Source organism: Lontra canadensis, unplaced genomic scaffold (assembly GCF_010015895.1).
Source record: "Lontra canadensis isolate GAN:19392208 unplaced genomic scaffold, GSC_riverotter_1.0 scaffold80, whole genome shotgun sequence".
Taxonomy (NCBI): Eukaryota; Metazoa; Chordata; class Mammalia; order Carnivora; family Mustelidae; genus Lontra; species Lontra canadensis.
The window spans coordinates 4140365-4284543 of record NW_022631074.1 but is presented as its reverse complement, the minus strand read 5'-3'; the positions used below and the strand labels follow the sequence as shown (position 1 = coordinate 4284543).

The 144179-nt window shown below is 35.8% G+C and overlaps 3 protein-coding genes across 6 annotated transcripts; 1 reads left to right on the top strand and 2 right to left on the bottom strand.

Moving 5' to 3' along the window:
• Positions 1-42687: 42687 nt before the first annotated feature.
• Positions 42688-49193, bottom strand: CUNH3orf38 (chromosome unknown C3orf38 homolog). Of its 2 annotated transcripts, none has more exons than XM_032882221.1 (3): positions 49037-49193; positions 45820-46058; positions 42688-44109 (listed from the first exon to the last, which is right to left on the bottom strand). In XM_032882221.1, exons 1-3 carry the CDS (start codon positions 49161-49163, stop codon positions 43432-43434), a joined length of 1044 nt encoding a protein of 347 aa, XP_032738112.1. In that variant the 5' UTR covers positions 49164-49193; the 3' UTR covers positions 42688-43431. The 2 variants fall into 2 exon arrangements, with proteins under 2 accessions (XP_032738112.1, XP_032738111.1); XM_032882220.1 differs by having other exon boundaries at positions 42689-44112.
• Positions 49194-53229: 4036 nt separating this feature from the next.
• Positions 53230-134203, bottom strand: ZNF654 (zinc finger protein 654). 3 transcript variants are annotated; one of them, XM_032882218.1, is made up of 9 exons: positions 133907-134201; positions 110515-110660; positions 89238-89319; positions 76659-76794; positions 73818-74020; positions 73006-73145; positions 63025-63166; positions 57186-59532; positions 53230-56393 (listed from the first exon to the last, which is right to left on the bottom strand). In XM_032882218.1, the coding sequence occupies exons 1-9, from the start codon at positions 134093-134095 to the stop codon at positions 56386-56388; spliced, it is 3393 nt and encodes a 1130-aa protein (XP_032738109.1). In that variant the 5' UTR covers positions 134096-134201; the 3' UTR covers positions 53230-56385. The 3 variants fall into 3 exon arrangements, with proteins under 3 accessions (XP_032738109.1, XP_032738110.1, XP_032738107.1); XM_032882216.1 differs by lacking the exon at positions 53230-56393 and adding an exon at positions 56820-56870 and having other exon boundaries at positions 57070-59532; positions 133907-134203; XM_032882219.1 differs by lacking the exons at positions 76659-76794; positions 110515-110660; positions 133907-134201.
• Positions 134204-135042: 839 nt separating this feature from the next.
• Positions 135043-138185, top strand: CGGBP1 (CGG triplet repeat binding protein 1). The gene is given in 2 exon segments (XM_032882222.1): positions 135043-135403; positions 137603-138185. Coding segments are annotated over 2 exon segments (738 nt in total). The 5' UTR covers positions 135043-135188; the 3' UTR covers positions 138126-138185.
• The last annotated feature ends 5994 nt before the right edge of the window (positions 138186-144179 follow it).

Here is a 144179-nt window from a genome sequence, read left to right as displayed (position 1 = left end):
GATGTTTATCCAAATGCTAAAAAGAGATTTGTACCACAACATTCAAAATATAACCTTATTTTACAGCTTTATACTAAATCCTAATCTCCTCTACTGAATTTTGGATTCTTCAATCATTCATTATTAAATAAATCTGTATTTTTTTCTTTACACCTTGAAAGTTATTTTCATTTGTACATAATAAACTATTCTTAAACTTTTTAATGTGACTATAAACCCCTACTCTCATTTCTAAAAATCTTCTATTATATTTCTCTTTGTAATTCAGGGAGTAATGATCTTCTTTAGAAGATATTCTTCCAAACTTTATAGCTAGTTTACTATTATGACCAAGCAAGGAAATTTCACTTCCAAGTGTAACCACAAACCCAGCTACTTTCCTCTGTAAACTATTGTTCCAACATACTTCAGCCTGAAATTTTCCAGCTGTGCTCAAGGGCTTCTTGCAACCACATGGAAACTATTTCTTGGGGCTTATTTTTAATTATAGCCTTTACTCTTCTTTGGTTCTTCAGATATTTCTGCTCCCAAGGTTACATGATGCTCCAGAGACATAACATTTGTGACACCACCACTGTATGATATTCTACAATAATGAATATCATAGGACAGATGGAAGCATTACCACAGAATTTGGATTTGTTTTTGTAGTTTACTCAGAAAGATGTCCATACTACCATTAATGTGTGTGCTTTGAACTCATCCAGTTAGATGCCTATAAATATACCACACAACTAGGATCCCACAAAATGTCATGCTAAGCAAGATCCATACCCTTAATGACAGAAGTGGTAACATACATTACACATCCTTCCAGCAGGAAAATGCAGTAAAGAACATTGTGTAACATGTCTATCTTGAGAAACAACCTCCTAATGACTGACGCATCTTACTGGCAAAAGCTTTCAAGCAAAGTCTCAAGTGAAGTCATGTTCATTTCTCCTAAGTGAACAAAAGAAAACTAGGAAGTCCAATAAGGTAGATATAAAGGTTTTCAGTTTAGTCTGAAATAATCATGTTGGGTAAATTCATAATTCTGCCTCAAGTTATTAGACTCTCAAGATTCTGGTTAATTCTAAAGTAAATCCAGATTTTTTTGTATTCTAAGAAGGGGTTAAAGAGTTCTGAGATGTAATCTATCCAACAAGAAGTCATGGACCACTGTACTTTTTTAGGAACTATTCCAAAATTGACCAAGATTAGAAGGATTACTATGCTTCAGTTTCCCTGATAAAGGATCCTCCACGGAATTTTGCCTTAAATTGTTGAGAGCCATTTTGTCAAAAAGATTCCATACGCTATTGTTCATATGAGGAAAGAAGTGGAGTAAAAGTGGTATTTATTATTAAAATTAATTAACTGAAGTGTGTTTCTTATGTAAGGTAGCTAATCATATAATTCCCTGTCTACAGATGATGAATCAGAGATTCAGAGACACGAAATGATTTGCTAGTAAGGGTTGAGCAAGAGCGGAACCAACATTCTTGTTTTGTTTTCATTTTAATTCCAGTTCCTATACTTCTTTGACTACACCACATGATCTTCTCAAATTTATCATATTATATATAAATAAAATCATTTGCTTTAAAAATTACTGTTGCGGGGCACCTGGGTGGCTCAGTGGGTGGGTTAAGCCTCTGCCTTCAGCTCAGGTCATGATCTCAGGGTCCTGGGATAGAGTCCTGCATGGGGCTCTCTGCTCGCCAGGGAGCCTGCTTCCTCCTCTCTCTCTTTCTGCCTGCCTCTCTGCCTACTTGTGATCTCTCTCTATCAAATAAACAAGTAAAATCTTTAAAAAAAAAAATTACTGTTGCCATAGTTAAACAACGCAACTATGCTATCCAACAGTGATTCTCAAGGCATGGTTCAAAGAGTGGCAGCAGCTGTGTCACCTGAGAAAGTGTTAGAAATGCACATTCATAGGCCCTGGACAGGCCTAATGAATCAATGTCTGAGCCTTGGCAATCTGCTTTAACAAGGCCACCAGCCAATTCTGATGCACGCTCACATTTGATCTCTAGAATAGTAGTTCTCAGCATGTTATGTGCATCATTATCATCTGTACAACTTTGTAAACTCGGGTGCACTCCCCACACTTGCACTTGTGTAATTCTCAATTGTGCAAAAATTTGAGTGACATTGCTATAAACCATTCAAAAGATCAGTGATATTCAATTATTTCAAAGCTTCATTATTTTCACCTTTGGTCAATCTAAGGATATATTATAGCAATGATTCTCAACTGGGGGCAAAATTTCCACAGTATATTTCATAGTATTTTCACTATGTGAGATTGAATTTTATTTGATAAAGATTTCATGTAGGATTCTAACTGAATACAATTTTTAGGTTTTGGGAGGCTGTGATTGGAACCAGGGTATGATATAATATACCCAGATTGACAAGATAGATAATATCCTATCTTCTAGACACATCGAGGCTTGCTATCTATCTATTTATCTATCTATATTCTAGAAAAATCTAGAAAGTAAATCTGTTAATATTATCATTTATTTATGAAAAAAATTAAGTAGTCACAAGTCTTTAATCTTAAAAATGCAAAATAAAAGGACTTCTGCTTCGGCCCATGAAGGAATAACTGCTATGAGATGTGATCTCTTGCCAGAAATGAGGAGAACATTATAAAAATATACAACTCTTTTCAGACACTGGACAATTGGTAGAAGAGAAATGTAAACCCTGAGAGGAGAGGAACCAATGTGAGTCCTAGATCTATGCCAGGAAATCTCCAGGTGCAGCACAGAGAGGCGAACACAAACAAAGTGCGTTAGTCTCAATGAGGTAAGAAAATAAAGATTAGTGTTCAAGGATATGAAGAAACCTAGGATTTAGAGGGAAGAAGATGAAACAGAAGAAAGAGTCCCAGAAATCTGCATAAGGGTTTCCTAAAGTCTTTGAATAAAGAACAGTATGAGTCTTATAAAGTGAAGGAAAAGAATTACTGGGTACCCATAAGACAAAGCAGTATTGATAGCTCATATAGGGCTGAATATTATTCAGTCAGGTTCCTACCAGCCTGAGTGGAGAAACCTTATTGAATATGCTGGGTGTTGGGGAAGGAATTGTATCCTCCTAGTATACATATTTTGAAGCCCTAGACCCTAGTGTGACTATATGTGGAGTTAGGACCTTTAAGAAAATGATTATAGTTAAATAAGATCATAAGGGCAATTAAAGTTAAATAAAATAACAAGGTTAAATTAGATCATAAGATCTAACCCAATAGACCTGGTATCCTTCCATATATGAAAAGGAAGACACTCTGGGGATCCTGGATGGCTCAGTCAGTTAAGCATCGCCTTCAGCTCAGGTCACGATCTGGGGATCCTGGGATTAAGTCCCATGTTGGGCTCCCTGATTAGCAGGGAGCCTGCTTCTCCCTCTCTCTCTGCTGCTCCCCCTGCTTGTGCTCTCTCTCCCTCTTTCTGTCAAATGAATAAATAAAATCTTTTAAAGAAGAAGAAGGAGGAGAAGGAAGAGGAGGAGAAGAAGAAGAAGGAGGAGAGGAGGAAGACACACCAAAGAGTTTAATCTCTCTCAGCTCATGCATAGAGAAAAGGCCATGTGAGGATACAGCATAGAGATGCTCATCTGCAAGCAAAGAAGGGGGATCCTTCCAGAAACCAACTCTGCCAGCACCCTGATCTTGAACTTCCAGTCTTCAAAATTGTGAGAAAATAAATTTCTGTTATTTAAGAGCCACCTATTTTGTGGTATTCTGTTATGACAGTCTATAGAGTTCCCAGAGAAGATCACCCTTCATACTGGGAATGAACTAGTCCTAGAGAATAGCTACATTTACCCATCCAAACATTATTTTAAATCAAGCCTTGAATGGACCACCCTTATTTGTAAGTAATGTAAATGTCTTCCAGAAAAAAGTATAGAGCTTATTAAAGGAAAATGCAGCGAAATTCAGACTCAACAATGAGAAATTTACAATGTCTAGCATCCAACCCAAACTTACTAGATGTGCCAAGAAGCAGGAAAATATAAACCTTAAATGTGGGAAAAAATTAATCAATATAAACTGACCAAGTAATGACAGAGATAATGGATTTAGTGAACAAGGATTATAAAATCATCACAATAAATATGGAAAATATGCTTAGATTTTAAAAGTAATGAAATACTTTTATTACTTTTAATGAAATATAATGAGTAAATACAATAAGGAAAATGTAAAAAATAATCCAATTAAACTTCCCGAAGTGACCAATTCATTACCTGTCATGAAAATTTCACTAGATGGGATTGAGAGCAAACTAAATATTTCAGAGGGGAGAAAAGGAGGGTAGAAGACACAGAACTAGAAACTATAAACTGTCCAAAATGAAGCACAGAAAAAGTAAAATAAATTTACAGAACCCCATTGTCCTGTGGGACAACATCAAACAGCCTAACATATATGTTTTGTGGAGTCTTGAATAGAAAAAAAAAAAAAAAGATGGGAGTGCAGGGCAGAATAGAAAAAAATCTTTGAAGAAATGACAGGAGATATTTTTTAATACCCAATAAAAACTGTAAACTCACAGACTCAAAAAGCTTAACCAATCCCAAGAAAGATTAAAAAAAAAAAAAAAGCTACACTGAGAATGTTGTAATTTAACTACTGCAAAGAAGTGATAAAAAGAAAATCTTAAAAGTAGCCAAGGAAGGGATGAGGGGTGAAGATACATTATGTATGGAGGGCAAAGATAAGAATTACTTCAAACTTCTCATTGTCAGACATAAGGGAATGGGACTATATCTTTAAATGTAGACACATAAAGTCGAGTGGAAGGGAGGTGGGTGGGGGGATGGGGTACGTGGGTGATGGGCATTAAGGAGGCACTTGATGTAATGAGCACTGGGTGTTATATGCAAGTGATTCATCACTAAACTCTATCCCTGAAACTAATAATATACTATATGTTAATTAACTGAATTTAATAAATAAAATGCAGACACAAAAAGTCCACCTAGAATTGTGTACCCAGAGTAAATAGCTTTAAAAACTGAAAGTAAAGTGAATTGAAGAACTTCTCAAAAAAAATTGAGAAAATTCATAGCTAACAGAACAAGACTAGAAAAAAAAAAAAAAGTTGAAGTTCTACAGGCAACAGAAAAATGATACCCAATGAAAACTTGAATCTACACAAGGGAAAGAGCATCAAAAATGGTACGTGGACAAATACAAAAGAACTTCATTTCCAACTTAAGTTCTTTGAAGTGTCACTTTAGGGGCACCTGGGTGGCTCAGTCAGTTAAGCATCTGACTGTTGATTTCAGCTCAGGTCCTGATCTCAGGGTTGGGAGATTAAGCCCCAACTCTGGTTCTGTAATAGGCCTAGAGCCTGCTTAAGATTCTCTCCCTCTCCTTCTGCCCCTCCCCTCCCTAAAAAAATAATGTCACTTTTTAAAAAGCTTTAAGCAGATGAATCCCACCAAACTTATATATATATATATTTTTTTTTTAAAGATTTCATTTATTTATTTATTTGAGAGACAGAACTCCAGCAGAGGGGAGGGGAGGGAAGGGACAGAGGCAGAAGCAGACTCCCTACTAAGCAGGGAGCTGGATATGGGGCTCAATCCCAGGATCCTGGAATCATGACCTGAACTGAAGGTGGACACTTAACCGACTGAGTCACCCAGGCTCCCAAAACTTGTATACTCTTCACATATATTTCCCAACCATCTAATTCTGAAAATATTCCTTCTAGACCGAGGGTGGGTTACAAGTGGAATAAACTTGAGAAATCTTCATTTCATCCCTATAATTACTATGCATGTCTCATTATTCTGTTTCTTTTTCCTTTATGTTGCAGCTTTTCAACTGGTTAGTGTGGACAATATCTAATTTACTAAAAAACAAAAACAAAAAACTTGTAGCTAATTCTGATATACCTTTAGTCACTTCAGCATGTACCAATCACTCTCCAACATACATTGTGTAGAAATGTAGGTGCTGGAATTCTCAGAGAGTGTGAAAGAATGATAAATAGTTTGCAGAGTGACAGAGCAAATTAATTTAATAGGAAAGAAGTAGGCTTCCTTACCACCTGCCAAAAGATACTCAGTTCAGCTTTAAGGATCTACTCTCCTTCAAATTATATATTGTATGCAATCTTTGGGTTCTTTCTTTCTCTCTTCCTTCCTTTCTTTCTTTCTTTCTTTCTTTCTCTTTCTTTCTTTCTTTCCTTCCTTCCTTTCTTCTTTCCTCCCTCCCTCCCTTCCTTTTCTTTCTTTCCTTCCCTCTTCTCTCTCTTTCTTTCTCTTTCCTTCCTCCCTCCCTCCCCTCCTGCCTTCCTTCCCTCTCTCTCTTCTTTCTCTCTTTCTTGTTTTCATTCATTTTTTTTCTTTCTTTTTCTTTCTTTCTTCCTCCTCCCCTCCCCTCCTTTCCTTCCTTCCTCCCTTCCTTCCTTCTTTTTCTTTCTTCTCTTTCTTTCCTTCCTTCTTTCTTTTCTCTCTTCTGTTTCTCTTTTTTTTTTTAATTTTTTGACTCTTTTCCCCATGAATAATAATTTCAACAAGCATTGCTAAAATATAATTTAGTAGTTTAATGAAGCATTTTTTTTTTCAAACAAAGGTAAATTCCTTTCAACTATCAAATTACACAAACTCACTACTGCCTGGAGAACTATGTTGCAATGTAAAAGTATAATATTATCAGCAAAATCAATATCATTTCAAAGGGAATTTTTTTCTTACTCAAAAAGCTTCGACCTTAAACTTAAAGCATCTCCTGTCTAAAGTATTTTCAGGCAAAAGAAATATGAAAGAATTGAAGGGGAAAAAAAACATCTAGTAAAAAAAAATGCTTAAAAATCTTTATATTTGAGACCGCGGGGGGAGGGGCCAGCTCCCGGCAAGCGGCGGAGCAACGGAGCACAAAATCAGGACTCTTAAAAGTCTGTTCCGCTGAGGGACACCACTCCAGAGGCTTAACCGGGGTGAAGCGCACGCGGGGTCAACATGGCCTCAGGTCCCGCAGGGTCACAGAAGGATCGGGGGTGTCTGAGTGTCGCAGAGCTTACAGGTATTAGAACGGGGAAGCCGGCTACAGAGACAGAGCCGAGGAGTGACTCTCAGCTCAGGTTTACCTTGAACCGGTTGCAGGCTTGGTCAGCTCGGAGCGTGGCCAGAGGCCAGGGTGACGGGAGCAATTGGGCGCTGTTCTCTGAGGGCGCACTGAGGAGTGGGGCCCCAGACTCTCGGCTCCTCCGGGCCAGAGATTGGGAGGCCGCCATCTTCATTCCCATACTCCGGAACTCTACGGAGAGCGCTCAGGAACAAAAGCTCCCGAAAGCAAACCCGAGCGGATTACTCAGCCCGGCCCCTGGTAAGGGCGGTGCAACTCCGCCTGGGGCAAAGACACTTGAGAATCACTACAACAGGCCCCTCCCCCAGAAGATCAACAAGAAACCCAGCCAGGACCAAGTTCACCTACCAAGGAGTGCAGTTTCAATACCAAGGAGAGCAGCGGAATTCCAGAGGAGGAGAAAGCAAAGCACGGAACTCAGGGCTTTCTCCCCATGATTCTTTAGCCTTGCAGTTAATTTTTTTTTCTTTTTCAATTTTTTTTTCTTCTTCTGCTAAATTTTTTTAACTTCTACCCTTTTCTTTTTTAATGTTTTTTAACTAGTTTATCTAATATATATATATATTTTTCCTTTTTATATTTTTTCATTATTGGTTTTCTTTTTTTATTTGTTTCTTTTTTTTTTTTTTCTTTTTTTCTTTCTGAACCTCTTTATATCCCTTTCCCCCACCCCTCACGATTTGGGATCTCTTCTGATTTGGCTAAAGCATATTTTCCTTGGGTTGTTGCCACTCTTTTAGTATTTTACTTGTTCCTTCATATACTCTTATCTGGACAAAATGACAAGGCAGAAAAATTCACCACAAAAAAAAGAACAAGAGGCAGTACCAAAGGCTAGGGACCTAATCAATACAGACATTGGTAATATGTCAGATCTAGAGTTCAGAATGACGATTCTCAAGGTTCTAGCCGGGCTCGAAAAAGGCATGGAAGATATTAGAGAAACCCTCTCGGGAGATATAAAAGCCCTTTCTGGAGAAATAAAAGAACTAAAATCTAATCAAGTTGAAATCAAAAAAGCTATTATTGAGGTGCAATCAAAATGGAGGCTCTCACTGCTAGGATAAATGAGGCAGAAGAAAGAATTAGCGATATAGAGGACCAAATGACAGAGAATAAAGAAGCTGAGCAAAAGAGGGACAAACAGCTACTGGACCACGAGGGCAGAATTCGAGAGATAAGTGACACCATAAGACAAAACAACATTAGAATAATTGGGATTCCAGAAGAAGAAGAAAGAGAGAGGGGAGCAGAAGGTATACTGGAGAGAATTATTGGAGAGAATTTCCCCAATATGGCAAAGGGAACAAGCATCAAAATTCAAGAGGTTCAGAGAACCCCCCTCAAAATCAATAAGAATAGGTCCACACCCCGTCACCTAATAGTAAAATTTACAAGTCTTAGTGACAAAGAGAAAATCCTGAAAGCAGCCCGGGAAAAGAAGTCTGTAACAATCAATGGTAAAAATATTAGATTGGCAGCAGACTTATCCACAGAGACCTGGCAGGCCAGAAAGAGCTGGCATGATATATTCAGAGTACTAAACGAGAAAAACATGCAGCCAAGAATACTATATCCAGCTAGGCTATCATTGAAAATAGAAGGAGAGATTAAAAGCTTCCAGGACAAACAAAAACTGAAAGAATTTGCAAACACCGAACCAGCTCTACAGGAAATATTGAAAGGGTTCCTCTAAGCAAAGAGAGAGCCTAAAAGTAGTAGATCAGAAAGGAACAGAAACAATATACAGTAACAGTCACCTTACAGGCAATACAATGGCACTAAATTCATATCTCTCAATAGTTACCCTGAATGTTAATGGGCTAAATGCCCCAATCAAAAGACACAGGGTATCAGAATGGATAAAAAAACAAAACCCATCTATATGTTGCCTACAAGAAACTCATTTTAAACCCAAAGACACCTTCAGATTTAAAGTGAGGGGGTAGAAAAGAAGTTACCATGCTAATGGACATCAGAAGAAAGCAGGAGTGGCAATCCTTATATCAGATCAATTAGATTTTAAGCCAAAGACTATAATAAGAGATGAGGAAGGACACTATATCATACTCAAAGGATCTGTCCAACAAGAAGATCTAACAATTTTAAATATCTATGCCCCTAACGTGGGAGCAGCCAACTATATAAACCAATTAATAACAAAATCAAAGAAGCACATCAACAATAATACGATAATAGTAGGGGACTTTAACACTCCCCTCACTGAAATGGACAGATCATCCAAGCAAAAGATCAACAAGGAAATAAAGGCCTTAAATGACACACTGGACCAGATGGATATCACAGATATTTCAGAACATTTCATCCCAAAGCAACAGAATACACATTCTTCTCTAGTGCCCATGGAACATTCTCCAGAATAGATCACATCCTTGGTCCTAAATCAGGTCTCAACCGGTACCAAAAGATTGGGATCATTCCCTGCATATTTTCAGACCACAATGCTCTGAAGCTAGAACTCAATCACAAGAGGAAATTTGGAAAGAACCCAAATACATGGAGAATAAACAGCATCCTTCTAAAGAATGAATGGGTCAACCAGGAAATTAAAGAAGAATTGAAAAAAGTCATGGAAACAAATGATAATGAAAACACAACGGTTCAAAATCTGTGGGACACAACAAAGGCAGTCCTGAGAGGAAAATATATAGCGGTACAAGCCTTTCTCAAGAAACAAGAAAGGTCTCAGGTACACAACCTAACCCTACACCTAAAGGAGCTGGAGAAAGAACAAGAAAGAAACCCTAAACCCAGCAGGAGAAGAGAAATCATAAAGATCAGAGCAGAAATCAATGAAATAGAAACCAAAAAAACAATAGAACAAATCAACGAAACTAGGAGCTGGTTCTTTGAAAGAATTAATAAGATTGATAAACCCCTGGCCAGACTTATCAAAAAGAAAAGAGAAAGGACCCAAATCAATAAAATCATGAATGAAAGAGGAGAGATCACAACTAACACCAAAGAAATACAGACAATCATAAGAACATATTATGAGCAACTCTATGCCAACAAATTTGACAATCTGAAAGAAATGGATGCGTTCCTAGAGACATATAAACTACCACAACTGAACCAGGAAGAAATAGAAAGCCTGAACAGACCCATAACCAGTAAGGAGATTGAAACAGTCATCAAAAATCTCCAAATAAACAAAAGCCCAGGGCCAGACGGATTCCCTGGGGAATTCTACCAAACATTTAAGAAGAACTAATTCCTATTCTCCTGAAACTGTTCCAAAAAATAGAAATGGAAGGAAAACTTCCAAACTCATTTTACGAGGCCAGCATCACCTTGATCCCCAAACCAGACAAGGATCCCGTCAAAAAAGAGAACTACATTGTGAAAATGTCTATGCTACCTAAAATAATCTACACATTTAATGCAATTCCTATCAAAGTACCATCCATTTTTTTCAAAGAAATGGAACAAATAATCCTAAAATTTATATGGAACCAGAAAAGACCGCGAATAGCCAAAGGAATATTGAAAAAGAAAGCCAAAGTTGGTGGCATCACAATTCCGGACTTCAAGCTCTATTACAAAGCTGTCATCATCAAGACAGCATGGTACTGGCACAAAAACACACACATAGATCAATGGAACAGAATAGAGAGCCCAGAAATAGACCCTCAATTCTATGCTCAACGAATCTTCGACAAAGCAGGAAAGAATGTCCAATGGAAAAAAGACAGCCTCTTCAATAAATGGTGTTGGGAAAATTGGACAGCCACATGCAGAAAAATGAAATTGGATCATTTCCTTATACCACACACGAAAATAGACTCAAAATGGATGAAGGACCTCAATGTGAGAAAGGAATCCATCAACATCCTTGAGGAGAACACAGGCAGCAACCTCTTTGACCTCAGCCGCAGCAACATCTTCCTAGGAACATCGCCAAAGGCAAGGGAAGCAAGGGCAAAAATGAACTATTGGGATTTTATCAAGATCAAAAGCTTTTGCACAGCAAAGGAAACAGTTCACAAAACCAAAAGACAACTGACAGAATGGGAGAAGATATTTGCAAATGACATATCAGATAAAGGGCTAGTGTCCAGAATCTATAAAGAACTTAGCAAACTCAACACCCAAAGAACAAATAATCCAATCAAGAAATGGGCAGAAGACATGAACAGACATTTCTGCAAAGAAGACATCCAGATGGCCAACAGACACATGAAAAAGTGCTCCATATCACTCGGCATCAGGGAAATACAAATCAAAACCACAGTGAGATATCACCTCACACTGGTCAGAATGGCTAAAATTAACAAGTCAGGAAATGACAGATGTGGCGAGGATGCAGAGAAAGGGGAACACTCCTACACTGTTGGTGGGAATGCAACCTGGTGCAACCACTCTGGAAAACAGCATGGAGGTTCCTCAAAATGTTGAAAATAGAACTACCCTATGACCCAGCAATTGCACTGCTGGGTATTTACCCTAAAGATACAAACGTAGTGATCTGAAGGGGCAGGTGCACCCGAATGTTTATAGCAGCAATGTCTACAATAGCCAAACTATGGAAAGAACCTAGATGTCCATCAACAGACGAATGGATAAAGAAGATGTGGTATATATACACAATGGAATACTATGCAGCCATCAAAAGAAATGAAATCTTGCCATTTGCGACGATGTGGATGGAACTAGAGGGTATCATGCTTAGCGAAATAAGTCAATCGGAGAAAGACAACTATCATATGATCTCCCTGATATGAGGGAGAGGAGATGCAGCATGGGGGTTAAGGGGGTAGGAGAAGAGTAAATGAAACAAGATGGGATTGGGAGGGAGATAAACCATAAGTGACTCTTAATCTCACAAAACAAACTGAGTGTTGCTGGGGGGAGGGGGGTTGGTGGGGTGGGGTTATTATGGACATTGGGGAGGGTATGTGCTATGGTGAGTGCGGTGAAGTGTGTAAACCTGGCGATTCACAGACTTGTACCCCTGGGGAAAAAAATATATGTTTATAAAAAATAAAATTAAAAATAAAGTACTCATCTAAAAAAAAAAATCTTTATATTTAATTTTGGAATTTACACAGTATAGCAGGAAGCAAAAAAGCAATCTTCTTGCTCTTACAAATTCTCCAAAGGCTTCCCACAGAACATGGAATAAATTGCACAGTCCTTGTCATTTCACTCAACTGAATATTCTGGCCCCCGACTTGGCAGGTCATCTCTTTCCATTCTCATTCCATCCCCCTCAGCAAGCTCAAGTCCTATTAACCTAGTAACATTGCTTCAGTTTGTTGACCTTGTCAAACTAGCTCCCACCTTGACCTCCCCAAATGCTGTTCCCTCTACCCAGGAACACTCTCCACCTGTCTAACTTTTCACCTCCCTCCTTCCTTTCTTCCATCTGCATTAGCTTACAGTCCTTCATTATATTTTTTATTTTCCCTTCAGTACATTTGTCTTACATGATAATATGTATTTGTATATCTTTTTAATGTCACTCTCTTCCAGTGAGTAGGTGTCAGGTCATTTTGTCTCTCTCTGCTTATCCAGGAAGAGTGTCTGGCAGAGTGGGCACTTTGTGTTTGTGGCATGAAGGAACAGCTAGATTTGCACATGAATTCATGAATGCTTTTTACAACAAATTTCATTCTTAGAAGAAACCCACAGACTGTGGTGGTATTTGCTATTATTTTATATGCTCTAGTGGGTTTTTCAAGAGTACTACATATATTGAAATTGGTTCATTTAGCATTACATGGATTCCTAGTTGTAGTAAGGAGGTTCAGTTAAAAGCGTCTTATTGCATGTGAATCTTTAAGGGTACCAGATGCACAGAAATTCTAATGTTCCCACCAAAAAAGTGTGCCACACACACTTATGAACTTATACTGGAAAATGGAAGCACTTGTTTATGATAAGATGTTATAGGATGAAAAGGAAAATTCATTCAGTCACTGGAAATCCACGTTCCAGTAGAACTCAGCTTGTCTCTGGCATGGCAAGGTGCTTCTGTGTTGCAACATCTCCACACTGTGGCCAGATCTAGAATAGCTCCTATGTAGGAGTGCAGGCCTAAGTGCACCCTAAGTAAGGGTAATGTACCCAAGCATGTATTCAACACTAAATGGAACTAATTTGAATAGTTTCCTGAGAATTAATCTTAGTCCAGAATTTTATTAGTATCCCTTAATCATCATGGCTTGATGTCACGCTGGCACAGTTAACCGTGGTTGCTTTTCTAATGGTTCACTCCTCTCTCTAATGCTACACATGTCCCAAAGCAATTAAAAAAAAGAATTCAAATATATGATTTAGAAGGAAAACTAGAAATTATGCTATACCTTTCTCTATATTAGCAGTAAATTCCTTTACTAATCATCACCCCTTTCCCCAAAATTTATCTACTGTACAACCTGAAATGCTAACCTGAGTTAAGCTTAAATTTTGTTTTTTTCAAAACCTGTGCCATTAGATGGATTACTTAAGATACTGTTTTCATATCTACTCACTTCAAAGTGCCTTTGTGCACCACCCCCTTTTTCTAGTATTGAATGAGGAGTAAAAACGTTTCCTAAAGGAAGAAAAAAAGGAGAATAATCTAGCTCAATTTCCCAATCCTCTTTGGTCAAGCCTTCTTGAAAACAACAATAAAATTGTTGTTGTTGAGTAAACCCTCAAAGCATCTGGCCCTTGATAATGGGTTTGACTGTTCTCTATGTATATATATAATATTAACCTATAAAATGCCTTGATTGGCTTATCTGTTAGTAATTTTACCATGGAATCAAGAAAAGGCATTTTGTCAACTAAAATCATTCATTTTTCCTTCATCCAACACTGAAAACATTCTATTTTAGATTCTGTAGAAAGCACAGCAGAGATTTTCTTCAAGGAGGTACCTCCTAGAAGGAGGAACAGTCCTTCACCTCCTTTTGTTTTCTCATTAGCTCCTAACATAGCCTGATGTCCATAGTGGACATCTAATAATATTTAGGATGACTGTAATATGCAAATAATTTTTTAATCATTTTAATATGTGTTGGTCCTTGTAACTACATTACTTCTGAATCCTGTATGATGTGTTAACATGCCATGTGACTCTTACCTAGTACACTAATTTTTCTGGGCTTTTCATTACTCATGTGTCAAATGATGCAGGTTAATTTTCTTTAAAGCCTTTTCCAGGTTTAAGATTCTATGATGACTCTGCATTTGAAAATAATAATTGAACAAATATAAATTTTTTAACCAGATGCCAAATAGTTAGGATTTACTATGACTTTTTTTAGAGAAATACTTTAAGTAGAAAGCATTATTGAATCTGTAAAGATATGAATTAGACCATACAAATATTCTGGATAGAAGACCTGAGAACATGGAATATCAAAATTATATTGTTACACCTGAGGGACTGTGTTGATAGATTGATTAGTTAAAAAGAAAAACATAAACTAATTCCCTTAATTCAATGGATATAGCTAAAATAAGTGAACATAATAGGCATTATCACTGAAATCACTACAACAAGCCATTTTTAAAACTTCGGGGCTTTGGAAGATGCCTCTGTCATTGAGAAAAATGAACCTAGACTGTTTCAGTTCACTTCATTTGTCCTGTAACTATTTCTGGAAACTATTGTCGATAAATGCCTTGAAGTTGAGGAAATCCCTAGAAGAGTGATAAATAGGAAGGAAAGTAAGAAATAATCAAAGAATTAGAAACAAATGTCAAAATCAATTAAAAATAACATTAGAAATTTTATGTGCTAAAACTGTTATAATCAGAACTTCATTAGAATTTTTCCTGTACATAAATTTCCTTTTTTATTGAAGTACATTTGACATACAAAGTTATATTAGTTTCAGATGTATGAAATAGTGATTTAACAATTCCATGCGTTACACAGTGTTCACCATGGTAAATACAGTTACCATCTGTCACCATACAAAGTTATTATACTACTATTGACGACATTCCCTATGCTGGACTTTTCATCTCTGTGACGTTTTCATTTTATAACTGGAAATTTGTACTTCTTAGACTCTTCACCATTTTGCCCAATCCCTTACTCTCCTCCTCTCTGGAAATTACGAATTTGTTCTCTGCATTTATGAGAACATTCCTGTTTTTGTTTGTTTTGTTTTTTAGATTCCACATGTAAGTGAAATCATATGGTATTTCTGTCTGATTTATTTCACTTAGCATAATATGCAGTAGGTCCATTCATGTTGTGAATGGCAAGATTTCATTGTTTTTTATGGCTGAATAATATTCCATTGTATATGTATACCACATATTCATTCGTTCATCTTTCGATAGACACTTCTGTTGCTTTAATGTCCTGGCTACTGTAAATAATGCTGTGATAAACATAGGGGTCCCTGTATTTTTTTGAATTAATGTTTTCATTTTCTTTGGGTAGATACCCAGCAGTAGAATTACTGGACCATATGGTACTTCTATTTTTAATCTTTTGAGGAACTTCCATACTGTTCTGGCTGCCCCACTTTATATTCCTACCAACAGGGAATGAGGGTTCCCTTTTCCCCACATTCTCACCAGCACTTGTTATTTCTTATCTTTTTGATTCTAGCCATTCTGACAAGTGTGAGGTGATATCTCATTGAGGTGATATCTCATTGATTTGGTTGATGATTAGTGAAGTTGAACACATTTTCATGTGCCTGTTGTCCATCTCTACGTCTTCTCAGACAAATGTCTATTCAGTTCCTCTGCCCCTTTTTTAATCAGAGCATGTGGGGCTTTTCTGGTGTGGAGTTGTTTGAGTTTTTTATATATTTTGGATATTAACTGCTTATCAGATATCATTCACATATATCATATCCAATTCAGTAGGCCGCCATTTCATTTTGTTGACAGTTTCCTTCACTGTGCAAAAGCTTTATAGTTTTGGGGTGTCTGGGTGGCTCAGTCAGTTAAAAGTCTGCCTTCAGCTCAGGTCATGATGCCAGGGCTTCTGGGATCAAGCCCCACATTGGGTTCCCTGCTGAACATGGAGTCTTCTTCTCCCTCTCTCTAGCCTCTCTCATTTATGCTCTCTCTCTCTCTCTCTCATGTTCTCTCTCTCTCAAATAAATAAATAAAATCTTTTTTTTTTTTTAAAGAAGAGCTTTATAGTTTGATGTGGTCCCAATAGTTTACTTTTGCTCTCGTGTTTCCTTTGCAGAGGCATATCTAGAAAAAAGGTAGATCTCTAAGAGATTACTGCCTATGTTTTAGGAGCTTTATGGTTTCAGGTCTTACATTTACATCTTTAATTCATTTTACTTTTGTATATGGTGTAAGAAAATGTTCCAGTTTCATTTCACTTACACATAGCTGTCCAGTTTTCCAACACCATTTATGGAAAAGACTATCTTTTCTCCATTGTATATTCTTTCCTCCTTTGTCACAGATAAATTGACCATAAAATCTTAGGTTTATCTCGACTTCCTATTCTGTTCTGTTGATCTATGTGTCTATTTTTGTGCCAGTACCATACTGTATTGATGATTTTAGTTTTGTAGCATAGCCTGAAATCTGGGATTGTGAGACCTCCGGCTTTGTTCTTCTTTTCTCAAGATTGCTTTGGTCATTTGGTGTCTTATATGGTTCCATGCAGATTTTAGGATTATTTGTTCTAGTTCTATAAAACATTCTATTGGTATTTATCCTGATAGAGATTGCACTGTATCTATCGATGCTTTGGGTGGTATATGAATATTTTAACAACAGTAATTCTTCCAATCCATGAACATGGTATATCTTTCCATTTGTTTTTGTTGTCTTTAATTTCCTTCTTCAATGTATATGTCTTTTACCTTGCTTAAACTTACTTCGGATACTTTATTCTTTTTTTTTTTTTTTTTTGTATTTCATTCTTTTCAATGAAATTGTTGATGATATTGTTTTAATTTTTCCTTTTGCTACTTTGTTATTAGTGTATAAAAGAGAACAGATTACTGTATATTAATTTTGTATCCTGCAACTTTACCAAATTCATTTATTAGTTCTAGGTTTTTTAGCGGAGTGCGTAGGGTTTTCTATATGTGTTATGTCATCTGCAATTAGTGACAATTTATCTCTTCCTTACTAATTTGCATGCTTTTTATTTCTTTGTCTCATCTGATTGCTGTGAGTAGGACTTCCAGAAGTATATTGAATAAAGGTGATGAAAGTGGACATCCTTGTTTTGTTCCTGATCTTAGAGGAAAAACTTTCAGTTTTTCACCATTTATTTTTAAACAATGTTTAAGCAAATTGTTTTTAAACAGCACATTACATTTGAAGTCATTTTTTAAGTGTACTTTATTAATAGACACAAGTGACCTTTGAATCATCTAATTCAGTTCTAGTTCCCTCACTTCATTTCAGTATGATGCTGTGACCATCCACTTCCTTTTTTAGACCTTGTTACATAAGTCTTCCTGGTTCTCTTCTAGCATCCTAAAAATAGTCATTCTGGAAGATTCTGTTTCCACCCATATTTTCTTTGTTTCCTTTGGATAGAATCATAACTGCATGCCTTCTAATATCATCATGGAGCAGATAACATGCTTAGGGTACTTAACTGCCCTCTCAGTATCTCTATAGGAAATACGTAAAATTCAATGTATTTAAAACTGAACTTTATTTTCAAAACCAGTACATTCTCCTGATATTTCTATTTCTATTAATACCATAACAATACTTCTATCTAGCATCGAAAAGTTGCAGTTATCTGTGAAACTTCCATGGCATCTCCACACACATCTCCATCAGACTCTGAATCTTTTAATTCTCATCTCAATATTCTTTCTCATACCCATCTTTTCTTTCCCACTTCAAGTGCCACTGTCATAGCTACAGGTACTTCTCCATCATGTCTTGCCTGGAATATTGCAGTGGTCTCTTAAATATGCCTCACCTAGTAGATTCATCATTTTTATATTCTCAGTCTTGATTTATTATGGGCCATTTTAGTATTTCTAAAGCACACACTAAGTTTACAGTTCCCTGCTAAAAGCTATAAATATCTTCCCATTGTATATGAAAAAAATAGAAACCCTAATGGCCAAAGATTTTTTTCCTGAAGCATCCTAAATTACATTTCCTTCTGGTGTCTATTTCCATGTTCAAGTAGAATCAAGCCATCCTCAGTTCTTTGAGTTTGCTCCTAGTTTCAGGACAGAAGCTCTTGTGGTATCCTCCCTTGTGGTGCCCTCTTCACTTCCATCTCTGACTTTCATCCCTTTGTTTATTTGGCTAGCTTATTGTCTTCCTTGATTGCCTCTATTTAAAGATGATTTCCTACCTACTCTCAATTCCTAAAGCCTTCAAAAACCACATTTTTAAAAATAATTCAAAACATAAGAAGGTATAGAGAGGAAGGTAACAAATAAAAAATTAAAAAATGTACTTGAAGACCTCAATGTACCCTTCCCCTATGGAATTATCCCTCTTTCACAGAGGTAATAGAGGTAATCATGACCATAATTTTGGTACTTTTCATTCATATACATTTTTAAAGATTTTGTTTATTTGATAGAGAGAGAGAGAGAGAGCACAAGCAGGGGCAGGGCAGAGAGAGAACCAGACTCCCCAGTGAGCAGGGAGCCCCATATGGGTCTTGATCCCAGGACCCGGGATCATGACCTGAGCCAAAGCCAGAAACTTAACTGACTGAGCCACCCAGGCACCCTATTCTTGTGCATTCTTTATAATTTTTTATAATTTTTCTATATATGTGTGTAATTCTAAATAATATATAATATGTCTTCATTTTTAAAAATGTACTGAAATGATGTCATGCTGTGTATCTTATCTTTTGACTTAAGAGTATTTGGGTGGAACATTTGCAATAACATGGTTGGAGTTAGAGAGTACAACACTAAGTGAAATAAGTCAGTCAGAAAAAGAAAAATATCATATGATTTCACTCATGTATGGAACTTAAGAAAGAAAACAAATGAGTAAAGGGAAAAGAGAGAGAGAGAGAAATCAAGAACCAGACTCTTAACTATAGAGAACAAAATGATGGTTACCAGAAATGTTACCAGGGGGTGGGATATGTAAATAGGTGATGGGGATTAAGAAGTGGACTTGTGATGAGCACCTGGTGATTTATGAATTGTTGAATGATTATATAGTGTACCTGAAACTAATATTACATGGTATGTTAATTAATTGGAATTAAAATAAAACTTTAAAAAATTTTTAAAAAGAATGTTTGAACAAGGGTGTTCAATATTTAGCCTTGCTGATGCACAGAATCCTAATTAATTTACTTTAACTAATTTGAATATTCCATGGAATATAAAAAAATCCAAAAAAATTTTTGTATAATAAATATACAATTTTTAATCTATTCTACATGGTGATAGACATTTAAATTGCTTCTACTTCTTTATACTATTATAAGTGATGTCACTAAAACCACGTCCTTATACTTATATTCCAGAGTTTTTTTCTAAATTTGTGTATCTAGAAGTTAAGTTACAGAATGGTAGAATTTGTTCCAATATTTGCTCCCAGCATTGTACCCATTGTTCCACATTCTCACTAAAACCTGGTGTTTTCAGAGCTTTTTAATTTTTGTTAAGCTGAGAGATATGCTTGTTTTATTGTAGTTTTATTGTAGTTTTAATTTGTATTCTCCAGATTATATATGAACTTAAAGAAGTTTAATAGTCATTTGTCTTACTTCTCCTAAAAATTGCCTATTCACCTATTTTACCAATTTTTCAATTAAATTTATTTTCTTTATGTATATTTTAATATACATTTTTAAATTCTGTATACTAGACTTTATTACTCTTATACTTTCAAATGTCTTTGCTTAATTTTGTCTTATCTTTCTAGATTCCTTTTATGTTTTCATTAAACAGAATTGTTTCCCTCATTTTCTTTATTAAACCACATGGAAGTGACTTCTGCAGGAGGTAGAACATTAATTTGTTTTCGTATGGATCATTAATAGTACTAATAGCTAAAAAAAGTTTTTTTATCAAGTGTCACCATATTTTTCTTTTAATTGGCAATTTAATCCATTTACATTTCTTATGGCTACTATTATATTTGGACTTATTCCTAACATTTTATTTTAATTTTCTAATTGTCCTGCTTTTTAAAATGAATTTAACTTCATTTTTCTGTTAACTTTATGTTTCCCCTTCATTTTACTCTCTAAAAATTGCAAAACTAATTTATTTTAGTGGTCATCTTTAAAATTCTAACATACCTGACTGCATAAATTCTAAAATTAATATCTCTACCCTCCTCCTAAACAATTAAAGAATTTTAAATGTCTTTTTGGACATATTTCCAGAATAGAAATTCTAAATAGTACTTACTACTACTTCCTTTGTAGTTTCTACCTTAAACTTCCTAACAGTATGGTTATTTGATTACATAGTTTCCAATAGATCATAAATTCCTTTAGAATATATATACATCTTCCTCATTTTTTCTCCCCCATAGTGTCTTCGAAGAATGCTTACATAAAGAAAATCTCCATAACATAAGGCTGTTGAAGACTTAAGGAGGGCTTACCTAATTTCTCTGGGAGGACAACAAATCTGTAAAGTATCAAGCTTTTGGTGATATGAAAATAAAAGGGATTAAACAGATTAGGTTGCTGTCATTAAGATATTACTTACTATAGTTACTATAGTTACCTAGAGTAAAAGAAGTAGGAGAGTAGGATGTCATAGACTTCAGGGGAATTAAAGGTTCAAGGAAATTTGCCAACTCTATTAAACTAGTGAAAAGATACAAGAGAAAAAAAACTCTAAACTTTTTTTTTAATTTACAGTTAAAATGGTCACTGATGACCTTGTGAGAGGAAATTTTGGTGGAATAGTTTAAGCAGAAGACAGCTTGTAGTACGTTGAGAAGTAAATAGGAGATAAGAAAGAAAAGGAAACAGATACAGAATGGTTTCTAGAAGTTGGGTCTGACAGGAAAGAAATAAGGAAATGGAACTGACGATTTCTAATAGCTTTATTTCTTCTTAGTAGCTTTATTTTTGAATGTTGAACACATCAAGTTTAGTAATCAGCATCTTTTGTGGAAGTCTCTGAGCAGAGAAAATAATTTAAAGTTACTTTTATACATATTATATCTGGCTTACTTGCTGTTATCATGAAAGTCATGTCTTTTCATCTTTACGGATTCTACATCTAACATCGATAATGGTTGATTATATATTTGATGAGGGAACCCAGCCAGGAAGACAGTGACCTCCCTTTTACCAAATATACTCTGAGAAATTTGAATGACAATCCCTATGAAATGCTGTAGAAGTAATTTCTGCATTACCTTTTCGGGTGGAATACATGATCTTTAAGATCTCTCCAAATGCTAAACTATATAATTATATGATAAAATGCATTATTTACATTCAATGGAATTTTAATTAAAGATGTTTAAATTACGAAGATAAATTTCTCACTGAAATCACAAGTAGTAGAAAAACATTAACAAATATCTATTTAATATGTAAATGCTAGACATAAATAATGTCACTAACTAGTATTTAGATATTATAATTATTACATTAGACATACAGGTTTCAAATTATTAAATCAAATCTTATATATAATCACTATAGTTACTACAGAGGATTTACTGCACAAATCATCTTTCAATATCAGAGGCACTAGATATCTGCATTACATAATGTTGAAAAATATATGCCATATTCATAGAATACAAAAAAATTCATAGTTAAAACATAAAATAAGTGTTATTGAATAAATTGACGAAATATACAAATGCTCACTTTGTGGTTCAAGGATGCACATAAGAACATAACAAGGATACTGCATTTCCCATGAAGCATAGAAAATATATAGACCTGAGACGATGGTTGGATTTTACCTGTTTTTCTAATGCCAATTGATTAGGAATGGTGCCTGGAAAAATGTATTCAAGAATGTGTGACCTGCTTTGAGCTCAGTGGGAAAAAATGAGAAGATTGATTACTGGTGTCTGCGATGGTTTGGTGGTGAAGGACAGAGGGTATGGAATCAAGTATTTGCCAATGCTTTTTAGACCTTTAAACATTTACATTCTGCAAACCTTTTCTCCCCACTTCCACCAACTTGACTAGCTAAAAAATCGCTACTTGTTCATATTTAAATTGCTAGCCATTCTTCCAGAATTTATCTTCCAGCAAAGTAATGCTTCTTTTTGGTAGGCAAAATCACTTTTGTTCAGATTTGCGTAAGACAGTGTGACATTCCAGAACTTCCTTTCACAGATAGCCACATCCATCATCAGTAGAATATTAATGTAGAGGGAATGCAAGGTCAACCCAGAAAACATTAATTTGGAAAAGAGAAACTGGAATTATGTGAATAACAACAGTGCGGGGGGGTGGAGAAAGAAAAAGAAAGAAAGAAAAAAGAAATGCTGATTCATTGTCCCTTCCCTGTCTGGGTCTAATGTTGCCCTCCTGAGTGGTGGGTAAAACTCTCCTGGGTAGCAGCCATCATTACAGCTGTTAACTCCCCATGCTGGCATCCACCCACAACCCTCAACCCCCTTGCCCCGTCCTGCACACTCCCCTTGCTGGCAGTGATGATCTTCCCAACACAATCTACCACTGTGCTTCTTAAAAGAAATAGATTCTTCTAGTGCACTCAACATCTTATTTTAGGCGTGCCTGGGTGGCTCAGTCCACTAAGCATCTGCCTTCAGCTCTGGTCATGATCCCAACGTCCTGGAATCGAGTCTCGCATTGGGCTCCTTGCTCAGCAGGGAACCTTCTTCTCCCTCTTCTCCCTCTCCCCCTGCCTGCCACTCCTCCTACTTGTGCACTCTCTCTCTCCCTCTCTGTCAAATAAATAAAATCCTTTTTAAAAAGGTCTTATTTTACTTACTAATTAGACACAATTTCCAGGAACTCACATTCATAAATGAGAAATCAGACAATAAGGCAATTCTTACATAATTGTAAAAGCAAGGCCAAGGCTTTTCCAATTAAGGTTGACTGATCCCTCAAAGCCAGTGAAGCTTTTTATACTTAGGTACATAGAAGATCCATTTTTGTAAATGTCCCACTGGGTCTGTGCTATGAACATTCTCTCTTCATTTTCTTGTTTGGAGTCTAACTTGAGGATTTTGCTTTCTCTGCAGCTTCCTCAGATAGAAGCCACTTCCTCACCCACACTTCTCTTACCAGTCGGCGTGAAGCTAACCATTCTTCTTCACTCCTTCCTGAAAACACTCAGCTCTGAACTTCCTGTCATCACACGATGCCAACCAACACCATCCTTGTTGCAAGCACCTACAGATCCTAGGTCACTCCAGTTCTTTAAGGATTTTAAATCCTAGTTCACAGTTATTGCACTAACATCGCTCCTGGGATTTCATAATCACTCCGTTAACCAATAGCTACACAGTTCCCTGTTCTCTTCTTCTCCAGGGACTGGATCGCACCCTCCCTCTTCAACTGCTGTGGGCTGAGGTGTGTCCCCCACGAATTCATATACTGAAGCACACCCCTAAGGCGATTGAATTTGGAGATGAGTCACTTAGGAGGTTATCAGGTTTAGATGGTTTCAGGTTTCCATGACAAGATTGTTGCCTTTAGAAGAAGAAACCAGAAAGCTTGCTTCCTCTCTTTCACCACCCACATGCATCAGGGAAATGCTGTGTTAGGAGACAGCAAGATGGTGGCCATCTGCCCTGACCCTGTTGGTATTTTGATCTTGGCCTTCCAGTTTCCAGAACTGTGAGAAATAAATTCCTGCTGTTGAAGTGGTATTTTGTTATGGCAGACCGAGCTAAGATGCCATCTGCTCCCATCATACCTTACACAGTATACCTTACACTTTATTACCTAGGACTACATCCACTGCTAAATAACAAATTTTGGGTACCCCATTTTCCAACTACTGCCTCTTATAATTCCAACTCACTCCTTTCAGTGCTATGATTCCCCAAATCCTCAGGCCCATAGTCCCTAAATCCTACAACCTTTTCACTGTCAGGTTTGGTTTTAAGCCCTTATTTCCTTCCTTGCAACTAATCAAATGTCCATTGTCTGTCACTATATAATCACTCTCATATCAATCAAGTATCTTACCTTTCCCTTCATTGTACTGTTCTAGCAAAACCCAACCCCAGTTAAATTCAACTCTATGAGATATGCCTCACCTGCACTCAGGAAGAGGAACATGGAATGAGTAAATTATCATCATCTCTCACTTTGAATTTCGCTTCACGAACCTCAAGTGGGCATAAAATATTACCAAGAAATTCTACTGCATTTCCTTAATCCAAGTACATTTCTGCTCTCCCAGGCAACTATCCCACATCTCTTCCCTCTTTTCAAAGATCTAACACTGACTCCTGTCTTCATTCCCAACTGATGACCTTACTTCCTATTTTAATAAAAGATAAATAAATGAATAAAAGCAATCAAAAAAGAATATCTTCTTTTTCCCACTACCATCACACCCACATGCCTTCTGCACCTACACACTCATACCTTCCTTCCTTTTGCTAGGAGCACAGTAACTGGCATGCACACAGCCCTATTTGCTAGAAATTATCGTAAACACTTTACAGAAGTAAACTCACGTAATCTCCATGACAACCCTGTAAGCCAGGGACCATTGGTGCCCTCATTTCACAAATGAGAGACCCAAGGCAGAGAGAGATCAAAGAGCTTGGCCCCTGGTCACAAAGCCAGTGACCGGGCAGGCTTGTTCTCTCGTGGCCTTCACTATAGTCCTTCTTGTGCTCCTCCATTTCTGTGAATGAACTGTCTGGGCTCCTCTCGAAGAGCAATCCCACTCCTGTGCTCTACATCCCATCCCCACTCAACTGTTCTGGGACATTGTCACCCCATTCTCCTGATCGCTCCTGGATCATTATCATAAGGATAGAAATTTTCTCTCATCTTCAAAAACCCTCCCATGACCCCATCATTCTCAAACCACTACCTCACGTCTGTGGTCCCTTTTAGATCATAATTCTTTTTTTTTTAAGAGTTTATTTATTTATTTGACAGATAGAGATCGCAAGTAGGCAACTGAGCCACCCAGGTGCCCCTAGATTATAATTCTTGTAAAAGAGCACTCATTACTCCAATATCTTGAGTCATCTGTTGAACTCATACAATCCCGGCTCCTACCATCACCACACTACAGTACACTGGCTCCAGTCGATGACTTACCGTTTAAACGTTCACTCACTCCTTCCTCCTTGAAACAGTTCTTGAATGGGCTTTTAGAAAACCACCCTCCTTTGGTTTTCCGTTTAACTGGTCACTGTTTCTCTATTTCTCTTACTGACTCTTCATTTCCCTGACCTGTCAACATTGGAGGGACCCAGAAGTCAGTCTTCACATGTCCTTAGCACCTACATTCATCCCTTGATGGTCTCAGCCATTATCATGGTACTAGATAACATCCTCGTGCTAATGATTTCCAAGTGCATACCTTTAATTGGAGTCCGTTCCCCAAACACAGACCTTACGCCTTCTTGACAGCTTTCAGATGCTACTTGAGAAACTCAAGGGGTATCTCATTATGTCATTGTCAGCTGCAAACTGACACCTCCATGTAGATCTGTAATAAACAGCTCAAATTAGCACATCCAAACACAAACTCCTAGTCTTTGTCCATATCACTCCTGCCCCAGCTGTGCTCCTCCTGCGATTTCTTGCATCTTAACTCATCACAGCTTCATCCTTCCAGGTGCTCAGGCCAGAAACTCTGGAGCCATCATTCTCTCTTCTCTTTGTCTTGTCGTCAGGAAATTCTGCCAGCTCTCTCTTCCTGCAAGATTTTGAGTCTGACTGGTTCTTACAAGCTCCGGGTCTAAGCTACCATCTTCTCTCACCTGGTTTCCTGCAAAGAGCTTCCTGAATGGTCTCACTGCCTCCACCCACCTTTGTGTCCTCGCTCATTCTCATGGCCAGGATCCTTTCAAAATATCAGATCATACCACTCTGTTCAGAATCCTCCAGTGGCTTTTTATTGTAATTAGGGGATGAACCATTGTTCCTATAATGAACTAGAAGGCCCTGGCTTTGTGCCCTCTTGCTACTTCTAGTTTTCCACTATTCTGCCTCTCTCTCACTGATTCATTCCGGCTCTATTGGTCTCCCTGAGGTTCCTCAAACCTGTTAATCACATTCCCACTCCAGACTTTTATACTTGGTGTTCTCTCTACCCGGAGAGCCCCATGGGTCACTCCTGCAACTGCTTCCTACTCTGCTTAAATGTTGCCTTCTTAGGGAAGTTTTTCTTACCATTCTAGAAAAAAAATAATAACTCATTTTTAAATAAGCTCTGTCCTTTACAACTTACCTTGCTTGCCTGTTTTTTTGTTTTGTTTTGTTTTGTTTTGTTTACCAATAGCACTACCATCTAACCCTGTTATATTTTACATGTTTCTTTTTTTATATTAAAAAAATTATTTATTTATTTATCAGAGAGAGAGAGAGAGAGAGAGAGAGCGTGCACACACACAAGCAGACAGAGGAAAAGGGAGAAGCAGGCTCCCTGCTGAGCAAGGAGCCCGATGCAGGACTCGATCCTAGGACCCTGGGATCATGACCTGAGCCAAAGGTAGATGCTTAACTGACTGAGCCACCCAGGCAACCCTATTTTACATGTTTCTTTCTTTACCTTTCCTACTAGAATATAAGCTGTCTGAGGACAGAAACTTTTTTGTCTCTTTTGTTCACTGCTCCTTCGTTCACCAAGAATAACGCTTAGAAAAAATAGGCACAGACTAAATTTTTAGTGAATAAAATGATTTAATAGATGCGTAAGTTAACAATATTGCATTCAAGAGGGGATTTTGTGGTTGGTTGATTAATTTCATGTTTGGAGTATCAACTTCTTTTTTTCTTTTTTTGATCTATTTATTTACTTGAGAGAGACAGACACGGGAAGCATGAGCAGGAGGGGCCCATGGAGAGGGAGAGAGAGTCTCAAGCAGATTCCCACTGAGTATGGAGTCAAGTGTGACTTGAGGCTCAATCTCACGAGCCTGAGATCATGACCTAAGCCTAAACCAAGAGTCGGATGCTTCACTGACAGGCCACCCAGATGGTTCTGGGGTAGCATCTTATTATGCATATGGTTCTGTATAACACTTTTGAGTCAAATCATGTTTACTGACCCTGGAATAAAATTCAGATTAAAAGATCTTTTAAGTCATATTGGTATTATTAACAAATATTAGACCTAATGTTTTTCTTCCATCCTTTTCATTCCTAAGCCACTGCCGAGCAACAGATACATGCTGCCTTGTGTATTTACCATTGCTATAATCTTCTAACTTGCTTCTCTCCCTGAGTTATTAATACTGCATTCTAATCTATTTTACATATGGCTGCCAAATTAATCTTTATCTAAAGAGCAACATGACGGTCATTCCCTGGCTCAGAAAATTGCTGTGGCATCTGTGTCTGACATAATATCTCTCAAGCTGGCCCTAACCCACTTCTACTGACTTTTCTTCTACTTCTACTTCACCGTCCTGTACTCCCACCAGTAAACCTTTGTGGGCATCACCAGTCCTGCCTGTAAAGTTGCTCTTTACATCAGAGACAGGCAAAATTTGGGGTTAAAGATCAGGTAACAAGGGGTACCTGGGTGGCTCAGTAGGTTAAGCATCTGCCTTTGGCTCAGGTCATGATCCCAGGGGCTGGGGATTGAGTCTGAGCTGTGTCCCTCCCGCCTTTTGTGCTCAGGGTCTATCTCTGTTGCTATCTCTGTCTCTCTCAAACAAATAAAATTTTTAAGAGAAAAAGAAAAAGATCAGGTAACAAATATTTTAGGCTTTGCAAGTGTAGGGGAAGAAAACTTTTCCCTTCTTTCCTTCTAGGTACTTTGGCTGGTCTATTAATCAAATGAATATAAGAAAAAGAAGAGAAAAACAAATTGAATCGTGTATGTATGAGAGCTCCGTGAGAGTAGGAGACCCTCAGGCACTAAGGCAGCTGACATTTATGCGCCATCTGCGTTTATGCGCTCCCCTCAGGAGCAGGGGGTAGGTGTCTGAGACTTGAAAGGGGAAGACCAAATGTTCAGTGAACAAATGTCTGCCCTGCTGTGCAGAGACAATGGGACACGGGTAGCAGAAGTTGATCTCCAGGCCCTGTGGAGCTTTCCCCCAGCTGAGCACTCCTAGCCCAAATTCTTTCCATTACCTCTGGTGACAGTTCTGGTCCTGAGCCAGGACTTCGGAGATAGGGCAACTGAAGGATTCCATACAAATCTGCTCTCTGGTCCTTTATCCTGCTTCCATTCTGGCCGGGTAGCTGTGTCCCCACCTCACAGATGCCTTGTAGTATGTCTTCCTCGTACAAGTCAAGGACTTGATGATTTCTTTAGAGTCTTCCAGGACACTAGATAGCACTGGAGGAAGGACTGGTGAGAAGGACCTGTCGAGGCCATCCTGTGGATATTCCAGACTAGCAGAGCTAGACATCTCAATGCCAAGACCCCTGCTTCCAAGGAATAAGTGACTTATGCAGGACACCTGGACATGTTTTCTCATTCTAACTGCTTCCTGGATGCCAGAGAGGACATATACATCAGACCACCATCCCCAGTAAAAACCCCAGACCCCAAGCAAGGACAAGACTCTCCTTTCTCTTCTGAGGCTCCTGGATACTCTGTACCTATACCTTTCTATATCTGAAGTAAATTCTCCTCTCATTCCTGTTGGCTTGCATTTGATTTCTATCCCGCACATAGCCAAGGACTCCCTCTTGGTCCTGGCGGGCCTACATCACTTCTAAGTTCTTTCAGGCAGTGAAGGGGGAGGTAAAAATCTCTGCCTAAGTCTTTTGGACTTTGGTTCACTTCAGCTCAATATAATCTACATGGTAAAGTGGGACATTTTGGGGTGGCTCATCCTGAACCCTTTCACAACCCATGTGGTCTCTGTCATAAGTACTCAACTCGGCCCTAGTGAACAAAACCAGCTGTTTTGCATGGACTTAAGTCCTGCTCTTTGTTTACAGCTCAGGGTTTTCTGGGATCTATGAGTGTTTCCACACTGTTAGTACCAACTGTGCTATCTTTTCATTATTAAATTTTCTTGTTTATACAAAAAAAAAAAAAAATTGGTCATAGTCTACACTTCCATGTAATGTCAGTGCCCAGCACAATGCAGTAAAAGACACTCAGCATAGCCCACATACTCTTATTTTAACATTTCTGGCATTGGTTTTGTTTTCTTTACCTGTATACATCCACTGAATGTGATGCAAATTTTTAGCACCAAAAAGTAATTGAATCAATGGCGCAGCCTATAACCAATGGAATAATTTTAGAAAATATTATCATGTACCTAGAGCACAAGTAAAAGTGATTTTTCTTCTAAACATCTATGTGGTTCAAAGAACTGAAGGCCAAGTTAAACGATATAAAGTCCTGCGTTTCAAACTTGTTTTGCTCACATATTCCATAAACAGATTTTTACAAACTATATGCCTTCACAAATGTTGAGTCAACACACCTGAAATGTTTCATTGTGTTATTAAATAGTTGAAAAGAAATAATCTTGGATCAGGGGATGGGGTAACTGGGTGACAGGCATTAAGTAGGGCAGGTGATGTGACCCATGTAACACTGGGTGTTATATGCAAGCAATGAATTACTGAACTCTACATCTGAAACTAATGATGTATATGCTGGCTAATTGAACTTAAATAAACACACACACAAGTAATCTCCATTTTTTTTTAAATAAAAGCATTAAATAACTTTTTAAGATGTAAGCAACTTCACTGAATTTTATACCCACGGATATCTACTTAAATATTTACAAACAAGCTCCTGTTTATAGTTAAGACTTTACTTGTACTCCTCTGATCTGTCCAGTTGTCTCACAGCATTTTACCCCAATGCAATGTATTTTCTGCTTCAAAGACTTATTGATCACTGTACGGCACTTCTACCTGACAAAAACATGATCTTGTTTTTTAAATTTCCCTATGTTTTAAGTGTTAACATTTCTTCTGGGTTGGATTGCCATAATTTTTAGTATCATAAAATTGATCAAAACAACACAACTCACACATTTTACTGGAGACCCACAATTTAATGAGATAGGTTTACTGCTTGTATAGTCAGAGTTCATCCTCAATTTTATTTCTTTTTTTTGTTGTTGTTTTTAGTTTATAAGCATGAGAAATCATGAATATATTAACAGGTAGAGAGGAATGAAATCATAACATCAGCCAATATTTTGAACATATTCCTAAGTGAGATTTATACATTTTAGTGTCTGTAAATTTTAAAGCAAATGGAAAAAAATCAGATAGTGATTTATTGCCAACATTTATTTTTACTAAATGATAACATAAAAACTTAATTTGGTTTTGTTTTTATTTTGTTGAAACCAAATAATTTTAAAGAAAGTTTAACAGCCACCTGACCTGCAAAACTTTTTGGAGTCTCTAGTTTATTTATTTGTACAATGAGTAAATAAACAACACGCATACAGCATGGCCACAGGTTTGACACAGACAAAGATCTTGATATAATCAGCAAATGATCAGATTCAAATGGCAAGTTTATTGTGGCCATTGAATCAATCCAGAACTCTTTTCCAAGCTCAAAAGATGACAAGTAATGATATCAAACATCATTAACAAAGTTTTCCTGACTCTTGGTCATAAAGATCTTTATGGTCCACATTGAATCCGAGATTAGACATCATTGATTACCCAACTACCTCTGAGCAAACTGAAAACTGTCCAGCAGATCCTGAATTCCACAGTGCCTCCAGCTGGGTCTTTTTTCTCCACTTTGCACCATCTGACTTCCAAAACTTTTGTTGAAGAATCATTGTGGTGATTCCCTTTTCCTACACCTATTCCTTAGGTGAGTAATTCAAAATTCTCTGTGTTTAGCACCCAAAAGTTTTGATACCATACGGCAGTGCAACATAATGAGGCTCAGGAGGGCTGAGAAATAGATCTTTCTTTTGTGAAGTGAAAGAATGGTAACTGTTTAAAAAAAAAAAAAACAGGTGAAAAAAGGGAAGTGTTATAATGTTTAGACTCACAGCCACAGTCAAGTTAGTGGAGAGAGGGCAGGAGATTGAGGATAAGGAAATGGATTGCCTTCAAAGTCTGCAAGTCAGCTTAAGTTTTTCTGAGTCTTCAGGTGTGTTCAGAAGTAAATGTCTTCCAGTTGGAAGCCCATGAGTACAAAGCCAATTCTACGACATAGACAGACTTGGAGAAAAGCCTTAGCCACAAAATGTCACTAAAATTCTACGTTACACTTTAAGACACTATTGCAAGCTTCTTTCCATCTAAAAAATCAGCAGCAGCATTTGAGATCTAAACAAAAGAAGGATAAAGCATCTTTGATTCCTTAATTTTAAAAGAAAAATGTGATGGGGAAAGAAAGGATGATGAAGAAAGGCAAGGTAGTTTGGGAATATTATCAGATGCTATCTGGGCCTTCACAAATTTGTTTCTAGCAAAAGGTAACCCAATAAATATGTTTAAATGGAAATAACACTCAATAATTTAAAGTAGGTACTCTAAAATGGGATGACTTATAAAAAACACTTTATTAACGTCCTTGGAAAACACATTTTGTGACTAAAAAAAATTTATCTGTTAAAAATAATTTACCTTAGAAAATGAAATGTACCCCCAAAAAATGTACCTGTTCATTCATCTACATAGTTCTATGCAGGCTTTAAACTTTGTATAATTCAAATTCACTTAGTCTTGAAAAAATTAGCTATTGCTTAGTTATTAAAGAGTGATTTTTTGTTTTAAAGAGTGGTATATATTTAGAGTACTCACTATATTTTATGTATCTTGAGAACTTGTTTATTGGCATGCTACATTTATTATAGGTAAAAGTTAAAAACAACATTATGTAAAGTCAAGCAGTTGGGACCAGAAGTGTTTTAAAGGCACCTGTGTACAACTCTTGGGACATTCCCTAATGTGCAAATCCAAGAACTTCAAAAGTCACAGTTTTACAAAGACTAACCTATAAAATAAAGACATCACAGCAAGCCATCTCAATTTAAGTATAGAAATAAGACATATTTACCCATTTAATAATTATGATAATGAATAAAAGCTTTATTTTGGCTATAAATAACAAAGAATATAAAAATCATTTGATGAAAATCTCACCTCCCTCCAATATATTGTGCAAAAACATGTCCATGCTCTACATGCTTCTAAAAGCCTACTGATAAGTGACATTTGAAATGTAAAGAATGTGAACAAAGAAAATCATTTCAAGTTTTTTCACTCCAGTACTGAAAATGTTTCCAGCTAAGCCTTATTTGGGTGGAGAGTGAAGGGAGATAGTGGAATGGTCTCTAACAAATTGCCAGAATACCAGGATTAGGAAAGGACAGAAAGTAAGGGCATTGAATGGCTGCTTAAAAAAAAAAAAAAAAAAAAGTCAAGGTGATGTTATCAGTTAAATTATTTGGGTGAAAAGTTGAAAGCAAAACACAGTAAAGTCAGATCAGCACAAACTTTTAGTGTACAATGTGTACACTACATTTGTACACTCTGTAACAATGACATATATTCTAGCGTTTTTTTTTTTTTTCCCACAAACCTGTTCTACATTCCTGTGGTCATACAGAAAGAGGAAGCTTGTCACTAGTCTAGTATTCTAAGAACAGGTATGCGATTTAAAAAACTTGTTTTTCTTACTGATCCACATAATATAAAATTCTTTTTTAGTCATATACTATCACAATAGCCTTCTCACCTAGATCACCAAAAGAAATATCTACCTGCAGATGGTGTTAAAGGGGTTTCTCATCTGTCCTTTGCATTCAGCTCAGGAAAACTATTCTTTCATGTTATGTTGCAGTTTTTGGACATGGTTTTAAATATGTACCCACACAAGCTTCCGCAGTAAGCCAGGAAAATGAGATTGTGGTGGAGGTGGGGATGAAGCTCTTCAGAACTGAGCCATTTGTCCAAGTTGTGTAATCGTAACATGATGTGATTTCCTTGCCATTACAATTCACATTATGAATCTGGAGGGATGTCTTTTCAAGACAGTGGGCAGACTGGTTGATATGCCACTTAGGGAAGGCACCTAAAATCAAAGAAATACCCTTTCCTGATATTAACAATGTCTCAAAGAAATGTTTTACATTTCTGTTCTTATCTCAAAACCCATGTGAACACTTTTCCTCTACACAGGAAGTATCGGAAGAAATAAATTCGCAACTTCCTCCTCAGTTTTTCATACAGCATTATAAAAACAGTACTGACTCAAGTGTTCACATTGATGGTTTATTGTTGATAACTAACTGCTCTCTTAAGAAAGGGAGGAGTTGATTGGCTTTTTAATAACCCTTTTATTCACCTAACACCTACGTTGCTGCTCAAATAGCTAATGTATGTTCCATCATTAACGATCATAATACACCTGTCTAATCCTCACCAAAGCTTATTGCCCAGGGTAATCTTGTTCTCTATATTGAAGAGTCTTCAAGGTTGAACAGAAAAAGAAATTGCTAAGGACTTCTCACTCTTATATGTAACACCCGTATATGCCAAATGACTCAGACACTGCACGTCAGTGGTTCTGCCTGCAAAATACAATATCCTTTGAACACATGACAGAAATTGCTCTTTCATGTTGTCCCTGAATTGAGATTTTCTGACATTTTCCAATAGCTCTTCTGTAATCTGATCACATTAATGTTGACACAGTTTTTACCAGCTACTCAGCAACGCTTTTTTAAAAAAATAAATATTACTTCCTGTTAGATTTGTTTGATATTTGAACTCCAAGTTCAAACCCACAGGTGACTGTTTTATGGTTGTCAGAAGCTAGCAAGCATTATTCCTGAGGATTATATCCAAAGACATGATGCAGAAAACAATTGGAAAAATGGGTATAATCATTAAGACATGGGATACTAAAATATGGTTTAGTGTCCAATTGACAGATCTAAGGCAGGATCCTACAAAGGGAAGAAACGCTGGCAACAATCTAAAGTGAGCTGGCTTTCTGCCACCAAACACTGAGTGGCTTAAGTGTGTGCCAGGTGTCTGGGACAAAAACTTGCATTCATTTTAAGAAATGCAACTCTGAATGATACTTCTGTAATTCTCAACTCTTCATCTTGAATGACAAATTTTAAACTGGGATGGTATTTTACACTTGTTGAGGAAAAATAAAATTACCCAAATTCATTCACGAGAGAAACCAATGTGCTTCAAAATAAATGTTGTGAGACGTTTGGTGGTGATGCAAGTATCTGGCCATGTACTATTTACCAGTGGTGAATGGATTGTAGGCCTCATTTCAGATATTCATACCTGTCCTTCCTTATTATAGTCCAGCTGAAATTTTAAAAACATCATACTCACAGAAACTCTTGGGACAGCACATAGATTTTAATTCTGCATTCCCATTATGAAATTACAGTATTTGATACTACTTTCATCACTTTTCATTTTGTGAATTGTAGATGAGAGTATCAACCATAAATGATCATTTTGTGAATTGGAGATAAGAGATAAGAGTATCAACCATAAAATGCAAATTTAACAAGCATTAAAATTCATAGGGAAGTACATTAGTGAAACTAAACACTGTTGACTTCATGTTGGCTGTGCTAAACTGACCAACATAGTCCGTGTTATTACATATGCATCTGATGATTGTACACTAAGGACATAACACTATTAAAAATTACATGAGATTTTAATTTACCTATAAAACCTGCTAAATATGTGAATTTCCTGCATAAAATTTCCAAAATATATGTGATATGGAAAAAAATGTTTCAGCCCATTTTTCCCCCTCTGAAACTGCCAAACTAGTTATCAAGGATCATCATCCTTTTGGGGCATTGTTCTAATCCAAAGGTAGGGATTTACCTACAATTCACAGTAAGGACCAAAAGATGACAATGGTTAAAGTAGTAAGTGGGGCATCAATGAGAGTTTAGAGAGATGAACTTTATAATAAACTTTGTAAGTTTTTTTAAAGATTTCTTTCTTTTTTTAAATTTATTTGACAGAGATCACAAGTAGGCAGAGAGGCAGGCAGAGAGAGAGGGTGAGGGAAGCAGGCTCCCCGCTGAGCAGAGCCCGATGTGGGGCTCGATCCCAGGACCCTGGGATCATGACCTGGGCCTAAGGCAGAGGCTTTAACCCACTGAGCCATCCAGGCACCCCTAAAATAAACTTTTATTACACAGTAAATGTTACTTGATGTAAGTTAAAGTGAGAAACCCATTAAGAAACTAGAACAAGTATTTTAAGTACCAAGTGTTTTCTATTAAGGTACCTGGTATGTAGTAAGTGCTTGATAAATGGTTTACCAAGTTGAGAGAAGACTGTTTAAGTGAAAACACTGATATATTATTTAAAATCAACTTTTTTCTTAGTCCTAAACTGTTGCTCTAGCTTAAGGTTGATTTAGAGTTAAAATTATGGCTTATTCTGCAGTTCTCTTAGTTCCTGTGGGCTCAATTTTGATTGTTCTACTGCTATTCCAGCATTAAGCCGCTGACATGCTTAATTTTTCTATCACTATCTTGTTTCTGTATTCTAAGCTCATTCTATTGTAAAGCTAATCTACTCAAATCAGTGCAGTCAGGGCAGCAAAACCTCCTGTCTTTACTAAACAAGTATTTTCCGTTAAACTTCCTAGAATAACTTTTAATGACCTTATAAGCACACCCACCCAGGGCCATACTTCCTACAGAAAAATCCCATCCCAAATCTGCCACTCATCTCCAGTGTCACTCTTAAATGCATGTCAACTCCTATTACTCAGTCTCTTTGAAGGAATCATCTATCCAGTACTTGATTATTTTATTAACATCTGAATTTTTACTATAGGTTAATTGCAGTCTATAATTTGGCCTTCTGTCAACAAATTGCACTTATCAACTAAAACATGAAAATATATTTTGAACATATACATAAAAAAGCAAAAAGTTTCTACACAAGAGTAGTTCAAAACAACTTCAGCATTTCTAGTGATAGAAAATAGAAAACTATTTGAAAGTCTTCATACTTTTTTCTAGAAACAATGTGTAACATTTTCATCTTCTTGTTTTTCCCTCTGTAAATAGAAATACACATACTACACATATGTATTTATAAATGCATAATATCTGTTAGAAAAAAAGAATAAAAAGTGTTTTCCAATGAGTAAAATTTATGAGGAAGCAAAATAATTTCTTCAACTTCAATGAACTACAAATTCCTTTAAAATATTGAGTTGGTAAGAAAGCATACATTCACAAAATCATGTTAACTTCAAAATAGCTCAGAAATCATCCATTTATTTTTACATATGAAGAAAATGAGAATTAGAGTTTAAATTCTTTCACAATAAGATAGTAGCAGTAGTCAGACTAGAAATAAAGTGCAAGAAAAAAACAGGCTTTGTAGTTTAAAAATTAAATCATCGCTCCACCCACGCACCCCCAACCCACACAAAACAAAAAACAACAGGAAAAAAATACCCATAACAAAAGTATGTGAACTTCAGAACATTACTTAACTTTTGGGGCTTCAGTTTCTTCATCTTTCACAAAAGCATAATAAAACTTTAATACTTCTAATTACCAAATTATTGTTGATTGTATTAGAGCTCACATTTCATTATTCAGGAAGATAACTTTGGCTTTATTCATTAAACAGATATTTATTGAGGACCTAATACATATGCTAGGCATTGTCTTTAGCAGACAGGCAAAGGGCTAGGAATATAAAAGGCTCTGAAAAAATATCATTTGTTCCCTTATTTATAGCTTTAATAAATATCAATTTGAATACTTAGTCTGCACAAGATAATGGACAAAAATGAAAGACAAACAGCTATAGACTCAGCTCTCAGTTTAAAATCTAGTGGGGGAGATTAACAAGTTAGTAAATTAATATTTAAAATGTTAGGACCGAAATAAACAGGAGCTCTTATAAATATTAAAAACGGGGTCTACATACAGAAGAGAGAAAACATTTAAGACAAATCCTAAAAGATAAAAATTAAGCAGCCATGCAAAAAGCTAGGAAAATTTTAGACAGATAACAGACACAAAACACCTCAAGAGAAAAAAATGCTTCACTTAAAGCATTTGTTTTTAAAATGTTTCAATCATTGCCCTTTTAATATTATCAGACTATCTGCAACAACAAAAAAATTAACTTTCACTATTTTGTATACAGACCCACTTTGACTTACAATGGGTTACATCCCAATAAACCCAACAGAAGTTGAAAATATCATTAGGTTGATAATGTATTTAATAGGTTAGAACCTACTTAACACCTGATCTTTGCCTAGCCTACCTTAAATGTGTTCAGAACACTTACATTAACCTACAGTAGGACAAAATCATCTAATACAAAACTTATTTTATGATAAATAAGGTGCTAAATATCTCCTGTAACTTACTGAATACTGTAAAGAAATTGAAAAAACAGAATGACCGTATGGATACAAAATTATTTTAAATGTACTGGTGGGTCACCCTTGTGACTGCATGGCTGACTGGGACATGGCGTGACCTGCTGCTGCCCAGCACCGAGAGAGAGTATTGTACCCCTTCTCTAGCCTGGGAAAAGACCCAAATTCATTCAAAGTACCGTTTCTACTGGGGTGTCTGGCTGGCTAGGTCGGAGCATGTGACTCTTGATCTTAGGGTGGTGAGTCCAAGCCCCACATGGGGTGTAGAGATTACTTAAATAACAACAACAACAACAACAAAAGTATGATTCCTACTGAATGCATTTCAATTTCACACCTTTGTAACACTGAAAAATCCTAAATCGAACCACTATAAATCAAGGGCTGTCTATACTTCCCAATAAAAGCAGGGGCTAAGTAAGCACAGGATAAATACTAAGACTACTTAATAGCAAATGTTGGCTGGACCAAACAATGCATAAAAATGAGGGAAATCAAACCTAGATGGTGATGAAAACCAGATTATAAAATCTGGATTTTATTTTATTTTTTTAAGTTTTATTTATTTATTTGACAGAGAGAAATCACAAGTAGGAAGAGAGGCAGGCAAAGAGAGTGAGGAGGAAGCAGGCTCCCTGCCAAGCAGAGAACCCGATGCAGGACTTGATCCCAGGACCCTGAGATCATGACCCGAGCTGAAGGCAGAGGCTCAACCCACTGAACCACCCAGGCGCCCTAAAATCTGGATTTTATTTTGGAGGTAATGCTATACACACTGAAAGTTCTGAGCATGGAAGAAATGAAAGCTATACTTTAAGGAAATTTTAATGTTTTAAATACGTAAAAAATATTAAAGCAAAGAAAAAATTAAGTCAATGTTTAGGTAAAAGAAATTCTAATTATAGTAGCAGCTGAAATAAAAAGCAATATTGTAGATACACTGCATCCAGACATGGCAAGAAATTAAATGTGTGAAACAGACTACTTCTGACACTGAAAGTACAATAGGAAGGGAAGAGGACTAGATTGCGATGACACACTAAGTTCAAAAAATTTCATGTAAATTTTTACATATATTTCTATATATCCCAATTATCTCTATTCCTTTTTATAATATCATACATGAGCATTCTATATATTTTCAAGTGGTTTTAAATCACCAAGCAATTTAAGAAGTATAATTCCAAGCATATGGCATGCACTAACACTCCTAGACTGTACTTAGATAAACAATAGAGACTAAAGGCACCTTTGCTTTGGAAATCAGAGCTAGCAAATGACCTTTCATACTGAAGACAGAAGGATTCATCAAAAACTGATGGGTAAAATAGCTGAAAGGGGTTAAGAATACACTTATCAGGATGAGCACTGAGTAATATATAGAACTGTCGAACCACTATATTGGACCTCTGAAACTATCATAACACCATATGTTAATTACACTACAATTTAAGAAAATCTTTTAGAAAAGAGTCACCAGTTCTAGTAATTTACCATCTATTTAGGGAGGCAATAGTCAGTTACATGTAACAATTTGAGAACAATTAGATAAATACTACCATCAGTATTTTAAGAGATGGAAAAGATTAATGCAAACTTGTGAAACTAAATGCTTCAAGAAAAAAGGCTTTCCTAAATAGTTACTGATTTTAACTTTTGTTCAGAAAACGGATTAAGTAACACAGTTGGCACTGTGTAGCAGAGGAGCCTTCAATTCTTAAATTCATTAATTCAAATGTAACTAAATTTCATACTTGACATTTAGGGTGTCTAAAACCTGAAGATGAAAACTGCTAACCAAAGAACCCTCACTAAATGACTATGAAGGGAAATACTGGGCAGTACTAGCAGTAGAAATTAGGAGGTATCAAATTTGAGGCCAGTGATTTTATTAACATTTCATGAGTAACACATTTCTGGAGTCTATGTTTTAATATTTTAGAGTGCATTCTATCTCATAGTAAATAATACTCCACTTTAATATTAATGTTTTACTGCAGGACTACTGGAAAAGTTTCAAACTAGAAAAAAATAAAGTTAAAAAGATTTAGTGCACTCTAATACAGTTCTGAAATTATTTTCCTTCCAACTCTAAATAGTCTGTCAAAATATCTTATATTCTGCATTGATACAATCAACATGGCATAGCTAGGGCCACACAGCTATCTAAAATTTCAATTAAGTGTTCTTCTTTCCTGACCCATACAAAAAAGATATAACCACACCCTAAAAAAAAGGGCCTAAAGCAGTTCTCATCTTAAGACATGTAAACTAGGAAACTGAAACTTAACATAGGAAATTTAGGTAAATAACCTATTGAGTATTATTTTATCTTGTGCTTGATTCAGTGACTTAAATTGTAGATGTTCCGTTAATATATGCCAAATAAACCTGAAGAGAACCCAGATGCAGAAAAGTCCTATTTTCCCAGCACTTGGATTTGTGCTATCTGCATTCAAACTTGAGTATATACAAATGTTATAAAGAGCATGGGTGAAGGGAGAAGGAATGTTGTGAGGTCACATACACAAATCTTCAGAGGAAATGATCCTATGTTTAAAATCCTTCATCAAAATTAGCAGTATACATTACTAAATAACATCTCAGGATAAAGTTTTTGTAAAGATCTAGAGAAATCTTTTTTTAAGATTTTACTTATTAACTGAGAGAGTAAGGGAGCAAGCAGGAGCAGGGGAGGGGCAGAGGGAGAGGAAGAGACAGGACAGGATCCACCGGTAGAGCTAGTTCCCAGGACATTCCCAGAATCCTGAGATCGTGGCCTGGGCAGAAGGCAGACACTTAACTGACTGAGCCACCCAGGTACCCTGAGAATTTTTTTCAATACTTTTTCTCTTCAGATTTTTCTGTCACACTTTCTCTAACGCATGTTATTTTTCATAAATTTATCTTGCCAAAATAAAATGAATTCTGAACATTTTTGTTTCACTTGGCTATTTCAGTAGGTTTTATCTTAGCATGTCTTAAAAAACAAAATCCACAAATTAACAACTATCATAAACTAATATATTTCCTAGAGATTATCCTTACATTCATAAGTAAGATTTAGTTCTCTAGCTTATGGACTCCAGCAAGGGCACAAAATTTTCTTAAAAATAATTTTAATATTGAGTAGTAGTTTGGATGAAATGTAACTATTATGACAGGATTTTAACATGAGAAGTATAAGGATGCTTATCGGAGTCACAGATGTGCTTTAGGGAAGTCCATAAACTCAGTGAAATAATGCAAAAATTGTAATACTAAATGCAAACACTTTTTCTGGGGAGAAAGAACAGAGCTCTCATTTTTCAAAAAATCCATGATCATTCCCTACAGCCCAAATTAAGAACCAGTGAAGAAAAGGGCATCTAAATTTGTGAATACAGATACTAATAAAAACATTAGAGCATGTTTTTATGTTTTTTATTTATATATTTTTATTGTATTTTATTGTTTATCATTTACTTGGCCATAAGAGCCATTTTGTTGAAACACAAAACTGCTGACTTTTTAAATTAAGCCACTATTCTTTAAACCCTTTTCTGGTGCTATTATAATTTCTTACGGCAGTGGGTACTCAGCCTTCCTTTAGCTTAAGAATATTATCTTTCTGAAAACATAGGAATGAAGTTTTCCTGTGTTGGCCATTTGCAAGTTGCTTTCATAAAACAGAGATGGCTTTTTTCCTATTATTTGGTATTTAGTTAATAAGACTCATGAAATTTGTTTTTGGCATTCTAGATACTAATAAGACATCCCACTGTAACTATTACTTTAAGATATTTTATTTTAACAAGAACAGATACTTCATGTATGCCCTATTAGTCTACTGCAAAGCAGTCTATAGTAAATAAAGCCCAGCTGCCCCCCTGGTTTGACCATTCAATCACTGTGAATTGTGTAGTGTTGTACTCTCTACTACTTGACTCCCAACAACTTTCAAAATAGCAGTTGAGGGTGAAATGAAGCTAAAGGGACCTAAAACTGGGGTCTCTGCCATTCTCTAACATATAAAAAACAAAGGGAGGGTAGAAAAGCAGAGTTAAATCTGCAGTGTGCTTCTGGACCTTCTCAAAGGCTTGAACAAGCTTTAAACTTCATGAATAAATTTCAATTCCTCCAGGTCTTCTTTCTCTGAGCATAAAAATATATACTTCTCCTATAATTTATAGCCTTTCAGTTTATCCCATTCTCACCCGTGGGCTTTTTAAATTTAGTAAATTTTAAAAGAAGATTATATCTGTTGGCTTGAAGCCTAAAAGTTTCTGTGTATCCACATATGAAATTCAAACGGATGAAATGATCAAACAAACCAACCCATCACTGATAAGAACCAAAGACAAAATCTAGATGCAGTAAAGTCTTTTATACAGTATGTAAATTTCTTTTGCTCATTCTTTCATCCAGTTAAACATTAGGTCCTAATGTGTTGTCCAGCTGTGGGGATTCACAGAAAGTAAAACATAGTTCCAATTCTCGAGAGGTTCTATCAGTAAGATTTCAAATTTCTAATGTTGATTAAAAGAACATGCGAAGATTGCAGGCTTACTTGAGCATTACACGAATTCAAAAAGTCCATACTGAAGATAGCTAGAGGCAACTTCTGCCCATCCTGAGCATCTATCTGTAGTAATATTTCTGCAATACTTGTCATTAATACCACAAAGAATACAGATGGGAATAGTTTTTAATTTTATCCTTTACTGATATTTATTGAGTACATGTTATAATGATACTCTATTTAAAGGCGAAAATGATAATCTGGTTTTAAATCTAAACAATATACTATTCTTATAGCAGACAGTAGGAATTTCCCTCCTTTATTAAGTTCTTATTTTAGGATGTATCAATTTGTACTCCTCATAAAAGGTATGGCATTAAAAAACCAAAAATGATGAGTTTTTTCCCCCTGCTTCCAAAATTCTTGTTATCCTAGATGATCATGAGAAGAGTTAAAGGTAAAATAACATGTACAACACATCATCACAATTCCCTGCTGAATTTTTTCTATATGGCATTTTTTTAAATTAAAATTACTAAGTCCCAGATCAGCCAGTAGTTGCCAAGTGATGAAGAATTTAAACCCTAAAGCAACTTAACCTTTTAAGTCAAACCTCGTAGAACAATTTAGAGGCAAAAATTCCTAATAATTTTAATTTATGATATAGGAGTATATCTATATCTGTATATAGATACGCCCACATTATAAATCTGTGTGTGTGTGTTTTGTTTTGGATGGGGGTGGTTTTGGTCACCTCTTCCAAGATCAATCAAGAGGAAAATAGTAATTCATTTAAGTTAGAACTGGGCATACCTTTTAAAAAATTTTAATGGTATGTTTCCTTTATATAGTATTACAATAAATGTTCTATAAAAATATTAGCTGAAGCCTTAGATAAGAATTAGGTCTGTTTAGAGAATAGCATTTATCATTACCCAAAAGAGTTCAGAAAATGTTGCAGATTTTAAGATATTTAGCTTGGTCTACTAATAGATAACTGAAAAATGTTCCTCAAATTTTAAAAAGGCAAAGTATATTTTTCTCCACCTGCTAAATTATTGGACTTTTTGCGTGAGAATGTCACTCAAGTTTTCTAAAATGGTAACTTTGAGTTTACGTTAAACCTTTCCCACATGAAAAGTACAAATATTAGCAGAATATCCACTAAGTAAAATGAAAGTATTACCTGGTTTCTAAGGCACACCGTTAGTTATACCATCTAAAAGGGATTTATTTGATGAACTGCATTAGCTCTTAGAACATTTGCTGCAACTCAGGTAGAAAGAGTCAAGTATTCACATAGTATGTCAGTCTGTTATCAAGACAGATATTTCAACTAAAATGTCAATCCTCACACCTGAAATCACTTAGACATTACTGATGGGGTATTTAGAGGAGTTTTCGTATAGAAAGTTTTTGAGACTGACATACAATGTTCAGTGCTTTAGAGGGTTGGGTAAATTCAGTTCTCTTTTGTTCAACAATGCCTCATCTCCACTGCTTAAAGCCTGGTCTCCAGTTCCACTATCCAATGTCTGCCTTACATTAAGTTGTACTTCGTTTGTACTACATAAACTAATTACGTTATAAAAGGCCTCTAGATCACTAGGTTCAAATGTAACAGCTGGTTTCATTGATGTTCCAGGAGCAAGAGAACCCTCTCCAATAATTCTCAAGTTGATAAATTTGATTTTCCATGTATTTTCCACAAAAGGGCAGCGTATGAGTCCAAAAATTTGTTCAAAAATGCCCAAACAAGTGTTCCCTCGGTGGACAGTCCCAGCAACTCCAACCATAACCAGACCATGGGGAGAAGAAGCACATTTCAGTCCATGGGAATCTAGGTTGGGACTGAGAAAAAGATACTCTTCTTTCACTAGTGACAGCAGACGAAGGCTCACAATTTCTGCTCCATAGTAGTCTATCACGTTTTGTTCAGAGGTGTTGTAATAAAACCTAAGCTTGACATCGTGCCAGAAGTGCTGTGGCCCCCATTCATCTTGAGGTGGACCCAGAAAAGGATTCTGAGAATTAAGAAGTTCAAAGAACCAGTGACAAAATTCTTCTCCTAATCGATGAAAATCAACTTTTTCAGCTTTTTTATCTTCTTTTTCCTGCTGATTAAGATAAATAAAATATAAAATATAACCAAGGTCAGTTCTCATATCTTTTTTCTATCTAGTCTCTTTCAGAGCTAAGTTGTCATATGTTGAGTATAGCAGAAGCTAAATGAACTACAGGTGAACTCATCGAACCCATCATGCACAGTAAACTGTTTTTCCAAAAAGGGGAAAAATCATTTTAGAATTTACCAGCTTAAACATCTGAAAATTCAGCTAAGAAATTAAGGTTTAACAAAGCCTCTCAAAAAATCAGCATGAAGAGTCAACAATAATTTACATTAAGTATTTTCTCTTGATGGTGGCAGTGATTTCAAAATCTGTCAAAACCTTCAAACTATATGCTTTAAATGGATACGGATGGTTGATTTGTTGAATATAAACTATACTAAAATAAGTTGGTAACAAATAAGCATTTTTTACTATCTTTAAACAGAGTTCTAATACAACTGAAATACATTACTTTTTATGATTGAGATTAATTTTATACTGTTATTTCTCTTTTTTACAAAGGGTAATGTTATTGCAAAAATATACCTGATAAGCTTGATTTTATTATCTATGTGAGTAGATGAGAATATTTCAGAGCACAGTACTTCATTTCGATGGTAAGAAATCTTTAACTGACAGAGCACCCATGACTGAATATGTTTGGCTCTGTGCTTGGCACTTATGGACTATTTCCTTTTATCTTCACAAGCCTATTACACAGATACTATCATTATTATGCCTGCTTTATAGATAAAGTAAAAAAGACTCAGGAAAGTCAAGTTACTTGCTCAAGTTCACACCTAGCACAATGCAGACTCTATTTGAAGACACATCTGTATGATTTCAGAGTAAACATTCTCTTTAGCATACTAAGAAAGCTATTAGAAGGTCCTTTCCTAATGTGAAAGCAAATGCCTCTTGCTGTAAAACCTTGCTAATTCAAAGTATGTAGTTTAAAATTTGCAAATTCATGGAAGGGGCTTCTGGAGTGGGTGGCAAATTTCTATTTCCTGGCCAGGATGGTCATTACAAATGTTTCTGCTTTATGGACATTTATTAAGCTATATATTTGATTTGGAAAGGGGGTTGTCTTTTTGTGCTTTGTTTAAAAAAATAAAATTTGCAAATTACCTAGAGTTCATACAATCAACATTTAAATATTCCAACAGCATCTAAAATGTCCAGTGGATACAAAGAAATAGGAACAGACAATGTCAGCTGGAGGAAATTATTACAAGAGAATTTTTTCTAACTTAAAAAAAAAAAATCAAATATTAAAAATTATTTAAGTTTCTCTCATGGAATTTTTACAATTTAATACCAAAGAAGTCTTCAAAATGAGAAAGGGCTAACAGCAGCATTCTTTTTTAAGCGGACAAGAATATTACAGAGAACATGAAGCTAACTTAAAATTAAATTGATCCTGCAGTCTATCCATTCTCTTTATAAATCCAACAGTACTCGTTTGATAAAGTGATAAAACATTTTTTCCCTCAAAAATCAATATAGCACTTTATATACATTATTAAATGTCAGAGATATTTTCTTTCTTTTAGGTGCTTTACTGGTCTTCCTTTAGAATGCAAAGGATATGGAGTGAAGCTAAATTATAAAAGCGAAAATATTATTAACCATGTCCCCACAGAACTAGGATTATCTGAAGAGTTTAGACAGAACTAAAATTTAAGGTATAACTATAATATCTATTTTTACCTGTTGAAATAGTCTAATGTCCTCTGTCTTAACTGGCTCTGGTGTCTCCTTCAATTTCAGATGTGACTGCTTTTTCCAATAATCCTTTGCATGCTGAATAAGATTGTGCTTTTCAGTAGCTGGAGGTACAATAACCCCCTGCGTTGCCAAGTACTTAAATATGACTTCTCGGTGGACTTTCTTACGCCTCAAAAGTTCTTCTACGTTTTGACTGTACACTAATATTGCACGAATGGCATCTAGAAGGAAATTGTAAAGATTAGTAGAAAATTGCAAATCACCTGTAAATCTGTTCAGGGTCAGCAGAAACCCTATCAAATAGTATTTACAAATTCTTGTCATGGTGTTACTCCTTTTGCACAAGATGGTAATTTTTAAAGACCAGGAACTGGGCTGTCAGATTTTGGGTTTAAAAAATTTTTTCTTTATGATTTAAACTTCCCTACCTATACTTACCTCTTCCTTTCACTTCTCTTAAGACAGAAGTTTTACATTTTTTTTAAACAATGACATGTTTTAAGAAAAAAATTTGAGCCAGAGAAAAAATTCTTTTCTAAGAAGGCCAATAGACCTAAATTCATTTATAACCCCTAACATAGGTAAAATTACAGTATTTTAGATCTGCAAGGATTTTTAAACTTCTTACTCTACAGACAATAAAAGTTGAGGATATAAAAGGTATCAACAACCATGCTTCTAAGAAGTGGCAGAACTAAGACTTGTATTCTTTTTTAATTAAAAAGTGTCTTATTAAACAGATCAAAGATTTTTTTTAACATGAAGAATACAGAATAGCAAAAAAATGAACTCCCATGTACACATCACATAGCTTAAGACATAAGATGTTACTAGTATCTTTGAGGACTTCATTTTAACCCTCCTTACTTAACACTATTCCTTTCTCTACTCACCCACCTTAGAGGTAGCTGCTATCCTAAATGCTGTTTATCATTCCCTTGCTTTTCTTTTTGTTGTACAGCATAACTGTGAACTCCTAAACAATACAGTTTGGTATTTTTGGAACACTCTATAAATCCAATCCATATATATATGTATATAGATGGTCTTTCACACTCAGCTTTTCACTTAATGTTGTTTCTGACATAAATCTGTAGATATATGTAGCTCTAATTTTTTAATTAATTCATTTAACTGTACTACAGTAAATTATATGACTACATCACAAGGCATCTATCCTTCTGGTCAAAAATTTTTTTTTTCAAGATTTTTATTTATTTATTTGAGAGAGAGAGAGAGCGCGCGTGAGCTCGTCCGTGCACCCACAAGCAGGGTAGCTGCAGGCAGACAGAGAGGGAGAAGCAGGCTCCCCACCAAGCAGGAGTCTGATGCGGGGCTGGACCCCAGGACTCCAGGATCATGACCTGAGCAGAAGGCAGACGCCCAGCTGCCTGAGACATCCAGGCGCCCTCGGTCATAGATTTTTACTGGGTATGTTCAATTACAAACACCATCACTTTGAACATTTTCATAAATGTCTCCCAGGGCACAGAGAGGCAGGCAGCACAAGGATCATCTGAGAACTTGCTAGAAATGCTGAATTTCTGGGTTCACTTCAAAACTACTGAATCAGGGACGCCTAGGTGGCTCAGTCAGTTAAGCGTCTGCCATGATCCCCGATGGGAGTCCCGCATTGGGCTCCTTGCTTGGCTGGGAGCCTGCTTCTCCCTCTGCTTCTCTCTCTTCCCTCTTCTGACAAATAAATAAAAATCTTAAAACAAACAAAACTATTGAATCAGAATCTGCATTTTTCACAAGAATCCTGAGGGACTGATTCACAAACACATTCAAGCTTGAGAAGCTCAGGTGCAGAATATGAGCCCGGAAGTAAGCAAATAATTCCATTTAGGAGATGATGTCAAATCTGTTTACCCAAGTTCTAATTTACACTCCTTGAAAAATTGTCAAAGAGCTGCTTTGCATGATCACCACGCTTAGTTTTTTGCCAATCTGGTAGAAAGGAAAAACACTTTTGGTTTTGGTTTTCATTTCATTGCTTTTCAAAAAGAGATTATCTTTCCATATATATGGAAAGAGATATATATATCTCTTTCCATAATAAATAAATAGTTACCTTTTTATATTCTTATAGAGGATTATTTTCTTCCTCTTTGAGAATTATCTCTCCAAATCATTTAACATTTCTGTACTGGGAAGTTTCTTTTCATTTGCTTTTAGATCCACCATCAATTAAATGCAACATTTTTATCTATTATACTTTTAAACTCAAACTCAAGGACTGTTAGGTGGTGACTGGCATGCGAAATACATAAAAGCTTAAGAACTCTATTAAGTCTAAAACTATCTGCATTCCAAATTCTTAGTAATTTCTTTTTTTAATGTCTGAAGAAACATTAAATTTGAAGTTTCAAATGATCTTCTTAAATGGCAAAAACGTAAATTCAATTTAAAAGCAGAGAAATAGATTATGCTTTCGTAGTTATTTAAGTCGTACTAACATAGAAGTCTGGAGTTTCCCCATTTTAAAGTAAAATTCAGCAAATTTAAAGTAAGACTGTGCAGATGATATGCCAAGTGAAATAAACACAGAGACTTCTTGATTAATTTTTATATGGAGTAGCTATAACCAGGCTAAATATTAATAACCCTTTAAATCTACTCTACAGAAATGTTTATTTGGCCCTGAAAGTAACGTATTCCTCCTACACAAAATCATCTCAGAAAAAAAACTGGATCCAAAAAGAGACATGGAATCAAACTATCTGCTCTTTCATTACGGTAGTTCGTTTTATCTACGAGGCTTCAAAGTGTTTATGATATCCTCCTCGGAGCTTGAAGAAAACCACCTGAGCAGCAGCTGATTCCTCGGCTCAGACGAAACCGAAAATGAAAAACACCCCGGCTCCCCGGAAATTCTGAAATCACTATTCACGTACTCTAAATTGTCGAAAAAATGAGCATTTGCCCCCATATCCACATACCAGATAAAACCTGGAAGCCGCGCCGTTTCCAGGGTCACCAGCCCCCCGAGGATGTGAAGCTTCAGTGCCGCCTGAAGTTGCGCGGTGGTTTCCATGCCGCGGATGAGCGGCCCTCTCGAGAGTCCCGCCCCAGCACCGCCGGGCGCCTTAACGGGGCGACCTCTTGCACCTCCTCTACTCCCATGTCCTGGCAACCTGGGGTCCGAGTGAGGCCTTGGGAGGGGCGTCCGCCCTTGAAGAGAAAAGTCAACACTTACCTTGGCGGTCCTCAGGCTGCACCAGGCGGTTGGTGATAGTGTCGCACAGGGCCATGATATCATCGTTGTCTAGTAGGCCGAGCAGGTTACGACAACCCTCCGTCTCCGGAGCGCTGAGCCCCGACATCTTGAACCCCAAAAGGGGGTTGGGGGGGAGAGGACGACCCACTTATGTCGCCCCGCTGGCCCACCAAGCCGGCGCCTAGGCAACATACACCGGAAGTGCCTTTCCTGTTGTTCGCCGCCAAAGGGCCTCGGGTATTCCAAACCCCTGGGCGGAAGTGATTGCCAACAAGGTCAATCAGGAAACGCGGTGCTCGGTCTTGTCGTTCCGGGCTGGACAGGACGGAGGGGAATCCAACCGATCTCACTTTGGGGAAGTACTGCGTTTGCAACGAGAACAGCGATCTCCCACAAGGGACCTGGTTCCGGAAAGTGAGCCCCTGAACTCTCGAGAGTCGGGCCTCCCAAAACGCGCCTGGGAGGGCTGCGCAGATGCAGGTGCGTGGAGAGCGGGTGGCGGTCCCTGCGCACGGCAAGCTCCCGTGATGCCGCGGGGCCGGCCAATGGAGGCGCCTGTTCCCCGCCCGTGGGCCTGACCCCCGGCAGCGCTTGAACATCCTCTGCAGCCAGTTCGAACTTGGGTGCACCTGTAGTTTGATATTCTTAAATTACGTAGTACAGTGTTCAAATAATTTGGTTTTGTTTAGCATTAGACTATGAAAAGTTTTAAAAAAAAAGTCACCTATGCCCTGCCTTCTTAATTTCATTTCATTTCTTTTTTTTTTTTAAAGATTTTATTTATTTATTTGACAGAGAGAGATCACAAGTAGACGGAGAGGCAGGCAGAGAGAGAGAGGGAAGCAGGCTCCCTGCTGAGCAGAGAGCCCAATGCGGGACTCCATCCCAGGACCCTGAGATCATGCCCTGAGCTGAAGGCACAGGCCTAACCCACTGAGCCACCCAGGCGCCCCTTGCTTTCATGTCTTAATTTAGGATTCCAGTCCTGGCGGGCTAGGTTTTAGACGATGCTGTATCGTGAGCAATTCAGGGTTGGGGACTCCGGAAGCCCAAATACCAGGGTTTAACTCTTGCCATTCACTAACTGTAATCTTGGACATGCCTCAGCCTTTTTGTCCCTCAGTTTCCTATCCCAAAATGGACTTGGTAGAGTTAGCTACCTCATAGGGTTGCCCGGGACGGCGGTGCGGGTCATAGTGCCTGGCACCTAGAAAAACTCGGTGCATGTTAGCTGCTACTGTTAGTGTGACAGCAACTCGTATTCACCAATGGAAAGTCATGCTCTGCTCAACCGAGACCGATGAAGGAATCAGACTTAAATACATTGTCACTTGCCTCGGGCCTCTTCCACATTTTAGACATATTTCAGATTTGCTAACATTTAATTAGGGTATTGCCATTTTCTAGTTAAAATGTACATATCTTCAGATACAGGTGAGCAAATTTAACTTTTTAAAAAATAGCACAGCTAAATATGAGCTATAAAATAAGCTGTAAATGTAGCGTAGGTATTCAAAGCATGGTTATTACTAATTTGCCAGTGGATGTTATTTGGGGTATCATTTGCTCAACAGATTAAAATCCTGCATTTTCCATTAAGTATTAATGAGTGCCTACTATGCTAGGTATTGAAGATTCAGAGAAATGACACAGACCCTCCTTTCAAGAACGTTTTGAAGAGTGCTGCAAGTAAAAAGATGGCAAGTGCTCATCATGCTGGTGTGGACTATATGGAAGGTATACCCAACCTTTTCTTTCATTCATTCTTTCATTTACAAAGGTGGGGGGAGTATTTATTGAGCACCTATTTGCCAGACATTGCTGTGTTGGGAACAAATAACAGTTTCTTTGGAGCTTTCAGTCTAGTGAGAGGACACAGACAATAAACTTATAAGAAACTATATACTGTGTCAGGAAATGCTATGAAGAAATACAAATCAGAAGCAGGGGGATGGAGCCGATGTTGCTATTTTATACAGACTGTCAAGAAAGACTTCTCCTCTAAGTAATATTGGAAAAAAGACCTGATGAAAGTGAGTGAAGCACAGAAGAGTCTTGTAGGAACAAACAACAGTGAGGTTCCAAGGAAGAAGCAGAATGCTTGGCATGCAGGAAGGAGGCCAGAGCAGCCTGCTCGAGGAGGACGCAGTGAGGTTAGGGCTGCCATCAAGAATGATCTAGAGCAGGGTTTCTCAGGGGAGGCACTATTAACATTTTGGGCAGGATAATTCCTTGTTTGGGGCTGTATGCATTGTAGGATGTTTAACAGCATCCCTTGCCTCTACCCACTAGATGCCAGTAGCACCTAGCACCTCTTCCCTGAAGCTAGCAAATTAAGTGAAATAACCGGGTTTAAAAAAACACTTCACATCTAGGTCCTTGCAGGCCATTGTGAAGACTTTCGCTTTTTTACCTCCTGTCTTCATTTTCTGTTATTCTCTGTCTCTTACTCCAGACTAGCCACAGTGGGCCCCTTGCTATTTGTTCCTTAAACTTGCCTCTTGCTTTTATTTACTTGAGAGAGAGCAAGCAAGAGAGAGATCATTGGGCTGAGGGAAGGGCAGAGGGAGAGGGAGAAGCAGACTCCTCTTTGAGCGGGGAGCCCAAGAACCAGAGGCTCCACCCCAGGACCCTAGGATCATACCCTGAGCCAAAGGCAGACACTTAACTGTGAACCACCCAGGCGCCTCCCCCGACCCAAGTTAGCATTTCTAACAAGTTCTTGGGTGATGTTTATTTTGCTGCTCTGGGGACCACACTTTAACAATCACTGCTAATAGAAAAAAATGAAACATCAGCCACCTAAGACTTCATCCTTTGTCTCTGAAATCACTGATCCTTGGGCAAGTCTGACACTCTGTTTGGATGTATTAGAGCCAGCTACTCATGCTCTATATTTGCAGGAAAAACTACATGGCAGAATGAAAACTTCATGGCATTATGGTTTTAGGAGGACACATCTGATTTTTCAATCCCACCTCTCCTGTATGACTTCAGTCAAGTTACTTGTTTTTGAGCCTTGGTTTCTAAAACAGTGTTCGTGTCTTTTAACAATTAGGGGTAACATAAATAAATTAGCTAGTATGTAATAACTTAGTAAAACAGGAGACATTTCTTCTCCAGTGTGTAAGCACTTATAAATAAGGCATTAAGCTCTCCCACTTTAATTCCATGTACTATTGGATTGCTGCTCCATTTGACATCTTCATATATAGCCAAACCTTCTGACCTTTTATTAGTTGATTCTTGAAACTGGTATGGAATTTATATTAAGCTCTGAAAAGCAACCTCATTTATCTTGGAAGCATACTTAGTAGTATTCAATTACTTTCCAGAATTCCTCAAATCTCAGAAAAGAAAAATGAAAAGTCTAGATTAACTCCAATACCTTTATCTAAATACCCCAATACATTTAATAGTCTAAAGTCATATGACCAGAAGCATAGACTGAGAATTCCAGATCTCAGCTCTAGAATGCTTCAGTAACTTTTGCAGTGTTTTTCAAAGCATGTTTGCAGTATGTGCAAATCACTGGACGTAGCACCATCCTTTCATTTACATTGCTATCATCCTATCAAACAGGGTCTTTTTCTAGTTAAGCCCTCATTTTTTTCTAGTTTCAAGTTATAGCAAAGGGTGTAGGGGGTTTTCCTTTGTTTCTCAACCAAAAAAATAGGAGCTCTCATGCCCAAGACCTCACTTTTAAGTACAGATTAATTGGTTTATACATTTTCCCACTGAAATGTTTTTAGGAAGTCATTTTCATCAATATTCACTCCTTGTTTCAAAGTGACTTCTCTGTTTTGAGTTCCACCAGATGCACTTCATCTTTGATTTACCAACACAGATAAATCCATCCGCTGTCTTTCATTTAGAGAGTTCTGATATTTATGTACCTACTAAGTTTGCAGAGGGTACCCAAAAACGTTAATAACCAGCATTGTCAATTTTTAATTCCTGCATGTGGACATTAGTTAAAATAATGTCTAAAATGTTTTATGTAAGCTTCTAGATGTTTCTATTTTAAAAATGTTTTTGAAAATCATCTGAGTATGGTAATATGAATTGAAATAATTTATTCTTATGGGACATAATAGAAATTTTCTTATTTACTGCATACCTTAAGCCTAATTCCTTTTGAAGCAGTATGCTACATAAAACTGAACACTTCATTACCAACAAGGACAATGTTTTATTGAACAAGTCTATGTACAGTACAAAAAATTTCTTGAAATGAGACGCTATTGTTGTATTATTGCAGTTCAATGGCTCAGTTTTAATTTGTACTCTTATAAAATGCAAAGTAAAATAATTTAATGTTCAACAAGGAAGCACAAATTTCCTTTCTTGCTGAATCTGTAATATCTTTCACATATTAACAATTCCAAAATGCATATGCAGCATTTAGGCATTCTGAAAAGGTGTTTTTACAGTACCAAATAAATTAAAAGATAAACACTATCATCCCTTTTAGGTTTTTTTCATCCATACAACAGTTTAAACCAAACATGAAAGGAGTACGGCTGAACCTTCAAGTGTGATTTGAAAAGAATCACAAGTTCAATGTTATAAGTTACCTACTCATTATATAATCGATGGTTTAAAAAAATGAATATGGCTAAAGCCCAAAGTACCAGTGTCCTTGTCCACGGAGATCCCGCTTTTCTGTAATATCTGAGCAGCAAAAATTCAGATTTGCTCTTTTGTTGACCTTACTGAAACAGCAGAAAGTTTATAGTTAATGATTTGAAGGAAATTTTTATTAAAAAAAATAAGGATTGAAACTTGGTCCATGTAAGATAAGCATATCCTCAAAATAGAAGGAACAGAAAGTAAAAGAGAAGAATCTGAGGAATAAGAAAGCTTCCTTTTCTTATGAATCCCAAATTAGAACTGTTGGAAGTTTATGCACCCCACAAAAGCAAAATGATGTAAGCTTATGCTTTGTAAGACATAAATAATGAAATGTACACATACTTTGAATAGCAATTATTTGAGAAGTATATAAAGAGATTTAGAACAGCATGGCCAAATAGATTTTTATAAAACATTCCTTGATTTAATTATGTATAAACCGATTTGATCTAAGTGTTTCAGAAACAGTTTTTCCTTAGCAACACCAAAGTAGAACTAAATCCTCAAATTAAAGACAAAATTAACAAGTGGAATATGTTTAAAACATCTTGGTATGAACTCCAGAATGAATGAAAATAATGTGCAGCATGGATTTGTCAATAGATACAACTTATAAAAAATAAAAAGTTAAAAAATGTGATAAAATATTAAGTTATAAATTTTAAACTTCTGGAAAATGTACAGAGCAGAAATTATATTTCAAAAAAACTTCATGGTCCAGATGAACTAGTTTCCAAACAGACTCTTTATTACATGATGAATTTTATACTGAACTGGAATAGAACTCAAGTATTGTATTTTCAGGATCAGGAAGTACAGAAAGTTTTTTGTTTTTTTTTCTTGTTTTTTTTTCCTTTGAACTGACCCCAAAGGATTAAAAAATCTGATTGAGTTGTGTTCACTTATCTGTTATTTAAATGTAAATTCCACAGCCTAATGTAGGCTACACAAACAGAACAAAAACCTTAATTTGATTGAAATGGACTCGTGACTATCAATTGCATAGTAGTGAATGAATAAATAATAAAATTGGGCTTTTTGTTTGTTTGTTTTGAGATCTTTCACGACCTGGAAATCCCAATTTAATAAAGTCGGGATGCTATGTTGGAAAAACTATCCCCTTCCTTAGTGACTTCATTCAAGAAGCTTAATATTCAAAAATTTGTAATAGTAGAATCCAATAAGATTATCTGCTTTGAACAAAAATATATGAGTTGGAAAAACTGGAATATGTGATTGACCATGGTGCATTAGTAGCTCCATTTTTTTAGAACCTGTCTTTGCATTTTTGTTCATTTTATCCCTGCTATAGATTAACACACTAACAGGTAAAAGAAGGGTCTTTTTAATCTTCCTCTTCTAGAGAATGTACAAGTGGAACACATCTGAGTGGGTATTTTAAAAAACATTTTGTGTTTTAACAATTCATTGCCTAGTAAGTTAAAATCTTCCTTAGGAAAATTACTGGTCATCAAGGAAAATAAAAGCATCGATATATCTTAACTGTGTTCCTGCCGTGCAAATTTTTGTGTAAATATTTCCTTTTATATATAAAAATTACTATTCGGACCAAATTCATCACTAATAAATAAGAAAGCATGAGTAGTATGGCTTATTTTAGAATTAACTCTCCTAACTGAATAAAACCAATGAAATCTTGACCTGATTTTAGCTGACATTTTTTTTTACAGCCAGTTATTTTTATAGGACTGTACTTAGATAACTCACATTAATGTCTAAAAGGACCTTACTATGAATCATCAAGCAATGTCCTAACACTACTCTATATACAAATAGAAATATCCCAGTGTGCTTATACCATTATTCACATTGAGTTATTTGCAATTCAGTGTTTTCCTTCAATTAGATAGCCTTTATGGTCTTAGATTCCTCCCATCTCTCCCCAAAGTTACTGATGGTACTTTTTCTATGTAACTGACACTGCTGCCTTTAAAAACAATTCACTGGTATTATAAAAATGGGAAGTGGAAGGTTCTATTAAGAGCTTATTAGCAAAGTGTTGTTTTGTTTCTTTTGTTTGTTTTTTTTTTAAATTTTCGATGCTGGCATAATATTCATTGAACTCTGTTCTGTCTGATCAACCAACTTGGAAACAAGTTACAATCTTCTATGGATAGCATGGCGGTAAATCAAGTTTTATTTTCATGTATCAGTTTTAAATTATAATAAACCAAACAGCAATAGTTCTTTAAACCATGTTTGAAAAGAAGGGAGGACATAATCTGATTATGTATGACAAGAAAACAAATCTCATTTGTAGAATACTTTTAAGTTGTTTATTGTAAACCAACCCCTCCCCCCTTTTTTAATAATGGATTAACTTTTCCCTTTCTGTAAGGCCATAGCTGGTATTTCTTTCTGACTAGTTGCCTGAACACGTTTCTCATATAAGTGAAACCGAACATGCTGCAATAATAGTCATCAACTTTTTAAAAAAATGTGGTTTTCTGGATAACTGGTACTTTGGGAGTTTTGTAATAACCCTTTTGGAGTCTAAACCAGCACATCTCTCTGAGTTCATTCTAGAAAATGTGCTTTTGTCTTTATCTTTAGTAATCCAAGACCGCTTGAAAATTAAGGCCATCAGGAAAATAGCAAACTGATGATACAATTTCTTGCAGTGCTTTTTTCACACTACTGCTTGATCGACAGATCTTTCTGAAACATTTTTATCAGGCACCTGTAAAACAGAACATGTCTGTTAATTCAAAATTTTATAGTTCAACTGGAATTCTAAGTCAGATTTCTCTTTATGCTCTTACTCATTCAAAAAAATACTGTTATTAGTAGAAAGGCAAGATCTTGTTTTGCTCAGTTTTGTCTTTCAATTATTTTCTGGTTCTTTTTCACTTCTGTTTCTGTAAAGCAGCTCAACTTCACTTGGTTTATATTCTGGCATGCAAATGAAAAGATGTCCATCATAATTACTCTGTTTCTAAAACTTTTATCACATGAAACTAGGATTGAAGAAGTGCCTTAAACACAGTGAATGCGTATGACCAAAAAGTATGAAAAACTGTGTCCAAGTTCTGACTTCCACAGGTTCACAGACTACACCTATGCAAATTACTTAACTTGTGAACTGTCAGTTGCCTGATCTATGAAACAGGAGTAGTAACATCACCTAACAGTGTCTGTATGAATTAAAAGAAATAATGTAGGGGCACCTGGGTGGCTCAGTGAGTTAAAGCCTCTGCCTTCAGCTCAGGTCATGATCCCAGGGTCCTGGGATCGAGCCCCACATCGGGCTCTCTGCTCAGTGGGGAGCCTGCTTCTCCCTCTCTCTGCCTGCCTCTCTGACTACTTGTGATCTCTGTCTGTCAAATAAATAAATAAAATCTTAAAAAAAAAATAATGTATGAGGTGGTGCTTTATCATCTGTGCAATACAAATGTTAACTTCTTAACCTCATAAAGATCTATGGCATTTTCTATTTCTACAGATAGACCTATTGAGAAGATAGAAGACTTACTTTCATCATCTGAATCAAATCCAAAGAGTGTCTGACATTTCTTTTGTGCAAGGTGAGCCTCAAGTGCTTCTGCATTACAGTAGGTGGTCAGGCATTTGCCACATCTTAATCTTTTCACGGATTTTTTACAAACATTATCTTGATCAGAACAGGCATCTACTCTATCAGTCAGAAATTTTCTGCGTTTTGGCATACTAAGGTACCGTTCATCAAGGTAACTGGGAGGCAGTGGTCTGACATACGGCTTTGTTAAAATTAAGCCATATGAAGTATGTTCACTCGTCAGATTTGGTTTGGAAGGTGCCTGAGATACTGGCGGGGTATTATGTTCTTGTGGTACAACACTGGGTAAAATGGAACCGTTTTCTGTCCTGATTCTATTTGTATCCATTTTCAAAGCAGGATCTGACGAAACTAAAGGTGTCTGCTCTATTCCACTGTGTCCATTGACTAAATCAATAATACTACAATTATTTTCAGAATTTGGCTCTCTGTCAGGCATCTTTTGGTCTGTCAAGCTTATATCAGAAACAGTGTCATCAGAATGTTCATTTCCATTCTGAACTAAACCATCTGTTTTCTTTTCCATACTTTCTGTACATGTCTTTGGTTCTGTGGAATCTTTCCTTGATTTGCTAGTAGAAACTGGCAGACTAATAGTTTGTTTCTCATTACTAGATGAGTCTTTTTCCTGATGATTAGGATTTGAGTCTGTAAGAACATCCCAAAGAATTGTTTCACTTGGTTGTGCAGATGATTCTGGTGTTTTACTTAAATAGTGCTGAGCCTCATGTTCATATAGGAGAGGAAGATCTTCAAAAAGCTCATGGCATTCTGGAAAACTACACTGAGCTTGAAATATCCTGTGACTTTTTGTGTGCTGAGCAAGCTGGACTGGCAACTTAAACGACTCATTGCAATTAAAATGCAAACAAAAGTACACATTTGGATAGCTGTGTCGATTAAGGTGATCGATAAAATGTTGAGAATCTTCAAATTGCCTCTGACAAAATTTGCATTTCCCTTTGCTCCACTTCATTACTGTTTGCCGCACATTTAAATCCGTTGGATGTACAGTCCTTGCATGCTTATTTAGAAAGCCAATTCTTTTAAATATCCTGACACAACCAAGAGCAGGGCACTTAAAGTTTCCTTCTTGATCTGTAGCATATATGTCTTTCGGATGGCACACAGTTCCATTGATTTTATGGAGTACTGAAGTTTCTTGATTCAGGTCATAATCGTCATCTTCGTAATCACCTTCCTCATCCTCTTCCTCCTCATAGTCATCCTCACATACAGGCAAAGACTCTGAGACATTATTTAAAGAAGTCTCAGGACTTCCATTCTCAATCATGTTTTCAATAACCTCTTCCGAGACACTTACGGGAATTTCAATGAACTCAGCCACATGTGCAGGAATGACTTCTTTGTTTCCATCACTGGAAGTAGTAATTGTCTCTATTTCCAAATCTTTACTACCAGAATTCCCATTTTCAAATGAAATGAAAGTATCTGAACAATTTACTTCTTCCAAAGCAGGGATTTCCTGATCCTCTTGTTGGGCTGCAGCAATTTGCTGTCTTTGTATTTTTTTAACATGATTCTTTAAATGCTTCTGCATAAGTCCTCTGTTTCTAAATTTCCTACCACATATTACACATGAAAAACTGCCCTTTTTCTGATGAGCCTGGGCATGTCTTACAATGTGACCACCTAGAAATTCTTTGTTACATAACATACACCGATGCCTTGGGACGTTGTGATCTACTTTGGAAACATTAAGAGCCATAAGATTTTTCTTCGTATTAATGTGACCCTTAGGTTGCACTCTAGGTATATCATCAGGATCAAGCTCTCCAGTGCTCTGGTCTGTAAGAAAGTCCAGCCCTTCATCTAAACCTTGCTGTTCCACTGCCTTCTTTAGATTACCTATAGAGTTTTCCAGTGTACTTTCATTTAGAAATCTAACTGCTGATTTATCACTCAATAATGCTACACAGTTTTTCTTAATCATTACAAAGTTCCAGAATTCGGGATCAAAAAATAATCCCTTTTTCAAAATTGGAAGCAATTCAAAACGAACACGATTTTGAACACTACTTGTGCCTTCATTATATTCCTCATCTGGACGTTTATAAAGCTCTTCAACAGTATGATAAGCTTCCAAGGAGCGCTCAAGAAAAAATATTGAGAGTGCACAAATCCTGAGGATCTCCAAATCATTTGGCAAAAAATGTGCAATTGTTTTATAAATTAAACATTTAGTTTTGGGATCATCATGAAGATCTAGTTGTAGAGCACAACCGCATATTTCCACACAGATCTGTAGGCCATCTTCTTCAACCTAGAAAAGGAAAAATAATACTAAGTACCTTTGTAAAAAAAAAAAACTATTATACTTTTATCCTTTTAAAATACAACTCTCAAGGATATCTGGGTGGCTCAGTCAGGTAAGTGTCTGCCTTCAGCTCAGGTTACGTTTTGAGGGTCCTGGGAAGAGTCCCACATTGGGCTCCTTGCTCAGCAGGTAGCCTGCTTCTCCCTCTTCCAGCAGCTCCCCCTGCTTGTGCTCTCTCTCTCTCTCTCTGACAAATAAATACATAAAATCTTTTTAAAAAATAAAATAAAATACAACTCTGAAATGAAAGCTGAATAAACACTATATTACAAATGTGCGATTTTTAATATTTAAGTAAAATCTTTCTTTTTTAACTTGAGAATAATCTGGAAGAGACAGCATTTTAGCTTCTAATTTATTTAATTTTCAAATTTGACAATTCTTACTAACCATTATACAAAATGCCTCATAACAGATCCAGCCCCATTTATTTTAGGTACCCATCTCATATTTTGAGGCAGAAGGCGGAATTAAATGTATTTAAAGCATTTATCAATTTTAACATTGTCAATGTTAAAAAGAACTATATTTTTTAAATAATTGCTTACAGAAACTTGTAAGTCTGCATTAAAAATATTACTTATTAAATAATATTATTTATCCACGTAAGAGGAAAAGTGCGGCCCACATGAACAGGGCAATTACAATCTTTAAAAATCTAATAAAAATCAGAATAATGAACCTACTTGAAAATGATCTGAAAATTATTCAAGCTTTGAAACTTGTACTGATGACTGAAAGATAACTACACTTGAATTTATTGCCAACTCAAATGATAAATAGATTTGGAATGACATAAATACTTCTGTGAATAGAAAAAGACAGTAATAGTATGACTTTAAAAGTGTGTGTGTGAACTGCCTGCATCTGGTATAATACAGAGGACAGGGAGGAACACTACCTGGCCACCAGCCTCATTGTCTTCATTGTCCCTTACATGCTGTCTAATCCTACTTAATTACTTCAGTTCTATAAGCAGACCTTAATTTTACACATCATAATCCCACTTTAGCTAGTAAATTCCTATCTATTTCCCGTTCATTCTTTGAGAATCAGTTTTACTCTTAAAAGTTTTTCTCCCCATTCATTCTGGCCCCACAGAGTTAAACATACCCTATTCTTTCCACTAAGAATAGTTTATACTTATTTATAAAAAGCACATACATAATTGTTTTGTAACTGTGTATACCCCTACCCCCTGACTTTGAATTCTTAAACCACAGGAATAGTATCTCGTTTTTTTATATTCTCCTATCATTGGCATAGAAGCTGGCTTACAGTGACCTCTGAATAAATGTTTGCAAATGTAAATGGGATCAGATCTGTTATACTGACTTTGGCTTCCTCCTATAAATCCATCATTTCGGGGCACCTGGGTGGCTCAGTGAGTTAGGCCTCTGCCTTCGGCTCGGGTCATGATCTCAGGGTCCTGGGATCCAGCCCCACATTGGGCTCTCTGCTCAGCAAGGAGCCTGCTTCCTCCTCTCTCTCTGCCTGCCTCTTTGCCTACTTGTGTTCTCTGTCAAATGAATAAATAAAATCTTAAAAAAAAAAAATCCATCATTTCACCTTGGAATCCTTTTCTGAATTCAGATTTCTTATTTTTGATTATCTGTTACAATTAGATTATTTCCATCTAGATTTTCCAGATATAGGGAATTCTGGTCTGCTTCAAAACAAAATTCCTTCTCTTCTAAGTTCCATCTATATCCTCTGTCTTAACTCATGAATTATCATGTACCCAGTTGCCCAAGTCTAAAATTTTAAGATCACAAACGACAACAGACTACTTCCTTACCTGAAATCCTTCAACAATTCCAGTATATTTATAGAGTTAAGTTCTAATTTTCAGTGCAGCATGCAAGCCCCTTAAGGATTTCTACCAACCACTCGCCACTCCGCAACTTCTTCCAGTCTGAGTAGCCTCATCTCCCACACACCTCCCCACATTAATGCCGATGGAGAGTTGTGAGAAAAACAAGTAATACAAAGAGGCAAAAATGCTCCGTAAACTACAAAATCCTCTACATGTTAGTATTACTCTTCTCTATCATTCAAAACCCAGCTTAAAGCATCTTCCTCTGTGAAGCCTTTTCAGATATGCCATCTGTAATGTCTCATTCTTCTGAACTCACACATCATTGTTTGTGCCTCTTTTCACAGTACTGGAGCACATAAATGATTTATTCCATGAGTAGAGATGTTTTAGTATAATTAAGCACCTTTCCAATATTTATTTCATCTTTGAATTTTTCCTCTTATATTCTCAGGTTGACTAGACATGAAAATAAGAAAGCTTTATGGTAACTATGAACTTCACCTATACTGTAAACTTTTTATAACAAGAATCTTTCAACTTGTGGTGCAAATCAGAATTCTATGTAAAAATTACATATGATACTTTTTTTTAAAGTTTTACAGGTGATTCTGGTGCACTTCAAATGTTGAAAAGGATTCTATAGCATACTTTTTTTTTTCACTTTTGAGGGGGATAGAGGTTAACTTTGACAATGCATTTGAATGACATTCTACTATTTAATAATGAAGCTATGAGTCCAGTTAGTAAATAGGAGATGTATAAAACTTTGAATACAATGCTGCTAACTTTATATCAGAGGGATATAATCACTACATGGTCATACACCTAATGAGTGACATGATAATGTGATAAATGCATAAATAGATTAAAAAATTTAAAATATATTATTTAATGGATGCCTCTTATATATTTAAAAGTATCCCACATAGAGATTCAGCTAAATGGAGCTACCTAAAGTGTAAGGTAGCTTTATCTTTCTTATCTTTGTATTCAAAGTTCTGTTAATATTTGAGGGGAAAAAGTTAAAAGATCTGCAGGATCCCATTTCATGTTTATCTAAGAATCTTATGTACAACTGTACCCATTTTTAAGTGAACCATGAAGAACTTACTTCAGAACTATTTTTAAAAACAGGTAATGGATTTCACTATTACTTTAAACAAATACTCTAAAAATGTGTCAGGTTTCAGAAATGCCTCAAAATTCACTGTTCCTTTTTAACTATGAACTATATTTTTCTGTGAAAGTGAGCAGGTATTACCTATGGTTATACAAATTTCATTTGCAAATAAGAGTCTGTAAACAGGACTTAGGATAGTTTTAAAAGTGATAAACTTATTTAAGAAAAGAGGTAACAGCTTCTTAGGGAAGCAGTTGTTCCCATATTAAATTTTAAGTAACACCAAACTGGCAGTTTTTCTGTCTTTTTTTCAGTTATTTTCACTTATGTATACCCTTAGTACCATGTTGGTTGGGGGAAAGGAAAGACGTAATACATGGAGAATGTGGCCTTAAAATCCTCCTTCCCTTCAAATAAATTTTATCATAAAAGATTCAAGATTTGATGAACCGTCATTTAAAATTCATTCAAAATTAAGGGATAAATATATCCTATTTACCTCATCTTTAATGATTTTCATGAAAGGAAATATTACTCTCACATTAGTTGCTGTTCTTAAAAGCTGGTAGCATTGATCTACAAAAACTTGTTTTGAAGGATTAGACTTAAGCTGAAGTTTACTCCATATGAAAATCAACTCCCTGTAAATGAGAAAAAAAGAAATATCAAGAACACATTTTATTCAAATACAGATATTAGCGATCTTTTGCTAGCTCTATTAAGTACCGTGGCTAGAGTGTATACAAAGTGGGTGTAAATGGATATTATGTTAATCTCCAAGCTACTTCTGCTGCCTGGGTGGGACTAAAAGAAGCTGGGAAGAAAACAGAGATCAGAAACTGTAACACAGTGGTAAGGAATGAATCCTCATCATATGCTGACAAACCTGCACCTCTAGTACGTGATAAATTCTAATCCCTGTGTACCAATATTAATGATACTACTTTAAAAAAATAAACTTTGGTCTTTAATACCTACTTGTAAATTCAGAGATCAATTTTGTACACTTTCTGCAAAGAAATATTCATTATTTTTCATTTTCAATCTATGAAGATACCCAAAGTACTATAAGTTAAATTGTAAGATATTATAGGTTGGACTCTGAAATTTTATGTTTCAAGTATTTCACAGATAGATTTTTTTCTAAAATATGGCCACTATTATATAGACAAGGCATGAGTTTGGGACAAAGGAATTGATAAGATATAACTGATATATTTAGATATCATATGCTATTAAATCATAACTCTTTAAAATGTATCAAGTGACATAAAGCATCATATTCTAAAAAGTATTAAAATAACTGATGAAATTTTTTTAAGTGATTTACTGAGTAGTATACTTTGAGCCCAACACATATAGCTATTAAGTCTAAGGACAGCTTGACTACTATCATGAAGATGCACATTGTCTACTTAGACAACACAGAAAACACAAAAGAGAAAATGATAGCAAGCAACGTAGAAGACAAAACCAAAATTCTACTTCTATTTCCTTCTCGCTATGTGGGTATTCTTGAGTTTCAGTCCACAACCCCACTTTTTTTGCATACATAAAATCTCACCAGTTTTCACACCTTCCTTCTCAAATGTCTAGCTCTGGCTTCTCTCCCTATTTACATGCCTGGGTATTTCAATTTTAAATTGCTGTGTATCACCAGAATCCACCAAGAACAAATAATACTCCCGCAAAACAGATTATCTTTTCCTAGGTCAGTCAATGACACTGAACGTTACTCAAACCTGTTTGGTTCTAATCTATTTATTTCCCACAGCCTATGTATTTCAATTATATTTTTGCCCACAACCATAGCATGCTTTCTCAGTGCTACTACCTTAGCTCCTCTAATCTTACATATGGACTTCTGCAGGGGTTGCTAAATGGACTTTCAAATGCTTTCATTCAGTGTATTCCATATGTCACATACTATTAACAGCAACAAAAATATAAGTTTTGGGGTCAGAAGGATAGGATTTTAATCCTGTGCACTCTTCGAGTTTAATTAGTTAATGTGTTCTGTTTATTCTCATTTTGTTTATGATAATTTACTGTACTTGGAAAGTACCTCATTTCTAAGATGAGCTTATCTTTCAAAGTCCTGATTATGTAACTTCTTCATGAATGCCTTCATGAATACCCCAAACTGAAGTGGTAACTACTTCAGAACAGATCTTATCTCTCTTGTTGATTTCATACCTTTCTTATAGTTCCTCATTGCTATTTTGTAGGTCCTATTCCCCCAACTATTACTACATTGTAAATCTCAGTAACACATTATATAGGGGAAGTAGTGGCAAGAACATAAAGACTGGGAATAAAAGAGTTCTTAAGAGGACATTATATACTAACCAGTGTGATACTACCCAGTTCACAGTGAGCCACCTTTCTCTGGAAGTAGTCCTACTAAACAAGGTTGGAATTCCAGTAGCCATGTTTCCTATATGAACCTCCTCACCATCCTTAAGATACTAAGTCAGGGATAGAAAACTGACCCCAGTTAGGCCAGAGTCCCTGGAATGTTCTCAACTCTAAACTATGAAGCCTGGAGATTGTTGACATTCCTTCTGATCTGCAACAGAAGAGCAGTCAGTCACAGAGAAGAAAAATCAGTGTCCCTGGTAGCAGTTATATTTGGGGACCTACTATATCCCTGCCCCTCCCTTTTTGGTCATACCCCAGTATTTTTTCCATGCACTATACCTTTTCCCTAAACTAATTAGAGACAGGATGCTATCACTTGCAAACTGACTAGTATATATCCCAACTCCATATTGTTACTACCTATGTGGCTTTTATCTCTTTATCCACAGTTTTCTTATACATAAAAAGAATTGAGAGAGTAAGTGAAAACACCTAGATAAAATATCTAAATGTCTAGTATATATGTTTAATAAATCACTGATTTCCTATATTCTTTCCTTATTTTTATAGTCTTAGTAGTACCAGGCTGTGTGATTTATGCAATAAATATTTGGTAGTTAAGAAACTGGTAACAAAAAAAAAATGTATTCCTAAATGCTAAGAGCATTTAGAGGGAGTCTCTTAAGGAACTATATTAAGGGAAATTGTAGACATAGAATGAGATGATGGTGGACACTCTAAATAAGAGGTATTTTATGAGCAAAGGGAAGAGGTAGAAGGCAAGCACATTAACTATTTAAGAAGACATACCAGGGGCACCCGGTTGGCTCAGTGGATTAAGCCTCTGCCTTCGGCTCAGGTCATGATCTCAGGGTCCTGGGATCAAGCCCCACATTGGGCTCTCTGCTCAGCAGGGAGCCTGCTTCCCCCCCTCTCTCTCTGCCTGCCTCTCTGCCTACTTGTGATCTCTGTCAAATAAATAAAATCTTAAAAAAAAAAAAAGACATGCCATATCTCTGCAACAGATTTAAAGAGAAAAAATAAAAAATGATAGTTGGAAGTTATGGGAGAATATTCCATTGCATTCAATTTTACACAGATGGATATTTAACATATTAGAAATGTATGTATTTATTCTCCAACTTGCTCCAAAAAATAAGTTGGAGACTCCTAATAGACATCTTTAGAATACAATATTATTATTAGTTTTCTTTTTTGAAGAGGGAGATGTTATCTCCCTTTGTTTCTGTTAATTCAGATGAAACTTGGTGAATAAAATGTAATCTCAAGATCCTAGTAAATTTACCAGGAAAGGGCTACCAATATGGATTTTAGCTTTCTAGCAAGCAAAGCAGGTATCTCAGGATATGGTTATGAAGCTCCATTTTGACTGAATTTACAAAGGGTTCTCAGGTTTTACTTATACAGTGGATTCTGAAGGAAAATAAACATCCTGAAAACCAGTGATAGTCTTCTTTGCTTATGAGCAAACACTGTTTATGAAGCTTACATTTTCTTTTCAAACAGAGGGTCCTTTAGAAAACACAGCACCTATATAGTGTACAAACACATTTCCCAGGTAGCTAACTACTAATAAAATCATCAACAAGTTGCAGAGAATGCAGGGTATAACAGGATCTCCAGTCACTCTTAAAACATAGATGCTTTTATATATATATTTGATCTGTGTGTATTAAGTAGTATTTAATAGAAGAGGCTGTGAGTCAGGCTGCCTGGGTATGAATCCTGGCTTCATTATTTACTAGTTGCATGGCTTGGACATAATAGTATCTACTCCATTAGATTACTGGAATAAAGAAGGAATGCATATACAAAGTATAGACTATAGAAAACACGCAGTATATATGAGTAGCTGCTGTTATTATTACTAGTAGTTGTTGTCAGCAGTGGTGAGAGAAATGGGGTTGGTAACTTGCTCCACTGGCTTCATATAGAGCAAAACTGAGCTGTGGATCAGGTTGTCCACAGAGAGGGGAGATGAGGTTAAGCTGGTTTGTAGGGAAGGCCAAAATGAAATAGACCACACAGACCTTATAGGCTGGAAAGAATCCTGCTCTTCAATTACGGTAAGAAATCAATTTTTAGAAGCATCAAAAAAGGACCCTAGCAATTCAGAAATCTAGAGGAGAGGTAGGAGAAATAAGAGAGCTGGGAATCAGAACTCTGCCTACTCAGAAGGAAGGATAAAGGAACAGTTAGGCAGCTGGGAGTTGCATACCCAGCTTCTATTCTTAAAGGGTACCAGTGACAGGAAAGATAGGCACTCTTCTGTTTTTACAGAGTAAAATGGTTAGCCAAGAGAAGAAAGCAGAGTATCTTCTTGGTCTTTCTGTTTGTTTTATATACTTGAGATTCCAATTTACTTATGAGTTTTTTTAAATGAAAAGGCTAAAGATACCCCATTTAAATAGCTTAATATAGCCAGAGTCAGAACATTCCGTTCCTCCTTTCCCCACAGGAAAAGATCTACTATAATAGTCATGACTATATTCTATTTCTAACTACATATCAAGAAATGATAATACTTTAGGGGTGCCTGGGTGGCTCAGGTGATTAAGTGCCCTGACTCTTGATTTTGGCCCAGGTCATGATCTCAGGGTTGTGAGACTGAACCATAGGTTGGTGTGGGGGCCTGCTTGAGATTCTCTCTCTCCCTCTCCCCCTTCTACCTCCCCTTTTCTAATAGATAGGAAGGAAGGAAGGAAAGGAAAGGAAAGGAAGAGTAAGACTTCAAAAACTATTTCAAATTATATGTCCTACCACTGTCTCCTGATCCCATTTGGAATTCTACTTTATTTGGTAAACTTTTTAATACTAATTTGCATAATCAATTAAAAATATACTCCCCTAGAAGATAAGCCCACTAGTTTCTAGACCCCGTATTTCTGAGTCTGAAGATTTTAATCTATAAAGTAAGAATATTAAGTGAGTTTATCATTTAAATCCATCTTCAAGCTACTTTTTAAATATTTAAGAATTTAGGTCCAAGATGGCGACGTAGGGAGACCCTGAACCCAGCTTCTCCAGGGACACACCAAATCTATACCCACTTATAAAGCAATTCCTCCTGAAGAACTGAGGAGTGACTGGACAACTTCTACACAACAAAAGGTAGGGAGACCACACAGAGAATAGCAAGAAAAATAGAGACATTTAACAAAGGGAACTACCACTCCCCAACACTGTGCACTGCAGTGGGGAGTAGTACTGAGGGTCTGTGAACAGATTCATTTGCGCGCACACGCGCGCACACACGCACACACACACACAGAGCTGCAGTTTAAAAGGGTAACTAGAATATAAGGGATCTATCCCTAGAACTCTGCCAAACGTCAGGAGATGGCTGGAACACTCTCTCTAGGTCAGTGGGGCTGTCAAGCACCAGTTTACATTCCCCAACCACCTTGACAGCATGGATAGGAACATGGTCCAGGCAATCTACCACCTCTACCCATACCAGCCCCAACTGTCCCACTGGCAGCTCCAGTGTAGTGCCCACCAGGACACCTGTGTCAGTGTTCACTATAGCTCCAGACTACTTGACAAGGTAACACAGGCACAAAGCACCATGCAATACTCCAGGCCCACACCACTACAGCTCCAGACAACTTGCCAGGGCACCCCTGGAGCACAGCATCCCAGGGCATCGTAGTCCAACCCGCTTCTGCTCCGGATGCCCCAGGAGGGCAACCCCCTACACAGAGTATCCTAGGACACCCCAGGCTGTACCCACTTTACCATCTACTGTCACCCTCAACACAGGAGAGCACTGGGACTACCCTGTACCCACTTCAGCTTCAGCTGTTCTACCAGTGTAGCTTCTGTGCAGAGAACCCCAGCATCACCCCAGTCTATAGCCACTTCAGCTCCGCCCTTCCCACCAGCAAGTCCCCAGTACACAGGGCACCAGCCACAGCTCTAGCTAGCTAGCCAAAGACACCAGGCACACACAATCTATATAAGAGATGACCAGATACAAGATCATTCCTTCAAGTGTAGAAGCAGCTGTTTCACCTAATCCATAGAAACAAAAACAGAATGTCAAGCAAATGAGGAGACAGAGGAATATGCTCCAAATGAAAGAACAAGGGGGAAAAAAAAACCCTCAGAAAAAGAACTAAATGAAACAGATAAGTGATCCGGCTGATAAAGAGTTCAAAGTAATGGTACAAATATGCTCACCAGACTGGAGAGAGGAGTGGATGAACTCAGTGACAATTTCATCAAAGAAATAGAAAATATAAAAGAAGAACCAATCAGTGTTAGAAAGTATAAAAACTGAAGTGTAAAATACATTAGAGGGAATCAACAGATTAGTGAAAGCAGAACAGAGCAGCAGTCTAAAAGATAGGATAATAGAAAGCACCCAAGCTGAATAGCAAAAAAAAAAAAGAGTTTTGAAAAACAAGGATAAGGGATGTCTTAGATAACACCAAGCAAACATTTACGTTTTAAGAGTCCTAGAAGGAGGAGAGAAAGGGGCAGAGAACTTACATGAAGAAATAATAGCTGACAACATCCAGGTTCAGGAAGCACAGAGTTTGAAACAAGACGAACCCAAGGAGGTCCACACCACTACACATAATAATTAAAATGTCAAAGAGGAAGATAAAAAAAGTACAGTTCCTTACCCAGAACAATGCAATTAAAAGCTCTGAGAGTAGGCAAGAAAACCTGCTTTAAATAACAAGCCCTCTGTGTGACTTTATGTTTACTAAAGTTTTTAAAGAGCTACTTGATACTAGAATGACAGATTTTAAATTCCTTACAGTTGCTTAGTGCATGTACCTATTTATAATTGTTTGTGTAAATGGTGGGGTTGAGGAGCAATGGATGAGGTCGAAAAGTGCTAACGTTTGACAGACCTGGTAGTCTGGAAACTAGTAATGAAAATGAGAAATTTTCTTGAGGTAGGGAGTGTGGCTATTGGGAGAGTAGAGGGAAGATATATAAACAAGCACTGGTAACTGAAATGTCTTGTTTATGGTGCTTGGTGACTGTGGTTCACTACCTAACTCTGTCTGTGAAGTAAACCTTGCTATGGTGATAGTTTTCAAAAACTATTATAAGAAATAAACTAGACTGAAGCATAAAATGCAAAATGTATTTAGATTTGACTGATTCCTGAAAGATAAAAATTGCTGTTTTTAGGAGTATGCTATCCTTTTAAAGCCCAAATATCTCCTGACTCACTATTCTGGGTAATTTTTATCACTACCAATCACTCTCAAACCAATCTATAATTTTAACTTAACAAGCTGTAACCACCAGGTTAAACAATTTAAATAAACTAGCAGTTTATTTTATTTCTTAAATTTCTTATCTTCAGTGACATTAGTACTGGAATTTCTCTCTTCAGAAAAATAAACTTTAGGGGCGCCTGGGTGGCACAGTGGGTTAAAGTCTCTGCCTTTGGCTCAGGTCATGATCCCAGGGTCCTGGGATCGAGCCCCGCATCGGGCTCTCTGCTCAGTGTGCAGCCTGCTTCCTCCTCTCTCTGCCTGCCTCTCTGCCTGCCTCTCTGCCTACTTGTGATCTCTGTCTGTCAAATAAATAAATAAAATCTTTAAAAAAAAAATTAAAAAAAAAAAGAAAAATAAACTTTAGATATAGACAATATATAATGAAGGCTTTGTACTCTATTAGAATTTCCCACTAATATTAAGCTTACCTATTAAAGAGAAGGCTAATGAAAAATATCTATTTCAGAATTTAAAATTCAAAAGTACTGATCAAAAAATGCCCATAGCTGGGGAGCCTAGGTGACTGAGTAAGGTCCGACTCTTGATTTTGGCTCAGGTCATGATCTCAGATGAAAACTACAAAACTAATAAATGAAATCAAAGAACTAAATAAATGGATAGCATTCCATGTTTCCATGGATAGGAAACTCAATGTTGTCATTATCAGTTCCAACTTGTCTACAAATTCAATGCAAACCCAATCAAAATCCCACGAGGTTATTTTGTGGGTATCAACAAACAGATTCTCAGGTTTATATTGAGGTAAAAAACCCAGCATAACCAATAGAATATTGAAGAACAAAGTAGGAGGACTGATGATACCCCACTTTTTTTTAAAAGCCAAAATAATAAAGACAATGTTGTACTGGTGAAAGAAAAGACTAATATATCAAGAGAACAGAACAGAGAGCCCAGAAACAGGCCCAAATAAATACAGTCAATTGATCTTTGATAAATGAGCAAAGGCAATACAATGCAAGTTGACGACAGTCTCATCAGCAAATGGTGCTGGAACAACTGGACATCTACATACAAAAAAAAAAAATGAATCTAGAAACACTTTATACCTTTCACAAAGATTAAGTCAAAATGGATCACAGACCTAAAAATAAAATGCAAAACTATCAAACTCCTAGAAGATAATGTAAGAGAACACCTAGATGACCCTGGGTATGGTGATGCCTTTTTAAAACATCACAGTCATGATCCACTAAAGAAATAATTGATAAGCTAGACTTTGTTCAAAAATTAAAAAGAGAATTAAAAACAGACCACAGATTGGAAGATGTTTGTAAAATACGTATCTGATAAAGGGCTACTATCCATAATAGAGAAAAAGACCTTTCAAAACTCAGCAAAAAGAAAACTTATTAATAATTTGATTTAAAATGGGCCAAAAAACTTAACACCTCACCAAAGAAGATATATAGATAATAAAAAACAAGCACATGAAAAGATGCTCCGTATCGTATATCATCAGGGAAATACAGATTAAAACAGGATGCCATGGGGCACCTGGGTGGCTCAGTGGGTTAAAGCCTCTGCCTTCAGCTCAGGTCATGATCTCAGGGTCCTGGGATCGAGCCCCACATTGGGCTCTCTGCTCAGCAGGGAGCCTGCTTCCCTTCCTCTCTCTCTCCACCTGCCTCTCTGCCTACTTGTGATCTCTGTCAAATAAATAAATAAAAATCTTTAAAAATAAAGATTAAAAAAAAAAAAAAAACAGGATGCCATGACACACCTATCAGAATGGCCAAATTCTGGAACACTGACAACTCTCATACATTGCTGGTGGGAAAACAAAACAGTACAGCCACTTTGGAAGAGAAGTTAGGCTTTTTCTTACAAAACTAAACCTGCTCTTATCACACATTTCAGTAATCATGCTCCTTGGTATTTACCTGAAGGATCTGAAAACTTATGTCCACACAAAAACCTGCACAAGGATATTTATAGCTGCTTTATTTCTTTGTAGTTGCCAAAACTCGGAAACAACCAATATATCCTTCAGTAGCTGAATGTATGCATAAACTGTGGCACATCCAGATAATGGAATATTATTCAGGGCTAAAAAGAAATGAGCTATCAAGCTATGAAAAGACATGGTGGAACCTTAAATGCGTATTACTAAATGAAAAAAGCCAATCTGTAAAGGCTATATACTGTATAATTCCAACTATATGATACTGTGGAAAAGGCAAAACAATGACAATAGTAAAAAGATCAGTGGTTTCCAGAGGTGAGGGAGGGGAAGGGAGATAAGAAATGAATAGGTCGAGCACAAAGGAATTTTGGGATAATGAAAATACTCTGTATATTATAATGATGTATTTCATTATACATTTATCCAAACCCATAGATTATATAACACGAATGGTGAACTCTAAGATAAACTATGGATTTTGGGTGGTTATGATATACCACTGTAGGTTCATCTCTGATTTAAAAAAAAAAGTAAAATATTTTTCTGGTGAGTTATGTTTTTTGAGTAATGCTGATAATGGGGGAACTGCATGGATGGGGATGGGGATATAATGAGAAATATCAGTACTCCCCTCTCAATCCTGCTGTGAACCTAAAACAGTTCTAAAAAAAAGTCCTAAAAAACTAACACTCACATATAATTTAAAATACAATTCTTTCGTTATAATACATACTTTAAACATTTACACTGTCAATTACTGGTACATGGTCATTGTCTTTTTTAGGTCTTACAACGAACTGTTGTTTCTCGCACAATAAATTTTTAAAAAGTGACTTTACATTTTCACATAACTTTTTGAAAAACAAAGTCAAGACTCAGCTAACCATTCTCCTTCTGTTCCCCTTCTCAGTTTCCGTATTGGAACACTTACCAGATACAGTACATATCTCCATTCTGGAGTTGTGGAATGAGAAAAGATTCACAGAGTTGCAAGGCTAACACAGTCTTGCCTTCTTTTTCAGTGTTACAGATGATATCAATCCCACTTTTGCAATCAGTTTTCAATAAATGCTATAAAAGGAAAAGAAAAAGCAGTTCATATCAATAAAAATATCTAAAAAGCTAACTGCATTAAATGTGTAGAGTTAACATTCAGGAAAAAAATTAAATTTCTGGTTTTCTTCTACAAAGACAATGATGAATTACACAAATATTTTCATAGTTTCATTATATAGAACCTACAATTTTATGACTATTTTTAATCTCATTAATGTCCACAGCTTGTAGATAAATAAGTTCTATTATTAGGAAAAGATTAATTCTTTCATCTTCAAAAAAAAAAAAAAAACAAAATACAGACAGGAGGATTTAATTTCCTAGTATTTAAAAGGCAAAATACTTCATAAAAATTATTTTAAAAGGTGCTGAAAAAAAAAGTGCTGAAAGTTAACAGAAACTTTTATTAAAAATCCTTCTCGGTTCTTATTTAATCTCTTATCTATCACAAGAAGCTCACCATGAATAATGCTTATTGATGAATGTTTTGTTAATTGCATCATTTGTTAATATCAGATTGTCTAATTCAATAGGAGCTTAAAGAATGATGCCAATGAGAACTCGTCTAGATAATGTAATCTTAAAATCTCTGGTGTTACTACAAAAGGAATTTAACAAGAAAGGGCTATTTTTCTTATTTCTGATAAGGTTAAAATAGTACTAGGCAAACATAATCTCAAACATTACCTCCCGGAATAGCTGATCTTCTACAGGTGACATAAACAGACATGTGAAGAGCGCTTGATGGAAGTACAAGTCTTTGCTGATTTCTGGGTGATTTATACAAGATTTAATAAGAGCCATTGCTTCAGGTATGCGTTCACAAGCAATTAGGTATCTGGCACGTAGTTCAAAGAACAGTGGATTTTCAGAACTTAAATATTTGTTCACTATATTAAAAAGAAAACAGAGTCTTATTACTCTTAAGATTCTCAAGGTTGTCTGAAACTTTACCACTAACATGTGGTTCTAAGTAGTAAGTAGTTATTTAATTAAATAGCATACTCCTTAGTAGGAATTTATTTGTGACAAGAATACTCAGTTATATAATTGGAAAAAGAGAAATAAGAGGAACACCAAAACAGTGCTTAAGAACTATTAATTTCTTTACAGTCTAAAAAGTGAAAAAATTTTAAAAAGAAAATAAAATGAAATATTCTCTTTTCAGTTCACTAATATGTTAAAATGTTTCAGATAATATGGGGTCTGGAATTTCAAGTCTATTATGTACTTTTTTTTTTACTGCCTAATATTTTCACTACTATAAGATTAAAAGGCTGACTCCTATCATTAAACCACACTGATTTAGATTAATTACAGAGAAAAGTAATTTGAATTAATGAAAATGTAATATATTTTATTACTTTTTAACAAAAAATTAAGTCGAAAATAGTGCCAAATAGAACTGCTTACTAATATATGCTCAGGTGTCACTAAGAATAATTATTAATTAATACTTTTTCTTTTACACAATTTAAAAATCTATAAACATCTTTTATCTATAATCTACAAACTAAGTTTATTTAGACCTAACAACAACCTATGACAGGTATCATATCATAGTACTTCTTTAACAGATCACAAAACTGAGTCTCAGAGAGGTCAAATGACTTGCCCAAGGACAAAGAGTAAGGGGTAGAACAGGAACAGGGATCCATATTTCAAATCCAAAGTATTTTTATTAGTTGTGATGTTTAATCAGTAGCTCCTAAAATGCCTATGAGTAATGTTTTATTTGGGCTTCAACATTTGCCTTTCAGTTCTGTTTACTGTATATGATATAAGCAGACAGTGATTTGTATAATTAATGCAAAGATAAACTTCGGACTGGTCTTCACCCTAAAAGTCACCAACTAGAGGAGAGTCATCCATATTTATCAGACACTAGAGCAGCTTTTCCCAAAGTGAAGTATTTTAGTGGAAGTATGAAAGTATGTACATAAGGTATGTACAAAGTATGGGAGTATGTACATAAGGACTAGAGAGAGAGAGATGCCAAAAGCCCTTATACCAACCAAAAACAGAAATGTTCCAGCTCTGTCAGAGAAACCTCAAAGCTTCCCTAAAAGTCCGATCTTCTTCTCTGTTCTCACTCTTTTTGAAACTGTCTCGCTCCTGTCTGCTCTGGCCACATTTCCCAGTCTCCTCATAGTTCTCCTCAGTCTGTCACCCTTGCCTTCCCTATATGGACTCTTAATACTTTTCCTCAATGGTCCAACTCTTTCTCTTCAGTTCCAACTTCCTCCCTCCTCAGTTTTTTATTCCTTCTGAAACCCTCACATCAAGTTCCAGTCTCCTTTGTATCCCCTGGGTATTTACCACTAAACCAGTATCATATCTACCGTAGCCTCCTTACCCACCACTTTGCACTACTTCTGGTCTTCTGTCTTTCTTCATCTTCTCCCATATCTGTCACAGTCCTCCACATTTGTATCTGGGGTTGGCTTGCTCTTAAGCTGCACAAGCATAGCCCCTTCTCCACTCAGCTCTACTCAAAGACCCCCACCCCCCAACCCTTAACCTGAGACAAATGGAAAGATCCTAACCTGCTTAGCATAAAATGTGATGTGGAGTAAGGTCCAGACCAAGGTCTGAATGGTTCCAAGGTCTGAATGGTTCCAAGGCTAGAAGTCTTGTCTTTTCCCTCTGGCCATCTTACAACTGCACTTCATGGGCTCTCTATGCCTTCAAATGTTCTCCATACATTTTTGCTTATACTACTGTTGAGTTTACATTCTAAATTTGGTGACCAAAATGTTCTGGGGCTCAGGAATAATATGGCAAACATTTTTAAAAAGAATAAACTAGAAGTAATTGACAGAGCCTATTGTCTCAAAGGAAATTCTGGCCCACAGGAAATACTGCAGATCTAGGTTGAAGAGGAGTTGAAGTCAAAGAAGTACGCAGGGCATTAAGGGGAACTTCCATTAATGGATGAAGTTTGGGAAATACTGCTCCAGAGTGTTTGGAATTGAAATTTACTTATTCATTCAAACAGTCACACATTCATTTAATGCATTCATCATGTGGTCATTCATTCAGTTAACAAATATTTATATAGAGCACCTACTCTGTCCCACCTACTCTGGGCTGGGTAGAGGATATGCAGTAGTGGTGATAAAAACTGGCAGAGTTCCAACCCTCACAGAGTTTCCTGTATAAGGGAGATTCCATGTGCTTAAGCAGGGTGATTTTTTTAAGGGTGTTTGTTCCTACTTAAATAGATTTTTAAAATATAACAAGTGGCAAAAACAAACTATAAGTAACATCTAGATAGTAAAAGTGTTAACACTCTGAATTCCCATTAGAATAAACGGGAAACTACTGAAAATAAATGTACCTAGTCTGGTGTCAAAAGTCATTCTTGGGCCAGGTTAGTATAACAATTTAAACACACTTCATGTGAAAATACATTACTCTTATTCAGTATTAGAAGATAAAGAAAAATCACTATTACTGCTCTAATTAGAAATAAGTTGCGCTTGCTTCTCACAAATGTTGGTTTGGATTTTGAGTCTCCTGAAGTACCTATCTCCTGAGATGCTGGCTGGGCTTTAAGAACAGCTTGCAACACTGGATCTTCCCATGGGCCACCATCTCTAATGATTCGAGTCACCAGTTCCAGATTCACATTTCCATATCTGCGGAGGTGATTCTGGCATTCCTAGGAGAGAAAAATCATTTTGGCTTTGTGAATTTAAGGGGTTAAAAACTAAACTTGATCATCCTTGTCAATAAAATGACTGATGGTCAATGAGGCAGCTATTAAATTATAAAAGAGAAAGGGTTGCTATAGTAACCTAAGTAGGGTGTCAAAACCCCATCAGTACACAAATAGGCTTTAATGCCAAAGGTTAGGAGTTTTTACATAATTGGACTTAGAAAATCCAATTATAATAGGGATGAAGTGTAACCCAAGGGAAAAACTTAAGGGATGCATCATTTCTAGGAAAAGAATCAGGTTGCGAAATGTAAGGGAAAAACTTACAGGATGCATCATTTCTAGGAAAAGAACCAGGTTGCAAAGACGTAAAACTTAAATGTTGAGTTAAACTTATGTGAGGGCTCTTAAAGCTTCTGTTAACAATGGCAAGCAAGAGCCTGACTATAAAAAGGAGGTAGAGGGTCCCTGTGCAATACAGACTGTGGTTGGCACGTAGACACAGGTCCCCTGCTCTGATCGCAAATGTATACTCTTGAGTAATGCTGGAAGGCTGGAAGATGGAAAGTCTATTGCATTTTGTTGTGTTAGCAGATTTGTAGTCTTGGGATGAACAAATGGCAGACTGAAGGAATGAATCCAACCTATAATACAAAACTTTGCATTCATTTTACGATAAAGATGCACTGATAAATTGGGCATTGACTGATAATTTGTCTATACATTTTCTGGGATTTTTTTAAAAGATGTTTGAAATATTTTTAGAGAATCCATTATATTAGACTCATGATTATATTATGAATTATGTAACAAGTTTAATTTGTAAACAAATCTTAATATTTAGGAGAACTTGGCCAACTGAATTTAAAAATATAACTTATTAGATTTAGATTTATAAAATTTAATTGTTTGATTATGCTTTTTAAATTCATTATACACCTTGGTGGTTGTTTTTGAAAATGTTTCAGGGAATTTAATTTGATAATTTTAAAAGATTAACTGAAAGCCTAGGGAAGGTATGACTAGATTTATTTTTTTAAAATGCATAAACAGGGCTTATAGCCTTAGAAAAGAATTAGATATTGAAATTGGCAATGTTAAAATCTGAAAAAATTGCACATCAATTACAACACAATTGCCAAAATTTCTTTCTGTGCTCAAAAAATCCTTCAGACACTAAAAACATAGTAACCGTTACAAAGCAAAGCTTCAGTATAAAACAATACAACATTACAAATCTTACTTATAACATAAATAATCAGGCTACATATTCAAAGTGGCAATAAACACTTTGCTTTTATATGTCATGTTCTTTCGTCATTTGAATGTTACAAAGTGATACCTATATGCCACTTTTTATTCCTTGTTAAACTACACAAAAAGAGCTTTTATTTGTTTTGTAAGACAATAAGGCAGTAGAAGAAATAACAAGTTTCAAGATAAAGAATCATTTAGTCAAAGAAGTCAAAGGATCATTAAGTCATAACATGAAAGTAAGTTTATCTTCTAAAAGTTATTTAGAGTATTTCCAAATTAAAATGAGCAAGCAAGCAAGCAAACAAAAACTGTCTAAGTAATGGGCAAGTTACTTAACCTCTCTGTGCTCCTTCAGTTAACTCATCTGCAGAACATATACTAGAAACACCTACTTCACAGGATTGTTGTGAGGTTTAAATATACAGTACTGAAAAGTGCTTAGTACAGTGCCTGGCACATAGTAAGCACTTAATAGTATTTCTTCTAGCATTTTTTAACAATTTGGATAAATAATTTATCTTAGCATACCCAAATGCCTTAGCATAAAATTATTTTCTGCATTTCCATGTGTCAGCATGTTATTCACAAAAATAAGGTATGAAGTTTTTGATCAGCAATGATATGTTTTAAACACATGGAACATAGTAAAAATCTGTGGTAACAATTTATAATTTAAAACAATCATCAATTTCAAACCTAAAGGTAAACAAACTTCTAAATTACTCTAGACTCACATACTGCTACCCCTAAAATTCAACTACTGTTAAGCTGGCTTTGGGTCCAATAAAAGCACAAGAGATAAGGTGAGCTGGATGCTAGCCCCGGTATCACTGCTGAGCTTTACCTTTGCTTCTGAGCTCTTGGACAACCCATCGTTCTAGCTGTCTTACAGTAAGTAGGTAAGGTACCAATCATACAACCATTAGCACTGTAGGACCTATACCTGGAATTGAGCTATGTCAAGATACGGTACAATAGATCTATTGCTAATTTCCTAAATATGGCTGGAAAGTAAGAAATACTTGGAGGTCTTGTTAAAAAAAAAAAAAAAACAAAAAACAAAAAACAGATTACCAGGCACCAATTCAAATATACTAAATCAAAATTTCTAGAGGAAAGTCCTGATAAACTGTATATTTAATAAGCCCCACCCCATAGTCAACTCCGGCATACTTTTAAATTATACCTACATTTAGAGTATATTTTCATAAATGCGAATACTAGAAATTATACACTTGTACTCCTATCAACCCTTCTATTAAAAATCAGTCAATTAGCTTAAGTTCATTTTTTTAAGATAAAGATTATAAGGTAGAGTTTTGTTTCTTTGTGTATGTGCACATCTTAAGTCAAGTGCACCATATTTTGGAGACCACTTTTATGAGAAATAGCTCGGGATAGGAAACAGGGATGAAATGAAGATTTCATTTTGGCGTATTTAAAAAGACATGGAATAAAAGAGAACAAGTAAGTCTGTATATATCTTTTGGCTCCCCATTCCTTAAATAATATGGTGGCTTCTATGGATGAAATGTAATTTAAAAGCCTTGAAAGTGGAAAAAAAAAAAAAAAAGGAAGCACTTAAACCACTGTAGAATTCAAAACTTATCTTTCCTATATATACATATTATATATTTTTATAATGTTTAATTAAAAACTTGCACCTATATATTAACCCAATCCTTTATTTAGTCATCTACTATTGTTGATACCACCACACAGTGCTAAATGTAATTCCCTCAGAAACTTTCAACTTTGTGTTTTTGCCAAAGGTAGAGAGAAAACACAACTCCTTCCCTGACTCTTCCTTCAGAATCTATTACTTAATGTATGGGCTTAATGTTTTGTTCAGAAGAATTTTCTTCCCTGAACTTGTTGCCTCTTTAGAACTGGCACCAGTTTTCTGGCCATACCATATACCTGATCTGAACTCTTCTCTGGCAGCTTATAGTGATCAAATTCCTTTTTTTTAATAGCATAAAATTCTTAATGCCCCAACTTCATAATTAAGGAACTCTGGATGTACCTTCCTAACTCATTCACATATTGTATATGAATCCTTTCCTCCAGCTTCATCTCATCCATATCTCTTAGATTCATCATGCACTGTCTTGCTTACCCTTTTTCTCATTATCATTCTCTTTCTCCTTCAACTTCCTATAAACCTTATCTAAACCTTCCCATAAACCATTCTAAATCCTTTCCTATCCTCTCATAGTCCTACTTTTCCCTGAGAAGCCTCTACTAGCTACCTCAATCCATAATAAACTTAATTCCTTCTCCTGCGGTACTGAAAATGAGTACCAGTCCACTCTTCTAGTATTTATCATGTAAAAGGAGGCCCTGAATTATTAAAGGTTGACATCTTACTTCTTAGGTAATTAAAAGCGTCTTCAAACAGAGCCAAGAAAGGAAAGGTATACCAGAGAAGATATATTCTCAATAATTAACTTTTTAATTAAAATAGGGTTTTATGGAATCCATGGAATCAGAAGCACTATGAAGTATTTGTCTTATTTTGAATGAAACGCAGGTTCCAGAGTAAAATTATAGAATACCATGTCAAATTCATTCATAAAATAAGCTGTTATAGCAAATCAAAGCAAAAATATTTTATAAAGGTCTTCAATGTGGTCAGTGTTGTAGAAACAGAGCTTTTAAAATAAAATCTTTACAATACTTTGAAGTAAGATATGATCATATCTTTTATTTATCACATTGTCATTGGTTATCTTATGGCAAAGCATTTCAAAAAGTTGTTTTTTTTTCAGCAAAAGACATCATCACACATGTGCTGTTCTTTTCTGTGGTACGTTCCTAAGGAATATTTATCTCGTGTTTTTAAAAAATAATCATTCTGAGTTTGTCCATATAAAGAAGACAGTATAACAGTGGAAAGGTTACTGCTTTTCAAAAGAAAGTTCTTATGGAGAAAATGATTTAAAATGAATGTTTGGAAGCTGTCTGCATTTTTACATGTTTGCTATTACCAAAAATCAGCATGTCACCTATGTTTGTATATGTGACCTTAAAAAACTTAAACTAGAATTTTTAATTAAAAAACCTTTCAACTGCAGCATTTTAATAGGTTTTCAATTCATATGTTAAAAATGGTATCAAGAAAACACTGATTTCCATAACAACAGAAATTTACTAGACATATTTCAACAACTCTAAATTTGGTGGAAGGAATTTAAAACTGAGTATCATAGTTTACAAGATTTTGTTTAGATCTACCAAAAGGTGTCTTTTTCACCTATGACAGCTATTAAAACCAAGTATCAGAGTAAACTGAACCAAAATCAGACTGAATTATTATATGACCAAGTGTCAAAATTTTTCAAAATAAAACACATTTAGTCACACCTCTGTCATTAGTTTTTACACTGTTGAAACATTATTTTACTTTTATCTTTTTAAAATGTTTCTTACGTTTCATAATGTATAGAATGTTAGTAAATGTACACAAAAAAACAAATACACGTGTATTGATATGTATATATATTTTTAAAACCTAGATGGCTGTCCTATCAGAAGTCTAGAGAGTCCTGGTTTTACATATTATTTGTTCTTACATTGGGTTTGGAATCTAACATAAAACTCACTGTCTTCTACTGATCCTAATATTATGTCAATTTTCTTTATTATCTGATGTACTTCCTCCTGTTATTTCTACTGTTTACACCCTAGTGTAGACCTTTATCTGCTATCATTTAGATAACCACATTAATTTCTTCTTCTCTCTCCTCAATAAATCTTTGGAAGGTCTCAAAATGTTAGGTCACAAAGCATTTTATTAAGATAGCAGTATAAATAAAACATTTCTTTAGGGGCACATGGCTGGCTCAGTTGGAAGAGCATATAACCCTTGATCTCAGGGTCATGAGTTCAAGCCCCATGTACTTAAATAAATAAAACTTTAAAAAAATTTTCTTTAAACCTATTGTTTTGACATCTACATTGCTGCAAATACATGATTATATCAATTCAATTTAAATGGATATTTAAATGTAAGTAACTGTTCCCTGTTTAATACATGATTATATTTTTATACATTTTAAAAATCTTAAGTAGTTAATGAAAAAGTTACTTAAATTAACAATTGGGAGTTTTACCTGAAGGGGAAGTCAATAGTAAGTACAGCACAACCTTTAACTGAGAGCATAACCAAATTTCAGAATCGGTGACTGCCATGCTAATAAAAGCACAACACTACTATTAACATTTTTAAATTGGTAAGGAAATAATATGGCCAACAGAGAAGTGCTATTGTAATGATTCTAACCTGTAAGATAGACCCTGACGCAGAATTAAGGTATATGCAAGATTTACTTGAGTACAGGTTCCCACACAAAGAGAGAAATATAAAATCTTTCAGCAGGAAAGAGCCAGCAGACTTAGTCAAGAACAGGTCACAATACTGGAAATGCTACAGACTGGACAAGTTAATCTCCAATAAACATTACTGAATGGATGGATAAATGAATGAATTTCTGTGTCCTTCATTTCATCATGTGTTTGTTAGACTGGATTTAATGACCTTTAACAGTTCTTTACAGCTAAATTTTCTATGATCTAGTATTTTATCTGGGAAAACATAAAATTAGTACTTCAAGCACTAATATGCTTATAATTCTAGTTATGTATTCGGACACTACAGAATCATCTTTCACTGATCAATGAATGCTTCAATGACTCTAATGCACTTTCAGAGCTATTTTCAAACTATTAATCTTATCATTGATTTTGAAGGCACTTAACATGCCTGCTTCTGACAACACAAAATTTTAAGATGCTCAGAATATAAAATCTTTGTTTATAGTTGCATACTGTGGTATGAATAACTATCAATGCAGTGTCTAGTACCTGCTTTTGAGATGACTGTCATTCCATGTGTCAGGGTATACTGGCCTTTCCTGAGATACACAACTTATGTATGCTGACAGCCTTATCTTTTGGAGGCTTGCTCTTGGTCCCTTGAGCTTAACTGTCTCAAGTTTATTTATTATATTAAGCTTGAAATAACTCTGGCTCTTAAATCTCTTCAAAGTGATCACAGAACTTCAACAGTTGATGTAAAGTGTTTCCTTCTCAGATTATAAAAAAATTACAGAGAAAGTGAAAATATTTCTGAGGGGGTAATATATAAGAATTATTAATAGGAGTAACAATTTCAAACATATAAATGACAGTGAAAAAATATCAACGCTTTACCCATTTCAACACAAAATTTATCTAAGGAATACAGTTTTTTATAAAATGATTTCAGAATCTGAAACTTCAATTTTAACACCAGTCTTTTTCATTCCCAGTGTTAAATATGTGGAATACTTGTCAAGCACGTTTCTTTCACAGATAGTGAAATCTCTTCCCTTATACCTTTCTCACACTTAGGCAGACTTCAATTTCTTTTTTCTACACACTGTCAAAGTAGAATCCACAAGTAAATATTCAGTGGTTTCATCTCATGAATGCATTTGTTGATCTATCCCCCGTCTTACTGTATAGTAGTAACCAACGGACCATGGAGTAAATTTCAGAAAATACACCTCATTGTTTCTTGTTTTTCAGAGTTCAGCAATGATGATACATCTCTAAGAGGGATTTTTTTTTTTTAAAGAAAGAAATGCCTATGGACTTATTTATCCTTCATTTGTATTGGCAAACATATTCATACTAAGGGCTAAGACTACTAAATGCTGTAGACACAGGAGTGAAAGTAGCCCCTGCCCATGAGCTCTAACAGCATAGTTGGAGAGACTTACCAAACCAAAACAGAATAGAGAGGGATTAGTGTTTTAGTAACAGTAGAAAAGCTTGTGGTGGGGGGAGTAGGGTGGCATCATATGCAGTCAAAATGGAATTAAGCAGAGACAGGAGAGAACTTCTACTAGAGAAGAAAAGAATATGTGAACACAATTCTGAAACTGCTCTTCAAAATGTCTTGATATTATTAAGTTGGTATGATCGTATTCTCTAAAAGCATTTTAACCAGTACTACAAAGATGGTTTAAATACCAGGATTAGGACTTAACCAAATTAAGTCTTTGGGCAGCTTATTCCAAGTAGTCTACTTAGTGTATGGCACTACTCTGTATGGTTATATCAGCTTAAGTGCCCCCAAAATATACCTGATTCTTCCTACCTTCCTTACCTCCATCCAATCAATATCATAATCTGAGATTTCGGTTCTGTTATCATGTGTGTGCTTGTATACTCTTTTCCAGAATCATTTCTAACATTAAAGAATTTTCATTACAGCCATATTAACAATAATCTACAAGTTCAGTTTCCTCACATCAGTCCTATTTTTTAATTTTATAACAACTGTATTTATAAATTCTTTGTTTTGACCATTTCTAAATCAGCTGGCATACTTTTTTTTTTTTTTTTCTGATGAAAGTCTTACAGTTGCTTTGTTTTTCTAGGATTTGGGCTATTTCTTTCTGTGCCCTCTCTCATAAACTACAGGCCTTGGCAGCTTATTATTATGTAATATTTTTTCCCTTGAAAAACTCCACAGACATTATTTATTTATTCCAGTGTTTGTTACAGTGGAGAAGTTCACTGCCAGCCTCATTTTATTTTTTCCCTTGTGAGAATCCTGTTTTACATGAGTCCTGCATTTGTAGGAGCTTTCCTTTATCCTGAAAATGGAAGACATTGTACAGTAAGATATGGCTGCATGTAACTATGAAATGAAAATATATTTTTAGAGATCTGTTTCCTTCACTGATTGAGTTTTTTCTGGAGCTAATCTGCTGTTGATCACCTACTTTTAATTTAGAAGTTCCATCTCCATACAGTATTTTAACTCCATACATTCTCTGGAATGGTCCCTTCTTTATAATTTCACTTCCAGTTTCATGGAGGATACCCTGAACTCAACCACAGAAAGAACAAAACTGATCCTTTAATGGTCTTAAACCATGTACTGATGGTAACTGGCATTAATCTCTTTATTCATCTTTACCTAGAATATCTAGAACAGAGAGCTGTTTTACTAACGGGTAGATAGGTCTCTCTGACTCCTTTAAGCTCAACCAAGACAGAAGAGAAAAGGTTAAGTTTACTTTGTTAGATCAATGGCCCATCAGGCAGTAAAGAGGAAGCTACAATGGGAGACAACCATAGCTCTTTGAAAAACTTTCTAACCTCTGGGTATTGGGGCAGGCTGCATTTAGTTTGGGTCATTTTGTCAATGAAAGGAATGCTTTCATGGAGAGCCATACATCCTATTTTGGATATTGATAGCTTAGTCATATCAGTATTCCTGCAGTGTGGGCTCTACTGCATACCTGGGGCATTTTCAGGAAGGACCAACAAGAAGGAGATTGGCCATATACCTAATGGCCCACCATCTGATAATTTCTTCCAGTTTCCACTGTTATAAGCTGATAGGAGTATGGGGCATTACTGGAAAGCATTCAGAAGGCCTCCCCTCTCCCCTATTTAATCACATTCAGTTAATCAAGTACTGTTTGGCTTATCACTTGAGATGGATTCATCCCTGAGGGCTTGATATAGATCCTGATCCTAGTTTCCAACATTCATTAGGAATTCTGTTCTCATGTTATTTTTGTCATTTCATTGGGAATCTAAATTTAATTACATTAATGGGTTTTGGAGACCCAGTGTATGAATTCAATCACAAGCCTATGGAAAGCTCACCAATGAACAGATTAAAAATAATAAGCTGGTAGGCTTCACCATGTAAGAAATGTATCATCATCTTTGAGGTAAAGAAAAACTACTGAAGACAAAAATTAAGAAATCAAACTTTTAGAAGTCAACAAATGGAACACCTGGCTCTAAGAATGAAACTTTCTCTTGGAATAAGGTAGAGGAAAAATTACAGTCAGTCAGTAACAAGATTTAAAATTTCTACTTGAGCAACTCAGATTTTAGGAGATCAGAAATTCATTAAAGAAAAGAGTTATCTTAAGAATAAACCTAAGGGCCAGGTTTTGGTCTTACTGTGAAAACAGAAATCCAGGTAGTATGACTTCAGAGCCCACACCCTGATAGGAGGGATAATTAACTCAAATCCAGCAAAGAATGTTAATCCCTTGTTAACTCAAAATTGTGGTGTGGGGACAAGCACCACAGTCATCACTTCTGAGCATGACAGAAATGCAGACTCTCAGGCTCCCCACTCCAGAACTACTGAATCAATATCTGCATTTTAGCAAGATTCCCAGGTATATTACAGTATGAGCAACATTATGTTTGTCCTACTTACAGTAGAAGAGAAAGCGCAAGCTCTTAAGCTTGTACAAATCTTTATGAAAGATGGACAGTAATGAACCACTCGAGGAAATATGGTTTGCATTAGAAAATATAAAAACATTCCAAAAAGTGACATTGGGATTATCACTTGACTAGCAGAGGTAAGTCAAAAGCCTGGGGAATTTACAGAGTTTAGCAAATGCAGAAGTTTCAGTAAGTGTACCTGATGAACTACATGTTGGCCCTTTGTGCATGGCTAAGAAAACACCAAGTAGCCACAGCTCAGTTCAGAAAATGGAGGATGAAAGATGATGCAATCTCTCCTGGGAGGCAGGAGTTAGAGGATTAAGAAAATTCAGAGTAGGAAGAAAGAAGGTGGAAGTAAGAGTCATAGCAATGAAAGTGGCAGAAGTGGCATAGAGATTTTAAAAACGAAAGAGAACAAAAGGAGGGGTGGTTTTAGCAATTGAGTAGGAGACAGGAAACAGTACAAAAACAAGAACTCTTCCCTGAGGAATTATTTTGAAACTGAATTGAAAACCCTGCTCAAAAAAAAAAAAAAAAAAAATCCTTCACAGATGTTATGATTTCACACATTTAAAACATAATTCAAATATTGTCTTTCATCTACTTTACAAACACTTCAGCAGTTCCCATTATCAGTGCTCGGTTAACATCTTCATAAGGCATTTCTTGACTATCTCATTTAAAACTGAAATTCCCTTCCCCAATACCACCATGCCAGCATTCCCTATCTCCCTGGCCTGCTTCATTTTCCTATGAGTCATTTGTCACTTTCAAAATACTCCCAAATATATGAAGATTTGATTTATTGTCTTTCTGTCTTTATACTAGAATTAATTTCCACAATAGGAGGGTTTTTTTCTGGTTTTGCTTACTACTGTTTTTCCCAGGGCTTAGTGCCTAGCATATACTGGTAACCAAGTAAGTATTTGCCTAGTAAAAATTCAAGAATGGAATGCCAAAAACACAAGTGTCAAGGAAAAGTGGAATGGAAAATTACAAAAGTTTAAATACTGAATATAGACTTTGGAGTGTAAACTTCATAATGGGGCACCTGGTTGGTTCAGTTGGAAAAGCATAGGACTCTTGAGGTCATGAGTTCAAGCCCCATACAGAGTATAGAGATTACTAAAAAAATAAATAAATAAATAAACTTTAAAAAAAAAAGCTCCATGAAAACAGGTATTTTTACTTCTTTTGCTAAATATAAGAATGGATAAAGTATAATGTTTAATATAATATACTTTGTTTTACTGATTCTAAGACATTTTTTTCCTATTTCTACAACTCTAAAATCAGAATATGCTTTATAGTCAATGCTGTCTTAGAATCCAAGTCAGCCTGGTAATGATCACAATGTAGTTGTCATTTTGTATCCATGGACATTCAAAGAGACAGCATGAAAACTGGCAAAAAGGTATACTGGTGACTCAATAAAATCCAACAGACTAGCATTCTTTGAATTTGTGGGAAGCAAATGGTAAGGAAAGGGTATAGAGCAATTAATATAATTTAACAGTACTCTGAAGCAGAAGTCAAAAGCTGGCTGATTAAACAGAACCATAAAACCAGCTTAAGCTTTTAAAAGCCTAGTGCCAATAGCTTTTAGCTTGTTTATCAACTATTTTAAGAAATGCTACCTCATCAACACTTTTGATGCCACTGAAGACAAAATGGTAGAGAGAAAGAGAGTGACTGAGTGGAAAAAACAAATCTAGAGTCAGATTCTGAATGTGAAGAAGTTTAGATATATCTTAGACAATGAAGTCAGCTTCTAATTTTCCTATGTCTACGTATGCACCAGAGTGCACAATCATAAAAATCTATTTTAATTCAGCCTAAAAGATTTATTTCAAAAATACAAAATAAATATTCTAGGTGAGAGAAAGCACTGCATGACTTTTCTGTTATTATGCTGATCTCCTTCCTAAAGATGGACAATACTCCTAGTTGACCTAAAGCCTCTCGTTAATGCATCACAGGAATAAATTTAATGTCTAAAGACTTCACCCCTAGAGGGAGCTCAAACTACATCTTCTTCCTTTATTCCACCCCAGAGAATGATGATGACATACTAGTTAGCCAGAGTACTAGATAACTGCTTCCCAAGTATATGGTAAAAAGATCAGGGCGCCTGGGTGGCTCAGTGGGTTAAAGCCTCTGCCTTTGGCTCAGGTCATGATCTCAGGGTCCTGGGATAGAGTCCCACATTGGGTCTCTGCTCGGCAGGGAGCCTGCTTCCCCCTACCCTCCCAGCCTGCCTCTCTGCCTACTTGTGATCTCTGTCCAAAAAAAAAAAAAATTTAAAAAAAGATCAAATATCAAATGTTCTTGCATCTACAGGTCTTTTTTTGTTTGTTTTTGTTTTGTTGCATCTACAGGTCTTTGGATCTTTGTCATGCTCTTCCAGATTTACTTTCTCCTCTCATATAGCATGTGTAAAAAAAAAAAAAAAAAAAAAATTGCTTCTTATCTTGGGAAGGCTATTGAGAAAACAAATAAATATATGAGAAAATCAGGATACATCCAAAGGGAAAAGGGACATGGGACAAGCAGCCTGCTTTTAGGCTAGGCAAGAAGAGTCCTTTATTACTAGGACTGAGTTCTACATGGGGCTTTGAAACCAAAGCCTATAGCAATAAAATATGTGAGTATATGTGTAAGATGTGCTTAGGAATCTACAAGGGTGGTAGAAGCAAGCTCTGGTCTAGCAAATGTGGAACTGGAATGTTAACTTGAACTGCTTTTAGAAATACAGCTAAAAGTTAATTTTAAGAATCTTCTTTTTCTGCTAGTAAAATATATAGGATCCTAACCATTGCCATCTTAGTAAATATAAAAACTTAAAAGCAATAAATAATCAATATACCATTTTTAGGGGAAGAATAAGGCATGTGTTAAATGTACACAAAATGTGAAGGACTACGTTGTTTTACCTGGAATGATCCGAGAATATCCTTTAAGGGCTCTTCATAAAACTCATCTCTTCCAAAGAACAGCAGCAATTCAAAGAAGCTCCTAGAAAGAACAAGTGAATAATAACTTCTGTTGTTTCTTTAGGGTTTTTTTTTTTTTTTGCCCCAATTTAAAATATTCTCAAGAGATAAAAACTATGTAATATCAGATATTTAGTTTTTAAATAGCCAGACTTGAATCATTACACTGATCATTTAAGATTCATGTTAAGTTTTCAGTAAACTTTTAAGTGTCCTCAAAGAAAATACAAAGAAATATACTAAAGTTCTAGAACTATAAAATGAACAATTACATTACTCATGCCTACCAGTGTTCACAATGCAAAAAAAAAAAAAATGCAATGTTATATCAAGTGGCAAAAATGTTGCTACACATGTCAAGATGATTTAAAATGGGTCCAGCTTCACCCTGTACAATGGGCCCCTAAGAAAATTCAAAATCTAATTTTCTTCAGATGGATATAAAGGATGGAAAATTAACATGGAAGTATAAGAAAATTAGAGAGTCACCATGAAACTCTCAGGCAACATTTATATTATAGTATTATCACCAATTAGATATCTAATAAACAACACATGGGTTCTCAAATTCTGGGCTTACCTTGATTATCCCACTCATAACAGACTGCTCAAAAATCTGTGGTTCCTCCTTTTTAAATAATTGTTTTTGGAAAACACTGTTACTAAATATTTTGTGTTTTTAATAATTTATACTTCATATAAGAAGATATATGACTTATTTCCTAACCACGAACATGAAAAACTATGGAAATTATTTAGTATTACTTAGCAGTCCTAAAGTAGAAGGAATGACAAATAACTCAGAATCTTTAGATTTTAATTACCTACAAGATCTTCAACTAGGAATACCCAAAGTTGTATTTTTTTACTCACTTTTTGCCTTTAATCCAAACTAATCTCTAAGAATGAAGCTTTTTAGAATGCAAACATGAGACTATATAGTTTTTAAAAATTATATAAAAGCCCCAAGTATTACAGTAATTACAAAGACTTCTAAATATAACATAATAATCATGCCCCATATTTTATAAAACTTTACTTAAAATTTTTAAGTGTCAACAGACCAAAAACTACAAAAGCAGTCAAAGCAAAATGATACACCAAGAATCTCTGTTAAAAAGCTTAAACAAGTAACAGGATCTACACTGGGCATGGAGCCCAATGCAGGGCTTGAACTCATGACTCTCAGAAAAAGACCTGAGCTAAGATCAACAGTCGCTAAGATTGAGTTGGACACAACCCAATGAGCCACCCAGACACCCCTGAAGAATTAATTTTTTAAAAAATTAACCACCTGGTAAAACACAGAGAGGACTACCTCACACACACAAAAAAACCACAAGTGAATTTTTTTTTTTAATATGAAAAGATGTTCTACTTTATTCAAGTAAGTGATGAAATACCTTTTCTATCATATTTACAAAAATGAAAATGTTGATATATTTTACAATGGTTCTGATGTAGAGAAATAGGCTCTGATATCTTGTTGGAGGGATGGTAAGAGGTACTACCTCTCTTAAAGGGCAACACAGCAGTAGTCATCAGAAAATTTACAATACGCACATGATCATTTGACTTAGCAATTCCACTTACAAAAGCAAATCAGCCAAATATACACAAATCAGCTCAAAGACATTGAGGGACATGCACCCACAAATGATTTGTAATAGCAAAAGAATAGAAACATGCTAATTGTCTACCACAGGGGACTGGGAAAATAAATTACAATACACCCAGACAATGAAATATAATGCAAATGTTAATGAGAATATTAGAGAGAATACACTTAAATCTATATGAATAGATAATGGGAAAATTCTAAGATATACTGTTAAGAAAAAATGCAGAAATATATTAATTACATTATCATTTGTGTGATAGGATGGAGAGGATAGAGGGCATAAGAATACCAATGCATATTGTCAAACTATCTAGACAGATATGCAATAAACTGGTAAAAGCAGTTGAGTCCACATGAGTAAAACAGAACTTGGGGGCCAAGAATGTAAAGAATTATTTGTCATTTTTAACCCTTCTAAAATTACTTATTTTACTATCAATGAATATGAAAAAAGCCCCATCAATGTACCTCTGGAATCTTCTCTATCCCTATTAAGCCATTAATTAACATCTACATCATCTTTAAACTTCTAACAGACTCTTCCTATCTCCAGTCTTGCTATTCCACACTTACTTAAAAGTACATATTTAATACAGCTGCCATTGTTATCATCCTAAAACACAGAATGATTTGACTACTTAACAGACTTTACAAACTGCTGTTTGGATTGTGTCATCTAAAGTGAAGACTGTCAGCTGACACACTTACTTTGTATGGATAAAATATTTTTTTAAATATTTTAATTAGTTGCTAATATTTAAATTTTATTTATTTATTAAAATACAAAAATATTGCTACTTCAGATTAAATCTAGGTTTCTCTGGGCTCCTAAAAAACAGGAACCCCTATACCACAGGGTTTGCATCTCTCTATGATAAAATAAGCTGAGCAATTACTGCCTTTACACAGAACATGAACCTCCTTTCCAACCCGCCAGTCTCCATCCACCTCTCCCACATACTAGCTGCTTATTTTTTTACTATCATTCCCTTCCCATTCCATTTAAGTATTTGAGATTGTTAATCTAGAGCAGGCAATACAAATTCCTTGTCATGATATAAGAACTTTCATGTCTGATTCAAAACTATACTTACACACATAGCTTTTATCAGAAATTTCATGCTCTCCAATCACAGCAAGCTTCTTCCCATTTCCTTAACTTCTATGCTTTTAAGGTCTTTGGATCTGTTGCTTCCTCCAGACCTATTTACACAATTTCACCTAAGAATCTGGTCTAAAATGCCCTTCTTTCTCTCCAAGTATATAGCTAATTCTGTACTATCATAGTATTGTATTTTACAAATATATTATAACCTGTTGAAACAGAGGCGTTAAATTTGCACAAAGTAGAAGGGAAAGGGATTGTATCATTATGTTGAGTAGAAGAGTATTGACTGGTAGGGCAATTAGTCGTATTAAAAGAGGAAGAGAGATAATAAAGGCTTTTAGCAGAAATAAAATGTGCTATGAAATATATTTAGATAACAGTATGCAGTCACAATGTGACCTTGTACAGAATGCAAAAAAATATGCAGAATTATATGTCTGAATTATGTGAACATGAAAGAGGAGCCCACATTACAAAAGAGAGATCTGTGCATGCCCCACTATCAGTTACCTCAGTAACAAGGCCCAACTCCATGATAATGATACTAAAATGTTAAAATTACATGCAAAGTAAGAGTAAATAAAAACAAATCTAGCTAGCTCTGCCTTAGGACTTCAGGGAAGTAAACAAGTATTTATGTGGTAGTGAAATCACTAGGGGAAAAAAATCTAGATTATACATAGAAGTAGAAACTTCAAGTTTTAAATCTGTTGTATTTCCCATTGACTGGAATAAAGGATCAACTAAATGTTTAGAGATCAAGTTACCTAACCCTCATGGAAGAAAACTGGATGGTGGAGGGGGAGTCCAGAATAGAACAAAAGAGGACCCCAAAATATACATGGCAGTCTAGAGGAGGGCTGGCAGACGACTGTCCACCCACAGGCTAAATCTGACCCAGTGATAACCTACTGAATAATGCATGATAAGAATAGTTAGCCATATTTAAATTGTTAAAGAAGAAGAGGAGGAAGAGGAAGAAGGGGAAAGGGAAGAAGAAAAGAAAAATCTGGAGTAACTTTTTGTGACAACTAAAAATTATATGAAATTCAAATATCCTGTCAATAAATAAGGTATTATAAGAAAACAACCATACCCATCCATTTACATATTGGCTGCGGCTGCTTGCACACTACAATGACAGAACTGAGTAGTAGTAATAGAAACCTTATGAGCTAAGCCTGAAATATTTACTGTCTGGCCCTTTACTTGCCCATGGTCTACAGCCACAGTGTTTGGGTTTCAATCTCAGTTCCACCACTTTCTTGATATGTAACCCTGGGCAAATCACCTAATGGCTCTGTGCCTCAATTTATTTGTTTATAAAACAGAAAGAATAATAATAACTACCTTTTGGAAAGCACTTAGAACAATCCCTGGCAGTGCTACTGATGCTTGCTAATAATACAATACTGTTAATTTTTATTATTAAGACTGCTATCAAAGTTCTTCCTTCAATAATCTAAGAGGAGGGGCAACTGGGTGGCTCATCAGGTCATGATCCCAGTATCCTGGGATAGAGCCCTATATCAGGCTTCCTGCTCAGCGGGAAGCCTGCTTCTCCCTCTCCAGCTCTCCTGAGCTTGTGTTCCCTCTCGCGCTATTTCTCTCTGTCATAAATAAATATTTTAAAAAATAATAATAATCTAAGAGCAAACACAAGATCTTCACAGATACGTTCTTTGGTATGTACTGTCAATTTTGTTGAAACATAAGACATTAATTTTTCTTCACTTAGATTATGCAGATTTTCAAGATATCTGGCTAAATATCATTGAAGGGTTTCTAAAAATTTATCATTGTATGTCTATATCTGATTTTAATTTTGAATATGTTTAATGTTTAACATTTGTATAATACATTTAATATAATACTTAATATTACCAGTCTATATACTAATCAATTTATAATTAACCTTAGTCCAAGTTATGAGTTAACTAAAGTTCATTTACATAAATTGAAATTATTATTCAAAGTAGAATCACTTAAATGAAATGATTTCTATAAAAACATAAATTATACTGGGACAAATACATGATAAATAGCATGCCTCTGACTTTAAAAAATTATATCATATATAATCATACTTACTTGACTTGCATCAATCAGTATACTGTTATGAGTTTTGCAAGTTTAAATAACTAGAGTACTGGTACAGTCCCTGTTTATGAAACAAACTACATTCTGCCATCAGGATGATTGGGAGTCAGACTATATTTTCTCATCTATTACAAACAGCAATAAGAAGATACCAGGTTTCCTGAAAATCAGATATATATAGTAGATTATCTGGGAGTTATAACAAGAATTACTGTTCTTTTTTGGATCTCTGAAGCATGTACCTAATTTTCATCCTGCAATACACGAATGTGGATTTATGTATTTATCTACCACAGGAAAATTCCACTTAAGTATGATGCTTAACTATCCAAATGCAAGAAATCCACTTACTAATATAGAATACAATGTAGAAAGACAAAGAAATAGAAAACAAAAGCAAGAACTGGAGATACAGGGAATGGAATGTATATGCCTAATTATACTTGCACACAAAAAAAGAGAGAAATGGGATAAAGACAAAAGCAAGATAAGACTTTTTCAAACTGATGAAAAATACCAACCCTCAGATCTAGAAAGCTGAGGAAATACCATAAGGATTAATAAAAATAAGTCTATACCTAGCTAATCACAGTAAACTATAAACCATCAAATAAAAAAAAATGTATAAACAACCACAGAAAAATAGAAACTGCTTTCAGATAGGAAATTTAATTAGCAAGAAGGATCAAGATGAAAATTAGTAAATATATAGGCTACAAATTTTGACACCATGAAGAAATCATCTCATCTGGGCTTTAAAATACAGCAAAAATATGACATACACAGCACTTAAGTTGGAAAGAGAAATTTTAGCATTACTGTTCAGTGTCCATGGACTGGAGGAAGGTAAAGAACACATAAAGTATATATACTTCAATAAGTTAAGCACTGAATTCTCCTTAAGTAATTTAAAAATTTACATACAATAAAAGTACTTGCAAGTTTTTGTGGAGGTAAGCGAGTTTACTATCTAGAAAGCTGAGTATCTAGAAAAACCATGAAACAGCAAGAGCAATGAAAAGGAGCTAGCCAATATGAAAACATTTTGTAAAGCCTCCATAACTGAACCACCACTGTACTGACACGTGAACAAATAGCCTAATGAAACGAAAAATCCAAAAAAGACAAACTGCATGTATAAAGCACGTACAGGACAAAAGCAACATCTCAAATTAGTAGGGAAAAAGTTGATTTCTTCGAATTGGATAGTCAAATGTTCTAAGACAAAATTGATTCTCTCTTGCTTTCAAATTAAGAAAAAATTCAAAGTGGATCAAAACTTAAATATAAAAAATTAAACATTACAAATATCAGGAAAAAAATCCCATACAGACTGATTATAGACAAATCATTTTTCTTTAAATTATTCTTAGCTATGATTCAAGATGCAAGAGCAATAGAGAATACTGACAAATTTTAATTACATTTTTGCATGTCTAACAATACAAACAACATAAGCAAAATCAAAAGATAAATGAAAAAATAATGGTTTGTAAGGATATGCAAACAGATATTCAACTTCACTCACAATAAGAAAAATCCAAATTAAGGGGCACATGGGTGGCTCAGTCAGTTAAGCATCCAACTCTTGGTTTCCACTCGGTTCATGATCTCAGGGTTGTGAGATTGAGCCCCATGTCGGGCTCTGCTCAGTGTGGAGTCTGCTTGTCCCTCTCTCTCTGTCCCTCCCTCTGCTCTTGCTCTCTTGCTCTCTCAAATAAATGAAAAATCTTGAAAGGAAGGAAGGAAGGAAGGAAGGAAGGAAAAGAGAAGAAAAATACATGTTAAAAATATAAATTAAAACTACACTGAAGGATGCCTGGGTGATGCGTCCCAGGTTGAGCTGGTTGAGCATCCAACTCTTGATTTTGGCTCAGGTCCTGATCTCAGGGTCGTAAGATCGAGCCCTGCATTGGGCTCTGCACTCAGCATGGAGTTTGCTAAGGAGTCTCTCTCTTCCCCCTGCCCCTCCTGCTGTGCTCTCTCTTTCTAAAATAAATAAATCTTTTTAAAAAATGTATTAAAATGCCATTTCTCCTTTGTTAGATTAGCAAAAATTTCACACAATATTGATAACATAACATTGGTGAGGTCGAATGTAAACAAGGACTAATTTTGTGGGTGCGAATGCAAAATGGTATTAGCTGTTATAGAAAGAACTTTGGACTACTTAGCAAATTTACCTCACCTATTTATTCTTTGACACAGATTCTAGGAATCCACCCCAAAAATCTACCAGCAAAAACAAACTAACAAAATGCATAGCACTATTTATAACAGGAAAATAAAGGAAACAATCCAAATATATATTAGAAGATATGACTGAATAAATTGGTACATCTACCCAATAGAATACTAGGAGGTATAAACAGGAACTTGAATTAAGTCTTTTTTTTTTTTTTTAAAGGTTTTTACTTATTTGACACAGAGATAGGGAGTACAAGTAGGCAAAGCAGCAGGCAGAGGGAGAGGAGGAAGCAGGCTCCCTGCTGAACAGGGAGCCCGATATGGGGCTCAAACCCAGGACCCTGAGATCATGACCTGAGCGGAAAGCAGCAGCTTAACCAACTGAATCACCCAGGTGCCCCTTGAACTAAATCTTTATCTCCAAAGAGTAATCTCTTTAAGTTAAAAAAAAAAAAAAAAAAGGGTAAAGTGTGTAAGGAGTAAATAAAGTATACATTAAAAGGGCATAGGAGTATGGTTATGTATCTGTTAGTGAATTTTTTTTTTATATAAACATATATTTTTATCCCCAGTGGTACAGGTCTGTGAATCACCAGGTTTACACACTTCACAGCACTCACCATAGCACATACCCTCCCCAATGTCCATAACCCCACCCCCCCATCTTCTGTTAGTGAATTTTGTTTTTCTATCCAACCAACCAACTTCTGTCTTTTTAATAGATTTAGACCATTTACATGTAATACGATTTTTGATGTGCTTGGATTAAAACCTCTTCTCTTCATAATTGTTTTCTATTTGTTCTGTCTGGTTCACTATTGCAGTGACCTCTTCTTCCACCTATTTTTGGACCAAGTGAATTTGTAATTACATTTTATCTCCACTTAGGCATAATATATCCATGCTATATTCCATGTTTTTCAGGATTACCCTAGAATTTACAATATGTATCTTTAACAAGTCCCAGCATGCCTTCAAATATTATGCTGCTTTAGGTATTATAGTAATATTTGTGCTGCTCTTGTCATTCATTTTCATTTTAAATATGCTATAAACAAACAGTGCTTCACTACAGTTCTTGTTTTAAGTCTCGACATTTAGAAAATGACATTTAGAAACTGGCTGCCAGTTTAAGTTTGACTGAGACACAGCTGCATGCATTCTTTTATATATTGTCTATGGCTGCCTTGGTGCTGTAAGCACAGAGTTGAGTAGTTACCACAACCTATAACTGCAGATCTTAAAAAAAAACCCAGCCCTGGGGCGCCTGGGTGGCTCAGTGGGTTGGGGCCTCTGCCTTCTGCTCGGGTCATGGTCTTCGGGTCCTGGGATGGAGCCCCGCGTCAGGCTCTCTGCTGGGGAGCCTGCTTCCCTCTCTCTCTGCCTACTTGTGATCTGTCAGGTAAATAAATAAAATCTTAAAAAAAATAAAATAATAGCTCTTTAAAACAGTATTTGCCAACCTCTGTTTTAGATGGTTACGTTTTACAGTCATTAAAAGTAAGAAAATTCATTTTTATATTTATCTTCAGTTTTTATCATTACCAGCTCTCTTCATTTTTGGGGGTAGATTTTTCTGTCTGGCATCATATCAGTACTATTATCTTTTGATAGTTCAGGTCTTCTGAGAATGAGTAATTTCAGCTTCTGGTTCCCTGAAAACATCTTTAATTTTCCTTCTTGATTGGAGAGTTATTTTTTCTTTCAGCACTTAAAAGACTTCCCTTCATTGTGTTCTGACTGGCATAGTTTCTGCGATGTCTGCTATATTTCTTTAGTCTTCTAAATCAGGTAATGCCTTACTCTTGTGGCCTTCAAAATTTCCTCTCTGATTTTCAGAGTTTGAATTTGATGTATCTAGGTGATCTAGGTGGTAGGCCAAGGTATATATGTTTAAAATTATCCTGGGGCACCTGGGTGGCTCAGTGGGTTAAAGCCTCTGGGATCGAGCCCCGCATCAGGCTCCCTGCTTCTCTCTCTCTCACTCCCCCCGCTTGTGTTCCATCTTTCACTGTTTCTCTGTCTGTCAAATAAATAAATAAAATCTTTTAAAAAAATAAAAAAAAAAGAAAACATAATGATGCTTTCTAAAATAATTTTTGAGAGTGCTTGGCTGGCTCAGTCGGTAGAACATGCAATTCTTGATCTCAGGATTGTGGTTTGAGCCCCACATTGATTACTCAAAAATAAAAATCTTTTTTATTTTTATAAAGAAATTTCCCAAATTTGGTTAAAATCATAAATCCAAAGAACCAAGAAGTTTAAGGTCAATAAACATGAAGGAAACTACACAAGGCAAATTATAAATCAAATTTCTTAAAACCAGGAATAAACTTCAAAAGGTACCAGTAAGAAAATGAAGACAGGCCATAGAGTGGAAGTATTTACTATCACTTATCTGATACTGAATGCATAAACAGAATACAGAAAAAAAAAAAAAATCCTACAACTCAATAAGGCAAAAAAATCCAACTGAAAAATGGGCAGAAGATCTGAACAGACACATTACCAAAGAAGATAAGCAATAGCAAGTAAGTACACAAAAAGACGGCTGCCATCAACAAAACAGCACTGAGGAAATACAAATTAAAGCCAAACTGAGATACCACCACACAACTATTAGAATGGCTATAATAAAAAAGACTAATAATATAAAAAGTGTTAGTGACGTGGAGAAAACTGAAACTGCCCCCAGACAGCTGGTTAGAACTTCAAATGGTATAATCACTTTGGACACAGTTTGGCAGTTCTATGTTGAACATAACTTGTAACATCCATTCCTAGGTAGCTCCTCAAGAGAAATAAAAACATCTATCCACACAAGACTTAATAATACACAAATGTTCGAAGCCAAAAATTGGAAACAATCCAAATATCCATCAACTGATGAATGCATAAACAAAATGTACTGTATCCATACAGTGAAGTAGTATTCAGCACAAAAAGGAAGGAGCTCCTGGTAAGTGTCAGAACATGGATGAACCTCAAAAACATTATTCTAAGTGAAAGAAATCATCTCTAAAAGCCTATATATTGTGTCATATTGTCTGTATGAAATGTCCAGAAATAACAACTCTATTGAGATACAAAATAGATCATGGGTTGCCTTGGGCTGAGGAGGGGACTGGGGATTGGCTGTAAATGAGCAAGAGGGAACTTTCTGGTGTGATGAAAATGTAAAACTGGACTATGATGATAACTGCACAACTCTATACATTTACTAAAAATTATCAAATTATACACCTAACAAAGCATGAATAATATGAAATTTTTATCTCAATAAAGCTTAAAAAAAAAGATCAGTTACCTAGAAATGGGTTAAGGAGTGGGGATGTACAGAGAAAACAAGACTGATGATATGCTGATAAATGTTGAAACTGGTGATGGACAGGACAGTTCATTATAATATTCCTTCTACTTGTTAATAGGTTTGACAATTGTCATTAATTAAAAAAATTTTAAAATCACATATTGACAAAGGTATAGGGAAAAAGGTACTCTTAAACTGCTGGCAGCAAAAGAAACAGTTGATGAAACCAAAAGACAACCTACAGAACGGGAGAAAATATCTGCAAATGTCTTATCAGATAAAGGGCAAGTATCTAAAATCTATAAAGAACTTATCAAACTCCACACCATTTCTCTAACTTCTTTCAGTTAGCAAAATGCCTTCAAGGTCCATCCATGTTGACACAAATAACGTGATACCTTCTTTTTTTGTGGTATATATTTGAGATACATACATTTTATGTAAGATATATATATATATATATATATATCAATCACATATTCTTTACCCATTTATCCATCTATGGGTGCTAAGGTTCTTTCCATGTCTCAGCTACTGTAAGTAATGCTATAATGAACTTGGGTAACAGTATCTTTGCAAGATATTGGTTTTACTTTCTTTGGATAAATACCCAGAAGAATTGCTAGATCATAGAGTAGTTCTACTCTCAGTTCTCTGAGGTACATACAACACACCTTTTTTCATAGTGGCTGCAACAATTTACATTCCCACCAACAGTGCACAAGAGTTCCATTTTCTCACATCCCTACCAACACTTATTTCTTGTATTTTTGATACTAGCCATTCTAACAAGTGTGAGGTGGTGACTCATTGTGATCTGATTTGCATTTCCCTGAAGATTAGTGATGAGCATCTTTTCATATACATGCTAGCCAAATGTACTATCTTCTTTGGGAAAATGTCTATTCAGATTCTCTGCCCATTTTTTAATTAGACTTTTTTTTTTTTTTTATACTATTGAGTTATATGAATTCTTTGTATCTTTGGGGGTATTAACCACCTCATCAGATACATGATTTGCAAATATTTTCTCCCATCTAATAGGCTGCTTTTCATTTTGTTGGTAGTTTCCTTTGTTGTGCCTAAGCTTTTTAGTTTGATGTAAGCCCCCTTGTTTATTGTGCTTTTGATGCCTTTGCTTTTGGTGTCAAATCCAAAACTATCACTACCAAGCCTAATGTTAAGGACCTTAGCACCTACATTTTCTACTGGGAGTTTTATGCTTTAAGTCTTAAGGTCAAGTCTTCAACCCATCTTGAGTTGATTTTTGTGTATGGTGTAAGACAGGGGTCTAGTTCCATTCCTTTGCATGTGGCTATCCCGTTTTCGCAGCACCATTTATTAAAGAGCCAGTCCATTCCCCAATATATAATCTTGGCTCCTTTGATGTAAATTAACTGACCACATATGCATGAATTTATTTGGGGGCTCTCTATTCTGTTACGTTAATCTATGTATTTGGTTTTATACCAATACCATACTGTTGTTGTTGTTGTTTTTTAAATACCATACTGTTTTGATTACTACAGCTTTGTAATATAGTTTGAATTCAGGTCAAATGATGCCTCCAGCTTTTTTCTTCCTTCTCAAGATTACCTTGGCTATTTGGAATTTTCTGTGGTTAGATTAAAATCTTAGGAATTATCTGTGCTATTTCTGTGAAAAAAATGCCGTTGGATTTTTGATAGAGATTGCACTAAATCTGTAGATTGCTTTGGGTGGTAATGGACATTTTAACAACATTAATTCTTCCAATCCATGAGCATGGAATATCTTTCCATTTATTTGTGTCTTCTTCAATTTCTTTCATTAGTGCCATGTAGTTTTCAGTATACAGGTCTTTCATTTCCTTGGTGAAACAAACTTATTCTTTTTGATATAGCTATAAATAGGACTGTTTTTTGAATTTCTCTGGCAGTGCATTATTAGCACACAGAAATGTAACATTTTTATACACTGATTTTGGGTCTTGCAAATTTATTGACTTTTTTTTTTTTTTACTATTTCTAACAGGTTTCTTTATAGTTTCCAATCAAAATACCCTATAATCTGCCAATAGAGACAGTTTTACTTCTTTTCTGTTTGGAAGACTTTTTTTTTTTTCCCCCCCATGATTGCTCTGGCATGGACTTCCATTACTATATGAATACAAGTGGCAAGAATGGGCATCCTTAGAGGGAAAACTTTCAGCTTTTCACCACTGAGTGTAAGTTAACTGTGGGCCTGTGATAAATGTGGCATTTATGATGTTGATGAATGTTCCCTCTATACCCACTTTGTTAAGAGTTTTTATCATAAATGGATATTCAACTTTGTTAAATCATTTCCTGCATCTATTGAGAGGATCATAATGATTTTTATCCTTTATTTTGTTAATGCAGTGTATCACAATTGATTTGTGAATGCCTGAACCATTTTGCATCCCCTGAAAAACCCCACTTAATCACAGTGCATGATCCTTTTAATGGGCTGTTGTATTCAGTTTACTGATATTTTGTTGACTATTTTTCTAGTGTGTCCTCAGTGTCTTCAGGGACACTGACCTGTAATTTTTCTTTTATTGTGGTGTCCCTGTCTGGTTTTGGTATCCAAGTAATGCTGGCCTTGTAAAATGAGTTTGGAAGTATTCCCACCTCTTCAATTTTTTCAAAGAGTTTGTAAAGGATTGATATTAATTCTTCTTTGAATATTGGCTGGAATTCACAGGTGAAATCGTCTGGTCCTGGACTTTCGTTTGTTGGGAGGTTTCTGAATACTGAGTCAATCTCCTTTCTAGTAATTAGTCTGTTCAGGTTTCTATTTCTTCATGATGCAGTCTTGGTAGATTGTGTGCTTCTAGGAATTTATGTTTCTTTTAGGTTGTCAAATTTGATGGTGTATAACTGTACATAGTAGTCTCTTACCTTTTGTATTTCTGTGGTATCAGTTGTACTATCTTCTATTTCTGATTTTGAGTCTTCTTTTTCTGTTGATGAATCTAGATAAAGGTTTCTCAATTTTATTTCTCTTTGCAAAGAACCAGCTCTCAGTTTTATCGATCTTTTCTTTTGGTTAGTCGTTCATTTCCATTCTGATCTTTATTTATTTCCTTCTATTAACTTTGGGCTTCATTTGTTCTTTTTTTCCTAGTTCCTTGGAATGTAAAGTTAGGTTATTTATTTGAGCTCTTTCCTGCTTAAGTAGGCATTTATCCTCATGAACTTTCCTTTTAGCACTGCTTTTGCTGCATCCTGTAAGTTTTGGTATGTTGTATATATATCTATTTTCATTTGTCTAAAGGTTGTTTTGGTTTCTCTTTCACTTCTTTTTTGACCCATTTATTCAATAGAATGCTGTTTAATCTTCACATATTGGTAGTTTTTCTAGTTTTCTTGTTGTAATTGATTTATTTTTATGCCTCTATGGTCAGAAAAGATGCTTAATATTATTTCAATCTTCTTAAATGTATTAAGACCTTTTTGTGGCCTAATAAATGATCTATCCTGTGCACATGAGAAGAATGTATATTGTTTCTTTTGGATAGAATATTCTGTATATGTCTGTTTAGTCCATCAGGTCTAATGTGTTAAGGCCAATGTTTCCTTGTTTTTTTATCTGCATGATCTTAACTACTGATGAAAGTGGGATATTAAAGTTTCCTACTATTATTATATTGCTGTCTATTTCTCCCTTTAGATCTCTTAATATTTGCTTTTATGTAATTTAGGTGCATCTAAAGGAATGTTCTTAAGATTTCTGTGTAAGGAGCAATGGGCAAAACTTTGTCATTTTTCCAACAATTTCAGAAGCATTCCTTTTTTCTTCTTCTTCTTATTTTATTCCACTATTATGATCCAGCTTTACAGACCAAAGCTATCAGGAGGAAGGGAGGAAAAGTTGAAAGGTTCAAATCTATAGTTTTTCAGGAATCCGGCTTAGCCCAAAATAAAGACATTCAAATTCAGAAAAACTCAAACATGTATTTACACCATTCATAGTGACTATATACATCTTCTTCTAAAGAATAAATAATCTTTCCTAATAGCAGTGAAATAGTAACAGCTTTTAGTCTACTGCTTTTTCTTTAGTTTTTGTGTATCTCAACTGACCAAGAATTATCAAGCCTTCCTTCAATTATATTCAAAAAGCCATAAATACCATGCTATAAAACTATACATATATATACCTTTAGGTTGTGATATATACCAACACAGATGGGAATAGGTCCTCACCTGATCACTTTTCATCTCTGTCAACATAAATATACTAGTTAATAATCCCTCTCTATCTCTGCCAAGTCTCAACTGCTTCATACCAAAATTAACAAATGGAGCAATACAGGCCAAAATTATAAGGAAAAATGATTCTAGGCACTACTAGCACCAAATGAAATGCTGAGTTTCTAAACATAGCCAGTATAAACAAATACATGCAGGTTTGTCTAATGTTGACTTTAGCTACAACAAATCCTGAAAACAAAACATACTAATGTAAAGGCAAAGAAAAACAAAGCAATGCCAAGGGAATTTAGTATGGGAATTAAATTAAGACCGCCAATTGCTACAAAAAGGAAATCATTTCTTTTTTTAGTTATTTAATTAATTTTTAAGTAGGCTCCATGCCCAGTGTGGGGCTTGAACTCATGACCCTGAGACTGAGTCACATGCTCTACCAACTGAGCCAACCAGGCGCTCCAGAAATCATTTCTTTAAAGAGAGAAAACAAGGAAACAGGCTAGCCAGCCTAGATTTCTCTCTAAAATAAATGAGATCACCTGCCACAAATGATTAGTAAAGATAACAGATATAAAACTGGAGAAGGTTTTGAGTAAGTGTTGGTCAAAATAATAAAAAATCAAGAAGCAAAAAGAGTGCTACATGTTGCAGACAAAGAATATATGGATGGGGCCATAAGATAAACACATTTGGTGGGGTTTGGCCCTACCCCCAAAATCAGCCCTTTATAATTATCCTTTCTTCCTTTAATTTCTAGGCTATTTCTATTTCCTAAGTTAGTTGAAGCCTAGACCTAAGTTATATACAACCAATTAAACCTGGTTAAATAGAAGATAGGCACAAATTCTGTTTCAAATATAAACCAATTCAGCAATATAGTCAGAAAGGGTTACTGATCTATCACTACATGTGTGGCCTAACATATGAATGTCTAGCCACTCTAAATGAGACACTGATTATACCCATTTAATTCCATGAAACAGAAGGCTTTTTGGTCTTCTCTTACAGGCAACTTGGCATATTAAGGTATATATTTTTAGTATTTGACACTACACATAATAAGCACTACTAGTTAAACTAGTTCCCTCTCCAGTGGATCATACAGATCTTTGTGGACCTAATGGCTCCCAGGCAAATATGCACTTTCCATCATGGAACCCTGTGTGGAATGCTAAAATCTATGAACATTTACTTTCTGTTGGGCTAAAGGTGGCTGAGAAGGCAGCATTGAAGTTTGCTTTTATTTTATATAAAACTGGTAAAGTCTAAGTTCTCTGCCTAAAGATCCACTTAGTTTCAGGGTGTTTGGCTCAGTTTTACCAGTAAAACAGAAACCAGTATTTAACCAATTTAAAATAAGACAACAACAGGGGGGAAAAAAAACTTAACTCAGATTTACAAAAGTCCCCTACACCAGCTCAGGCCTAAGTTTTCTTATCTATAAAAGAGATTTAACCTGAGGTCCTTTTTAGTGCAAATACATAAACACACAGCTAAATCTTCATTTCTTTAGAAAATATGCTTATAAAAAGAGTCAACCTAGGTAAAATCATAATTAGCCAACTTAAGACTGTTCTCTCCGTGATTATATTCGTTGCCACAAAATTAAAAAAAAAACCTCAAGTATAAATAAAAACAGAATCCATCTTCCTTCCCTGTCAATAAGACCTTCATAAAACTGTAGTTTTTGTGGTCTCCCAGTTTATAGAAGGCACATCCTCACATATGTATAATTTATAAGATGGAACAGGCTTTTATGAAGATGGATATATGGACCAGATAATACTGCCACAGAATATAGTAACTTATATGTTTAACATATGTTTTATACACACACTCTCACAACATATATATTTATATAAAACAAAATCTCGTAGGTATTACTTAACTCTTTAGTTCACCTATAACTTTTTAGTATGTCAAGGGAATAAAAAACATTACGTACATGATACAGATCACAAACAAGAATTCAACAAACAGATATGAATATAATGAAATCCATTAATATCCTGACATCTTGTCCAGTCACCTTGTACATTCTATTTGCCATCCCTGGGAGGCTCTTCTGCTCCTTCATCTAATTGTTATCATTCGTTCGGAGTTCAGCTCGAGTTGTTAGCTTACCCAGCAAATTTTCCCTGACCTCCCAGACCAAGTCAAGCCCCTATTATACTCTCTCATGGTACCCTGTAATTCCTTCATAATTATAATTACATAATAGTGTGACTGCTTATTTAATATTTTTTAGCTTTGTAAGGTCTTTAAGAACAAGAATTTATCTCTCTTACTTTCTAAAATGTTTAGCCTAGAACCAAGCACAAGAGATTTACTGAATGAATGAATATGGAATTAGAATTTTCCAGTTTATATATTTATTTAAGTAAGTTGAACACTGTTACAGACTCTTTATTCTCTTACTAATATCACCATGTTTTTATTTCCTCATTTTTCTTCTGGTATTACAAATACTTTTGTATTTGTATTTTGTATTTGTATTTGTATCTGGTATTACAAATAACTTTTCTGTTAAAGTAAACTCTAATAATGCAGGAAGTTTTCCTTACAAGAAACATTATTCTTTGACAAACTACTAAGACAGTTTACTTTTTCCCCCTAACACTGTCCATCTCAAGATAAGATTTGCTTCTGCTTAATACGTTACTTTTTTCATTAGCAGTAGTAAAAAAGATAGGAAGCAATGAAACAAAAACTAACAAATTAGTTAAATTAAAAAAATAACAAAGTGCTTCTGAAAACCTTAAAAGCATTTCCCATCATAACATGAATGTTAACAAAGCTTATATAGGTGAAAGGTGGGGGAAAATGAAAACAGGCACTGAAACAAGATTAATACATCTTGCTTACAAATAATGTACTTCTTTTAATACTTATTTTATTTTCCTCAGAAATCATTAGAAAATAACTAAAACTATTTTGGTAGTTTTCAAAATGACACATAAAATTATTATTTGTAGTGGATATCTGTTATGTTTGTTTACCTAGCAGCTCTGTTTCACACTACCTCATTTACTTCTTGAGGGAACCCCTTACCCCTCCAACATATCTGTGGTTCTCACTGGGCTGTCAATTTAGTATCCTTATTCCCCCCAGCCATGGGGTGAGCTGATCGTCAGACTGAGCCAAAAATTTTACTGCAGAACTGTCAGGATCCCTGAGTGAATGAGGATAAGAAAGGGGGAGAATGGTTCTAGGTGATATTTTATTCTCTGGATTTAGAAAATCCTGAAACTAGTTCTAGTCCTTGCGGTTCCACGGTGTAGTCATCTAATAAATCCCCCATACCCTTCTTTTTTGCTTAAGCTAGCTTGACTCTTTGTCAATTTTAATCAAAAAGTCCTAATACATCTCCCATATTCACTTGGGTATCATAAAAAAATAAAAGAAATATATATTTTCAAATAATACAGTTTTCTTTATACTGCATTGCTCTTACAAATCTATTCTATAAGGTTATATTCTAAACTCTCCTTCCTCCTCCAATTTTTTTTTTTCAGCTTTATTGGGGTATAACTGACAAACAGAAATTGTATATATTTAAGATATACAACTTCATGTTTTGATATACAAGTAACAGTGAAATTATCACTATAATCAAGCTAGTTAACATATCCATCACCTCACACAGTTCTCACCTATAATTTTAAGTATCTACAAATAAACTTGTAAAAAAACACAATGTACATGCACTCTTTTAAATTTTGTATACATATATAAAGCAAAAAAAAATAGTTCATATATATGAAATTAATACATCAAGATTTAAAAAATGCTAACTGTACAGAAAGAATTCAGTCTTCTCTCTCACTAGTGCAACGCCCTAGAATTAACAGCTTTCAAAATTTTTAATAGCTGTTGATAATAAGCTTTGTCAGTACTTCCTTATTTACCAGTTTTAAATATTACCTCTTAACTTCCTACTATGGGAGAAGAGAATTTAACTCCTTACACAACCAATTCTACATTTACATTAGTTATTATTTCCTCTATTATTGATCTTTGTAACTTTACTTACACATTTATGGTTTCATGTACTACTGATACTCCATTTTGTAAAATAAGAATCAAAGGATATTTTTTAGTGACCTTATTCTTTACTTTCAACTTGTAACTTCCATCAAATAATCTTATATTGAATGGTTAATAATTTTTCTGTTCTGTAACTATAATTATTTTTGTACTCTACTAAAAGTTTAAAGCCAGTAAACATCATTTACATTAAGAAAACTATGTAAATAATACTCATTACATATTAAAGTAGTTTGCTATAATTTGTGTTTTTTCCTGTTCATATTACTTTTAATTTTCCTGGAGTATTTAATTCTTTGCCTTTTATCCCTACCTTAAATGGTTCTAAATTCTCAAGGTTACTCTCAAATCTCCGTTTTTACTGAATATTCCCCTCGTAAAGGTGATGTATCAGTTAAGACCTACTTCTTAACAGTGATCCTAGGTCATCTCTTCCCTCTACCTCATGTAAAAAAACTACTATTTTCTAGATCCACTGTCATTTTCTGGATGGAGCACATTCTCTAATAACTTCCTAAAAGAAAGGGTATGTCAACAAGTCAATATTCGATATCCTTACATACCTGGAAATGTTCTAACTCTCACATTTCACTTACAGTTTGGATAAGTATAAATTCCTACATTGAAAATAATTTCTCCTCCAATCTTTCAAGACACTGATTCATTATATTCTACCACCCACAGTTAGTTGTATGAGTTGTATGAAGACTGATACCAATTTGATGTTTGTTCCTTTGTAGGTAACCTAGTTTTTCCTTGCTACAAGGTGTTTGTATCTGTTTTTTCATTCTTGGTATTTTGAAATCACAAAATGATGTATTTAGCTGAAAATCTTTTATATTTACTGTCTTAAGCACTTCTTGAGCTCTTTCAGTCTGGAAGTTCATGACTTTCAGTTCTAGAAAATTCTTGTATTTTTTTCTTTAAAATTTTCCTCCAATATATTTTAAGTCCTTTTTCTGGAACTCCAACTAGTGAGATAATGAACCTCCTACATAAAGGCACCAAATCATTTTTTTTTCCTTTGATACATTCCTTCTCTTTGGTTCTGTTTTACACCCTGGATTATTTCTCCAACTTTACCCTCCAAATTTCCTCCTATAGAACTTTAAATTTTAACCATCATCAGATTTAATTTACACAAACTCATATTTGGTATCTCATTATTCCATTCACATAGCCTGGTATGTTGGTGTTTTAATGTTACACATACCATCTTAACTCTCCCTGAAACTATACGTTATAGATTTTATATTTTTAATTTATTTACTTTTATTCTTTTATTTTCTTCCAAATTTTTCATTATATTTTTTTTCATGTTGAAGGCATTCTTCAACTGTCTCAGGATTCCCGAATCCCCACTAGTTTGTAAGAATAAGGCCATAAACAGATTAACTGGGAGGTCTAGTAGCATGTCTGGACTTTGGTGAATGACAAGTTTTTCTTTAGAGTAGTTAAGTGATTAACTAGCTGTCTCAAAGAGGAAACTTTAAATGCCAGAATGCAAAGGTCGTTGCTCCAAAGTCATTTAATTCTTTAGAGGGGGGAAAAAAGCAACTCTGTTTCCCTACCCCAACTTGGCCTTAGGGTTTGGTGATTGGCCTGAATGGAAAAACTGTAATTAACTCCTTTATCTCCATTCTCCCAAAGTATCTAATTCCCTGCTCTCTATTTCATGCCTTGCATATTCAAATTCTACACCTCTCTAGGATTCTAGGGGCTGGTGGGGGGGGGCGCAGGACAAACTACAAAGATAGACCTTCTATCTTATAAGGCAGAAGATAACTCTGTTTTAATTGCTACAGGTTTTTAAAATGTTTTACAAATAATCAAGTATACATACAAACATAAACATATAAAACAAGAATTTCACTAAATAATACTGATCCTGTAAGAAATTCTCTGGTATTTTCTATTGTATTTCCTAATGCTGATAAATGATTTTACAACATGTTATTGTGATGTGTGATCTGAGGCACACGCACATGCACAAAACAAAAAGTGAAGTTGTGACTTGTTCTGTCATGTTTGTGACCACTCACTCTTCTGTGTTCTCTGCCCTACAAAATTTTTGAAATCTTTCATTCACTGGTGGCTCTTCTCTACTTTATTTTCACTGTATTTCTCTCTTTTATGTCTTTACTATAACTTTAGTAGGATCTGCCAGAGCAAAAATAAATAAATAAATACAAGTGCTCAGGGAAAAAAAAAAACCGGGAAACTCCTGGTTTTTTAATTCTTCTAAAGTATTTTCAAAAACCAGGAGTTTCCTAAGCTCTTTCTGGCCTGATTCAAGATCCCTCTGCTAACTCTGATGGCCTCAATTGCTGTATTTTGGGACTTACCATTAGAGCTAGGGAATTAAAAAAGGAAAGTGATGGTAGTGACCATAAGAATCTATGCAAAAATGCCAATTAACTCTAAAATTAAAAGTAAATTATGGCTATATGTTCAAAGTTAAACCTAAATACTTAAATGAAAAAATGGAAATTTCTTTTTTCACTTCTTTTTTTTTCTTTATAACCATCCAGGGTTTTAGAAATTTCTTTCTGAGGAAGACTTTAGGAAAGGCTCCTTTCACAGAGAAAATAATCAAAACCCAATTCTCATAAGAAGTAAAGAGTACTTACAAAGCAAGGCTACTCAAAACATACTGTACGTGCTCACATTCATCTGGGAATGACGCACTGGCTGATGTAAAACAGCAGAGTGCAGTCTGAAGAACCTGAAGCTGTGGCAAAGGGACCTGCCATCTTCCAGCATAATCTTCCACCACCTGGTAAGGAAAAAATCCAAGAAGTACATTATTACAGAAAATGTTCTCAACATCTTGAGTTTAAAAATTATGATGACACTACTAAATAAAGCATTAGTTTAGTGTGAATACAAATGATTTAGGGGAAAAAAACCTTATTATTTTCCTAGTGTACATCTGAAAATAAAATTAACTATTACCTTTGAAAATGTAGAGAAGAAATATAGGATATGAATAATTATACTGTCCAACTGCCAAATCTTTAATAAACTGTAACAAATGTCCTTCACCTCCCATATCCAGCCTTTGTCAAAACATCAATTATCAAAGATTAAAATAGCTAGGCAGTAGAATATAGTAATAAAGAAAATTAGAAATGAACATGATTATTAGCACTACTATTTATTATAGACTAAATTCTAAGCATTCTGGCACCAATGGGTATTAAAAAGATATAGTGGCATGATGCTCCGATTATAAAAGTTTAAACTGCACAATATGATGGAGTAGAGTCCAGAATATAATTCATCTTGGCTCTGACACTTCACTAGCGTTATGAATTTGGACAGGTCATCTTCCTTCTCTACGCATTAGTTTCCTCACTATAAATAGAGATAATAATGCTTATCTTACAGGTTTACTGTTAAGCTAAATTAGAATAATTTAGGAGTAAGCATTTTAGAACCATCAATTGCTATAAAATGTTACTTATGATTTCTCATATACAAAACTGCAATAATAAAACAATGTATTATATTTTTAAAATACCTCATATTATAGAGGTTGCCAAACTATGGCCTGCAGGCCAAATCTGGCCTGCCACCTGTTTCTGTATAGCCCACAAGCTAAGAATGTATGTTACATTTTTAAATGGTTGAAAAAAAGTATTTTATGATGCCTAAAAATCATATGAAATTCAAATTTCAGTGTCCATAGAGCTTTACTGGAACATAACCAGATTCATCCATTTACTTACTATCTATGGCTGCTTTCCTGCTATAACAACCAGTTACATAGTTATGACAGAAATCATATGGCTCACAAAGCCTAAAATATTTAATATCGGCCCCACTACAGAGAAGGTTTGCCAACTCTGCTTTAAAAGCTGGAAAAAAATAGAATAGAGTACAAAAGCCAAGAACACTCAGAGCTCAAGGACTTTTCATGCTCATCACTTCCTCTTAGGAGACAAATTTTGCATGGGTCTCTTATACTTCTACAGTTTTTAAAAAAAAAAAAAAAAAGGCCGACTACCTTCATCTTTTCAAAGATATTCATAGGCAAAAGCCTTGAAAAATAGAGGTGATGTCTCCCTCTACAGCAGTGAGCCTGTTTACTATTTAGCATAATCACAATGTCATCTCCCTCTGGAAGAAACGACAGGCAGACGTCTGCACTTGTAGACCATTATAAAAGATTAGGGTTCCCTAAGCTTGGGGTTCCTCGGCTATGATGAAAACTCACTGTGAGTGCAGGATCTACCTATGCCACTTACGTCACCTTTATGAGAGTTGAGGGGCAAAGGGATCCACCATGAGCATGAAGGTCATGATGCTTGTTGTGCCATGAGTAATAAAGGTCATTATTTCTGACCCAGGAGTTTCATGTTTTCTGCCAGTATCCATGAACCTGTGGCAGGCTAACTTAGATAAAAATCTTACACCTTAAACGGGTCTCTTACAATTCTAAATTGCATTACCAGAAAGTTAACTGGGAAGTAAAAATTACTGCTATGATGACCCCAAATAGGACACACTTTTCTAAGAAAACTACCAAAGGCAAAAAGAAAAGGAAAAAAAAAAAAAAAAGTTGGATAAATTGTGGTTACCTGCCTTTAAATTTTCTCTTCACTAGTGTTTGATCAGCTTTACTAATCTCTTTTTGGACACCATAACACCATTCTGATGACACCTAAAATATAGGTACCTGACAGTCTCCTATTTTCCTGTCCTCCATCCCAAACAGTCTGCCCTAATCCATATCTACTTATAACCTTATTCACTTCCTATTTATGGATGAGTTTATCTCCTTAGAAGGGAAACTTTCTATTTTCTCAGCTTCTGTTCTTCTTATAGCCTCCCTCATTCAACAAGATTCTGCTACTAATATTCTGCCAGATCTAGGTGAGCCCAAACCTAACACAATAAAAGTCCTTGTGGGGGACATTTCCAGTAAGTTTGTTAGAATACCTATGATGGGATAGAAACAAAATTACTGAAACTTACATATCTTCTTATACTATTCAACATCATACCAGACACTGCTAATACACTGTAACATTAACCTAACACTTTAAGACTCACTATAACACTATTTCTCTTTTAAATATTTTCCTTAAAACATGTGGCACTGCAAATTACATTGCCCTTTAATTTGAAGTTTTTTTTCCTGTGCTATCATAAGCACCAGCTAATGAGAGTGCATACCATGATATCATAATCTGAATGTGCTGTACCAGGCCAAAGTACACCAAACACCACATCTTCCATTTTCCTTTTTCTTTTGCATTCTAGTAAGTAACAGTCTTAGCATAATGACCAAAATAATGTTCAAGTTGCTGCAAACAATGGGAAAGTATTTACCTGGATCTTTAAAATCAACCATTGCAATAGTTCTAAATTCTTCAAGAAAATGGTCTAAGAAACAGGATCAAGATCAACCATCCATTAGAGATTTGTAAAAACTTTTTTTATTATTTTTTTTAAAGATTGTATTTATTTATTTGACAGAGAGATCGTGAGTAGGCAGAGAGGCAGGCAGAGAGAGAGAGGGAAGAAGCAGGCTCCCTGCTAAGCAGAGAGCCCAACTCGGGGCTGGACCCCAGGACCCTGAGATCATGACCTGAACTGAAGGCAGAGGCTTAACCCACTCCTTTTTTTTTTTTTTTATTTTGAAGGACATAACAAACATACTGCAATGCAATTTACTATAATTTATAGAAACTATATAAATACTGCTGAAAGAAGTTACAGCTAAGGCCAAAAGCATGCCGTGATACAAGGGGAGTTGAAGAAAAGGGCACAGTTACTGCCGGAATAGTGCAATGATCCTACAGCATTTTCTCAGCACTCTCATTTACAGGAGCATATATCCTTACCTAAGAGGGATACAGTATATACTATACACTGCCATATCTTAATTTACAAAGGCAAATTATTGTGCGAATGAGCAGATTCATTCTTTGGCAAAATTGCCAAAAGACAGACTTAGTGTAAACCCATCCAATTAAAATTACATTCATTATTTAAGAACATTATAATACACCATCCAAATCACCATGGACTGAAAAGTATCCCCCTTAAATTCATATGCAATCTATGCATTGAATGAATTTGCTAACTTTCAAAATACCTGACATAAACATTGTAATAGACATTGTCTTTTCCCCATCCGTTCAGTATGATTATGTTATTCATTTGTAATATAGCTACTATATATGTAATCCCCTAACTCTGTCTACTGAGGGGGCAATAAGAGCAGTAACATCCCAGTAGCAATATACACTTAGGGACCAAATCTTGGTTTCTAAATGCTATTCTCCATAAAAGAAACTTGGACTCCTCAAGGTCTCCACCAGCAGGCCTGAAGCAGGGAAAACACAAGATAAGACTAGAACATTTTGTGGTGCCGAAGTAATGAAATTCTGAAAAATGATGGGGTATAAAAACACAGGAGCCAACCTGAAGGAGCTCCTAAGTGCTATAGCTGGAACAATTTAAGCAACAAAATAAAAGATAGTATTGGACTTAAATCCATAGAACAAGATAAATATCGAGGAGTCCACAGTGATACAAATAATCAGTTAAGTAAATGTTAGAGATGAGACAGCACTTCCTCACAGAAAAGTCCCAATTAATAAACAGAGAAGAAAAGAGATATAGAGAATCAGCATTAGGCAAATACACAGTAATGAATGCTGCAGACAAGAGCCACAGAGCAATGCTAGTATTTGTGGGTAAAGTTTCAGGCAAGGCCACCTGGGTGGCTCAGTTGGTTAAGCAGCTGCCTTTGGCTCAGCTTATGATCCCAGAGTCCTGGGATGGAGCCCCAGGTTGGGCTTCCTGCTCAGCAGGGAGTCGGCTTTCTCTCCCTCTGCTCCTCCCTCCCTCAAGCTCATGTGTTCTCTCTCATTCTTGCTCACTCTCTCTCTCTCAAATAAATAAATAAAATCTTATGGGGAAAAAAGGTTTGAGGCAATGCAGGATTTGCAGTCTCAAGTTATCTCCCCCAAGACATTTATCAACTAAAAATAAAAAGACACTAACTTAAGAGAGTGCAGAAACCCCCCAGACACAAACTTAACCAAATCATCAAAATAAATATCACCAGTAAGTAATATAACATATCATTATAATCAATCTCTTCAGATGGCATACCAAGAAAGAAACAGTGGCATTTTTGTGGTACTTTTGCCAAAAATGCCTAACCTCATCCCAATCATGACAAACCCAAACTGAGGGATGTTTTACAAAAAAACTAATCAGTATTCTTCAAATGTGTCAAGGTCACGAAAGATAAAAAACTGAAGAACTGTTACACACTGGAAGAGACTAAGGGTAAGTAACAACTAAATACAATATGAGATCCAGAAATAACATCCTGGAACAGAAAAATCATCAGTGGAAAAACTGTTAAATTTCTAATAAGTTCTATAATTTAGTGATTATTACACCACTTTTTTTTTTTTTTTAAGATTTTATTTGTCAGAGAAAGCAAGCAAGCAGGGAGAACGAATGGCAGGCAGAGGGAGAAGCAGGCTCCTTGCTGAGCAAGGAATCTTGATGTGGAACTTAGTCCCAGGACCCTGGGATCATGCATGACCCAAGCTGAAGGCAGACAGACACTTAACTGAATGAACCACTCCGGTGTCCCTCATTTTAAATATTTTAGACAAACTTTGATCCCTGTCAATTTTTCACTTGATTCCAAACTCACTAGGAAGAATAATATATTAAATGCTTCCCTCATAAACATTAAAACTGGCAAATAAACAAGCGAACCCCAAAATATATGCACAAGCAAATGCATATGAACATCAAATCAGAATGTAGGATGCCAGTGGTATACACAGATTATGTTTGCACATAATAATGACTTAACTGTCTTGGGCTAAGCAGAGCTCTGCATCTGACTTCAATTCAGCATGGCCTAGCAGGTATGGCTGAGGCAGTGATTTTATTATTGCATTTTTTTAAAAATGCCCTTTAGTTATACAGGGGTTTTAGACATTAATAGGTGGAAAATTTTTTGTTCTTTCTGTCTGGTTTCTCAAACAACTACAAGCCAGAGGATTAAATTGAGAAGCTGGTTAAATTCCATACGCACCTTACAACACTAGTATGTAAATGTCTAGCCTTTAAATTGTTAGTCCTGTGGAATATTGCTGAGCCATAAAAAAGAATGCAATCTTGCTATCTGCAATGAGGTGGATGGAGCTAGAGTAATAAACCAAACAAAATAAGTCAGTCAGAGAAAGACAAAAACTGTGTAATTTCACTCGTATGTGGAATTAAGAAACAAAAAAGATGCACAAAGGGGAAAAAGAGAAAGGAGAAAAAAAAAAATCAAGAAAGAGACTCTTAATTATAAAGAGCAAAATGATGGTTACCAAACAGGAGAGGGTTGGAAGGATGGGGTAAATAGGTAATGGAGATTAAAGCATGCCCTTGCTGTGATGAGCACCAGGTAAGTTACAGAACTGTCAAATCACATATACTGTACATCCAGAACTAATATAACACGTTATATTAAAAAAAAATGAAATTTCTTAATTTGATAAAAACTGAAAAATAAATAGTCCTAGATCAGCTGAACTAACTCTGTCCCTCTCCTTCTTAATTTTGTTCTCAAAGAGCAGCTCTTAGATTCATGTAACCTGTCCAAAGGCTTCTAAACTCAGTGTCACAATATGGTCTCAAGTAGCTTCTGGAATTGTTAAGTACATAAATCTAATTAAGGATGCAGATATGAAGATTTTATCTGAGTTCAACAAAGACGGCCAGTAGATTTTATCAAGTGAACAGATGAAGAAGAGTCAGATTCCTTATTATATAGTGCATAAATCATTTTCTTTGACTGGGACAGAAGAAAAATTCAATGGATATTATAAATTCAAAGGCCAAAAGAGAAACTTAAAAGGTCCATACATCAAGTACTAAATTTAGGTACCAGGTTTGCTTACTCTCAAGAACTAAATATGCTTAAAAATAATACAGTTAAAACAACAGTGGTAGAGTTAAAAAAAATAAAAGGAGGTAGGTTATGTTGATAAAGATGAAAGAGAGGTACTACCTTAAGAATAAGTTCACACTTAGAATTAAGGCTAGATAGGGGAACCTGCATGGTTCAGTCAGTTAAGCAGTCTGACTCTTGATTTCTGCTCAGGTCATGATCTCAAAGTCATGAGATGGAGCCCTACATCAGGCTCCGTGCTCAGCGAAGAGTCTGCTTAAAATTCTCTCCCTCCCCTTGTCCCTCTGCTCCTTCCCTTGCTCCCTCTCTCTCTTTCTCAAATAAATAAATCTTTAAAAAAAAAAAAAAAGACAACTAGATAGACAGGAAAAAAGGAAAGGAAATACATATATACCAGAACTATGTGCTCTTAAAAGAGGAATTAAACGGAAAAGGATATTTTAGTTGTTCCTCATTAGAGAGGAAGGGTGACTAGTTCCAAAGGTACGTAACAGAAGAATGGAAAGTAACTTTGGATAGAAATCTAAGTGAACCAGACTAGAAATTCAACTATGGCAAGATGTTCTTTTAAAGAAATAGAAAGTCCATAAAATCAAGTGAAAAACCACACCTTGAAGGCCATTATATAAGGTAACATAAAATCTGGACAGATCTAAAGGTAAAACAAAACAAAACAAAACAAACAAAAAAACCTGGAAAATTACCTTAAAATACCAGAAGCATTTCATGGACATTTCAAATTACTAGTTATTATGGAGGGTAATATATGGTATGGCATGGTGCCACAATGGAAACGACCCAAGGAACTCAAAGTTAGGCATCAGAGAGTGAATAAGGAAAAGCAACACTGAAGAAAAAACAGGAAGTCAGTCCTAGGTCTGAGGTTGCGCTGATAAAATTTTCTTTAAGTGAGGGAGATGAAGAGTGGGCAAAATTTGTCCGATAATGAATGTTTTTTAATGAACTGAGAATTCCTTGACTTTCGTCTATGATGTCATGGGAGATCTTAAAAGAGGTAACTGTAGAACATTCAAACCTGAGCCCAAATGCACAGAGAAAGGAAAAGGTAGACAAGACAAGCCAACTAAAGGCTAAAATGTAAACAAAAACAAAAACCAGGTATGTTTATCTGAAAGAGTGTAACTTACTATTGCTGAAAGGAAATGTGACAAAAAGGAATGTTTATACTGTCAATGAGACAGAACAAATGATGCAAGGCCCAGAACAGTTAAAAGCAGGGTAAAGAAAAGGTCTAGAGGAGCAAATGGCAAAAGAGATTGTTTTCACCTAGCTCTTTCAAGCACACACATCAGAAACATCAAAAGCAGCTTCATTTCTGGTACCTGTTTATGGTTATTACCCAATTAATAAAAATGTGGGGCACATCAGGAGTGCTTTTATAAAGGTTCTAGCTCAATAGGTCTGAGAATTTCAGGGAAGATGGCAACAGCCAAGGTAGCCCAGGACTAAAAATGTCTTGGCACAAGCCTGGGAACAAAGAAATCCAGAGATAAGGACAGAACACTTGGGCTTTGGAAATTGTAGGGCTGGAGTCCTGTGGAGATTGTGCCTTGAACTTTACACACTACAAGTGATATACTATTTACAAAAGATAGTATAGAAGCTGTGCCGCTAAACAGAATGCACACTTATTACAGCACAGGAATACCAGGACTACACAAAAGAAATGGAAATTAAAAGCTTTTAATACATGAAAAAAATTTAAAGGAAGAAACATCAAACATACTCTAGTGCCCTGGGTGCCTTCCACAGAAACTTGCAAACTTTGCAAGGCAGAAATTCAAATACACTTTCAAGGAAGTAGAAATGTTCAGATTAAGTGTTCCCACTGCACCCCCCCCCCCAAAAATATGATAAACATAAAATGGCACATTCAAACACTTGATGAATTTTCCCAGTAAAACTTAGGTGTAAGTTCTAGGCCCCGGCAGTTGGCATAAATCACTGGCACCCTAGTAAGGTTAAAACCAAAATTGATTTGATATCCTGTTTTCTGTGCACCCATCGTTCCTGTGATATCACTGAAGTCTACTGGCAAAAGTAATGCATGTCAGGGCCCCTGGGTGGCTCAGTGGGTTAACCCTCTGCCTTTGGCTCAGGTCATGATCTGAGTCCTGGGATCCAGCCCCACATGGGCTCTCCGCTCAGCAGGGAGCCTGCTCCCCACCACCCCCCACACCTGCCTCTCTGCCTACTTGTGATCTGTCAAATAAAAAAATAAAATCTTAAAAAAAAAAAAAAAGTAATGCATGTCAACTGGACTATGTACTAAGTTGAAGGAATTACTGTTTTAAATTTAATGGGTATTGGACTGAGTAGAGTAATACATTTTCCCCTACTGACCTTCTGGATTCTTTAAAAAATTAAGACACAAAAGAAACCGGGAGTTAAATAATCCTCTTTTAGAGAATTGAAAAAAGCTACTCCCAATCAGAGAAAAACCACCCAAGCTACAGCTCTTGAAAAATCCCCACCTCTAACTGTAGGGGCACATGAAAAACCACTGGCTCTGATTAAGCAATATTCTGAAAGGAACAAATTTGGGATCTTACCCTCTTTGGATTCTTTGTAAACCGGATAATGGGAGACAATTCATTTGATCAAATTTGATATATTATTAGTTGACATTTGGCCCCTGTCCCCAAATTAAAACCTGGAAAGAAATTTTAAACTTAAAAATGACTACAAGTAAGTTAACTCTCAAACACAGAAGGCTCCTCTATTAAAAACCCTTTACTCAGTATTACTAAAAAGAGAAAAGAAATTATGAGTTCTGTATTTCAATAAACTTTATCATCAGTTACCTGAAAATGCCTTGTTCTTAAATGGGAATGCATATCCTCGACATTAAAAAAAATGTCTGTTTTGGCTAGTGACTAAAAATTCTGTTCCTTTTTTTTTTCTTTTAAGAATGCACTAACTCTTCCGACCCAGTAGTCAAACTGTACTGATCATTTAGATCCCTTAATTGGTCCTTCTACCATTTACTATTAATATTACCACCATATTCCTAGACACTTCAAACTAGAAACCCAATGCAAGTTCATAAAATTCTTTGTTCCTGTCTCCACATTTAACCAGATGCTAAATACTTTATTTCCGTATTTCCTGAAATTGTTCTTGTCTCTCCATTTTCACTGCCTCGTCAGGCCCTTAATCACTCCTTTTCTAAAATACTCCAAAAGCTTCCTTTTGTCTAGGCTTTCATTCATTACTTCATCAAGTTTATTTTAAAACAATATTTTATGAGTAATAATGGTACCATTGTGCCCTTAAACCTAAAATTCAAATTCCTAAGCCAAGATCTAGACCAACCCATTTTTCTTTAATCTTAATATGGACCAATACTTTTCTGAATATTTGTTTTAGTCCAGTGGTTCTCAAACTTTAGTATGCATCAGAATCATGGGGAGGCTCGTGAAAAAAACAGACTGCTGGGTCCCAGCCCAAGTTTCAAGATTCCGCAGGTCTGGGGTGAGGCCAAGAATTTGCATTGCTAATACTCTTCACACTCTATTGCAGGTCTAGGGAATCACACTTTCAAGAACCACAGCCCTACACAATTAACTACCCCCATTCATAAATACATCAATATCATCTACTTTTTAACAAATTATCTCCTCTACTTATACTTTCCTCCTACTCATACCACTTCCTTTTTCATGTCTACATTTTAATACTGACAATTTTTTAAGACTCAATTCAAATGTTATCTCATCCACTAAAACTTTCCCAAACTACGACTATTAGAAATAGTCTCTCCAGCTGAACTTGGAGAGGACTTAATATACACTGTGTTAGTGGGACTAGCCACCATTTCGCTGTTTTAGGTTTACTTATATTTACTCATTCATTTATTCTAAACTTATTGAGTACTTACTGTGTACCAAGTACTCTCATGCTTTCATTTTTAGTAGAAGGAAAACTGGTACACAAATATATACATTAGATGGTGTTAAGTACCCTGGAAAACAAAACTCTAGGTAAATGGAAAAGAGAATGCTAGAGATAGGATGCTACCTTATACTTTATGTGGGGTGTTCAAGGAAGGCTTCCATCTCTTATAAAAGGATATTTGAGGAGGGTCCTAGAGCAAACCATATAGAAATCCAAACGAAAAGTGTTTCTGACAGACAAAACAAAAGCCAATTGCGAAGGCCAAGGGCAGGGGCATACTTATTCAAGTTAAAGGAAGTGCAAAAATGCTAGTGCAGTTGTAGGTTATTAGTGGAGGCAAAGAGTATTATGAGACTAGTCAAAGAGATAGAAAAGAGCCTGATCATGAAGCACTATAGTCCACTATAAGAATTTTGGCTTTCTGAGACAGAAAAGCATGAAGGTTTAGAAGAGATCTCACATATCTTTAAAGGGATCACTTTGGTTGTATGGAAAATAAACAAAAAAACTGGAAGCAGGAGATAAAATAATCCAGAGAAAAGATAACTGTGGTTTAGATCAAGGTCATAACAGTGCATGCCAGATATGTCTTTTCTCCCTTATCAGATGTTTCAGTTCCTTAAAGGCAGAGGTTGTGACTTTTTTCCTTCTTAAATCCCCTATAACCATTAAAATGAAGCTTTTCATAGTTTACAATTTTTTTCTTTAGGAATACTTTCTATAACACTTCAACGGTACTTTATTTATCTATATCTATGCCTAAAATAATTAAGGATAATTCTACTGGTATTAAGAAAAAGTAAGTTACATACTGTCTGAAAGACACATATGCAGCATTTTAAAAGCACCTATTAAGTTATGAGTATTTAATACTTGAAGGTAAATTCAAAGTATAAAAGAGAGAACATGGGGTGCCTGGGTGGATCAGTGGATTAAAGCCTCTGCCTTTGGCTCAGATCCTGATCCCAAGGTGTTGGGATCAAGCCCCACATCGGGCTCTCTGCTAAGCAGGGAGCCTGCTTTCCCCCCTCTCTCTGCCTGCCTCTCTCTCTGCCTACTTGTGATCTCTGTCTGTCAAATAAATAAAAATAAAAATAAATAAATCTTAAAAAAAAAAATTCTGAGTCAAAGAAGACAGACCAAAAGACCACATATCTGATAATCCCATTCGTATGAAATGTCCAGAAAAGACAAATTTAGAAAAACAGAAAACAGATCAGTGACCTACAGTGAAACTGCAGATCAGTTGTAAACAAAGTATAGGGGCTTTGTGTGAGTGATAAAAGAGAAAAAAAGAATCTCAAGAGTTTAAGAACAAAATGACTTCCGCTATTATAGAAAATTAAGAAACTATAAATACAGTAATTTTTTTCATAAAAATCAAGAAAAGTTAAGGAGCAGCATAGTTAGAGCTAAGTGCTAAGAAGCAAAAATTGCATATCCACTCTAAGTATACAAGCACAGGATGACACAGGAAATCAAAATAATAAAAGGATAAATGAATTTTAAGATCCTCCTAACTTAGTTCTACCTACTTTTTTACAACTTTCTCCTCTCTAGAGGAGTTTGGATTATATATGAAAACAAAATCATCCATCATTGTACTGTCCACATATAACCACTACATCATGGTGTATTTCCCTTTTCAAGCTGTGTGACTTGGGGTTAGTTGCTTAATCTCTCTGAGTCTCACCTGCACTATTCATAAAATGAAGATTAAAAATAGTATCTATCTCACAGGGTTGTTGCAAAGAATAAATGAGAATCTAGGACATGGGCTGACATACTTTTTCTTAAAGAGCCAAAATGCAGCTTATGGACCATACATCCTCTATCCCAACTACTCAACCCTGCTGTTGTATCATGAAAGCAGTCATAGGAAATGTAAAAATGAATGTGCAATACTGCTTATGTCACAATGGCTTACAGCAAAGGTTCATAACTTTTGGGTGTTTTGGGATTGTTGTTGAGATGTGTTGTGTTTTTTTAGCAAGTTTTGAAATTCTTAAAGAGAATCTGACAAAAACAAAAAGCAGACCAAAAATATCTTTAGTCTTATTCAACAAGGAAATGGCAAATACAGCTTTTTGCAAACAATTTCAGAGAGTTCACAGACCTTCTGAAGTATACAAATGGCTCCTATATTATATCATCAAAAAATCCTATTTCTAGGGGTGCCTGGGTGGCTCAGTGGGTTAAGCCTCTGCCTTCGGCTCAGGTCATGATCTCAGGGTCCTGGGATGGAGCCCCCTCACATGCGGCTCTCTGCTCAGCAGGGAGCCTGCTTCCCCCTCTCTCTCTGCCTGCCTCTCTGCCTACTTGTGATCTCTCTCTCTCTCTCTCTGTCAAATAAATAAAATCTTTAAAAAAAAAAAATCCTATTTCTAATGAAGTGGCTCATTTATCTTCACCACACTTGCCTTCTCTAAACTACATATAAGCACAGTGAGACCACACCAGCCTATGTTCAAGCTATATAATCCTGTTACAAATTTTCTACCTAAATTTTTTTTGTATTATTGTATTTTCCTAGGTCATTATATAGTCATTGAACACATAATTTTTTAAGGCTAAATAATAGTTTATGGGGGCTGAAAAGTTTTCAACTATTTTAGATGTTCTGGCTGCTTTTATATTTTCAATTTATTCCTTTCATTAATTATAATTAATGTTATGATAAATAGTCTTATATCCAAATTTATATTTCCTCAAAAGTTAATGCTTAAGGAAAAATACTAAGCCAACCGATAAAAATTATTTTTAAAGTTTGTAATATATTTTGATGAATAGTGGTCCAGAAAGGTTGTGGTGATATTTACTCTCACAGCTGAAAATGAGCTGTCCATTTCACTAAACCCTCTTAAGCATGGAAAATAAATTTTAGACTTTTTACCTGAGAGACCTTTAGGCAAGAGTTTTCAAAACATGGTAAAAGAAAAGATAATTAAGCTCTAAAATGCATACCCACTGTATCCTAGATTAGTTAAGAATTCCACATCTACACAAGGTTATAGCTAAGTAATATGTACAGACTTTAATCACTGAAGATAAGTATCTAAAACACATTCCATACTCTCCTGCCTTCAAAACACAATAACATAATTTGCAATGACGTGGAACTAGAGGATGGATGGAACTAGATGGATGGAACTAGAGGGTATTATACTGAGGGAAGTAAGTCAATCAAAGAAAGACAATTATCATATGATCTCCCTGATATGAGGAATTTGAGAAGCAACATTGGGGGCCTGGGGGGTAGGGAAGGAAAAAATGAAACAAGATGGGATGGGGAGGGAGACAAACTATAAGAGATTCTTAATCTCACAAAACAAACTGAGGGGTCAGGGGGTTAAAGAGAGGGTGGTTGAGTTATGGACATTGGGGAGGTTATGTACTATGGTGAGTGCTGTGAAGTGTGTAAGCCTGACAATTCACAGACCTGTATCCCTGGGCTAATAATACATTATATGTTAATTAAAAAAAAATGTTGTATTAGTTGTTACACAAATAAAATGCCCTATTATCCAAATAGAAAAACAACAACAACGTAATAACATAAAATAACTTCTACTGGTATGTAAGCATCAGAACTCTTGCATTTTAAAAAATAAATACTATAGTGAGCCACTGCTTCTGAGAGAAGTATATCCCATTTAGGTGGGTTGAGAGAAACAAAAGAAATAGAAGAGTTGAGAATCACTTCTTAAAGGGAATTTCTGATAGCTTAAGTTTGATTTTTTTTCTCTTTTCATTCATGAACATCTTTAGTTTCTGCTGCCTTGACTCTTTTTTAATCACTATTTCTACACAGTCCACAACTGCTTTATTAAATACATATACACAGATGTTACGATACCAAATGCATACTCCTAGGTATAGTATAATGTAAGTGTATACTGAAATGGCTAAAAACATACAGGCTCTGGACAGTCAGGCTGGCCAGATTCCACTCTGACAACCACATACTATCTACAGCGCTTTCGTCAAGCCATTAACTCTCTCGGTCTTAAGTTTCCTGATCTGTAAAATGGGAACAAGGACACATAACCTGTAGGGTAATGGATTAGGTGATAAGACACATGAAAGGATTCTTATGATGATGTGAGGTAATAAAATGCCTAAGTCATGAAATGAAGTGAGATGAATGACAAAGGCAATGTGACATAGTGTTAGGCTACCTCTGACCTTTTGACAATATGTAAAAGGAGGATCATCTGCTTCTGGACCACAGTTGACCTCAGGTAACTGAAAACACAGAAAATGAAACCATGGATAAAGGGGCTACTATACTGACATAACTGCTTCTCTACCTTCTATCTTTCCTCATTTCACTTCTCTGTACCATTTTTTACCCCAAATGAAGCCAGAAAATGAGCTTGTGCCTTTCTTTCTCCAAATTAATTAACTGATCAATTACAACACTCAACCCCAAATAAATATAACTAATCATGTAACTAGTCATGCCTTCGCCTATGCAGATAAGCACTGCTGAACAAAAGTGTAGACTAGTGATACTCTACATTAATAATCAGCAAATTCAAATGGTTCTGTAGGTCAATTCAACCTACCTAAGAAGCTACCATTTTAGACTTCCATTTGCCTTAAACCTCCAACCAGCATCATGTACACTCAACAGATACACTTTTCCTGCTACCCCAAAGCTCCTACATAAAGCAACCCCTCCATTTGTACTTTGAATCTTAATCTTCCTTCCCTTTTTGGAATCTTATAGATTATCCCTTCTTTCTTTTGTAGATTTACCTCATCCTCAAACTACTCCACTCTGACTTCTGCTCCTATCACTATATCAAAACAGTTCTGCTTAAAATCACCAAAGACCTCTCTGTGTTAATTCAATGGTTGGATCTCAATAGCTTTCAATGTCAAGTACCATTCACTCCATCCTGAAACACTCTCTTCCATTCACTTCTCTGACACCATAGTTACTTGGTATTCTCCAACCTCTTTAACTAATCCTTCTCAGATTTCATTTGAAGACTCAATCTTTTCTAACAGGAAATTTAACTGTGGAATTGCTGAAGGTTCATTTCTAAGTCCTCCTTCCTTTGCCATTCCATATTGTCTCCCCATGTTAGCTCATTCATCCACATGGCTTCAAATACCATCCATCCACATAGCTAGGATGACCAGATCTCACTTCAGCACTCTGGATTCTATAAATTCAGCTATCTCTAAGATCCCTCCTTAGCTGAGGAAAGGTGTCTTAAATTCAACATGTTCAAACTAAACCAAAAACTCCCAGCAGACCTCAACTTGCCCAAGAATCCAAAAATAGGCAAGCGTCTTATTAAGCCCTATTTTATTGTATTATATACCTATTCTTTGAAGAACTAATCAAAGTTCTAATTGTACACAAAAACAATGCCTGTTTGCTTACTTCTACAGACCCAGTGCCTTATATAATTGACAAGCTTCAACTATAGTATCAATGACTTTTTTTCCTACTGCCTAGATGGAAAGCCTTTCAGCTATTTTCATACTCACTTCTGCTTTGAAGAGTTGAGTGTACCCAGTGTTTGGTACAGAGTGCAGTATACTAGACTTTGGGATCGTATGTAACAAATTATACAGACAGAACTCCTCTCACGTTGAGTTTGTCAGCGGTATTCCACCATGGCTCTAACCAGGTGACACTGATTGGGTCTCACACTAGGAACAGACCCATGGTGAAGAGAGTATACTGCTGAAATAATGAGCTGACCTGTCAGAGAAATAGGGAGCTAAGAAATCAATGTGATATATATATTATATGAAGGCTAAAAGGTTACCTATCTAGTACTAGATTTATTGGAAATTACAAAACTTAAAAATACTCTCTAATTTAGATGAGGTACTACTATAAATAACTACAATGTAACCAGAATTAATATTTAGTTAAGTAAACTAGTTTAGATTTTAAATGTTTTACTATTCTTACCACTGCATATTAATGCACTTAAAATGGTATACCAATTAACCATAGTTTACTGATCTTATTTATGTTTTCAAATAACTTACCAGACATTGATTTTACCATAGCTTTCTTAAATTTAATTTAAAGTTCTCTTTTTGTTTGTGATCACTAAGGTATAGTTTAGTACTTTTTGGCAGAAAAATCAAGATTCAGTGCCAACAATAATAGTACAACTGGTGCCTCACTTGTGTTTGGCAGAACTGCAAATGATGGTATCATTAAAATACTTAAAAGCAATGAGCTTCATTTAAAAATATTTTCTCCTACCATTTTATCTACAAAGTTAAAAATGAGATTGACTTTCTTTAAGCCAGTATGATGGGTGGTTATTAGAAAGTGGTTATTTTTAATGCAAGATTGTGTAAAAAGAAGTTATTTAAATTTACAGTTTCATTGGTTAACCTAAAATGACCTTTATAAGTTCACATAACCAATTCATTTTTTTTAAAGTTACATACTCTAGTAAACAAGGAGTTCACTTTTACCATACTCAAGTAATCTGGCATTTACAGCATTTATTCACAGAAAATAAGACAGGAAGGTAGGAAGAGTAAAAAATAAAGTGTTTTTTATACTTTTATTTTTCCTCTGACTATTAAGATAGTTGGTTTAATCAAGAAAATATTAAAAAATTAATAAGTGTAAATAAAATAATCAAATTCAGCTATAAATTTATCATGAAGAAGTTATCCATTTATTAACAATTTGGTATGTTTCTTTTCAGTCTTTTTTACTTACAAAAATGGAATTACCTGTTCCTATGCCTTTTCAGTAGATACTATAGCATGAACAGTTTCCCATTTGAATAAATATTTAAAAATATGTCTCTCAGGAGAACATAGGATTCTACTACATGTAACAATTCCCCTAACTTTGGTCATTAAAGTTATTGTCAAGGATTTGCTATCATAAATAATGTCATAAGGAACAATAAGTACTATTCAATTCTGAAAGTCAATTTAAAACACATTAAACAAAAACAGCAACAAAACATTTAGCTCCCCAAATATAGCCATCAAGATTTAGGGTTCACTTTGCTTTGTTTTTCCTAATTATAATAAATTAATGTGTTTCCATGGAATTCACCTTTTATGAACACTGCAAATGTCCCAAATGTGTCAAATTTTGAAAACCATTTTTAAAAAGCTAAAGTTTTAATTTGCAATTTAGTAATAAAAATTATTTTGCCAAAAAGAACGCAAAAAGTAAATCTGTGTGATGAAACTATTTCTAGCTCTGAATATTCACTACAAAGTACAACAGGAAGTAGGATACTCCTTTTCAAAAGTAAGTTAATCACTTTGAATTAGTTTCAGTTCTTTCCCTTTTCATCATCTTTCATGTCTATTATTCTTTATTGAGCTGAAAAATGAATTTGAGATTTCTAGTTAAATATAGCAGATTGAACACACATTTATTTCTGCTCCCACTTGAAAAATCCACTGAAATAATAGTAAAAATATTTTTGTTTCAAAAGACCTAAACCCACAAGGAGGAAAACAATGAAAAGAGAAAAGATGACAACATTCAGATAGCTATTATTTAGAAAGGAGGGAGGGAATTCAGGAACAAGTTAATTTGTACTGAAGAACACCAGAAAATCCCAGGAATCTGAAACACCATGTATCTTCAAAAGTGGAGGTGAGAGTGAAAAACAGTATGTTCAAAGTCTCCCCTAGATCCCTTCCCCTACCAGATCAATGGAAACTCGGGATTCTCTGAAGAGGCTGAACTGTAAGAGGCTTGGAAAATGGGCAGAGGAGGAAGGGGTTAGAAGGAAGGGAAGCAATAAAGAGGAAAGTCGGGAGCGGTGGTAAAATCAAAGTGTACAAACTGAAGAGTGAGTTCGTAAGGTACTCCCTACCTCCACCATCAACTAGGCTAACTGATCATATACCTAACGAGGAAAAAAAATTATAAACATGGAGGTAAAAATCCTAAGAGCTAAAATAGTTGTAAGTGACTGCCTCAAGGGAATATGTGGGTTAAGAATGGGACAGAGTATGACTGCAGCTTTTTGTGATAAGCTTGGGTGGGGGGGGGGGGGGGCACGGAGACAGACACAACTGGTAGCCTAATATCCTAATATCCTTGTTTTCTTCTCCCTTACTAGCAGAATCATAGACATGTGTTTATCAGGAAAAATAATACGAAAAAATATTAAAAAGTTCTAACTTTTTTTTTCAGATAGGGATAGCTAACAAGGTAGAAATTGAAGTCACTGAGTAGGATTTAGGCAATGTATGTCTTACCCAAACACACCCTGTTCCTACTACTTAGAACTCAGATGTGATGGCTGGAACTCCAGCAATTATCTGGAGTCACAAGGCAAACTTGAGATAAGACAACGATGACTGATAAGAAAAAGCAAATGATGGCACTATGATGATAAAGCCACCATCATTTCCATATTATCCATTCAAGACTTTTCACATAAAAAATAAATGTACACAACTGTTTAAGCTCTTTAAGTCAGGTTTCTATTAGAAGCAAAATTCAATTCCTGATATTTAAGTCCTACAGGACCTTTTAAAATAAATACATATAAAACATTTATAAAAATTCAAAATAAAAAATAATCCCAATTAATAGCAAGAATTGTTAATAATGTATTCTTATACCCTAAGAAACTACTCAACTATAAATACTATGTAAATTCTATATTAAGACTAAAAAATAAAGACCATATTTTCCAAAAACAATTAAATTGTAATTTCTCTAGGGGCGCCTGGCTGGTTCAGTTGGAAGAGCACATAACCCTTGATCTCAGGGTCATGAGTTTAAGCACCACATTGTGTGTAGAGATTACCTAAATAAATAAAACTTTAAAAAAAAAAGCTTAAATTTTAATTTCTCTAAAGAGACATTAGCATGTATTTAAAAATATATATTTTTGCCATTTGTATCAGTATTACAGACATAAAGTATCCACTGAGTTTCAAAGTAAGGTTATAGTGGGGTTTCTCAACATTGGCACTATTGGTATTTGGGTCGGACAATTCTTCGTTGTTGGGGCTGCCCTGTGCATGTTCAACAGCCTCCCTGTTCCCTACCCACATTATGCCAATAGCAACCCCCAATGAAGACAAAAATGACTCCAGACTTAAAGAAGGTCCCCTGAAGGAAACAAAATCTGAGAAAATATAGTTGTTTCTGCACATCATTTAGTATTTCATCAGGGTCTTCTAGTTAAATAACAGAATTTTAGACATGTAACATTCCTAAATTTTCTCTAAATTTTATTGTGGGATACAAACTATAAGTGATCTACAGATTAGATTATCTCTCCTGTCCCTCTTAAACCGTCAGAGGATTTCACACTAAAGAAATATTAATAGCTTCTACCTAATTAATCTTATCTACGTGCCACACAGAGTACTGAGCACTTCAGGTTCATTCTCTCCTTTTCTACTCATGACATCCTCATGGGATGGCTAGCAACCCTATTGTAGTAAAAAAACAATTTAAAATCTATTTTACTCAATATATCAAAGTATTTCCAGAAATATTTCTTTATTACTCACTATATTCTTTCTGGCACTAAACTAAGAACAGAGTACCTTAACTTGCTAGTATATAAATTTATGATGAAAACATTTCAATATACCTACAACAAGGTAAGTTGAATTATTACAACCATCATATATTAGAGAAATAGTTCACAGTACCAAAGAAGTCAAAGAAATAATAATTACCTATTTCTTCAAATATTTTTTATACTGCAGCATAATGAAAGAGTACTTTGAAAATTTTTCATCCATGACTCCCTGAGTACTTTCAGTAACTACTTTTCCACTTTACACAACTTGCCCCCAAAAATTCATTTTATAATTATTTGAAAATTTTTTAGAAGATTTACCTACTTGACAGAAAGAGAGTAGAAGCAGGCGGAGCAGCAAGGGGAGCAGCAGTGGGCGAGGGAGAAGCTGAGCAGGGAGCCCCATGTGGGGCTCAATCCCAGTACCCTGGGATCATGACCTGAACTGAAGGCAGATAAAACATACTGAGCCACCCAGGCGTCCCCTGAGGATTTATTTGTAATTTCAGTTTGCACTTCAGTAGAAATTGAGGCTGGGTTCAAATCCCAGCTTGCCCACTTACTGGAACTGAAGACAAGTTAACTTGTTTAGGCCTCAATTTCTATTATGTAACTTGCAGAATAAGACCAATATGAAGGATTTAATAGTTAGTGGGCCCTCAATAAAAATTATATTTCCCCCTCCTTCCCTCCTTAAAGCAAATGAAATATCAGTTAAGGGCCAATTCTATTTAAGCATTTGTTCAGAGTCTACTGATAAGAGCCCAGGGAGGTGTGACAGAAACAGTCAGTCCAGCATTAGACCATGTAACTATTTGGAAACCAGCACTTTCAATATCTTAAATTCATCATCTCAAAATTAGCTGAAATCTCTGGGGCTATTCCCTTAGTTTAAGATTTTATAATTACTGGTATTGCTTCTCAAATAGAAAAGTATGTCATTAAAGTATTGAGTGTAGGCATAATTTATTACATATATTACCTACTGTCTTCTGTTTTACTTCTCCTTGTGGTAAAAGACACAAGAAGCTCTCTTTTTAAGTCTTCCTTCCTCTCTCCCTTCACCCACACAACTAACTGCCAAGACATTTTGATTCATATTTCTCTCTGAAAGGAAGATAAATTGGAGCCTTTCTTCTCAACACCACAAGGCTCTGTGTATAATTCATGTATTTAGTTAACTGCCACCCACCCAAGTGTATATTATCCATTTCATAGATTACCCATGATTAAGTAATTTACTAATGAATATATGTTACTTAATATTATTCTTAGTAAACATTAGGAAACCAAATGCTTAAAAAGAAACAATCTTTGGGAATTAGTTATATGATCCACTGCTTCTCTTACTGGCAAATAAAACAGAACTACTATACTAGGATCATATTAATCAACAGATAAAATTCAACTTAATACAGATAATCCTTTATTCCATCTTAAAGTTTTAATACAAAAAAGAATTTCACAAAGCTCACCTGCAAGGTGGAACTAGGACAGGAACCCTAAGAACAGATCTACTGGTAATCTGGAGTACTATAAAATATGTAATGAGGTTTCAGGTAAAAGTCAGTAACATGAAAGTATGTCAATATAACTTAACTCATAACTTAGCAATATAAAATAAAAGTTTGTTAAGTATTTCCTGTTTAGTTTATTTTCTTGGATATGTAGGAGGTATTGGGAGTTTTATAGAACCATCAACTTCATTTGTTCTTAAAATAATTTACTGTCATTGTTCAGATGCTATATTTCACAGGCTAAATTTACTAATTTGTTCTTAAAACTGATTTCAAGATATAGAAGAGTAGTTAAAAGTTTTACAAAAATGTCTAGCCCTCAAAATTTCAAATTCTACAGAAATTAACACTTATCTGATCAAGTAAATTAACAAAGCTAAATGTAACCAACAAGTTGCTCATTAATGATATAAAAGAAAACAGAAAAAAATGAAGACTTTCTGCCATTGAATATATTAAAAAAATCAAATGTAACCTAATTTTCAGAAATTTTAAATACCATAGATATAAAGTCTACCTGTAACATGGTTTCTACATATAAAATATACAGTTAGGCAATAAATACTGTAAAGACACTGAATCTCTAAATCCAGTGAAAGCCAATACCCCCCCCAAAAAAAAATTTTTTCAAGAAAGGCTCTAAACAGAGAACAATGCCAAAGAAAATCGACACACTTTATACCAAGGCAATTTCCACCTTCAAACCAACTTATCTATCAATGTGGGAGGAGGGAGTAAAAAAAAAATTTTTTATTTAAGCTAAAATGTTAAAAACTTACCTGAAAATGTCAACTCTGTCCTTTTTCTTTCAATGCTTGTAAAGGCATAAAATCAAATTTCAGCAAACACAATGCCCACTTCTTGTTAACTTTATTCCTACTTGTTACCACAATGAAATGAAGCTAAATTCAATTAATATGTAAAAGATTCAACTCCTTTACATATTCACTCATTTAATTACTCTCCCTATTTGGCAGAAGAGGAAACTAAGGCACAAAATGATTAAGTAACTTGCAGGTTACTTAGGTTACAGGGTAACAAAACTAGGAAGTGGTGGAGCCATGATTTGAACCCTCTACATCCAAGATAACAAACAAATTTAAAAAGGAATGGAGTGTTCAAGGAGTGTTAAAAAAGAATTACAAAACAGTTTGCAAAACAAGAGTGTTGTGAATGAGAACGAAATTTTTAAACTATAAATACATGTAGATGTGAATGTAAATTACACAAATTTTACCCCTAGACAAGTACTTTGTTGCTCTAATATCTGATTACGGTCAAACACTTCAAACTATATCAAATCGTAGTGGCAGATTACCAAGTAAATAATTTACCGTCACCGTCCGTACACTGTATTTTACAGGCTACATAAAATACATTGTAATTTAAAACATGGAAGGGGGTGGTGAGGTAACCCGAGCAATAGTTTAAGGAAAACTACTTTCTCTATCAGTCGTTTATTAGAAAAGGGAGTACGTGTGTCGGGGAACCAGGGTAAGACAAGGTAAGATGACAACCACACAGCCTTAACCCCACCTCCCAAGAAAGTAACACTGGGTCAGCACCTACACCGACTGGAGAACTGGCCCCCTGGGATCTCGTGAGGGGATGACAGGAGACCCTAGGAGAGGGGGAGGGGTGGCGATGACAGGAGAGGGGGCGGTAGAGAGATGGCATGCCACCCATCTCCGAAAAAGGGGAGAATACGGGGGGCAAGGGGCGGAGAAGGGAAGGCAGGAAATGTTGCCAGAGATTCCAAATGAGGTGAGAAGGAACAGGGTAGGAAACCCTAGATGGCGGGACCCTCGGGCAGACAGGGGTCTGTTTGGAGCACAGGAGGCATGTCAGTACACAGCCTTCCTGCCAGCTGACCCTCCTTCCCTCTAGTCCCTCTACCCCTGACAAACTCTCACTTTCTCAGCAACCCTAAACCCGCGGGTCATCCCAGTCCCGCTCCCTGCCCCCCACCCCAAGCCGGATAGGTGGAGAAGGGAGCTTCACTCTCTCTCCTTGTTGGTCTGGGGGAGCGAACACCGGACACAGCCCTGATTCGAGAACGAGAAGGGCAGGAGACGCAAGGAGGCCCAGGACCCGGGTGACAAGTCCGGGCGGCCGACGGGAGCCTCACCTGACAGAAGCGTCGGCAGTAATCCCGACTGCTGATCCCAAAGCCGCCGACACCGCAGCTGCCGCCGCCAGCGCCACCTCTGCCGTCGCCCGCAGCTCTAAACCCAACAGGGCCTGGCGGGGACTCCACAATGGCCACGAGCTCTTCTCCGAGGCGTTCGGCCTCTTGATCGCTCTCTTCCTCCGCCATGAGGCTCTCGCCGCCCAGCGCGTACCAGCCCCTACGCCGCCGCCGCTGTAGCTGCCTCGGCTAACCTCCTCCTCCTCTAGTTCCCTCCCCCTTCCCTCCGCCCCAGCCGGACAGGGGCCTCTCGGCTGGCTCTACTTCCGGCTCCGCCCACCCACGCCCCCAGTTTTCATTGGAGAAGTCTAGCCGCCAATCATACACATGCCCACCCTTCCACTCCCATTGGCCAAATAAGCCGTCTGTTTGATAGACTCGCGGTCTGTTGGTCAATGCTGCTCGGCGGTTGCTGGGGACCGCCTACGAGCTTTGCCGTAGGCGGCGCAAGAGGACGGGGCGCGGCGGGGGACACGGCGGCCGCCGCGGGGCTCGATCGGGCAACGGCGACGACGGCGGCGGCGGCGACGGGTCTTCCTCCTCCCTCACCCCCTTGCTCCTTTTTTTCTTCCTCCTCCTTTCCTTTTCGGCCGGGTCTCGTCCACTTCCCCTAACGGCGGCCCCGATCCTACGGTACCGAGGAGCTAGGGAGGCCGAGGGTGGGCCCGGCCGTTGGTGCGGGCTTTGGGCCCGGGGCCTTCCGTCCTGAAGCGGGAGCCGGGGGCGGGGCCGGGGCGCCGTTGTCGGCGGGAGGAAGAGGGAGGAGACGGGAAGCCTGACAGCAGACGCCTCCGCCAGGCGCCTGCCGCCTCCTCCCCTGAGACTGCCGCCAACTCTGCTGTCGAGTTCTCAGGCCCACGGCCGGCAGCTGGGTCTCGGCCCTGCCCAGCTAGCGGGGCAGGGGTTGTGGGGCGCCAGCGTGCTGAGCTTGGCGCGGGAGGAGGGAGTCTAGACGCCGGGAACGTCCCGCGCCCCGCCTTTCCCTCCCCCTCCCGAACGCTGGGGCCTGGGGCGCGCGAGAGGTGCAAAGCGGGGCGGACAACTGAGAAAGGACTGGGTTGAGTGTTGAGGTAAACGTCGGAATCCGGATTTGTTGTGTGGAGTTTACCTAAAGGGAGCGGTTTTAAAGACGCCTCCGTGCTGGCTGTGTCGCTCTTATTCGTCTTTTTATCTACCCTTCGTTCCCTCCCCCTCCCCCATTTTTTCTTTCCATTTGTTTTTCATGTTTTACAGTAAAGGCATGACTTCCCGGCACCGCAGGGAAAATAGGGTGCAAGCCCAGAAACTATTTCCCCATCACCACTTGTTGAAAAACTGATTTGAAGGCATCTCCGGGTTTCAACAAACGAAAGTGCCAGGATTTCAAGCGTCTTTGGTTTTGCGCTGGAGACCCTTCACTACTGAGTATCAAGACGAAGAAAACTGGAAACTGATCGGGTAAACACTTAAACTTGAAAACTTTTGAGGTTTATTTCGATCTAGTAAATAATTTGCTGCTTCGTTTTTGGTGACTAATTCCTGCTCTTAACTTTTTAACTTCCTCGTTTAAAATATTTTTACCTTCTGTTGAAAACACTTTTGTTACTCGTGTCTCTGTAAAGTCGAGCATCCTCTACTGGGTGGATATTTGCCTCTGCAGTAACACAGATTTTTGAAAGTTGCAGGACATTGGAATGTATAGGCCTTTCACAGTAGCACAAATGATTGAGCATTTTATGCTTCAGAGAATAATGAACATGTTTATTGTTTTAAAGTTTGAAATCTAAATATTTAAAGAGAGACGACTTTCACATCGAAAGATTTAGGTATTCCTGGGCACAGATATTTAATGTTTCTCATAACTAGCTTAGAACAAAATAATCATAATTTTGACTGATTTTGCTATAGGAATAAAAAATTCGTACCATTGAGTGAAAGTACAAGCATGTGTAGTGTTAATTCATTGCTGACGATTTGGGGGGCAGGAATCATATCTGTCTTGTCTGCTGTTGAAAACCTATGGCCTGGGCGCCTGAGTGGCTCAGTGGGTCAAGCCTCTGCCTTCGCTAAGGTCATGATCTCAGGGTCGTGGGATCGAGTCCCGCATTAGGCTCTCTGCTTGGCAGGGAGCCTGCTTTCTCCTCTCTCTCTCTTTGCCTGCCTCTCTGCCTACTTGTGATCTCTCTCTCTGTCAAATAAATAAATAAAATCTTCAAAAAAAAAAAAAAGGAAAACCTATAGCCTAATACAGTATTTGGCACATGAGAGTCAAGCACTGAACAATTTGTTAATGAAAAGAAAATACAATTGAAATGTATTAAAACCAAACTTTATCATACTTTGCAGAATTTCTGTGAAACATTAAATCTGTCTCTGAGTTTACATCCACAGGTGTCTTAACACATTGGCAATTTAGAGTTCTTTTGAGAGAGATTTCCTATAACCCAATTATGAATTCTCTAGTTTGGGTTGAGAGAATACTCCATTATTGCTGATTACACTATTAAAGCATTGATGTTGAGAATGTACTTAGGAATTTTTCTCTGACGTATTTATAGAGAACAGCATTCCATCTTGAATTGTATCAAATTCATTTTAATTCATATGTACATGCTAATGTGAGAGCTTAGCCCAAAGGCAAAGCTCCAGAGAACAAATGGTTGTCACTGACAACATTTGTTGAGTATCTCAAGTTTTCAGTGTCCGTAATGTAACATCATGATTTTGGCAAAGATCATAGAAATTTGTTATTAGGGTAAATTGAGAAATTATTAAGCTGCTTCTGAGTTAAATACTTGGAAAAATAGTAAACATAATCATTTACTTATTCCATCAACAAATTGTGATTGAGCACCTATCATATATACTAGGCACTGTGTTAACTTCTTAGATTTGTTCTAATTTACTAGTTAATAAATGAAATAAATAATTAACAAATGTATTAGTCTTTGATGGAAAAAAGGGAAAAAGTTAGAAAAAGCACTTTGCATATGTTGATTATCATGCTTTAGAAAACTTAGTGGAGGCAATACATACATAAAAAAAATGACTGACTTTGAACTCTGTACCTTGGCTTTAACATTTAATGTCATTGTTGCTGCCTTTTAATTGCAGTTGGTCTGTGTTCTTTTTCAGTTTTTGCTTTTTTTCTTCTCAGAACAGATCTTCATATAGAATTAGGCCAGTTTAGTGGCCCACCTGTTTGAACTAACTTTGTACCCAGTTGCCTATAATTGTGTTCCTAAAATCAGTTGCCCTAGAACTGTGAAGGTAAAATCTTTTAAATTTCAATACACATCTAAATTGATGAGAATAATATAATTAATACCCTAAATATTGACATCAGATTAGGTTTTCCTGAAAGAGAGTGACATTGGAGTTAGTTGGAATTCATTTTTCATAGTTCTAATTTATTTGAATTTCATCAAATTCAAGGAATGGACCTAGTTGTTACTAGTAACTAGTTACTGGTACTAATAACTAGTACCTTACATATTTCAGGTAAGTTAAGACTTAATGGATAAACAAAATTTGAATTAAGTTTTCTGATGTCTTTAAGTCTTGAAATGTTTATATCTGTTTGGTTTGTTTTTTTTTAATTACTTCCCAAATGAACTGTTGTTGTAACACTTACTTTTGTTTCTCTTGTCTTGAAAGAACCTTATTCAGAGTCAGAATGGAAAGATTTGTAGTGACAGCACCACCTGCCCGAAACCGTTCTAAGACTGCTTTGTATGTGACTCCCCTGGATCGAGTCACTGAGTTTGGAGGTGAGCTGCACGAAGATGGAGGAAAACTCTTCTGCACTTCTTGCAATGTGGTTCTGAATCATGTTCGCAAGTCTGCTATTAGTGACCACCTTAAGTCAAAGACTCACACCAAGAGGAAGGCAGAATTTGAAGAGCAGAATGTAAGAAAGAAGCAGAGGCCCCTAACTGCATCCCTTCAGTGCAACAGTACTGCGCAAACAGAGAAGGTCAGTGTTATCCAGGACTTTGTGAAAATGTGCCTGGAAGCCAACATCCCACTTGAGAAGGCTGATCACCCAGCAGTCCGTGCTTTCCTGTCTCGTCACGTAAAGAATGGAGGCTCCATACCTAAGTCAGACCAGCTGAGGAGAGCATATCTGCCTGATGGATATGAGAATGAGAATCAACTCCTCAACTCACAAGATTGTTGACAAGGAGGTTACCACCATTGTGATCAAGATAAATGTGGAGTATTAAAGTTATGTGTTGATTGTGTGGTTCATTTTTATATTTATTTCATTTAAAATCATGTGATGCAGAATAGTTTTGCAATGTGTATATAGTTGCAGGCAAAAAAAAAAAAGACAAAAAAAAAACAAAAAACAAAAAAGAAAAAAAAACCTCACTGCAAAACTTGTTAATTTTAGTCACCAATGGTGTAAAGCAAAACTTAGGGTTTAGAGTGTGCTAGGATACCTGAAACCTGATGGTTATCTTTAAAATTGATGGTTTTTCTCCTGAAATGTTTGTGCATGGAAGAACTGCCCTGCTTTTTTACCCTGTTGCCATATATGATTATTCCTTGTGAGATTACTTAATTACTTGGATTGAACACTAGCCTAGGAAATTGAAGCTGCTGCCAGGCAACACCACTTGACAGTAACTTAAAGGAATTATTTCTGATTAGAGGATCCTCTTCAAAAAGGAAGGGATGGTGGGAAACTGTTCTTCTATCTTCAGATCCCTTGAAGAAATGACTGTCTATTTCAAACTATGCGTGTATATGATGTAGTTACCTATCTATCCTTCAGTTCCTCACTGTCTTTTTTCACCTTTTTTAAGGGTTATTGTATTTAGTAGCAGCTTCAAGTGACCAAAAGACTAAAATCTTTCTTTCAATGTCAGTGCCAAAAGCCCTGGGGAATTTTGCAGTGACATGATTTTAGTCTCTTACTATAAACAAATTTTGAACCATAACTTTTCAAGCATCCTCTTGAATTTGCAAGCTTTTTTTTTTCTTAATGTCTTGATGTTAAAAGATTTCAAGATTGGCATTTTAATTTAAACAGACATTTTATGATTGAGTTTCCTGTTTTTACAGAAAACTAGTAATTATTTTTTGGCTGACAGATCAGATAATAAGGAAATTACTTTCTATACATTGATTTTTTCATATGATTTATAAGACTTTAGGTAAATAGACTAGAAATAAGTTTACTTATTTTCACTTTTATGTGCTTTGCCTCTGGTGGTACAAGGTTTTTAAACATGGATGGTAAACAATTGTCTAGAAAGACTGGCAAGATTTTTGTAGTGGAGATCTGGCAGTATCCTGCATAACTGTTTGGGTGAGGAAATAATCAGTTCTGTTAAAGGTCAACCATGTTCAGGAAATGATCTCTGTGTGAACCTCACTGTCCTGTAAGGTCATCAAAGTAGCTTAGCCCAGTTATGTCCTCTCCATTGGAGACCCAAATTCTATTTTTAAAAACTAAACAGCTGAAGACTTGGACTAGAGCTTTAAAAAAGAATCTTAATAAATTCCTTGAAAACATACAAGTTTAAAATACTTATAAAATATATTTCTATTACAAAGCAGTGATATGAATGCCCTATGTGACTTGGAATTTTCTTTGAGGTCATTTTACCACAAATCTTCATTTAAAAAAAAAAAAAGCCAAAGTGAGTAAGAAAAGGTTATATTTTTTAGAAACAGCTTCCCATGTCTGTTTCTTTTACAGACTTTTAAGTTCCTAGTTCAGGTTGTTAAAATGCCCATCTGATTTTTAGATTTTTATGTGGGTTTTGTTGTTTTTATTTTAAAATAAGCCTGCCACCAAAAAGAAAAAAAATTGCTTGTCAAAATTTGAACTACGAGGTTTTCCTCATGTTTAGTTATGTAAAGTAGCACAATAAATGCCTGGAGTAGTGCTGTCATTGCTAAAGCACATATATGAGACCAGCAGCAAAACATAACCAAAATGTACTTTGCTTTTACTTCCCCTAGTAAAGAATTTGCAGGCAACCATGTTTAATTTGAATTATCTAAGATGGTAGAAGATCTAAGAAGCTAGGAAAATAATTGAGTTTTATAGCATTTTTCAGAATACAAAAATAAGGTTAGATATACAATCATTCTAATTTTTCAAAATTCCACACGATTCAGACTGCTCCCTATTTCCATATTAATTTGCACGAACAACGAACACCTAGTGGCAGAACAGTTTTGAGTCGTCCTAACCAGTAAACTGGATGATGTTGCACAAGAAAAGCCAATAATTCACATTTGAGTTTCTAGTAGTTATTACTGATTTGATGATCATTTAGGTCCCATATGTCTTAATGTATTTCTCCAGGCTCCTAACTATTCCCACATATACTTTATCTAGGGGCATAATCCATCCTCCTGTTAGGATTATATCATGTCCTTAGAAGCATTTCCATCCTGTTGTGGAGGTTTAACATGTTTGTTTACTGATTATGAAACTTTTTGTTCCCTGAAACTGGTTAACTTTGTCTCATAGTTAAATAGATAAGGCAGAATGATTGTTTTAGCCTGCTCAAACTGGTACAAATCCGTGAAACCATGGTTGGCATATGTTGGATAAAAAATGAAAATGTCTAAGGCGTATGCTGCTGTGGAGTTGTAGTGGACGTGTGTACAGAAACTTTCGATCTTACCTATATAGTGTTAGTGTGATGCTATACTATTGGAAAAATAGCAATTTTTTCTATTTTATAAGTTGTATGCATAAACATAAGGTTTGTAATGTTTCATTTATAAACTGCCGCCTTCAACACATGCTTACCTGTTAATAGTGTTTTCTTGAAGTATGGTAGTATGTCTTCCAGAATTTCACTATATGCTTACAGTAAATAGTTAACTAGCTTGTTGAAATGTTCAATTCCTTGTTTGGTTTGGTTTTGTTTAATAATGTGGGGCATATAGCAAGCCTGAAGGACATTATAATCATTTCTTACAGGGTGAAAATTTAGAAAGATTGTGTATGAGAGCCTAAATAGTTATTTTATTCATTATCATCTTTAAGACTTTTTTTTTTTTTTTTTAAACAAATGCTACTTCCAGTTAATGCATTTGGCCCTACTGAATTTTGGGGGACCAGAAAACTTTAAAGAAAAAGCTCTGCATCTTACAATTGTAACCAATGAAGTATCGGCTTGGGATTGTTCTGAAGTATGCATTGCTTCAAAACTATTGGAACAGTTGGCAAGATCTCCAAGCAGAAAGTTCCATGTTAAAACTTCTGCCTGAAAGAATTTGTATGTGAATGTTAATGGAAAACACATTTAAACAAAATAAAATTGAAAGTGGCCCAAAACGAAAGCCACAAACATTTTGTCATTTGGTGCTTAGTCTTTGTGAGGACTCTCTGTTGCCCCAACTGCCTTTAAATGAGTACTGATCACCTTAAAACATATTCGTTAAATAGAAGATCCATCCTATAATTTCATTGAAAATCTTAAATTGCTTTAGTTTCTGGTCAGCACTGATTAACTTGTGAATAGTGAAGTAGCTGCCCTAAACCATTTATCTCAATCCATGCTATCCTAGACTTCGAAGGTAAATAGAACTCTTACCTAGTGGTATTCTACTTGTATCCAGAACACTGTATTCATTAAAATTTTACTATGTTTATTTTTGTATTCCCGTGCTTACCTTTTTTTTTTTTTTTGCTCACGCATGTATCCTTAGTATAAATGTGTCACTTTTAAAGTTTTGTCTCTGTGACTTTCAGAAATAAATTTCAAAAAGAAATTGTTTAAAGTTTTTGAAAGTACATTTTGTGAGTCAGTAACATTTGTATTTTTTTTAATTATGTAATCTCTGCACCCAACGTGGGGCTCAAACTCATGACCCCAAGATCAAGAGTCACATGCTCTACCAACTGAGCCAGCCAAACGTCCTATATTTTATTTTTAAAGTAACATGTTTTGTAGTTCCAAAATATCAATAGAATTTCACTAATTGAGTTTGATTTTTCTACTATTTATATCTCTATAGGATTGTTAGCCCTTATGGCCAATGTAAAAGCATATATTTTGTCAAATCAGATACACGTTATGGCTACAAATAGCTCTTTTCCTTAAAAACTACATAGGTGATATAGTTAAATTGACCTAATAAATGCTTTTAATTGGAAACATTTTAATTTTCTACTTCTAGAAATATTTATGGAAGACCAGGGCCTAATTTGTACTTCGTATGTTTTATCGGGTTTTTCAAAGATTTGCTATATACTTACTCACTACTTGGGGTGAAAAAAATGCAAAGAAGTTGAAAATTGTCTTGCCTTTTAGTAGTTTTATATAGTTTTGAGGGCACATACTTCTCCTATTCACTTCTGTCTGACAAAAAATTAATGAATTTATAAAGTATTTAACTATAATTCCTGGGATCAAAATAGTAGAAAGGACCTTAAAAAATCAGTTAATACTTCTGCTTACAGTTTAATAAAGAAACCATCAAAGGTCTATCTTTACTTTTCCTAAAGAATCTCATCAAAACTTTATTATTAAGTGTAAACAAATTGAATATATGTTCCTCTGGGTCTCTTAACAGTTCCTATTTTTTTCTGTCTATGTGTAAGTCGAGATGTATTATGTACCTGTAATACAGTACGTCATGATGCAAAGATGCTCCTGGAATCGGAGTAACCAACCTAGCCCCGTGAAAGCTAAAACTAGATGGTAGAAAAGGACTACTTGTGATCTGACGCGTTTGATAATGCAGGGCATAATTTCCATCTGACTACTTCTCAATATGTTACTTGATTTCAATTGTTTTATATGCTCTGTATATACTCTGTACAGTGAATCTCTCTTACCTCTCTTCATTTAAATGTTGGAATCAGATCATTTAAAAGCCCATGTCCTTAAGTTCTTAGTTTAATTTGCATAATATGCAATCAACTGGTTTAATTGAGTCCCTCCCTATCCTATACCTAATTCTACCCTCACTACTGGGGACACATCAAAGAAAATAAATTTATGCCTTCAAGGAGCATACATTCTAGTGATAATACAGTCTCATAATTCACTGTCATTAACACTGTGATGGGGTGGAGGAGGACACATTGTTCCGTTTTCTAAGCAGCTCCGTTAAGCATTTGTCCTAAGACTAGTTAGCCAAACCATTATCACTGGTTTGTTTTGATTCTCAAAGTCTTATTTTGTACAAGAAGAGCAATAAAAATTGAAAATTTGTGGACTAAATGGTTTGCATATCCTTTGAAAATATGGTAGTTTTTGCAATCCATACAATTGAAAATATGCGATACATATTTTCAGATTAAAATCTATTAAGCAATGGAATTAACCAATTTAAATACCTGTAAAATACAAAACTGCCACACATTTTAATGCAATATGTGTGGGAAATCAAGAGCTCCATTGAATACTGGTATCGATACTCAAAGGTGTACCTAACCACATATTAACAAATAATTATCATAATCCAGTCCCTTCAGCTGGTATGTATATTAGATGACAGATTCTCCAAACTTTTTTTTTAAGCATCATATGAATCAATGTGTAATGGAAGATACTATTTTTATATTCGTTTTTCCTCTCTGAATTTTTTCTTACATTGCTCATGTACTGATTCAATGATAATAATAATTGAAGGAATTCTTTTTGATCTAGCAAATTCCACTTTTATGAATATATCCTATGGAACAAATAGCTGATATGTAAAGATATATGAAAAGGAAGTTCATTTTAATATTATAATAGTAACAAATGCAAATACTATGAATGTCTAGCAAGAGGGGAAAAAATCGTGATATATCTATTTACAGAGCTATTCAAATGATATAAAAGTATGGATCAGAAGAGATATCTATAATATTAACTAAGTAAAAATAATTATAAAGTGTACTTTTTCACTTTTGAGAAAAAAAAAACACTGCTGTAGAAGTACACTATATATGAGTTGGTCAGCACCCACCATATGCCAAGATTACTGACGTGGTGATACTGAACCCAGTGAGAGAGAATCCTTGCTTTTTGTACATCCTTGTGTATTGACTGACTTAGAACAAGCAAAGTTATCTTTGTCACACACTTACATGTGTGTAGAAATATGAAGTGAACTGTTATTGAAACCTGCAAACACAATAGTTATATCCAACTCTAAAGAATAGCAATATGGGCACCTGGGTGGCTCAGTGGGTTGAGGCCTCTGCCTTTGGCTGGGGTCATGGTCTGGGGCTCCTGGGATCTAGCCCCTTGTGTCAGGCTCTCTG

Excerpts from the sequence above, each read along its gene's own strand:
- CUNH3orf38 (XM_032882220.1), bottom strand. The coding sequence starts at position 49,163 with ATGTCGGGGCTCAGCGCTCCGGAGACGGAGGGTTGTCGTAACCTGCTC. Across the intron at positions 46,059-49,036 it reads GCAGCCTGAGGACCGCCAAG|ATGCCATTCGTGCAATATTA; the intron begins GTAAGTGTTGAC and ends ATTTCCTTCTAG. Across the intron at positions 44,113-45,819 it reads ACATTAGACTATTTCAACAG|CAGGAAAAAGAAGATAAAAA; the intron begins GTAAAAATAGAT and ends TATCTTAATCAG.
- ZNF654 (XM_032882216.1), bottom strand. The coding sequence starts at position 134,095 with ATGGCGGAGGAAGAGAGCGATCAAGAGGCCGAACGCCTCGGAGAAGAG. Across the intron at positions 76,795-89,237 it reads ATATTCTCGGATCATTCCAG|GAATGCCAGAATCACCTCCG; the intron begins GTAAAACAACGT and ends TTTCTCTCCTAG. Across the intron at positions 59,533-63,024 it reads TGAAAATCATTAAAGATGAG|GTTGAAGAAGATGGCCTACA; the intron begins GTAAATAGGATA and ends TTCCTTTTCTAG.